Source organism: Pollicipes pollicipes, unplaced genomic scaffold (genome assembly GCF_011947565.3).
Source record: "Pollicipes pollicipes isolate AB1234 unplaced genomic scaffold, Ppol_2.1 Scaffold_2555;HRSCAF=2994_pilon_pilon_pilon, whole genome shotgun sequence".
Taxonomy (NCBI): Eukaryota; Metazoa; Arthropoda; class Thecostraca; order Pollicipedomorpha; family Pollicipedidae; genus Pollicipes; species Pollicipes pollicipes.
Window position 1 is genome coordinate 9,239,360 of NW_023596136.1, and position 140,095 is coordinate 9,379,454.

At 55.2% G+C, this 140,095-nt stretch overlaps 5 protein-coding genes and 4 long non-coding RNA genes across 11 annotated transcripts; 4 read left to right on the top strand and 5 right to left on the bottom strand.

Annotated features, from left to right (window-relative positions):
• Positions 1 to 1,588: 1,588 nt before the first annotated feature.
• On the bottom strand, positions 1,589 to 7,297 carry LOC119111243 (lipopolysaccharide-induced tumor necrosis factor-alpha factor homolog). Of its 2 annotated transcripts, none has more exons than XM_037235067.1 (5): positions 7,243 to 7,297; positions 5,961 to 6,080; positions 3,927 to 4,175; positions 3,403 to 3,571; positions 1,589 to 2,948 (listed from the first exon to the last, which is right to left on the bottom strand). In XM_037235067.1, exons 2-5 carry the CDS (start codon positions 6,061 to 6,063, stop codon positions 2,843 to 2,845), a joined length of 627 nt encoding a protein of 208 aa, XP_037090962.1. In that variant the 5' UTR covers positions 6,064 to 6,080; positions 7,243 to 7,297; the 3' UTR covers positions 1,589 to 2,842. The 2 variants fall into 2 exon arrangements, with proteins under 2 accessions (XP_037090962.1, XP_037090969.1); XM_037235074.1 differs by having other exon boundaries at positions 7,153 to 7,258.
• A 94-nt stretch (positions 7,298 to 7,391) lies between these two features.
• On the top strand, positions 7,392 to 9,003 carry LOC119111260 (uncharacterized). Its single transcript, XR_005095583.1, has 3 exons — positions 7,392 to 7,669; positions 8,524 to 8,686; positions 8,920 to 9,003. It is a non-coding gene; the product is annotated as an uncharacterized LOC119111260 (long non-coding RNA).
• On the top strand, positions 9,000 to 9,790 carry LOC119111268 (uncharacterized). The gene is made up of 3 exons (XR_005095584.1): positions 9,000 to 9,024; positions 9,181 to 9,301; positions 9,606 to 9,790. It is a non-coding gene; the product is annotated as an uncharacterized LOC119111268 (long non-coding RNA).
• A 2,252-nt stretch (positions 9,791 to 12,042) lies between these two features.
• LOC119111291 (uncharacterized) lies at positions 12,043 to 13,159 on the bottom strand. Its single transcript, XR_005095587.1, has 3 exons — positions 13,084 to 13,159; positions 12,545 to 12,619; positions 12,043 to 12,271 (listed from the first exon to the last, which is right to left on the bottom strand). It is a non-coding gene; the product is annotated as an uncharacterized LOC119111291 (long non-coding RNA).
• A 5,356-nt stretch (positions 13,160 to 18,515) lies between these two features.
• LOC119111225 (putative 18S rRNA (guanine-N(7))-methyltransferase) lies at positions 18,516 to 21,568 on the bottom strand. 2 transcript variants are annotated; one of them, XM_037235048.1, is made up of 2 exons: positions 21,371 to 21,568; positions 18,516 to 19,891 (listed from the first exon to the last, which is right to left on the bottom strand). In XM_037235048.1, exon 2 carries the CDS (start codon positions 19,854 to 19,856, stop codon positions 19,023 to 19,025), a length of 834 nt encoding a protein of 277 aa, XP_037090943.1. In that variant the 5' UTR covers positions 19,857 to 19,891; positions 21,371 to 21,568; the 3' UTR covers positions 18,516 to 19,022. The 2 variants fall into 2 exon arrangements, with proteins under 2 accessions (XP_037090943.1, XP_037090951.1); XM_037235056.1 differs by lacking the exon at positions 21,371 to 21,568 and adding an exon at positions 21,232 to 21,352.
• A 21,221-nt stretch (positions 21,569 to 42,789) lies between these two features.
• Positions 42,790 to 54,831, bottom strand: LOC119111203 (ATP-binding cassette sub-family B member 10, mitochondrial). The gene is made up of 13 exons (XM_037235027.1): positions 54,777 to 54,831; positions 51,709 to 51,951; positions 50,718 to 50,918; positions 49,773 to 49,975; positions 49,095 to 49,205; positions 48,307 to 48,477; positions 47,697 to 47,829; positions 46,938 to 47,153; positions 46,347 to 46,513; positions 46,028 to 46,155; positions 44,809 to 44,905; positions 44,243 to 44,387; positions 42,790 to 43,568 (listed from the first exon to the last, which is right to left on the bottom strand). Exons 2-13 carry the CDS (start codon positions 51,914 to 51,916, stop codon positions 43,450 to 43,452), a joined length of 1,899 nt encoding a protein of 632 aa, XP_037090922.1. The 5' UTR covers positions 51,917 to 51,951; positions 54,777 to 54,831; the 3' UTR covers positions 42,790 to 43,449.
• A 710-nt stretch (positions 54,832 to 55,541) lies between these two features.
• On the top strand, positions 55,542 to 108,879 carry LOC119108377 (protein unc-79 homolog). The gene is made up of 52 exons (XM_037231956.1): positions 55,542 to 55,658; positions 56,241 to 56,357; positions 56,576 to 56,737; positions 57,096 to 57,266; positions 57,871 to 57,948; positions 61,982 to 62,167; positions 70,668 to 70,688; positions 71,285 to 71,418; positions 71,808 to 71,903; positions 72,161 to 72,375; positions 72,930 to 73,023; positions 73,583 to 73,745; positions 74,511 to 74,652; positions 74,965 to 75,141; positions 75,620 to 75,743; positions 77,474 to 77,618; positions 78,106 to 78,254; positions 78,519 to 78,659; positions 79,965 to 80,102; positions 80,596 to 80,712; positions 81,052 to 81,163; positions 81,775 to 81,947; positions 82,534 to 82,682; positions 84,848 to 85,005; positions 85,781 to 85,965; positions 86,651 to 86,852; positions 87,477 to 87,662; positions 87,989 to 88,084; positions 88,687 to 88,835; positions 89,493 to 89,614; positions 90,002 to 90,230; positions 91,907 to 92,017; positions 93,977 to 94,066; positions 94,447 to 94,550; positions 94,992 to 95,152; positions 96,477 to 96,647; positions 97,053 to 97,184; positions 97,651 to 97,765; positions 99,765 to 99,860; positions 100,356 to 100,496; positions 101,192 to 101,346; positions 101,737 to 101,831; positions 102,369 to 102,611; positions 103,109 to 103,219; positions 103,563 to 103,679; positions 104,405 to 104,563; positions 104,988 to 105,163; positions 105,782 to 105,884; positions 106,195 to 106,476; positions 107,001 to 107,123; positions 107,843 to 107,948; positions 108,009 to 108,879. Exons 1-52 carry the CDS (start codon positions 55,637 to 55,639, stop codon positions 108,125 to 108,127), a joined length of 7,263 nt encoding a protein of 2,420 aa, XP_037087851.1. The 5' UTR covers positions 55,542 to 55,636; the 3' UTR covers positions 108,128 to 108,879.
• On the top strand, positions 92,822 to 94,069 carry LOC119111283 (uncharacterized). Its single transcript, XR_005095586.1, has 3 exons — positions 92,822 to 92,857; positions 93,718 to 93,805; positions 93,977 to 94,069. It is a non-coding gene; the product is annotated as an uncharacterized LOC119111283 (long non-coding RNA).
• Positions 108,880 to 132,284: 23,405 nt separating the features above from the next.
• Positions 132,285 to 132,878, bottom strand: LOC119108388 (3-ketodihydrosphingosine reductase-like). Its single transcript, XM_037231967.1, has 2 exons — positions 132,792 to 132,878; positions 132,285 to 132,704 (listed from the first exon to the last, which is right to left on the bottom strand). The coding sequence occupies exons 1-2, from the start codon at positions 132,876 to 132,878 to the stop codon at positions 132,285 to 132,287; spliced, it is 507 nt and encodes a 168-aa protein (XP_037087862.1).
• Between the last annotated feature and the right edge of the window lie 7,217 nt (positions 132,879 to 140,095).

A 140,095-nucleotide genomic window follows, 5' to 3' on the forward strand; every position in this document is an offset into this window, starting at 1 on the left:
TGTCACCAGCCTTTGCTTTTACCTTTTATGCCCTGATTATTCAAGTGTCCGTTGAAAATGTGGTGCGGCCCATTTAATTTTTATATGGGCACATCTTGACCGAGCACACACAGTTCTTACAACCTCTGGTTTATTGTTTCAGGTCACGCTTTCCTACATGTAACCGTCTGCTTTGGGCCTCGAGCCACCCTTGGAAGGACATAATGTTTTGTTGATCGTAGCCCGTCGATTTATAAGACTTCTTCCTAAAATTACAGCTCATTCTAAGCCTCTTAACAAAACACGTCAGCTTCAGATGAGAAGTCGCTAACCAACACTAGAGCAGTTTTGAAATTTTACTAGATGTTCGATACAGTTTTTCAATTGGGCATCGGGGACGTGAATTAAAGTGGCCGAAATCTGGCTCAGGTACCCGCCCCTTTCCTCTTCGCAACGTCTCTGGGCACTTTCCCAGTCTTACCAACAACGGTAACGTGAATTATGTTCCGGATCATGGGCAACAATAATCGACATCATTACATCCATAGATCCCTAGCACCGTATTTCTTCTGCTCAGTGACCGACTACAGCGATAAGAGGCCACGGCTATGAGCAGTTACAATCCTGAGACGGCAATAACCATGCAAAACATAGCTGAGCGAGAACGGAAGCGCTTTTTTACCAGCGTAAACTTCCCTTGTATGCCGTGGTGCTGTTTTTTTCTTCAAATGGGTGTACTCATTAATCAATCATAATTAGTACTAGCATAAAACCATTGCTAAAGCCCAGCGCAATCCACTGGCATCCCATTTAAGGAGGAGTCCACATTTGTGTGGGGATTTGAACTAAAATAGCCATCCGAGATTATTCTGTGCAGCTCACAGCCCTGCCTTTCTGAAGACCTAACCCCTCCAGTTGCTGGGCTTAATACCCGGGGAGATGTGCAAACTATTTCGGAGACTATTTCAAGGACCCAAGCATCCATGACGTCATAATAACGTCGGATTAGATTATCGAGTTGTTCATATGTGGCATCCGCGAGCACAACATACAGATATAACGGCCGTCAGTTGGCTCTCAATCACTGTTGTGCAAGGGACGATGGCGTAATCAAACAATGACGTATCGAAAATCATAGTTAATAAACAGAGATATTGCGCGTCTAGAGCAGTCTTCTCCATTAAAAAGTATATCAATAGTGTTAAGTTAATTTATTGCATCACATCTGATGCTTACTTCAATATCTCCAACTATGGAGCATTCCTGTACCGCAAAGGCGCCCTGCCCCCTCCCCAGCACGCATCACGTGACGCGGTGGCGTGTGCCAAAGTACGACGCTCGTAAATGCATCCCTCGCAAGGCTTTATACGTTCACTTTGGGAACAGTTTTAAACTAACAGCATTCTAAACAGACGACCGCTTTAATAATGACGCCTTTTGCGCCGTTCTATCTCCAAACGTACGCTCTCCAAAAGCCACCCATCTTAAGGCAGGCGTCATATGACGATTCCCCCTCTGTCCGTAGGTTTGCGTTCCGTTAGTCCATGTGTAGGCACGTGCCAGTACACACCGTGCCTGCACATGTGTACACCCTGCCGCAAGGACAAGCATATGTGCATAACGATATATTACCAGAAAGCATGCCCACATGTGTACAGCTTTTTGAAGACAGTGCATATGTTACAACCAATGACATGCCAGAACTCTTCGTTCCGCCAACGACCAGGTAAGCAGACTCAGTGCCTCTATGGCACTTCCACAGGCACATACAACAAACATTTCACGGTGTAGCGCTGTCCCGTTTTAACGATTTATCAATATGCCACACAATGGACCGCACACAAGCCCTAACCGACCGGCTAATATTCTCAGGCAGGGACCTCATGGACTGTTCAGTGAGGGCATGTCACCAGCGCAGACGGAGCGGGCGCGGGCAGGCACCAATTCGCCGCCAATGCCCCACAGTCCATCTCGCTACAACTGGCGCCGCCGACGACATTCGGTCCGAGGCAACACGATAGTGAGTACGATTACCACGATGACATGCGACTGAGCTCCGACCCCCCAGCATACTATCGTACAGCAATGCAAAGCTCTCTGCTCGGCGATCCCGCCTGGCCACCGTCGGCTGATAGCCGGCCGGCGCTCCGCCCCGCGCCAACAGCAGGCTACATGGCTCTGCTTCCCAGTCCGGAGGAGCGTCCGCGACGGCAGACGCACGCCGCGGTGTCACTTGCCGCCCAACTATACACAGGCGCACAGAACGCGCCACGCAGACGGCCGACGCAAGTTAGACGTGTCGGACAAAAAAAAAACACTGAAGAAAACTTCAGGGACAGCAACATGGAGAGATACGCAGCCTGTACCGCCGCGTGTTTAAATCGTCGAAAAGTGACGGAAACGTACCGCTGCCAAGTAATCAGGAAATTCCATTGACGGAAAATGCTTGAACGCCGTCAAACGTTGCGAACGTTCCGCCCCTGCTCGTAATCCGAGCCCGCTCGAGAAGCCCGTTCGATTTTGACAGCACCAGTGACAATGAGCGACAAAACGTGGCCCGAGATGGCGTTCAAACGTCCGAAGCTGCGGGCTCATGCACAAAATTAAACAGGTATAAAATTGCTACCAGCACGGGCGAAGAAAGTAGCACTGCCCACAACCCGTTGACATAGGTAAAGTCGCATCCTGTGTAGATTACACCCTCGCCGTTCACTGGGGTGACCCCAGAGCCTTGACCTCATCGCAGACCCCCTACAGGGACCACACCGGCCCGTCAAAGCGCAGGTGCGACGGTCACGTCAACCCGCAGTCTCACACGTCGACGCCAGATGGCGGGGGCGTCAGCAAACAGCCTGAACTTTGCTTATCGCCTGTAGCTCCCCAGGAACGCCTTGCAGTTGGGGCAAAAGTGCTCTTTGTTCATGCATTCGTCCATACAGCACGGGATCAGACAGCAGCCCATCCAGCATCTGAAAGGTGAATGCAAACAAACATCAGGTGATGCGTGCAAACACACCTATGGCTGGGAGGCAAAATACTCTGACAGACATGATAACAATGCGAATTGACACAGTAACAATGTTCCTACGCATTTTCCTGCAAAAGCTCCATGAGGATATTTGGAGAGGAGCTACCGCCTGGCCATGTTAATGAATTGACTAAACGCCTGATAAGCTGCAGAGATAAGACGGCTTACATGTCAGATCACACTGTACACTGGCATGGACAATTAAAATAAACGCTTTCAGGTTCCCCCAAAGTCACGCTGCGCTAGTGACGTGCGGTTCCCAACAGTCCTCGCGGAGCAGCAGGCCAAACACACGTGGTCGAGCCCTGGGCGGGGCCGGTTTACAGGGACACGACACCAGCAGAGCCAATCAGGCGTCCACGCGCCGCGGAGCGGCCCGGCCGCGGCGCACGCACCCGAACAGCGCGATCAGCAGGCCGGCGATCCAGGCCGTGGTCGATGGCGACGAGCGCACGCTGGTCTCGATCTCGGCGTGACAGTGCGGGCACATCATGTGGGCCGGGTTGGGACCGGCCACCGTGACCAGGTGCGTCTGTGCCGGCGGCGCCGCTTGCAGGGGCACACCTGCGACGGGTGGCGCACCGCTCAGCCGTGCCACGCGGCGTCGGCCAGGGGCGCAGTGCCGAGCCGGCACAAAACACCTCATGCGTTCGCCCCATGCACTCTTGACGGTTCGCGCATGAAAATACAAGCTTCTTAGCACGATCGTAAACTACTGTTCAACGGCTGAAAAGGTACGAGCCTGCCAATGTCCCAAGAATGTTACTTGACTCGCAAGAGCGGCTGACGATAAGAGCCGTCTGCCAACAACTCGAGTGTCTCGACAGCGCAGCCCCTGGAGGTGAGCCACGGGGTCCCGTGCGTCCTGCGTGCACCATCCCCCTTCCCCTGACCGCTCCTGAGACGGGGCGGCGCGTACCTGGCGGAGCGCCGTACTGTCCGTACTGCTGCTGCTGGGCAGGGCCGTGCGGCACGCCGGGTCCCTGGCCGTACGGTCCACCGGGCCCCTGGCCGTACGGTCCACCGGGCCCCTGGCCGTACGGTACACCGGGCCCCTGGCCGTACGGCACACCGGGCCCCTGGCCGTACGGCGAGGGTCCAGCACCGCCTGGCGGACCGTACGGAGACGCGACCTGGGGCATCGGTGGAGCCTTGTAGTCGGCAGGACCTGCGCACAAGGCACCCAAGAAGGAGTCACACTCGGGCAAATTCCGCCCGCCGCAGAACACAACTGACGGCGGCTGGCAAGAGGGCCACGGTGTTCCTTGAGGACAATGCGTACCTGGCGCCGACCCCTAGGCGCCCCACGACACCGCTGGGGCACTACACGACGTGTCCACCAATGACCCCATTTGGATGGTCACACCGCATGGCTAGGTGAACAGCTTCCACGGAAATCTCGATTAAGGTCATACGACATAGCTAAAGTGAAAACATTCCGAATCAAAGTGACACTGTCGTCATCGACGGCCCATAACACGTGACCTCACCTGGGTCAAGCTCTGCTCAGGTGACGGCGAGAGAACATCGGCGGCGTAGCGATGTCTTTGTTTGTTTCTGCGTTTTTGCGTGCAAATGCATGAAGAACAAAATGCTATGCCTAATGTAAGTGGAGCTGACAGCTGTGGTGATCTAAATCACATGCGAAAACGCTCAGAATGCCCTCAACCGTAAATGTATGACATCGCCAAACTTAAGTTGAGACAACGAGTAAGTTAAAGCTTACAAATTTCTTTTGATCAGTATACCAGCTGTATCACCATATGGCCTTGGAATATGAGGCACAGTATATTACAATGTTGGTAGAAATATGCAGCCATTTCAGCTCATAATTCACTGTAAGTTCAATCTTAGTCAAATCAGAACCTTTTTGTTGAACAAGGAAATTTCTTTACAGCCTTAATGTTTACTGCTTAATGATATTTCACATTGACCAGCGATCTACGGAAAATAAATGGCGCAATCTGATGCGTAATCTGTCGGATTCGGGTGACAGTGCGACGGCGGGGTTACTTGATACCATGAATACCTATGCAGGTTTTAGCCAAATCAGATCAATAGCGACATGACTAAAAGACCAACGCGCTTTTGAGAGGTCCAAAATGACCATCCACATTTCATAGCATGATGACGATGATATGGGCTGCATGGCACACTGACTACAATGGTGATATTGCTACCATGCGTCTAATAGCAGCTGTTGCGTGGCAAACATTGAGTAATCACAAAACTCTGCGTAGTTTGACCCACACTGAACAAGTAAAATAACTTCAATTTTTAATTTTGGTTCACGCTGTTGTTCTTTTGATGTTGCATGGTTGACTGTCACAAAAATAGCATGAAGATGGTAATGAGCAGTTCATGTCTATTTTTGACTGAACTTCCACAGAACAGTAAAAGCATGACAATGGGAACTAGACTTCAAGCTCAACTTATTCAGAATGAAATCATTAACTCCCATATTTGCCACCAAATTTTAGTTTACAACATCCATTCAAAGCCGTGAAATCTGTACCTTTAACCATGGTATTTGTTGACATAAAGGGTAACACGATACAGGGTCAACACATCAAAATGTAAGAAACATGACAAATCCAAAAATTACATGGCCCAAACCTTCAACATGGGTTCCACAACACATTAATTTACATCATTCTGATGGATTTTACATGTTATAGTGACTAAAGGTAAGTCTGGTATGGTTTAGTTTTTGGTTTTGGGACTAATCAAAAGTGTTGGGCACCACAGGTCTGTTATTGTCAGTTTCACTGTGATGAAATCACATAGCCAGATTTAAAGCATTACTTACACCACTTTAGCTAAAATGCATCTGCATGCAAGTTATTTCATGCACATTTTCTCAGTCAATATGTGGTGGATTCCTGGAGCACATGTCCAGCCAGTGGCTGCTGGGTGGTTCAAGTTTGCCTTTGTTCTGACAGTCAGTTCATACCTGGTGTTGGCTGGTAGGCAGCACCTTCAGTCATAGCTTGGTTATAGCTGGGTGGCCCATCAGTTGGAGGCTGAAAGTCAGGAGGTGCAGAAGCCTTGCTCATGGTGAGGTTTTCAGGTCCTGAAAACACAATCAGGATCAGAACACTCAATAACATCCGTGACTAATGTGATCCAGGCATCATAGTACTACCATGCCTCTGATGCCATAGTCATCCATAGGCAGAAAAAAATTCAAGGTTTAGCTTAAATACTTAAGGTACCAATTTTGACATCTGTTCTGGGTAAATGAATTACTGGAATGACAATGAAATGTTCTGGGACCAATCTGATCTATGACTGCAATGATTACAGCTTGTTCTCAGAATCTAGAAATTATTCAGGGATCATGTGACCTGCAGCCAGTCAAAAGTCATGCCAGCAGCACTTCAAGCAGGGGACATCTTTGAATACTTTGAGAAGGTCCCCAGTTTGAAAAGACATGCTGTTAGGACTATTGTCCCACTCTATATAATTTTGTTTTTGTGATATTTTTACCATCTACCAGAATTCACATAACCAGCTATCAGTTTCACAATAACTTTGCTGCCAATATTTATTGAGGGTTCATGACAAAACTTCTCATGTCCAGCTGCCACACCATAACACATTATCTTAAAAAGATAGGTGCATACCCTAGTCACATGGCCTAATTTTGGTGCAAGGCATATCACATGAACAAAACTGCCAATCTTGTTCAGTTAACTAAATTCATTGAGCCAAGAAAACACAAAACTGCTAGCCTCAATCATTGCTGAATAACCTGGGGCAAGAAGGGACATAACAGCTATATATAATGTCATAATACAGTAGACATATGACATGGAGCATGAGTGCCAACCAGATGTTGGGCTGAAAGGGGATAGGGTAGGGAGGTTAGGTTAGGTCAGGTTAGGTTAGGTTAGGTTAGGTTAGGTTAGGTAAGGGTATGGTAGGGTAGGTTAGGGTAGGTCAGGTTATGCTACACTGTCATTAGGTTATGTTAGATTGGGTTTGGTTAAATCATCTGGGCCCTTGGTCTCAAAATCCAATATTAACATATTAATAGGTCCCTTAACAGTCCCACTTCATGCAACTCCGTCCTCACGTATGATGCAATAACGCTCGACTGCATCAACACACGTTGATGCTGTGACCTCCACCTCGGAACCTACCTCTGTAATGGAATGGATTCCCCCGGGTCTTCTAGGATAGTTGATTCCAGCTCGTCACCCACCCAGTGTAATCCCCACCGACCCACTTACCACCCGCACGTCAACGCCCGTCCCCTGCGCCCGTCCGCGACAAGATCAGCGTCAGGGGACCAATGGGGGAAATCCCTCGGCCCTGGTCGGTATCAGAAGGCTGCAAGAAAAATCTGAATACAAAAGTGACGCGATGGAGACAACTGAAACGAATACTTGGGCAGACAAGTGTAGAATTGTTGTTCCTAGGGCCATAGATTTGTTTGTGTATTTACGTGTTTCAGGACATATGATTAATGTTCATGGTCTGCTAGGAACAGCTGGTTGGAGGTCGCATTTCATGGTGAGATGCTTGTAAAGAGACCTAAAGGAGGCCTTGAGCTACTGAAGTCACGTCTGAAGCGAGCTGCTGGAGTCATCATAGCACTTGAACTTGGTGTTGCTGGAGCAGGATACTGGACTTTCAGGAAAGTCAACAGGGATCAAGGTATGTGTCAAATGTAAAAAAGGTGGCACTAATGCTGATTATGATGAATAGCAGCAACTGGCAGATGTGTGTGCATGTATGAGTGCATGCATGCATGCATGCACATGCTTGTGCATGCTTGTTTTTATATGGAGCATGTTACCATGCTTCCAGGAAAGTCAATAGGGATCAGGGTATCAGTCAAATGTAAAAAGGTAGCAATGGTACTGATTATGATGAATAGCAGCAACAGACAGATGTGTGTCTGCATGCATGAGTGGGGGCACTGCAGCACTGCACTGCACTGCACATGCATAGATCACTGCACAAGCTTGTGCATGCTTGTATATTGAAAAGCTCTATCCTATAGCTCATTTTTTTATTTATCCACACTGGCAGGTTAAATTCAAGCTGCTTTGAGCTGTTACTATTTGTCCAAATGGGATGGAGTGTGGCAGTTCATAGCAGCCATGCTTAAGGTTGGGTGACAGAAGTGGTAGGATGGACTATGCCAAGTATTATGGCTAGCTTAACTTTTACAAAAAATATGCTGATGTCCTGAAATGTCACAATTGGATGCCATCCTGGAAATCTATCTGATCAAAGCTGTTCTCAGGTTTAAAAATGTTGTGTGTGTGTGAGAGTGCTTGCTTTGTGAAGATGACTGCCAAAAGTGTGTGCTTCATTGTATGCCTTGGAACTCATGTGAATGTGGGGACAGGAACTGCCACTGTATGATAGGGTGCTGGCTCAGTTTTCCATTTCTTGATACTTAAAAACTGGGCTTGACTAATTTGCATAGGCCAGAAGTGTTAACCATGACCATCCATGAGTGAAGCAAAATAAGCTACAAACTTGTGTGCCCCTGCTGGCAGAGTTTCGTTATTATTTGCACCGCAACTGGCCGACGGTGCTGTCGGCGTACTACACCTTCTGCAACACCATAGGGGAGGAGTACCGCCAGATTGAGTCGGCCGACATCCAGGCGTGGAAGGACCGGGTCCACAGAGTTCCGGCCTCATCGTCCTCCCCTCAGAGGTAGGGCATGGAGCAGTGTGACAGCCATTCCCCGATTCCGACGTGGGGCGATGAGATGTGCTATTGGCTGTTTGATTCTAAGGTTTGAGTTATTTGATGCATCATGTGAATGCTACCAGTGACAGTGGGTTGACAACACAGTTAAGCTGACCTGTTTGATCGCCTTACATGGGCTTGCAGTGCGGCACCATAAGACATACTGCGCGTGCCACAAGGTGATACTGTCCCCACAGCTGATCAATGGCGGCGGCGCGGGCGCTGGCCCACCTGGTGGTCTGGACGGGGCTCGGCTACTTCCTGATGAGGATGGTCACCCCAGTGATGAGGAAATGCGCAAGGTGAGAGCTTCGCCAGATTCTGGACTCTGTTACCCATGTATCCTCTGTGACATACATGGTATGTCATTGTTTGAATTTTTGGCATGATCCTGTGCGTGCAATCAGTGGTATGGCTTGGAGCTGGTATACTTTGTAATTTAACCGTTATGTTCGCAGGCGATAAACCCATACGGCGTGTCAAAGAACGAGAAGGAAACTAAGCTGGTTATGGAGACGTTAAAGAGGTCTGCCGGCATCAAGGGTGAATAGGACCATCTCGGATGCCTAGTCGTAAAAGGTACGTGGACTCCATAACCAGTTTTAAAGAAATATGTCGTCCTGCTGCCCTCGTGAATCAGACCATTCCAATTCATGTCGCAGTTGAAACTTCCACGCGACCAGAAAAACGAATCGCTCTTCTCGCCAAACGGACATGCACTAGATGTTGACAGTGACCGCCGTATGTGCACATGTGGGGAGGAGAACGGTGCTCTCGTGGGAAGCAGCGAAAACATGGCGGTCATTCCATCCGTTGGGGGGGGGGGGGGCGTGACACGCCTGACCTGGCCGGATGTCACCACAGTTGATCTTCCGCTCGGCAGGTTGGCGACCTGCCAGTCAGCCTCGGCCGGCAAGGACACTCAAGCCGCGGTTCGGGTGCTCCCGTCCTCTACACGGTCCTTCGACCGAGCTGTGGCGGCGGGGCTAAGGCTGCTGGTGAATTATATTGTTACGTTGCGACGATATAGAATGATGGATGACATGTAGTATGTTAATAAAGATATGATGTGTGTACACACTGTGTTTGGCTAAGCATGGTTCCTAACCTACTGGCATGGCAGCTTTCTTGTCATTTTCCTGAAACCGGCGATGTTCATTGATACTGGTGACAGTCGTTTACCATGGTGCAACACCGCGTCCAGAACGGTTGGGGGTAAAGGCCCGATGAAAGTTGCTAGACATAAAAATAAGAATTGGTTTCGGTAGATCACATTCAGGAAGTAGCAGCTGTGATCATTATCCATTGTTAATTCCGTTTTCCTAAAACCATCCCAGCCGCGTGTACGCGTCATGCGTACTCAAGCTCAGGCCGCAGTTGGGCCGGTTTGTGTGTGGAGAGACAAGACAATACCAATCGAACGTTTTCCTCTGCCAAGCTAAATAATGTTCTCAAACATCAGAAGGATCGAGCTCTTCCACTGACATCTCCAGTGCGGTCGTTCCTCAGTCTAAACTGCACAGTAGGCAATGAATTTACCCGGAGCCGCCTTTGGGGTATAAAGTGAGCGCACCTGTCAAACAGCTTTTCCAACCTTATTTTCACAGCAAGTTGCGTTTTCAGAGTGGCCGTTCAACTTTAAACCCCCATAACGCATGCAATTTAGCTTCTATTATTTGTCCCTGGCCGTAGCAGTGCCGAATAGACTACTGCCACAAAGACATCAAAACACAGACACCTGGCCAACAAAGATCCACGAGGGCCCATCGAGGTTTGTCTACCTCAGGCCCCGTACACATCCTTAAAACTAATTTTACCACTGCATGAATTCAGTTACAAATGAAATCTTTAGACGGATAGAACTTGTCCACACGGTTTTTGGATTTTGTGAGAGGGACTTTCTACAACTTCGTGTGTCAACCTATTCCAGTAGTTCACTACTCTGAGTAAATGACGTCCGCCTCTTCATAGTTTTACTCCTACCTCTTGTTAAATGAAGCTGGTTTCCTTTATGCATCGGCCTAATTTACAGCGTCCCATTCAGATATACCTTGCCTATGCCTTTCATAATTTTGTATACATCCATCAGATCCACTCCAAGTCTATGATATTCCAGTGAATACAAATGCAAGGTCCTAAGCCAATCCCTATATTTTAGGTCGCCAGTCCTATTTATCACCTTAGTTGCTTTTCGCTGCGCTCTTTCCAGTCGATCTAATCTTCTTGGAGCATGGGGACCAAGCCTGTACAAAACACTCTAGGTGTGATTTGACAATAGCTAAGTACAACTTTTTGGCAACATCCTTTCTTTTGTAATGGACATGTAATGATGCACAGAATGGCACAATGGTGCACTTCACTTGTGCGCCGTACCTCCGCGGGCTGCACGTCCGTAACAGGGGCGTAACAGCACGAGAGCGCCGTACCTCCGCGGGCTGCACGTCCGTAACAGGGCGTAGCATTTCGAGAGCGCCGTACCTCCGCGGGCTCCATCTCCGTTACAGGGCGTAACAGTACGAGAGCGCCGTACCTCCGCGGCCCTCCATCTCCGTTACAGGCCGTAACGTAACAGTACGAGAGCGCCGTACCACCGCGGGCTCCACCTCCGTTACAGGGCGTAGCAGTACGAAGCGCCGTACCTCCGCGGGCTCCATCTCCGTAACAGGGCGTAACAGCACGAGAGCGCCGTACCTCCGCGGGCTGCACGTCCGTAACAGGGCGTAACAGCACGAGAGCGCCGTACCACCGCGGGCTCCGCCTCCGTAACAGGGCGTAACAGTACGAGAGCGCCGTACCTCCGCGGCCTCCATCTCCGTTACAGGGCGTAACAGTACGAGAGCGCCGTACCTCCGCGGCCTCCATCTCCGTTACAGGGCGTAACAGTACGAGAGCGCCGTACCACCGCGGGCTCCACCTCCGTTACAGGGCGTAGCAGTACGAAGCGCCGTACCTCCGCGGGCTCCATCTCCGTAACAGGGCGTAGCAGCACGAGAGCGCCGTACCACCGCGGGCTGCATCTCCGTTACAGGGCTTAACAGTGCGCGAGTGTCACACGCATCAAATCCTACGAACCGGCCAAGACGTGCAGACCATGCACACCGACTCTACAACTTTTTTGGATAGTGCCTGCCAGGCTTTTCGACATCGATTTAAGTCGGCGTCGCCGTTTTGTTTTTAGTATTGGAGGTGAAAATCGAGTTTTTTGCGTATCGCCGTAGGCAAGCAAACACATGTCGTCCGAAAAATAGTTTGCACTGAATTAGCCTCCAGATAATGATTTCACGCACCGTTCATTCTGAAAAAAGCAACGCAGCATTCGATGTGATATATTCGAAGATGATGCGCAACTGTTTATTGCTCAATTACGTATTGCACTTGACTTCTGTGACCGGCCCCATCTTCCCGCTTTGAGCCGGCTTGCGTTACGTGCTTGCTCTCCAGGTGCGGCTCCCTCCGGAGACGCCACTGGAGCAGTTCCGCTCCAGTGGCCCCAGCAGACGCCAGCGGGCTTAGCTCGGGTTGACCTCCGGCCGGGGTACGGCCCGGCGTCTGGCAACGGTGGAACCTGGCGCTAGCCGTCAAAATCACTGTTCTGTCCCCGTCACTCCCTTGACTGTAGCATTGCTGGAGATGCCTATCAGAACATCGCGTGGTGATGAAGCCATGACGAAATACTCGGAACCATCAGCGACCACGCATTCAGATTATCGTAACCAGACGCTACTACAAATGCTGTAAACCGAGTGCGTGTCCATAGGGCGCACAGTAACCGGAATGTCCGCGTACAGTGCTACAAAAGCTAGCGCCGCCACACGAACCCACCTCAATCGTGCTGAGCACGTCATGATGACAAACCCTCCGCCGGGGGACAGCAGATGCCGCTGCAGCGGCGCCGCTCTGTAATCACGATGTATTGTCAGGCGTGCTGCACTAACCACTGCAAGTCACAGCAGAACGAGTGCACCATCTTAAGTGAGGGCATGAAACAATACTTTACGGTCAAAAAGCTTGCGGCAACGTGCAACATATACCAGCGTCAATGAAGCCCTTGGTCCGGGATCCACGTCCAGGCTGTTAGAGATGAGTGGGCGATATTTCTACAGTTTTGCTGGATCATATGCACGATATCACAACAAACATTGGACACAAATTTGACTATAGATGCCCGAAAGACGCCGGAAACTCCTGCCCTTATCAAGTTATAAGGGGATCCCAGCCATCATCACGTTCTTATCCGCCTGCCACATGTTGCTGTGGGCAAGTACGTACAATGGCAAGGGTAAAAAATCGTGACTTATCAACAAAACATCAGCGACTAACACGTTCAAGCACGCCCCTGCCGCCTGCATCACCAGCCTGACCTGACCGGCGCCTGGCTGGCACCCTCTCACGCGTCGGCGCACAGCTCGAGCCGACCGGTGCGGCGCAGGCAGCGCCAGGTTCGCCGCAGGGCCGCCGGGTCCAGCTGGCCACGGCTGTAGCCGGCCGGCCGGCCACACCACCAGTCGGCGTCGGGCACGCGGCGCACGGACCGGCCCGACAGCCAGATGCCCAGCGACGTGTCCTCGCCCTGGAACCTGCCGGTGGCCGGGCGGGTACGCTGACGTCCGAGTATCAGGATCCAGACACCCAGTACCGCGTCCTCGCCCTGGAACCTGCCGATGGCCGAGCGGGTATGGTGATGCCCGAGTCTTGGGATCAAGACACCCAGTACCGTGTCCTCGCCCTGGAACCTGCCGATGGCCGAGCGGGTATGGTGATGCCCGAGTCTTGGGATCAAGACACCCAGTACCGTGTCCTCGCCCTGGAACCTGCCGATGGCCGAGCGGGTATGGTGATGCCCGAGTCTTGGGATCAAGACACCCAGTACCGTGTCCTCGCCCTGGAACCTGCCGATGGCCGAGCGGGTATGGTGATGCCCGAGCCTCAGGATCCAGACACCCAGTACCGTGTCCTCGCCCTGGAACCTGCCGATGGCCGGGCGGGTATGGTGATGCCCGAGTCTTGGGATCAAGACACCCAGTACCGTGTCCTCGCCCTGGAACCTGCCGATGGCCGAGCGGGTATGGTGATGCCCGAGCCTCAGGATCCAGACACCCAGTAACGTGCCCTCGCCCTGGAAATTGCCTATGACCGAGCGGGTATGGTGACGCCCGAGTCTCAGGATCCAGACACCCAGCGACGTGTCCTCGCCCTGGAGCCTGCCGATGGCCGGGCGGGTATGCTGACGTCCGAGTCTCGGTATCCAGACACCCAGTACCGTGTCCTCGCCCTGGAACTTGCTGATGGCCGGGCGGGTATGCTGACGTCCGAGTCTCGGGATCCAGATACCCAGCGGCGTGTCCTCGCCCTGGAACCTGCCGATGGCCGAGCAGGTATGCTGACGCCCGAGTCTCGGGATCCAGACACCCAGAACCGTGTCCTCGCCCTGGGATCTGCCGATGGCCGAGCGGGTATGGTGATGCCCGAGCCTCAGGATCCAGACACCCAGTAACGTGCCCTCGCCCTGGAACCTGCCGATGACCGGGCGGGTATGGTGACGCCCGAGCCTCAGGATCCAGACACCCAGTACCGTGTCCTCGCCCTGGAACTTGCCGATGGCCGAGCGGGTATGCTGACGCCCGAGTCTCGGGATCCAGACACCCAGTAACGTGTCCCCGCCCTGGAACCTGCCGATGGCCCGGCGGGTATGCTGACGCTCGAGTCTCAGGATACAGGCACACAGCGACGTCTTGGATCCTGAGCGTACACTTTGAGCTAGTATGTTGAAAATAACTTTCATTCGAATTTCAGCGCACCAGGAGGTGCTGGTTAAGCATGGTTAGGCCCGGCACGCTCGGACATCGCCCCGAGCGGCGCCCCACCTGGTTAGATGTTGAGCACTGGCGGCCAGCCGGCGCACCGCGTCCATCGAGAGCAGGCTGGCCGTGCCGCACGCGAACGGCGGATACACCTCCGCCTGGTACACGTACTCGGCCCACTTGCCGTACCGGTTCGCTGGCCAGTTGTACCTGCGACGGTCAGCCGCCTGAGAGTCACTTTCACGCCGTGGTTTGTTCAGGACTGGCATGTGTTACTTTTGCCGGCAACGCTGCTCGACGACGTTGTTGAGTAATGCGCTGAATAAGCACAACCGGATAATACATTGACAAAAAGATAGTCACCTAAGATAAGCAAATAAGCCATTGACAGCACCCTATGCACCTCGCAGCTTTGGAAGCATTTGAACTCCGACATATCGAGACAGATAACACACCTGAAGTTTCCCCACCAGATGTCACTGCCGGTGCGTTTTGGAATGTTCTGCAGTATGCGCGGCAGGTCTAGGATTACGTCGTCGTCACATTTGATGACCCAGTCAGCAGAGCTGTGTGTGGAGACCCTGCCAAGCGAAGACAAGACGCAACATACCATACACGCCAGCGTTCCTTCTGGTTCGCCTCCATCATGTGTGTTCAGAGCTGTGTGTGGAGACCCTGCCAAGCAAAGACAGGACGCAACATACCATACACGCCAGCGTTCCTTCTGGTTCGTCTCTATCATGTGTGTTCCAAACGCCACACACTCGCCATCGGTTAGCCATGGGCGGTCGGCCCGAGGTGCGGGACTCACCAGGAGAAGAAGCCGAGCAGTTTGTCGGGCAGGCGGCGGTACACGTCGATGCCGGGCAGCAGGAGCAGGTCGCCGTGCTCGGCCGCCTCCTCCGCTAGCGCCCGCTGGGCGGCGCCACCGTCGTCCCGGTGGCAGCTCGCCGGTCGGCCCTCTAACAGCTCTGCCAGCCGCGCCGGCTCTGCGGTCGGTCAGCAAGGTCACCAAATTAGCAGAGGCGAATCGGCACCCGGACAACGCTGTTAGACAGAGCACCATGCTCTTGGCCGAGCGTCGCAATGACTGGCACGTGTTAGGGCCCTCCATCCTGGATTGGATGGGTTGGTTGCTAACGCCTTGCAAAACAGACTAGGGTCGAATATTACTACTGGGATTAGCGCACCGACACACTCTTTCGCCAGTACACTCTGTTTATTGCCATAGCACACACACCTAATAAGTCCCCTGGTGACATTTGCCCTGAACGTTGTTCCAAAACGCTTGGTGTTGCAGCAACAGTGAGGACCCAGCAGAGGGGGCAGCGGCCAGCCGCGCGTCCTTGTACCGTGGACGGTGAAGACGAGCTGAAGCGGACAGCAGAGCGGCTCGTGGCCGAGCTTCACCAGCCGGCCGTCGGTCGTCAGCAGGGCGGTGACGTGCAGCAGGCCCGGTACCGGTGACTTCGAGTGGCGGCAGCGACCCAGCCGGGCCGGCTCCTCCAGACGCAGCACGCCCTCGAAGCCAGCCGGCAGCAGGTGCGCTTCCAGCGCGGCGCCAGCGGCTGGCGGCGGCGCAGCGGCGGACAGCCGGCGCCCGTCAGACGTCTCTAGGAGCACGGCACCGGCGGCGGCGGCGGCAGACGCCACCGCCACGCGGCGCACCACCACCGGGTGCAGGACGGTGAAGGCGAGCCCGGCGGCCGGCGGCAGCAGGGCCTGGCCGAGCTGCAGTGCCAGCGACTGCTCCCCGGACGTCGCTGCCACCGAGTGGAGAGACAGCTGAGCGGGGCAGCGCAGTGGAGCGGAGGGGGGGGGGGGGGGCTCAGCGGGGCGGTGCGGTGGAGCGGAGGGAAGACTGAGCGGGGCGGCACAGTGGAGCGGAGGGGGGAGGGGCCTCAGCGGGGCGGTGCGGTGGAGCGGAGGGAAGACTGAGCGGGGCGGCACAGTGGAGCGGAGGGGAGGGGGGGGGGGGGGGGCTCAGCGGGGCGGTGCGGTGGAGCGGAGGGAAGACTGAGCGGGGCGGCACAGTGGAGCGGAGGGGGAGGGGCCTCAGCGGGGCGGTGCGGTGGAGCGGAGGGAAGACTGAGCGGGGCGGCACAGTGGAGCGGAGGGGGGAGGGGGCTCAGCGGGGCGGTGCGGTGGAGCGGAGGGGGGAGGGGAGGGGGCTCAGCGGGGCGGTGCGGTGGAGCGGAGGGGGGAGGGGAGGGGGGCTCAGCGGGGCGGTGCGGTGGAGCGGAGGGAAGACTGAGCGGGGCGGCTCAGTGGAGCGGAGGGGGGGGGGGCTCAGCGGGGCGGTGCGGTGGAGCGGAGGGGGGAGGGGAGGGGGCTCAGCGGGGCGGTGCGGTGGAGCGGAGGGGGGGAGGGGAGGGGGGCTCAGCGGGGCGGTGCGGTGGAGTGGAGGAAGACTAAGCGGGGCGGCACAGTGGAGCGGAGGGGGGAGGGGGGGGGCTCAGCGGGGCGGTGCGGTGGAGCGGAGGGGGGAGGGAGGGGGCTCAGCGGGGCGGTGCGGTGGAGCGGAGGGGGGAGGGAGGGGGGGGGGGGGGCTCAGCGGGGCGGTGCGGTGGAGCGGAGGGGGGGGGGGGGGCTCAGCGGGGCGGTGCGGTGGAGCGGAGGGACCGTTGAGGCTGCTCGGGGCGTCCATCAGCGTCACGACACTACTGCTGCGTCACAAAAGCAATCGTCGTTCGCCTTCGCGTCTCTAGACACGCCACACCGCTCAACTGAATACGCGGCATGAACGGCCCACCTATCCTGAACGGACACACGTACCATTATCAGCAGGCTCCCAGGCTTCACAGGAATATGGGTCCAGTTTGCACCAATCAGCCAGATCGCAAGCGGTGTCTCCCACGACGAAGAGGCCCCGGGCGCCGCCATCGTGCAGGCGCGGCCACCAGGTGGCGCGCACGGCGTCACGCTGCGCCCGGTGGTGACGGGCCGACAGGACGCCGACCACCACCTGCTCCCCGCTGCCGCCTGGTGGCAGCGTGCCGGAAATCCTACAAAGGGTGCTGATGTCCGCCCGTCCCCATTGAACAGCTGATTGAAGGTTGACCTCTTGCATAGCAGCTGTTTCAAGCTGATGCCTCCCTCCCCCCTCTCATTAAACAACTCATTTTGACTTTTACTGGTTACTCTGCCGTCCCAAGGAAACGCCATGGATTACAGTAGTCCAGAGAACCCGTAGGCAAATCGCACTAGGCATGGACAACGCGCAGCATCACGCCAAGCTTCCAGAATTTTCTTTCCCGCTCACGTGCAAAAACAAATATTTCCTTCCCATTATATATCATTGTTCCAATCAGAGACTTACCTAGCATGTCAAGTTTCAAAAATGTAATGGCAACGGCAAGAAGGCCAATCAAGCCAGCAAGAGCGGCTGATCTGAATCTGGTGCACATTATGTACCTGAAAAGTGAGTACAATATCAGCGTAATTGTCAACGCTGAAAGATGTAGCTGACTAGGATGTTACCAAAAATGCTGTTGAAAACGAAAATGTCATTGAGCCATGCATCAACTGCAATTAACTAGCACAAACTGTCATAAAGCTCAAGTCAACTGTTCCAAGCAAAATAAAGACTGACAAGAGAGAAATTATTGAAAAAGTTGAGCTAAAACTTTCTGAAGAATTGTGGAAATGTGAACTAAATGTGAGTTACCATAAAAATGTTAAAACTTAAAGCAGCTCCTGGATGCCGTCGTGGGATCTGGTAGCGGGAGGAGGGAGAGTGAGTGCTGACGCTTTGTATTCGAAGTGATAATCATGGGACAGAAAAAGACGATGATTTGGATTCATAGCCCTAGTGTTTCAATAGAATGAACGAAGTTATGACCGCACGTTCCACTCGTTCGGTCACCACTGCACACAGTTATGACCTCCGTGGCCGCAACAAGCAGTACTTCCGATCCTGCCAGAGCAGTCGATTGCACTGGCACAGTTTGGCCAGATACTGCCGACTAACAGCGGGCGACACCACACACACATTCCTGGTCACTGCACCGTCTATTGTCATCCGTGTTGTGCTCGACATGACCTGGAGCGATACAATAGCAACCATGACGTGGCCAAAAACACCCACTTGACAAGCCTCAATCCTCAATCAAGCACAATCTCGGCACGGGCTCACAGCGGCGTTGGCTCGGCAAGGTCCAGCAGGGCCCGGATGGTCAAAACACGGCTCGCGTATAAATAAAAACGACTTTACCGCGACCACAGCAAATCATCAAATGGTCACACCACGCCACCGACGCCTTATAACGCCGCACCAAATGGACAGAAACCCTTTTTATATGTTACATTAACAAGTACATGTTATTTCCTTGCTATACCATCGACGAGTGGGATTATTTCAGCGCCAGCATGCGTGTCCGACCCGTCACAACCAGTTCTCGAAGGACGTCTGGGGGCAAGAGAGGCCGGGCAGTAATCAAGCGCGCGTGCACGACCTCTTGCCCTGTCCCCATCACAGCCGCCGGCCGGTGCATGCCCGCTCAGAAGCCGGCCGCGCGCCGCCGGCCCGTGTACTTGGAGTCCCGCGCCACCTCCTTGCCCTGGCGTCGGCGGCGCTCCTTCTTCTCGCGCACCCAGTCGCGCGAGCTCTTCGGCGGCTTGCCGCGCAGCTGGCGCATCCGGTCACGCTTGGCGTAGGCGACTGCGCTGGCCTGGCCGCCGTCGCCCAGGGCCTCCGGGAGCGGCTGCGGCCCGCCGCTCATCAGCACCAGGAACATCTTCTTGGCCTTGGTGCTGTTGGGGTAGTCGACCACCAGGCCGCCGGTGAAGCCGGCCTTCATGGCCTGCGCCGTGATCATCTCCACCTGGGCCGAGCTCTCCGGGTAGAACTGGAACACGGCACGGCCGCCCCGACCCAGGCAGCCGTACAGAGACGAGAAGAATTTGTACAGCCGCTTCCGCGGCACGTGCTCCTTCTTGTCGGCATTGCAGAGCCACTGCAGGGCTGATATGCTCAGCGCCCCATCGAAAGAGCCCGCTCGGAAGGGCAGGCCCTGGCCCAGGTCGCTGAGCAGCACGTCGCCCTCCACTTCGCGCTCTATGGAGACGTTCAGCATGGCTTGCGAGATGTCGCAGCCGACCCAGACGTGGCCGGCCTCGGTGATCGTCTCGCCGCTGAGTCCTGAGCCGCAGCCGAGGTCGAGCACTAGATGCGGTATGCCCTCCGGTAGCGCCAGCAGCTCCAGCGCTCGCTCCGTCATGCGCTCCTGCACCTCTATCATCCGGGAGTTCGACGAATATTTTCGGGCCTCCTTTTCATCATAAAAAATCTCAGGAGGAGCTGCGTGCTCTGGACGACGTGTTGACGAAGCCATTTCAACTTCACAGTCTTTGCTGAATCAGTCTGCAACTGCAATGTGTATTGAATAGTTACAGTCATGCTGATCAAGCCCTCACAAACATCAAGAGATGCTGGGATGTCTTGTGTGTAGTTTGTGGCATCTGTTGTCTTAATGAGTTTGTAATAGAGAAAAATGGCATTTCCTGGGCAACAAGACATCTTTATAAGCTATGAAGATGTCTTCTATTCTTCCACCCATATGTTATCAATTATCATAGTAATAATATATTTTGTACTAATTTTGATACTAATTACTTGCATTTCTCAATATGTCACCTTACAAATTATTTGACTGGACAAACCCCAATGTCACATCATGGTCTAAAATATCAGGTTGGCCCAGTGAAAACATAGGTAATTTGATGGCATATCCTGATTGTAAATAAACAGTAATTATAAGCATTTGTCTCCTTAAAAGCTGCACCACCAATCAACCTCATACTGAGATGGTTAGCAGACCTACTAAAATGTTGAACCATGATCAGAAATATGCATCACAGTTGTTGCCAAGCCAATAACAGTAGAGCCAGGACACAAGGCCAAACAAAATGCAAATGAATCATTTATCCCATAACATGAGTTTTGAAGACATGCTACAAGTTTATGGTATTTACTAACTTTTTACAGCTTTCAGAACACTGTCTTTATCTAGACTTCTACTTTAGGATGCACCACAATATTAATTGATCTTCACATAGGCCTTCAAAACATAACTGTTTACATTACACAAACACAATGTCTTTACACACATTTCACTATTATGGTTAACACAGACTGCTGCATCACTTGATCACCAGTGTATGTGCCTTCAGCACCTGACCACATAACTGCATACTGTTTTTCAGATATGTGGGATGTTATATGCCCATGCAGTGCCACATGACTGTTTACTTGTGTGTATTGCTTCACTACTGTTCCCATGCTAGCATAAGCACTCACATTGCCACTTCTCTTTTGTTTTAGATGAATGCCACTGTTTGGTAATTTTGTAGCAACTACAAGCCTCAGACAAACCTTTGATTTTTTAGCTCTGTGACTGTAAGATGCCAGTCATAACATACGAGTCCAGGGCTCAGACAGCATAGAGAGAAGGAACCATCCACTGAATTCTGTGAGTGCAAACAACATAAGCAGTGATGAGTCAACTATATGGGGTGGGGTGAAAAAATGAGCAAACCAAAGTATAAAAGAAGTATTTTCAGGCAACTGCCAGCACAACGAGAGTGAATGTTTCAAGGAGGTATGATGTTATGAAGGCACGTTCAGGCAAACATATGGATGACACATTTTCAAACAAAAGTTCTGGAAGTGGAGCCAGATTAGAGATTCGCGCACAAGCGTGTGCTCACCAATGTCTCGAATGCGTCCAGGGCCGTGAATGATTGTTTTCATCCTGGCACTGGCCACCACGTGGGCCCCCCTTTCGAAGGCTCAAGAAAAGAGCTTCGGAAAGCTTAATTCGCCACCAGGCACGACAGCTATCCCCACCTTTTCATTCGAAGTGTGCTACGAGTGTTCGCCGCTTGACTTGGAACACGCCGCAGGACTCCGAAAAGTCCTCGGGAACACCACACGTCCTTCAGCCCCTGCTTCAGCCCCTGCTCCTGTACACCACGTTGGAGGCGATCGTGACGCCCCGCAATACCAAACTCAGCCGTTGTCGTCCCAATGCCTCTGCACGCGTTTGCACAACAGATCCTCGATAGTATTTAGTACGAATTCTTCCTAAGAGGGGAGCGGTGCTCAGCACTGATTTGCACTAAAATCGACAAAGTTTGATATGTATAGATGCTAAACAGTAGCGTGTGTCATCGGTAACAAAACCAAGTGAGACGAAGAAATTCTTTAGCGCAAGAGTCCAAAAGCACATAGCATAGCAAACGTTCTTCCCAACAACTTAAATTCGTGAGGCGCGGGTCGATCAAAATATCGCCATAAGCCCACGACCGGTGCTGCAGTCGCCCGACGCTGGGCGGCATCCGTCGCCGCAGGTAACACCAAGCCGTGGGCGGCAAGCGACACAAAATACCTTTGTGTATAAAAAATGTTGTCACCGAGCGCTATTTAAGCCGTTATACGAGAATGTCCCGGTCTAAGGTCTAATATGCGGATCAGACATTGCCAGATTTATTGGCATTTGGCGGAAACTTTATGTGCTGCGGAGTATGAACTCGTACGAGCATGCTGGTTAGTATTGCCTTATAATTTCACTTCCCTAAGACAACTAACGTGATGCAAATGAAACAATGCATAGCATATGACTCAAAATATATTGTCTGGTGTACAACTTAATGCATACAGCAAGCTCTGCAGCCTGTACCACGAACGTAGAGGTGGGGATGCGGTAAGGTGACCCCATGCACATCTTGCTTTTTGCCGAGCATGTGTATTCGACGCACCGGCCCAAACAGCAACTACTCACAGACTGGATACCCAAAACGCGTGTTGGCAGAGATCGCACAGTAGCAGAAATACTGTCGCAGCTGGGTTCCACGTATTGCAGAAGTTCCAGTTCCAGCCGCAGACGTCCTCGGCAGTGCGGCTCTGCGTTGCATTCCTAGTGTGAACCAGATAGGAGAGATAGTCAGCGGTGCCTGCAATTTGTTCCGCAGCACGCAGTCGCTGAGGTCTCACAATAGAGGCTGTGTGACTGGTCCGTGCCAGGGAATCAGTTCGGTGTACCTCACGGCCTCGAGGTTTACCGCTGAGATGGCGAAGACCCTGGCGTGAAGAAGACCCTCGGTTCACTGTCCACGAGCGGCGCTACGATCAGAACCACCTGTTTGCGGACCATGCGGTTTTCATCCCACACCATGTCCAGCAGCAGCCGTTCCCGCACGGACCCAGCACCCGCTACGCTGGGGGACTATGTGTGCTGCGGCAGGTCGCGGAGTACCGCGATGCTCCGGAACAAGCTGTGTAAGCCAAAGGCGCAGCAGCTGTTTTTCCGGATGGCGGACCCTACCGGCACATAGTGGCCAACCACACACTGGCCGAGGTCCCTGAGAGCGCTGCTGGAGGTCTCGGTAGAGATGTGAACTAGGAGCAGGCGAGCGGCCAGTGTCAACCATCTCAAAACACAAGCGAATAGATTAGAACAATTTGCTACGAACTGAGCATTAGATTGCTCAACAGTGAGCACACGAAATCTCAATTGATACTCGATGAACTTTAAACCCTCATCGGTATAAATTGGATGATGCGTTAACATATTCACCTGGCATGGTTGGATGGTCCGATTTGCCGCTGGGCCGCCACATTTCAGACAGAGCTGTTTTGAACGTCGGAGGCCAGAAGTTACAGCAGCTGCTGGTTGGTGCTCAGCTGCTGAATCAGTTCGACCGGCAGGTTTGGCACGGACCCCGACCTAGGCTTGAATGCTACAACGTCCCTCTCCTAGACCTCTCCAGCACAGGTCTTGCCGATGGGTCCAGAAAAGCTTCGAGCCCGTGGTCGTGCCATCCAGGCTCAATAGCAGGTGGAGGAGGTTCAGCTTGTTGCCGTGCAGCTGGCAGGTGAACCAGCGTGCGGGAGACTCGGTGGCCAGCTCAAACAGTCGGAACACGTCGCCTATCGTTTCGCTGTTGACGGCCGTGCCATCGCAGCCAAGCACATTGATGCAACCATCGCACCGCGGGCTCACGGAGTGTAGCTCGTTGAACAAGTGCAGGGCGCGGCCGAACTCGGACGTAAAATGAGTCACGTGGCGGTTGCCTGGCTCAGTGATGACAACCACGTGTTTTTCGGCGGCATTCGTCTGGCTCCGTGCGGCTCATGTAGTTGCTGCCTTCACGGCCGTCGGAGTGGAGGATGGTGAAACCTGACTCATGAATTGCTTCAAAATCTTAACGAACCGTCTCCTTTCTCGCTCTGTCTCTTGCGCAGCAGATCTTCTTATGATCTACGATATTTGATTTTAAGCAGCCAGTCCGTCTGTGCTGTCTTGTTCAAAGGCGTTGGTTATAGCAACAGCGGCCCGGTTCAGGCCATCGTAGCTGTCAACCGCCAGAGTGGTGGAAGTCAGATCGTTTACGCTATGATCTACATTGGTAGTGGTCTCAACCGGAACGAACAATCGGTGTCGTCGCCACCTTCTACCGTGTACGGAACCGTGTAAGAATCCCGGCTGACTCACCAGCGCTAAGACCACTTGGTCCCGGAGCAGGCTCGGGGTCAGCACTAGCAGCCAGCGCTGGCTCAGCAGGCGGCGAGGGCTAAGCAGCCGGCGGGAAAGGCGACTCAGGTCCAGCAGCAGACACCGCCTCACTGGCGTCCGAGCCACGACGCCCCGGAAGTTGTCTGGCCATCCTCCGTACCTCGCGAGGCTCCCTTGTCGCAATCGTATCCCGGCCATATGACACCAGGGTAAGCTTTCGGTGCCTGCAGTGGCCCTTCATGACAACCTCCTCCTGATGCACTGGGCAGGCCACCCGGCATGGGAAGATGCACTGAAGCTTGCACTTGCATTTCGCGACATCGAGAAGCTTGTTGAATTTCGCGGTGGCCGCGTCACTGTGTCACTCTCTTTGATTTCTTACTGATAGCTCTGTTGGGATTTTTTCTATCCCTCTCGATCAACTTTTTCACGTATTTTAGACCATGAACAGGGATCGCTTCGTTGGTCCACAGTTCCCTGATTTCTACCGTCGCGGTCTTGAAGATGGTATTAGTGAGATTCATCTTCGATTCGCTCAGTCACTTGATGTAGCTCAAGGCTTTCCAGCAGTCGGTAGTTGGTGGTGGGGTAGTGGAGCCAGGTGGCCTATCACAAAATGTTTTCTGCGCGACCGGTTAGCCTTCGGCATGCTTATGCAAGTAATTGTTCGAAAGAAATGTTTCAGTACCGGCAAAATTAAACTAATCAACCCATATCTCCCACGCAATAAAATACATGAATTGGAAATCAACATCACAATGATGCGTTAGCAATAACAAACTTGAGCCTAACCTAGTCTGCTAGAGCATTCTCATAGCTGCACAGCTTTGAGTTTTACCAAACATTAATGTTTTACTAAAAGGTTAGCATAAATGCTGTTTGGCAATGCTTTACTGGTGCTCTTCATGACGTCTATTTCATACTTCATCCACCAAGTACCAGTAGTGTGGAACGTGGCAGCTTTGAAGCGTGTTTGATGATGATTCCAGTGCGTAAAATAGGTGGCGCTAGTATCGAACAGGTTTTCTTGGCCTGTCAAAAAAACTGCTCTCGACCAACGGATATTAGCGTTGGTGCGGTGCGACAGACACGAAAGTTTGCCATTAATCCGTGTGCCAAGGAAAAACTTTGTCTCAGCTGATTCCAAGACATGAACCCCCTCGATGACACACCCTACTAAACAGAGCAGCCCGGTAACCCAGGGCATAACAGAGGAAATGAAGTTGTTTAGAGGTGAGCGTCGTGAATGTCTTTAGTCGTTCGATGGGAGTAGAAAACCTTCACCATTTCGGGATACCAATTCCCATTTGAATGAGAGCTGCTCCTAGGCCGCGGCAAGGTCGGTCGGTTGGTGGTCAGTGGGGAGCACGGTGGAGGTGGTTAGGAAACGTGCCTGAAGGAAGTGTTGCGCATGATTTACGGAAGAGTGCTATCTACCGGCTGAGTATGATATCGATATATCCCGGACTACAGGGCCTTAGGAATGATATCGTCATCCGGATAGTGCAAACAATGGGATATACTAGTCTCGAGACGTGGTTAGCATCAGACTTGGGTTTGGCCCGAATGTCTTGAGTCAGTTCCGGACTGGCTCACGGATTGTGGAGTCTGATTCAGCTCGTGGCTCAGGTGTTCCATTTTTCGTTTGACTAAGTTCAGATATATAACATTGAAGCACTTGACTCATGACTCATGGAGGCTGCAAAATCAATTATCGTAAATGTAATAATATGTAAACATATGACTCAACTCACATCTACTTGAAATGTCAGACACGACATACCAAATATTCTTCCAGAACACAAGCAACATGCCAAAATAATGCCAGTTTGCCTGATGTGATCACCATGAGCAGGCAACCACTGCTAAAATGCAGGATTTCCCACATGTAACGATGCTAGCCAGTACTGTGTTCAACTCAAGCTGAATCGTGAATCTGCTCATGAGTCAATCAAATTGGTGTGAGTTATAGGCTGCACCTGCTCACAAAAAAAATGCTGGTTTGGGTCATGACCTGAATCAAATTTGTCAAACAGTTCATGAACTGAGTCATGCCCAGCCGATGGTCCCAGAGGCACCAGCATGGTTATTCCTTGCTTGCCTCTGGACCAAGTACAAGCCCAATTGACAGCTCCAGGGGCACTCAAGCAGGAAGCCCCTCTTTGTTGGACCCTGCTGGTGGGGGCATTGTGGGTCACCTCACTCAGGGTCCTAGGGGTTCTAGGGGCCCTGACAGCACTGATAGCACCACAGCAACCTCAGTCGCTCAGGATGTATCCATCGATCAACATACTCAGGCTCAGGCTGGTGCTGGCTCCCCAGGTCCACAATGACTACATAATGCTCTTCAGTGCAGTGGTAGGCAAGGTCTGAAGGTGCTGTGCACCAATACAGACCAGGTCCTTAGTAAAAGAAATGATTTGTGTATGCTTATTTTTTTACCGTAGGCCAGATGCTGTTGATCGATGCCCTCCCCAAAGCCCAGAAGCTTCCTATTGCGCCACCTCTCCTATCGATTAGTTCCTTAGTAAAAGAGATTATTTGTGTATGCTTATTTTTTTACCGTGAGCCCGATATCATGCTGTTGACCGAGGCCCTCCCCAAAGCCCAGAAGCTTCCTATTGCGCCATCTCCCCTATCGATTTCCGGGTACACCCTGTGCAAACAAACACCAAACTTTGATACATCTCTGCCCAACCTCGGATCTAGTGGTAGGAGAGGCATACGTGTCTATGTGTCCAACTTGCTAAATGCAGCTGAACACTCATTTGGGTCAAATCCTCTGGAGCAAGTGTGGCTGAAGATGGCCTAGAGTGGGAAGGATGCCCCGTTATTTGGCTGCATATACAGAAGTCCATCAGGCAACATCCAAGACAGTGTGCGCCAATTGGAGGACCTTATTCAGAGAGCATGCAGAGCCCAGTTTTTCCACTTGATGGTTGTAGGTGACTAACTTGCCTCATATTGACTGGGCAACAGAACGGTCACCAGCCCCAGAGAGTCACCCCACCCACTCACTGATAGACACCATCCAGGGCTGCTTTTTGTTCCAGCATGTCCAGCAGCCAACACGCTACCGGGTTGTGAAGCCCCTAGCGTTCTGGACCTCATTTTTACAAATGAGGAGGGCATGGTGAGCCAAATCGAACTTCTGCTTGGGCTAGGTAACAGTGACCGTGTGGTAATCAGGTACACTTTGGTTTGCTACGCTGGGCCACAAACTCCTCGTCCCGGCCAATTGACATACACAAATTGCGAGCATCTGGCTGACAACCTCAGGTTAATGGACTGGTCCTTGATGGAGAGCCTCAGCCTCGAAGATGTCTACAAGTTCTTCAAGGAAAGAATCGCCAGGGCTACTGAGGTTTGCTCCGTCAGGAGAAGGCCTAAACCTAGGAAGGACTTGTACATGAACCCAATGGCCATGCAGCTAGTAAAAGCTAAGGAAAAATTATGGCGTACATACACGCGAGCCCATGATGCTCTGGACCATGCCAGGTTTGTGCGGTGTCGTAATATCCTTCGGAAGTTGACCAGAAGCCGTCGGAAAGAATATGAGATGAAATTAGTAGCGGACCTTAAAAGAAACCCCGAGGCCTTTTGGAGGTATACCAACTCAAGGCTACGCACAACATTCGGAGTAGAAGACCATCTTGACGATGATCGAGTGTTGACCAGCAGAAACGAAGGGAAGGCCAATGTCATCTGAAAATTTTTCGCGAGTGTTTTCACGGACGAAGGTATTAGTATCATGCCTGTGTTGCCGCGCAACTCTACTGGACCTTTTCTGGATGACATGAACATCTCTAACCAGGCAGTGGCAAATAAATTGGCTGCTCTGAAGACCTCGAGCGCCCCTGGGCCGACGACGTTCACCCAAGGCTTCTTCTTGAGTCCGCAGATGTCCTGGCAGCACACCTCAGCATGCTTTTCCGAAGATCTTTGGCATCCAGAAGGCTCCCCCAGTAGTAGAAGCTTGGCGAGGTAGTCCCGATTTTTAAGAAAGTTAACGGGCAATCTTCAGCGAGCTACCATCCAGTGAGTCTTACTGCCATTCCCTCCAAGATACTCGAAACTTTCGTCCGTGATGCCCTACTTCATCACTTCTCGGAGTCTGGACTTCTGCATGCAGCCCAGCATGGGTTTCTGCCTAAGCGGTCCTGTATCACCCAGCTATTGGAGGTCATGGAAGATCGGAGCGCCGCGGTAGAGGATGGAGAGCCAGTGGACGTGGCGTACCTGGACTTCAGCAAAACATTTGATTCCGTGCCTCATAACCGTTTGCTCTCCAAGCTTCATGCCTACGGTGTGAGAGGTAATTTGCTACGCTGGATCAGGGCTTTTCGTACCCACCGGATGCAGAGAGTGCGGGTCCAGGGCTCGAAGTCGGACTGGACCGACGTCGTCAGCGGCATGGCGCAAGGATCAGTGCTTGAACCAACGCTGTGCTTAATTTTCGTGAAAGGTCTGCCAGAACAAGTGCGAAGCGTGGTCAAGATGTTCGCGGATGACATCAAGGTCTACTGTCGTGTCCCGAGGCCCCTGACTAACTCAGCTCTGCAGGTTGACTTCGACGCTCTGGCCAAGTGGTCAAAGGAGTGGCTGCTTCCCTTCAGTGCAGCGAAGTGCAAAATAATGCACATCGGGAACTGCAACCCGAGGCTGACCAACTTCTTGGAGGCCGCCGAAATCGCGGCCGAGTCCACCGAGAGGGACCTAGGGATCTTCGTGGATTACCGGCTCAAGTTCTACGTGCAGAAGGCGGAAACGATCTCCAGGACCAACGATGCTGGCGGTCGTGGGACGGTATTTGCCAACGTCGGCGCTCGCACGTTGCCATTGCTCTATAAGATCTTAGTACGTCCGTACTTAGAGTATGGTAACGTCATCTGGGGCCAACTCGGCAAACTGGACCAGAAGCGGCTGGAGCGGGTTCAGCGACAAGCTACCCGGCTTGTGTATGAAATGAGGCGTCAGCCATACCCTGAGAGGTTCAGATTCCTTCAGTTGCCTTCGCTGTACTATCGTCGTCGTAGGGGAGACATGGTAACAGTGTACCAGCTGTTTCACGGGGGTATGTCGCTGGCGGAAGAGGAGTTCCTGACAGGGCACAACTTGGAGGTGACAAGAGGACACCAATAGAACCCCAGAAAACCTCGAGCTAGGACTCTTGTCCGTCGTAACTCGTTCTGCACGCGGGTTGTCAACGATTAGAACGCTCTTCCATACCCGGTCGTGTCGTCAACCTCAGTTGACCAGTTCAAGTCTAGGTTTGATATGCACTGGGCTGACATCCTGGTTGACGTCCCGCACTAAATATACCCGTAATTTGACCGTTCGGCTACCGGACCGGGAGCCTGACGATACCGGGACCTACAGGACTAGTGGCCTTTTATAATTCCCGATCGCCATAAGGTAAGGTAGGGTAAGGTATGAACTAATTATTTCCCACGAAGTTACATCAGTGAGTCATATGGCGGAGGTCAAATTGACAGCACAAGGAAAATGGTGCACCCTAGGCAAATTCACATCTCATTTTAGTGTCAAAATACATACCATGCAGCATAAGTCATAAAACTTCTTGCAACATCAGCACACAATTATCATCACAGTTCCTAAACAGAAAAGCCAATGTTGTTCATCCTGAACTCTGAAGTTTGCCAAATTTCATATATAATGAGCCAGAGTTCTGATAATTGATTTTGCAACCTCCATCAGTCATGAGCCAAGTGCCTCAATGTTATATAGTCTGAACTTAGTCAAGTAAAAAATGGAACAGCTGAGTTACGAGCTGAATCAGACTCCACAATCTGTGCACCAGCTCGGAACTGACTCAAGACATTCGGGCCAAACCCAAGTCTGATGCTAACCACGTCTCGAGACTAGTATATCCCATTGTTTGCACTATCCGGATGACGATATCATTCCCAAGGCCCTGTAGTCCGGGATATATCAATATCATACTCAGCCTGTGGATAGCACTCTTCCGTAAATTACGCGCAACACTTCCTTCAGGCACGTTTCCTAACCACCTCCACCATGCTCCCCACTGACCACCAACCGACCGACCTTGCCGCGGCCTAGGAGCAACTCTCATTCAAATGGGAATTGGTATCCCGAAACGGTGAAGGTTTTCGACTCCCATCGAGCGACTAAAGACGTTCACGACGCTCACCTCTAAACAACTTCATTTCCTCTGTTATGCCCTGGGTTACCGGGCTGCTCTGTTTAGTAGGGTGTGTCATGGAGGGGGTTCATGTCTTGGAATCAGCTGAGACAAAGTTTTTCCTTGGCACACGGATTAATGGCAAACTTTCGTGTCTGTTGCACCGCACCAATGTTAATATTCGTGGGTCGAGAGCAGTTTTTCTTTGACAGGCCAAGACAACCTATTCGATACTAGCGCCACCTATTTTACGCACTGGAATCATCATCCAACACGCTTCAAAGCTGCCACTTTCCACACTACTGGTCCTTGGTGGAATAAGTATGAAATAAACGTCAGGAAAAGTACCAGCAAAGCATCGCTAAACAGCATTTATGCTAACAGTAAGAAACATTAATTTTTGGTAAAACCCAAAGCTGTGCAGCTATGAGAACGCTCTAGCAGACTAGGTTAGGCTCAAGTTTGTTATTGCTAACGCATCACTGTGGTGTTGATTTGCAATTTATGTGCTTTTTTGCGTAGGAGATATGGGTTAATAAGTTTAATTTTGCCGGTACTGAAACATTTCTTTCGAACAATTACTTGCATAAGCGTGCCGAAGGCTAACCGGTCGCGCAGAAAGCATTTTGTGATAGGCCACCTGGCTCCACTACCCCACCACCAACTACCGACTGCTGGAAAGCCTTGAACTACATCAGGTGGCTGATCGAATCGAAGAGGAATCTCACTAACGCGATCTTCAAGACCGCGACGGTAGAAATCAGGGAACTGTGGACCAACGAAGCGATCCCTGTTCATGGTCTAAAATACGTCAAAAAGTTGATCGAGAGAGATTGAAATAACCCCAACGGAGCTATCAGTAAGACATCAAAGAAAGAGAGTGACACAGTGACGCGGCCACCGCGAAATTCAACTAGCTTCTCGATGTCGCAAAATGCAAGTGCAAGCTTAAGTGCATCTTTCCATGCCAGGTGGTCTGCACAGTGCATCAGGAGAAGGTTGTCATGAAGGGCCACTGCAGGCACCGGAAGCTTACCCTGGTGTCATATGGCCGGGATACGATTGCGACAAGGGAGCCTCGCGAGGTGCGGAGGATGGCCAGACAACTTCCAGGGCGTCGTGGCTCGGACGCCAGTGAGGCGGTGTCTGCTGCTGGACCTGAGTCGCCTTTCCCGCCGGCTGCTTAGCCCTCGCCACCTGCTGAGCCAGCGCTGGCTGCTAGTGCTGCCCGCGAGCCTGTCCGGGACCAAGTGGCCTTAGCACTGGCGAATCAGCCGAGAGCACAGATTCTTACACGGTTCCGTACATGGTAGAAGGCGGCGACAGCGCCGATTGTTCGTTTCGGTTGAGACCATTGACTGTAGATTATGGTGTTAACGATCTGACTAACACCGCTCTGGCGGTTGACAGCTACGATGGCCTGAACCGGGCCGCTGATGCTATAACCAACGCCTTTGAACAAGACAGCACAGACGGACTGGCTGCTTGAAATCAAATATCGTAGATCCTAAGAAGATCTGCTGCACAAGAGACAGAGCGAGAAAGGAGACGGTTCGTTAAAATTTTGAAGTAATCCATGAGTCAGGTTTCACCATCCTCCACTCCGACAGCCGCGAAGGCAGCAACTACATGAGCCGCACGGAGCCAGACGAATGCCTTCGAAAAACACGTGGTTGTCATCACTGAGCCAGGCAACCGCCACGTGACTCATTTTACGTCCGAGTTCGGCCGCGCCCTGCACTTGTTCAATGGGCTACACTCCGTGAACCCGCAGTGCGATGGTGCATCAATGTGCTTGGCTGCGATGGCACGGCCGTCAACAGCGAAACGATAGGCGACGTGTTCCAACTGTTTGAGCTGGCCACCGAGTCACCCGCACGCTGGTTCACCTGCCAGTTGCACGGCAACAAGCTGAACCTCCTCCACCTGCTGTTGAGCCTGGATGGCACGACCACGGGCTCGAAACTTTTCTGGACCCATCGACAAGACCTTTGCTGGAGAGGTCTAGGAGAGGGACGTTGTAGCATTCAAGCCTAGGTCGGGGTCCGTGCCAAACCTGCCGGTCGAACTGATTCAGCAGCTGAGCACCAACCAGCAGCTGCTGTAACTTCTGGCCTCCGACGTTCAAAACAGCTCTGTCTGAAATGTGGCGGCCCAGCGGCAAATCGGACCATCGAACCATGCCAGGTGAATATGAAAACGCATCATCCTTCAATTTATACCAATGAGGGTTTAAAGCTCATCGAGTATCAATTGATATTTCGTGTGCTCAACGTTGAATAATCTAATGCTCAGTACGTAGCAGTGTTCTAATATATTCGCGTTTGTTTTCAGATGGTTGACACTGGCCGCTCGCCTGCTCCTAGTTCACATCTCTACCGAGACCTCCAGCAGCGCTCTCAGGGACCTCGGCCAGTGTGTGATTGGCCACTATGTGCCGGTATGGTCCGCCATCCGGAAAAACAGCTGCTGCGCCTTTGGCTTACACAGCTTGTTCCGGAGCATCGCGGTGCTCCGCGACCTGCTGCAGCACGCATGGTCCTCCAGCGTAGCGGGTGCTGGGTCCGTCCGGAACAGCTGCTGCTGGACATGGTGCGGGATGAGAACCGCATGGTCCACGAACAGGCGGTTCTGATCGTAGCGCCGCTCGTGGACAGTGAACCGAGGGTCTTCTTCACGCCAGGGTCTTCGCCATCTCAGCGGTAAACCTAGAGGCCGTGAGGTACACCGAGCTTATTCCTTGGCACAGACCAGTCACACAGCCTCTATTGCGAGACCTCAGCGACTGCGTGCTGCGGAACAAATTGCAGGCACCGCTGACCATCTCTCCTACCTGGTTCACACTAGGAGTGCAACGCAGAGCCGCACTGCCGAGGACGTCTGCGGCTGGAGCTGGAACTTCGGCAATATGCGGAGCCCAGCTGCGACAGTATTTCTGCTACTGTGCGATCTCTGCCAACACGCGTTTTAGGTTTCCAGTCTGTGAGTAGTTGCTGTTTGGGCCGGTGCGTCGAATACACAGGCTCGGCAAAAAGCAAGATGTGCATGGGGTCACCTTACCGCGCGCCCACCTCTACGCTCGTGGTACAGGCTGCAGAGCTTGCTGTATGTATTAAGTTGTACACCAGACAATATATTTTGAGTCATATGCTATGAATAGTTTTGTTTGCACCATGTCAGTTGTGTTAGGGAAGTGAAAGTCTAAATCAATACCAAACAGCATGTTCGTACGAGTTCATACTCCACAGCACATAAAGTTTCCTCCAAATGCCAATAAATCTGGCAATGTCTGATCCGCATATTAGACCTTAGACCGGGACATTCTCATATAACGGCTTAAATAGCGCTCGGTAGCAACATTTCTATGCACAAAGGTATTTTGTGTCGCTTGCCGCCCACGGCTTGATGTTACCTGCGACGACGCACGGTGCGCAGCATCGGGTGACTGCAACGCCGGGTGTGGGCTTACGGCGATATTGTGATCGACTTGCGCCTCACGAATTTAAGTTGTTGGGAAAAACTTATGCTGTGCTATGTACTTTTGGACTCTTGCGCCAAAGCATTTCTTTGTCTCACTTTGTTTTGCTACTGATGGCATACCCTAATGTACATATATGTGTGTGTCTGTGCGTGTACGTGTGCGTATGGGTGGGTGTGCATATGTATATATATATATATATATATATATATATATATATATATATCCATTAACTATATTCAGACTCTGCCTGCCTGCCTACCTGACTTTGCCTGGCTGATTGTCAAGCAGGCGGGCAGTGTCAGGCATGCAGGCAGAGTCAGGCAGGCAGAGCCCGACAGTCAAGCAGGCCGAGCCCAGAAGTCAGGCAGACAAAGTCAGGCATTGAGTGATACAGAATCAGGCAGGCAGGCAGAGTCAGACAACCAGAGCCAGACAATCAGGTAGAGTCAGGCAAGCAGAGTCAGGTAGACAGATAGGTTGTAGAAAGGGATATGTATATATATATATATATATATATATATATATATATATATGCACACACACACACATATATATATATATATATATATATATATATATATATATATTGTCATTCTCGTCATCATATATATCATTCTTGTTTGCGGTCAGTGCAAAAAAATTATTTGCGTAAGTGTCCAGGAGCGTGACGGATGAAAAAGCCGCCAAAACCTGTTGACAACGCCATCCTTCAAACCTATGGAACCGATCAATAAGAAACCTTTAGAATTTGATGCCGCTTGGTCGATAGCTTGTTCTTCCCAGGACATGGTGACTTTGGGATAGGTCAAAGGTCACCAAAAATTCAAAAAAGTGGGAAAACCACCTGAAAACATCCCCATTTCCAGGCGTATGGAACAGATCCGTACAAAATTTTCGCTTATTAATGCGTCATTGTTGGAATCCTCTGCCCTTCAAAGCATGGTGACGGTTCGTCACGCCAAATGTCATGAAAAACGTCCGATATCTCCGATATTGTCTGCAGACGTCCCCATGTTCTGAGCGTATGCGACCGATCGGCACGAGGCCTGCACCAATCGATGCACAATGGTCCATAGCCATTCTGTCTAGAAGCTAATGTCCTCGTGTGACTTCAGAGGCCACCATAAGTACCCCAACTTACAAAAAGTTTGTTTGCAGATGAGTTTCACTGATAATCTATTCCTTCCAGAAGATGGTGACCTTGGATCAGAGCAGAGGACGGAAAAATGCCCAAAACCAAAATTATGGTTTGCAGGCAGCTGCATGCTCCGAGTTCGTAAGACTGATAGGCACAAAACATCTACTAACTGAAATAGTTACCATTTGATGCCGCTTGGTGGATAATCTGGCGAGGTCCATCTTTTCACATGTTCACCCGGCCATGATCTCAGCTCAAGCCCTGGCGCTCTCCAGCTATCATCTGCACAGTAGCTGCATCACTGCGACCATATGTCTCAAAAACGCACTTTATCCACACAATTGCACCTCGATTTGAAATCTCCAAGTTTGGACTACCGGCTTTCAAACAGACCTAGGGTCGATTTTGACTATGTTAGTGCAGATGAGAGGTCGTTGGTCAGATTATTCTTCCAGTCTAAATTGGTAGCAACTTCGACTACCCATGTAAACGGTAAGTTTTTGAAGGGATGAACAGCCAACGAACCAGATGACAGTGTGTATGCCCTGGTGCGGATGTCGAGCTAGTGACAATTGCGATGACCTTTGACCCTTGAATCGCGTATCAATATCACTTGTGCATTGATATCATTCTGGTTTCTTTTGTCACGTGTTATTCCAAGGTCAAGCTAGGTCGAAGCATGATCTTTGTGAACAAATTTGCTTTTTGAAGGTGTTCCTGTGCGACGTTTAATGGTCTTGAATTCTGAAAGCTTCCTAATGACGCTGGGTGGGTCAATGCAACAATAGCCTTCCCCGCCTTGATCTGGCATGCCATATCGCATGAGTACCGATAGTGTAGGGCAGCGCGTCTATGAAACCAGAGGTACGGGGCGGGATTCTTCGCGGTGCCCACTCTTCCTGCCAGGATGGGAGGCAGACGATGTCCAGCATCTGAGTGCGCTGTAAAAGCCAAATGACAAAAGCGACGTCACAGGTCACACCTGTAGATGTTCACTTTTCTACTCCAGTTGTAAGGTTTTCCGAACTCATATGACACCATCCTCTGCATTGTTTTAGCATATCAGTTCCTTACATAAGAGCAGGCAGCTAGGCGTCCTAATGAGATCCACATGACCTGATTGACCTGTCCAATATTATGTTCACCATATTCAATCACACCCATCTAATGCAGCTTGACCAGAGCTTTCCGATGCCGTGTCTGCCGTGGCCATAGCCTGCTAGTCTCCGACATCTTTCGGGGAGGCCCTGAGGCCTCATCATTGGACGAGTTTGAAAAACTCGCATAAGGCTGAGCGTGTCATGACCGGGTCTGTCCTTTCCTGTCCCGTCTTGTCTTAAACAGAACATATGAGCGTGCGCTGGCCAGGGCGGACGGGTTTTGGGTTTATCTGTCTTCTGTTTTTCGTTCTGGCCGTCATTACCCTCCGTACTCCGCTCTCGGTCCTCTGTACTCAATGCTTGGATTTTTGCCCCCCCCCCCCCCCAAGTCCTCTGTCTTCTGTCCTAGCCTGCTATCTGCCGTGCACTAACATGTGTTCTGCTGCTTTGTTGTCCCATCCTGCCACGTCGCTTCCAGTATCTAGCTTTGGCGCCAGGAGAACGTCCCTGCCATGTCTCTGACGTCAGAGCATTTGTTACGGTGGCCTTTACCTGCAATCGATTTTTCAGCGTTTTTACCAGCATGAGTGAGAGAAACGTTACATTAATTTGCGTTTTATGCTACAAAAGTTAGCTAAAAAAAATGTCACGCGGTCTGAAACGCTCACTGGGACAAAGTGCGTTCATACCAGGTGGTTCATTCGAAATTTATCTCCGAAATACGGAACCCCTAAAGTTCCGGCGGCAACAGTACGTGGTGTCTATGATATCTAAGAATCAAATCATCTAATTAAGAAATTCAAACGGAGGTTATCACGAGCTACTTCACCCAGGCACTGATGCCACATATATGACATGCTTGACGGTGTTACATGCAGTGCAGATTACCTTGGAAATCATCAAAATCCTCAGTGACCCCAGGTCAACGGAAACCAGTATTTTCAAACCAATATCAGAGCAAGTATGCCAGCAATATTGGCCATAGATCTACGTAACTATGTGAAACGAACGAATCACGCCATAAAACTAGAATTTTGAAGTCATGTCAGTTCAGGCTGTCATGTCAGTTCAGGCTAAGGTCATGTCAGTTCAGGCCAAGGTCATATTAGCTCAGGCTAAGGTCATGTTAGGTCAGGTGAGTTCATCCGACACGATTGGTCCGCTTTTCCGATCAGGCGATATGGATTTGGAGGATTATGTTTGATTTATTTGTTACTTCTATTTTTCCGCCTTATTTATCTCAAAACGGGAGTACCAAACGTTTTATCTCAACACGAATTTCGCCCCATGTGACGCCTGATGGTAACCTAAGGTAGGGAGTCTCGTGTAGCGTGAACGGCCCTGGCTGGAGGACAAGACAAAATATGGTCGAGAATCATCTGTTTGTCACGGCGGTACAAGCTGCAACATTTCGTTTCATCCCAATATTACCACGGTCAGCAAAGCGAGAAAAAATATGGGTTATCAAAACCTTTTCTATCTTATGTCATGGACGGCCTAAGCCATCCGTTTATAAATCATTTCGATGTGTGAAATGATTTATGATGTAGACAGTGGAATGAATTTCCCAGGTTCAACTAAATGTGGACTCAAGTTTGTCATGACATTGTCTGCCGAGCGTGACGTTCTGTTAGGGCTCCCTGTTTTCGCTGCTTGAATTTGAGATACATTTGAATGTTTTTCAGGTGCACGGGCTCCTCCGTTCACGGGCTCCGCCGTGACCGGCTCTGTCGTGCCTACAGATCCGGCGCGGTGTCGTCAGTAACAGCACCATGTCACCAGCTCCGACGCAGTTTGACCGTCTTCGGCGCATTATCGTCATCTTCGTGGTACCACGATTAAGGGCTGCGTAAATCCTGCCAAATCATGAGCTGACAAATCTTAGAGTTATTGCGGTCTGCAATTCCAAAGTCTGGTTCGGGCAGACCGCGTGCACAGCGGGACGAGTTGTAGCAGGTGCTGCCTCTCTCGGAAACTAACTGATCTTACACTGGGGTGGACCGCTGGGTATCCAGCGTTGATGCTCTCCAACCAAGTCATTGTGACGGCACTGGCTCCGATGCTGTGCATCAAAACCGTCGAAGAGCATCACCTGTGCTATGGAAGCACCTATTTGTCTCCGGTGCGGTTCTGGGAGCTTTGGCATGGCATAGCGACCTCCTCCGCCAGGCCAAGTTTGTTGGCATGCTTCGTGTTCAGAAAAATGTGGTGGACTGTGTACAATTAGCTCAGAGATACAACTTGTGTGTGGTCGTTAAAATGCACGTTGTTGCCGGCACGGGCCATGCGACATTCTATGTGAACCATTGGAATGTTTTTAGGAAGGGTCTAGAGGAAGAAGAAAAGCTTTGGAGAATAATGTTGTGGTACAGAGGTAAGTACAGGAGGTCTTGGTAAGTTGAAAAGGGAGAACACAGCGCAATAAAGACTGCTGATGAAAATCCTCCAAAGTTTACCGGAATTTACCTAGTTGTTTTCATCTTATATTCCGGCTTTGCCGGCGCTCACGCTTTTAGAGGACATCGATGACTTTTACAAACTTAATGGGGGGTCACTGACCCCCAAAGGTTTTTCCGGAATGGTTTCCAATCGGCACAGCGTAGCCTCGCCAATATTGGCATAGCTGTAGACAATTGAATAGCAGAAATTGAAGTAATTTTCCTTTATCATGCTTGGTCTCCAAAGTATACCAAAAGAAAGCTGCAAGGAAAATATGAATACAAAAGAGACCCAATGAAGACAACTGAATCAGACGCTTGAGCCCAGCGGGCTATGCGTCCTAATCCAAGACAGGAAAGTGTGCACATCCTTTACGAGGAAAACATGAGAGGTGAACACGTTAAGTATGCCTAATATCGAATTAAGCAATTGCATCGCTTGCGTAGCTTGGCCGATACCGCATTGCGCAAAAGACACTAGCTATAAAGGATACATTTTAACGGCGGGAGACAAGTATTCATATATTTAAATCGTTGGCGTGCAATCGTCAACTTTGTTCGAGGCAATCAGGCATCTTGGGACGTCACATAAGCAGCGTTTTTCATGTGAAGTATATCTAGAAATGATGCTTTAGTAATTGCCTTGAGCCCCTTGACCTAATACTTGGTGCTGGTCATCTATGACTTTAAATTTAATCGTGTGTTTCGACCAGCTCTCCGCACGTCCTGGATATGGGGTGTTTCTATAATACCATACTGAATAATATTCACTTCATTCAATTACATTCACTAGTGACCACGATAATTTTCCGAAGTTAACTTACTATTGCTGAAAACAATCTCATAGTAACCACCACGATAGTGCATGATGCTGGAAACCATTATTAGCCCGAACTGAGTTGTTATTTGAACTAATTTAAACTGATCAACCCAAACTTATTATGTCTGCATGATGCTGACAATCGAGCAGTCAAGATCGGCGTCCAGAATTGCTCACTGCTGGTGTCGATTTCGACAATTATATTTTCGGGCATAGCGCGGCTATAATTCCGATTAATATTTCGCCTGCTTTCAATGTTTTTAGCAGCCCAAAATGCAGGCAGACCTTACCAGGCTCAACTTTGACAGTCAGCGACCATTGTTCGGCGCGGCAGTTCCAACCGGCTCCATTGCGTCGTGGAGCGGACATGGATTTGTTACTAAGCTAGCAATCCGGCCGGCGAACCCCACGCGCGTGGTCTCCGTAATGGTATCAACTGTAGGCGCACGGCTGACACTGGGCGGGGCAACGCTGCCTGCCAATAGCGGCAATTATTCATACTACGGCAGCCACTCTAGGAACTAGTTTGGAACATTTGGTCTGGACATTCTGTGCCTTGGACAATATGTGCATGGGACATTCTGTACTTTGGACATTCTGGACATTGGGCATTGTGATATGGACTCATTCCACTCTGCACCCTGTTGGAAGTTACTTCCCATTTTGGGCATGGTGTGCGTTGGGCATTATGAACTTCGGATATTCTGTACCTTGGACATTCTGTACTTTGGACATTCTGCACCTCTGGACATTTTGTACCTTGGACACTATGGTACGGACCCCGCCATGCTGACTGGCTGACAAAAAATCTTGGCGTCATCGTCAGCCGGAGCGTGACGTAACAGGCCATGTGACTTTGTGGTGACGTGACATGCGTAGGACGAATACTGGGCCGTGATTGGTGCTGACGACAGACAGAACGCGGCATTAGTAAGGATTCGAACTGAATATCCTCGAGGACGTGTTGACCTCTCTAAAGTAAGGCCTCGATTACTGCCATAGGTACTGTCACAGTTATCTCCACGTCTCGTCTAATACAGGTCAAAAGGATACTGTCCTAGACAATATATCAAGTGAAGTGATCCACGAAAGTTAAGGGTAAAACGTATAGGCACTCCCTAAGTGTAGCTGCTAAACTTAACTGATAAAAAGCTGCGCCAGTCGAATCATGCGCGTCGCAACAGCAATCGGCAAGTCCAGCCCGGCCCATCCACAGACATCCGTTATTCTGAAAGCGTGTTTTACAAACATCCAAGTATTTGAATACTTGACGGATGCTGACAATATGTATTTTCGCGCATCCATCGCCCGATCGATTTAAAAGGAGCATCACCCGCCTGGAACTGTGAAGTTTACTGAATGAGTCAAGTGTGTGGAAAATATGCATAACAGTGGTATTCAACAAACACAGCACACCTGACTTGGGAGAAGGGAGCCGATCATACATCTCGGCTCTCATTTGGTAGTGGGTTGGGTACATCTGAACTGACATGATGTGGGTGGAACGAAGCTGATCCACACCGATTTCACTATGTATCTGCCGTCCAGTGTTGATGATGCAACTGCACACAGCCTGGCCTGAGTTGGGAAGAGAGGATTGGACGCTGGCCCAGTTTCCCATGTTTCTACCCTCCTGTGGTGGTGATGAGAGTTCACCTGTTCTGACCTCGCCGGAGAGGAACCGGACGGGAACGAGCCCCTTATGCTCTGTGGTGATCACGTCAGTATGCATCATTTGACCCGGCAGGCAAGCAGCCGACCTGGCCGCAACCCGTCTTCGGCTTTATCACTGCCCTCCTGCAGTACTCCCGTGGGTCGCCTGACTGAATTTAGAGGAACGGAGCTGATCGGGACAGGCCCAGTCCGTCCTCTCTCCGTTTTCATGGGAAAACTGTGCCGTCATGAAGGCCAGGACCACGTGAGCAATCTAAGGGTGGCCAGAGGGCGGTGCCGTCAGTCAATGATAGGCGGTGAAGGAGGAGAAAGGTGTTAAGGCAATTTAATGCACGCAGCGATGTGAGTAAACTGTTGAACGTAAGCGTTCCGTGAAATGGCTCTTGTCTTAAATGCTTTGGAATGGATGGAACGTACGACTTTGGATCAAACCACGCAATGAGCAGGGAGCTTGTCTTTATTCCGGAGCCGCCAGACTTCCGACTTCCTCTCCAGACCCGGTTGCGGAGGGTCCCACGTACCGTTCAGCACCGCACTACGGACATCCGAGGTCACGTTGGCCCTCTGGCCAGTTAACCGACGCATGTCTGCTCCGGTGGTGCAGTCTCCGCTGGCGCTGAAAACTCAGCGGCCGTGTGAACAACAGTCAGGATCAAGCCGTGTGCTTCGCGGACCAAACGAAGACAAACAAGCCAAAGATATCAGCGTCCCTTTATTCTATATTCGAAAGTCACAATAGCTTCCAGAGCACAAGAAGGCCGGCCACCGAACACATCACGAGTCGCACGACACCAGGTCCGGAAATGTCATGGCACTCATCGCCGAACACATCGCGAGTCGCAAGACACCATGTCCGGAAACGTCATGACACTCACCGGTCTTGGCGATCACAATGCCGCCACCATACGCAAGAGGTCCGTGCTATGACAGGGCTCCTCCGGTGTAACAATTGAGCGCCACTTACCGCGTGTGGCGTCGATGTACGCACCAAACCGGCTATCACTTTCAGAGCACGGCTCAAGGCGGCCAATGACTGCACCACTGTGAAATGGATGTGGTCTGCCATATCACACCGAACATCCTCGCATTTGTTCAATAAATATAGTATTCATTCGGACAACAAATAACAGTGATCTTTCTTTCTTTCCCCGTAGACATTTTTCAATTAGGACATTTCCGGAGGCAAACCTTAGCACCGGGCAGAAGAACAGAACGGAGCATGCGCCAGCTAAGACACGCAACCACTACTTACGGATGTGCTGTACATACCCTGACATGATAGCTATGTGAGCACACTGCGCACACCTGTTCCGAACGCCCCACAAACGGGGTGCGGTGTGACGTAGTGTCTGTACGTCCCCAAGGGAAGCGCGTCTCCCGCGCAGCTACCAGTGGTCACCTTCACACCAGGGATCTGCATCAGCGCTTACGGGGGCCAACGGAAAGCGCGTCTCTCGCGCAGCTACCAGTGGTCCCCTTCACACCAGGGATCTGCATCAGCGCTTACGGGGGCCAACACAACAGTAAAGAACGGCTTGAGAAGATTGTGTGCGACGCGACTGTGGCAGAAAGCCTCTGGCTGTAGGACGGATGGACACTAATAACTAGGCGGAGGACTTCACAGCCTAAAACATGTTCTAGGGCAACGCTCTGAAGGCGTCCATATCACTATATGGAGAGGACTCACAATCCTTCTAATACCCGGCTACAGAACCATTACATGGCACATAACTCATCAGTGCAAATGGATGAATGAATGAGCCAATTAATAAATTTTTTAGTAAATGAGAGTCGAAAAACCCATCATGGCGCGGACTAACCAAAAAGTAACGTACTGAACAACATTTTTTCCATCTTAGCTTCCTCCAAAAAAGAAGAAGTGAACAGTATTGTCCCCAGCTGGGGCAGGGGGTGGCGGGGGGGGGGGGAGGACGTATACCCGGTGCATTCCCTACAAAAAGCCATTGCATGTACACCCACACCTACGTAAGCTTACCGTGTGATAACTAGCGCCTCGTCTTTGCGAAGCTTGTCAAAAATAAACACTACAATATGATGCTTGTATTATGACTGCTTTGCTTGGTGTTTGAGCCCAAAGGAGTCAGGTCGACGATCATACCCGGGCCATTGAATTTCGTGTCGAGTCAGAACAAGAAAAGACCCGAATTGTCCTACCAGAGTCGTTTAATAGCAATTATTTTGGCTATGGGGATGGCGACCAGGACCAAAACTGCTCGCCCTATCCCGTAGCTGACCGGCCGGGACGCAGTGGGACCAGCCCGGAGGAATGTCCAGGGCTCGTGCAGTGTTGGGGCATAAAGCCCCGGTACCCTGTGCCTCGCGTCACATGCTTTGGAGTCTATCATTCCGCCCACAGAATCCCAGTCCTCGAGTCCAGGCGATTTTCCACTTCATAAACAACGGGCTCTGGGCAACCGAAGCGCTCCGTGCCCCCAGTCGGCAGCCCTGCGAGGCCTGCAGTCTCTGTGCGCGCCTGCCCGGCAGCTCTGGAGAGCTCTCAGCTCTGGATGGTCTGCCGTTCCACCAGCCGCCGGAAGCCGCCGTCACTCCTGACCAGCAGCTCTGGAGAGCTCTCAGCTCTGGATGGTCTGCCGCTCCACCAGCCGCCGGAAGACGCCGTCACTCCTGGCCATGAGCTCGTCGTAGGAGCCCTGCTCCACCACGGCGCCGCCGCTCAGCACGGCGATCGCGTCTGCCGAGGCGGGCACGTGGCCACGGTCAGGGCACGGCCGCCGGCGCACGCACGTTCGCCAGCGCAGGCGGCCCGATCACGTTTGTGGCATGAACAATCGTCGGCGCAACACACCGCGCGCCGCCGTGGACTGCTCCTTCGCATTGGTCTTGTACAATCAGGTGCCTTCGATTTCAAGATTGAACAGAGGTCTAGGGAAAACTCTGAGTAAGGGGACCAGCCTCTTCTCCTCACCATCTCACCAGTCTTATTTCACAGCCAACAACGCGTCCCGGAACTAGCAGATACAACGCTGACGTTCCGCGGAAAAACCTCCTTCCACACTGAGCCGAGTCATTTCCTTGGAAAGAGGTAACACAAGTGACTGAGCTTAAAAAGCCTAAGGCGGATGCCTGCGCCAGCGCTCGCCTGAGCGGCAGGGGAGGGGGGGGGGGGGGGGCGGGCGCGTTGCGTGTTGGAAACGGTGTTTTCGTCGGGATAAAATTCACGGACGTCTATAAGGTCGTCCTGGTGTGGAGCACACATCCGGTGTCATAAATAACTGAGGCGTTGGAGCGACGACCCGAAACACACGCATATTAGTAACGCCCTCGCACTGATCAGCAAATACAGAGGTGATATGCGTTTAGGTCATGCACGAGCGGGCCGCCGCTGCCGGCAGGCGCTACACGTACCGGCGCGCCGCACGGTGCTGAGCCGGTGGGCGATAGTGATGACGGTGCGGCCCCGCATCAGCCGCTGCAGCGCCTCCTGCACCAGGCTCTCGCTCTCGGAGTCCAGCGCGCTGGTGGCCTCGTCAAGGATGAGCAGCCGCGGGCTCTGGCGGCGCCGGCCAACCGTCAGCGCCTCCCGCACGGCCCGCCCCGGCGGCACGCGCTCCACAGTCACCGCCAACACTGCTCAACTACTCATTGTAGAAAGCGATGTCGTGTTAAGAAAACAGTTAATAATAACAACACACGCCCATTTCACTGGCATGCTATTTCCATTTCTTTCGAACAAAAATCATTCCATTACTATCCATTTCGCTGGTCGATTACCTTCATTTCATCATATTCCCTCATAACGCAGATGTTGTAAAAGCAGACTAGCGCCTTTGTCCCCCGCATACCCTTGGCTGTTTTGAGTGAAACTGGCAGCACTTCTTTGGAAGTTCCAGAAGTCTTATTTAGGTGCAAAAAATGACATAAGACGCGTTTTTTCTAACAGAAAAGACGGCGGGCCGGACACTTCTGCTTACCTTAAGTATGGCGCGGGCTATAGCGATCCTCTGCTTCTGACCTCCGGACAGCATCACGCCCCTCTCACCGACCAGCGTGTCCATACCGTCCTGGAGCCTGAAGACGGAAGCTATGTGCATATGCTACAAAGTGATTTTCGTTAATTTCGAATGCCCAAAAAACATACCAAGAAACTTCAAATCAAGTTGCGTACCACATTCCCCGCCCCCCCCCCCCCCCCCAAATATGCACGTTACAACAGAAGCTCAAATGGTATGGCAGTGATTTAAGTTTTCATGTGGATGTCATCGTGTGCCCCAAAACTGTCAAATATTATGCCAGAGATGAAATATACCCAAAACTGCCGAACAAAACGATAATTCACAATCCAGCTGAGGGTCCAAGATCCAAAAAGCACGCTGAGACTACGCAGATAACGAGCCAAAACCGCGTAACTAAGCGCCAACCCCTAATCCAAGCTGCTAGTAGACCAAATCTCACACTGTTTGACTGTGTCCAAAGGCGGGGAAATCCCAACCAGTCTTCAATGTCCAGATATGCCAGGTCAGGCAGTCTCCAGTGTCCAGCCGTGCGCGGTCAGGCAGTCTCCAGTGTCCAGCCAAGCGCGATCAGGCAGTCTCCAGTGTCCAGCCGTGCGCGGTCAGGCAGTCTCTAGTGTCCAGCCGAGCGCGGTCAGGCAGTCTCCAGTGTCCAGCCGTGCGAGGTCAGGCGGTCTCTAGTGTCCAGCCGAGCGCGATCAGGCAGTCTCCAGTGTCCAGCCGTGCGCGGTCATGCAGTCTCTAGTGTCCAGCCGAGCGCGGTCAGGCAGTCTCCAGTGTCCAGCCGTGCGAGGTCAGGCAGTCTCCAGTGTACAGCTGTGCGCAGTCAGGCAGTCTCCAGCCGTGCGCGGTCAGGGAGTCTCCAGTCTCCAGCCATGCGCGTTCAGGCAGTCTCTAGTGTCCAGCCGTGCGAGGTCAGGCAGTCTTCAGTGTCCAGCCGTGCGAGGTCAGGCAGTCTCCAGTGTACAGCTGTGCGCAGTCAGGCAGTGTCCAGCCGTGCGCGATCAAGCAGCCTCCAGTCTCCAGTCGTGTGCGGTCAGGCAGTCGCCAGTGTCCAGCCGTGCACGGTCAGGCCGTCCCGCACGGCCAGATCCGCGGCGCACTAACAGCCGGCCAGCAGAGGATCCCGGCCGCCGTCCCACGCCCGCCCGTCCACCCGCACGTGCGCGCACCCTCTCACCTATCGACAAACTCTGCGGCGTTGGCCTGTTCGACGGCGTCGCGCAGCTGCTGCTCAGTGACCGTGCTGGCCACGCTGGCGCCGTACAGAATGTTCTCGCGGATCGAGGTGGAGAACAGCACGGGCTCCTGCCGACGAGGGGAGGGGGGATGCGTCACGACGCGTCCGCGTCAGTGAGCGGCCGCACCCACGCCGCTGGGGAGAGACGCGACAGGCACGGGCGCAGAGCCCTGCGGCACACCGGCACCGGCAACAGACGGAGCGCGAGCGTGACCGACCACTGAGCCGACCAGTGATGCGTGACACCGCCCGGCCTGACCTGGCTGACGACGCCGATCTGGTCCCGCAGCCACATGGGGTCAAGCTCGCGGACGTCGTTGCCGTCCAGTGTGACGCGGCCCTCCAGCGGGTCGTACAGCCGCAGCAGCAGCCAGGCCACCGTGGACTTGCCAGAGCCGCTCGGCCCGACCACTGCCAGCACCGAGCCTGTTGCCCGGGGGGGGGGGGGGGGAGAGAGGAACCGGCCGTCAGCACAGGGAGAGCACCAGCCATCAGCACGGGGAGAGGGACCGGTCATCAGCACGGGTAGAGGACTGGCCGTCAGCACGGGGAGGGACCAGCCGGCACCACAGCGAAAACGAGGAAAGCTCGTTGTGAAACACAACGCCAGCGTATGCGACGTGTGCAGCGCCTCACGCGGAGATAGTAACCACGACACCGACATCGCTGTACGTCATCTGGGTGGTGCTCCGAATACTTTCGCCCACACACAATGGTCTCGCCGCTTCGGCGGATCACAGCACACCAAACGCCGCTGCTGTGAGCATGCAGGCGGTCCTCGCATGACGCTACCGACAGGTCTGGGCCGACACACACCCTGCCTGCCGGGGTACACGGCGCGTGGTCTGACCTTCCGTGACGCTGAGGCTGAGGCCGCGGAACACCAGGTCATCGGGCCGACTGGGGTAGGCGAACGTGACGTCCTGCAGCCGCAGGTCGCCGCGGAGGGCGGCCGGCCGCGCGCCGCCCGAGTATGGTAGCTGCGGCTGCCGGTCCACCAGCTGCCAGAGCCGCGTGCTGGCGCCCAGGCCGCGCTGCAGCTCCGAGTAAAACGAGCTGAGGCCGCCTGCAGCCCCACCAACCACACCGGTTACAATAGCCGAACGGCACGGCGCTGGAGTGGGGAGGGACGCGAGGGCACTGGCACAGGTGCACACGGCCCGAAGCCCACCGCGCTGGAGAAGGGTGGGACGTAGGGGGCGCTGCCAGAGGCACACACGGCAGGCAACGCACCCAGGCAGAAACGCCAGTGCATAGTCGCACAGGTACACGCTACACCGGTACTGGCAGAGTGGTGTCCGAACAAGTAACCGTGCCATGGTACACACGTACATACAGCTGCTGCGGCAATAGCCCGGGCGTCAACTCTGAAACTGCAGCTTTCACAGAAACAAAACTCTAGCTTGGACAGAACAAATTGTGCAAACATCGTCTTTTAGTCTCGGTCTGCACGTGCGCAAGAGATTTTATTTTTGACCCGAGCCAACGAGATATTCGAGCATAGAGACAGCAGCAGCTTTGCGATATTCTGCTCCGCGGCGTCCGTTAAACCCGTCCACACGGTTCCGCTCCCCCCCCCCCCCTCATTGTGCGGGGGGTAGTCCCTCACCGACGGCCACGCCCACGTAGGCGGCGTACAGCAGGAAGGCGGAGAGGTCACCGACTGTGACCTGGCCGGCGCCCACCAGCGAGCCGCCGTAGTAGAGCACGGCCAGGATCACGCTGTTGCCGCTGAGCCCCGTCTGCCGGCGCGGGCGGAGACGTCACGGGAAGGTGGGGCACGTGTCGTCCGGCTACCCGGCAGGACGGCGACGCGTGAGGTACAACGTCGAGTTTATGCGAGACGCGTGTGAGCGGGCTGAGGACGCTGCTCAAGCTGGGTTATATGACGTTACTCTTTACTGACAATGAGGAAGCTCCAGTTCAACACAACGTGCCTCGTAAATGAGCATCCTATCTATACGCGCAGGATTGCATCAAGGGTCCTCTCCAAGCTCGTGACGCAACATGGAATAATCAATACACAGAATGAGCCCGATTAGACCATGGTAGTACCGCGCCGACACGTGCACACCTCTCAATCAAGATTCATTGAAACGTAAATACAGAAAACAAATATGTACGTACAATGAACCACAATCAACGTATTAAGCGCTGGGATATGTGCCGTGATAACTCAATGAACACACCGAATCGACAGCAGCCAGCCGTCGCCTCACCATTCCAAAGAAGCCGGCCCGTGCCAGCGTCTCGCGCTGACACAAGGCCAGCACGTCACGCGTGCTGCGAGCGTAGCCCTCGGCCTCGTGGTCCTCGCGCGCGAACACGCGCACTGTGCGAATATTGGCCAGCTTCTCCTCGGCCACGGCGTTGGCATCAGCCAGGCCGTCCTGCCGTATGGGTCAAAGCGGCGGTAGTGGGGGATGCTCGGCGCGCGCGTAGAGGCCATAGCTTGGTTGTGCGGGTCAAAGTGACGGCAGTGGGGGACGTCCGGCGCGCGCGCAGAGGTCATAGCTTGGTCGTGGGGGTCAAAGCGGCGGCAGTGGGGGACGTCCGGCGCACGCGCAGAGGTCACAGCTTAGTCGTGCGGGTCAAAGCGGCGCTGGAGGGGGACGCCCAGCGCGAGCGCAAAGGTCGCAGCTTTGTCATGGTTTGCCAGACGTGAATAAACCGGCAGTAACACGATATTGAATGACATGCCGAGAGTAGTGAAATAGTACGAAATTTTACTGGTCCCTGTGAACACTGCCCAGCTTATACTGGTGGTTTGGCTGGGCGTAAAGCGATGTTCTGAGAACACACAGCACGTGACGAACATTTCAAGAGCCTGACGACAATAGTAAGCTGATACACAGTTCTCTCAATACACAGCACTGCTATGGTAAGAGATCATGGAGAAGTACTTCTGAAAAAGGTTTGCAAACCGCTGAGACCAACAGCATTGAGCGAGCGCCAGTGGCTACCGGCGGGCCGGAAGGGCAGGTGTCCGGGGAGGAGGGCAGCTCACCTGGACGGCTCTCGTGATCCTGCGCACGTATCGGCCATAAACGACGGCCACCATGGCCACCGGCGGAACGATACTCAGTCCCACCAGCGCCAGCTTCGTCGACACGTAAAACTGACAACAGAGAGGGCATTGCAACCATGAGGCTAGGATAAGTCCGCGATGGGAACCGAGCGCGGCGGATGCTACCGAAAATAAAGTACGATTTGTTATGCGCTCAGTGGTTTACACGGATATAAACCGGACATCTTTTAGCCCGTTGACCTATTATCGAGTGGTAGCATCAAATACCTGGCCACACCAGAATGGTCCAATATAGCCTTCAGACTCGTACCTCTCTGAAAGGAATGGGCAAATTGCGGTCGGTAAAAATGCTAGTGGTGCTATTTTCTTCGTTACCTTTGTTATCTTCGTGAATCGCATGGTATTCAAAACTTTTATGTGCCTACATCATAAGCGGGGCGATCGCGTGCAACTATTACAAGTATGCTCAGAATCAACTTTCAAGCGTGAAAACTTGACAACCTCGGCATCTGGTAGACCAAGAATATCCCCTCTCCTTCGCCTAAACTCAAACGGAAAATTAAGTCACCAGACAGAGCGACTACGAAGCAAAGATGACCCCCGCCAGTCGACTGCTCCTCCTGAACGCCGTCCAGACATCCGCGGCGAGCGCCTCACCATCATGGAGACGCTGGCGGAGGCCATGGCGGTGGCGCGCAGGCCGTCCGAGATGTTCATGGTGACCGACTGACTGACGAGCGCCGTGTCGGCCGACAGCCGGTTCACCAGCTCGCCCGTCCGGCTGCGGTCGAAGAAGGCCACCTCCTGGCGCAGCAGGGCGCCGAACACGGAGACGCGCAGCTGCTGCGCGATCCGGGCGCCTGTCGACGCCACGCCGCGTCAGCGGGGCGCCGCAGAGCCGGGCCGCGGCCGGGCGACGACGGGCCGCGCCGCTGAGCAGGCCAGGGTCGGCGCGGCGCCGTGACCGGCCCGATCAGCTCCGTGCAGCCACGGGGCCGATCGCCGCTGTCTAAACGGCGGGACCGAAAACAATAAGGCACGGGTGCCTGCAGCGCAACCCGGGCCTGGCCGCCGCAGGGCGAACGTGAGTCGGACTTCTGCAGAGTGGTTCCCAGGCGAACGTGAGTCGGACTTCTGCAAAGTGGTCCCTAGGCGAACGTGAGTCGGACTTCTGCAGAGTGGTCCCGGGGAATTGGTTATGAGTCACAGCTTAAACTCCCGTGTTGTTGTCTTTTGGACGCTGATGGAAGTTCACGCAGTGCGCGCAATACTTCATGAACATCGTGTTCGTGCAGGGAGGGATGAACTTTGAATGACGACCATTAGATCTTATCTAAAAATACCGCGGGCCAATGTCGGACTTACCTCGCAGTTGATCAAAACAACGAAATGGCTTTCAATATCAATACCGGGGAAAGCCCAAGCATCCTGCCATGAAAACACCAAGTCTCCCTAAGTCAGACACAAAATCATGGCTAAACAAACTACATTCCTTCAGCAAAAAAAGAAGAAGATAAAACGAGCCACTAATCCTCCCGTCACACCCGGCTATCGGGATACTCTGGCGGGGGCCGCGCGTTCGCTGCTGCCGCCGCCGCCCACCTGAGATGCCCATGAGGTAGACTCGGCCGCAGTTGGCGGCGGCGCCGACGATGAAGACGCCACCCAGCGCCAGGCAGATGGTGATGAGCCGCTGCCGGGCAGTGTCTGCCTCCTCCTGGTAGATGATGTCCACCACGCGGCCGATGGCAAACGGCACCGTCATGGTCACGGCGCTGGAGACCAGCAGCAGGCCCACGGCACCTGTCGCGGACAGACAGTCACGGTGGACGCCTTCTGTCGGTGCGAATGACGAACGACAGCTAGCGTTGGAGCGCAGCACGTCGGCCGCGATCAAATGCGCGAAACGTATTACCGTTAAGCAATTCCATTACGACCCAAACAGTATTTCTACGAACAACCGCTCGGCCATTTCGTACCAGAGCACAGTACAAAAGGCAGACAATGTCTGCCTTCTCAGAGCACCGTCCCAAAGAGGAATACGCCGTCCCAGAGGGGAGCATGTCATCCGAGAGGGGCACACCGTCAGAGAGGAGCATACCATCCCAAAAAAGAGCACACTGTATCAAAAAGGAGCGCACCGTCCCCTTCCTCAGATTCGTCAGCCGCCCGCCAGAAAGAACCGTTTCTCAGACCCGTCCTCCAAACCCGTCAGCCACCCGCCAGAGAGGAGCACAGTGTCCCGTCCCTCAAAGCCGCCCTTCAGACCCGTCAATCACCCGCCAGAGGGAGGGGGCACACCATCTCGTCCCTCAAAGCCGTCCTTCAGTCCAGTCAGTCACCCGCCAGAGAGGAGCACACTGCCCCATCCCTCCGACTCGTCCCTCACACTCGTCAGTCCCCCGCCAGAGAGGAGCACATTGTCCCGTCCCTCAGACCCGTCCCCCAGACCCATCAGCTGCCCATCAGAGAGGAGCACGCCGTCCCGTCCCTCAGTCCCGTCAGTCACCCGCCAGAGAGGAGCACACCGTCCTACCCCTCAGACTCGTCAGCCATCCAACCGCGGGTACCCGCCACCGCGGCCTGCGCCTACCTCCGATCCTCCAGCGTTCCGGCCGAGCCAGCGCCATGAGCCGCCGCATCTCTTGCGGCGCGAACCGCGACGCGCCGAGCTTGCCACTGCGCAGGCGCGGCGGCGCCGTGAAGAGCCAGCGCCGAAGCGGACCGGTGCCGGGCGCCACGCGAGCCGTTAGCGGCGACAGCCGCACCGCAGCCACTCCCAGCAGGCGAGCCAGCGCCATTGGCCTGTCTGGGGAGCGAGCAGCCCGCTCGCCTGCTGTCGGCGAGAGACGGCCCCATGAGGAAACTCAGCGCCACTTGCATAACGTTATGCACGACATCGTGAATGTTTGGAGTCACGGAGAAGTGGGCGGTTGCTTGGGGCTTTGTCATGGCAGTGGGAAATGGCTGTGTACTGGCAGTGTACTGATGACAATGATCAGTACAGTGTCTGCATCTTAGATCATACACTCCTGAATTACATCCCAAGCCTCTTAACCTTGCTCCTGTGTTGCCCCCATGGACCTGGACCTGTTAATGTTCTTGGAGCCCCCCCCCCCCCCCCCCACGAACCTGAGATCACAGCATCTGCTTGAAAGATCAGCTGACATAGAGCCCAAAACGAACCAGTGTGGTTCCATACAGCAGCAAAAAACAATCTCTAAGCATTTGCTGTTGAAAAGGTGACATCAGAAGCCTTAAATAGGCATAACTACACACAAATTCCAGCTTTTTGAGATAATGACTAGAAATGTTTGAAAAAATAGTGAAAACTTTCCAAAAGCAATGCCTGTTTCAGGTTGAGCAGGTAAATTAATCATTAAAAATCACTTTCATGTAGATTTTATCCAAACATTTTGATATGATGGATTGCTGGGTGGCTGCAGTCAAATGACATTGGTATATGCTCAACCCCTTGGATGCACAAGCACTGATTCCCACAACCCAATTATAATATTCTGAGTTGATAACATTATTTTGTGGTGGAATTTTAGTGTTCTGCAATGCTTGGTATAATTTGTAGTATGATTAATAGTAGAAAGGCACACAAAATTGCAACTAATAAATGCAAGCTGGGCACCTTTATTTTTGTCAGAAAATAATCACAGAAAATGCCTGAACCTAGAGGTCATAAGTTAATGTGCATGCCATATAACACCAGCAGCACATAACCGAACACTTATCATGTCTGGGTTACATCTCCAGAGCCTTGCGGTGCAACTACAAACATTGGTTACTTTACACCAGCCATATTGCAATGTTCAGTCACATGGGTCACAGGTATATCAATATTTGTCATACTATTACAACTCCAGGTTAGGTCTCACTGTCTGTTGCCCCTGCCCCTGCCCAAATTCAGTCAATCAGCATCAGACAGATTGGTAGCTGCCCCAGCATCCAACCATCTCAGGCTTGATTAACACACGCTCTGGTGGGGTTGGGTCAAATTGACCCCTCCCAAAGGTATCCCGGAGTGGCTTCCAAACTGTGTGGCTCATCTGTGCCAAATTTTGCAGAGCTGTAGACAATTAAGTGGTCAACCGTTTGGCACAAAAAATAAGATACACCTTGTAGGGTTGCTGACTTATGGCAAATCAAAGTCAAGCCACGCTTTCAGCACAGTCAATTCCTATGGAATTGTTCAATCTGAGTGAGCAACAACAGAGTGTTATACAAAGGCATAATCTCTGAGATGCTTTCTTAGGTGATGCAAATATTGAATGACCAAACTACATCGACCTAAAGTCAGGTATAAAGGCCAGACAAAGGTCAAAACCAACTTCTTTTATTACTCTTGTGCTTGCTGTATGGGAGTTGCTGGTGCTTGTTTCAACTCTATTGATAGCAGGAACTGCATTATACACCTTTTATAGACTTCTTAGAGGTCAGAATAGGTCATTGACCTAAAATGACCAAGGTGAACATTTTGTTTGTAGAAGCATACTGCCTAGCATAATCTTTGTTGTTTATTCAAATGCAAAACTCTGAGCAGTCTTGCATGGTTTTGTCACCATGGCCTTCAAAAGGTCAAAAAAGGTCAGTGACCTTAACTGAGCATGTGAGCTTTTGGTTAAAAACAGATATCTAGATTCTGAGGGCACTTTGGAGACCAGCCTGGAATTTAACCTTGCTTCCCCCTTATGTCACCCAAAGATCATGGCCGAGGAACATCAAACTTTGACCTGAGTGAGTTCACATACAGGTCAACATGTCCTGAAAGTTAGGCATCTCTAGCGTTTTTAGTTCCTGAGAACTCAGGAGGAGGGGTCAAATTGACCCTTCCCACATGAGTAAAGGGTATCTAGCCAGCTACTCTAGCATGTGTTCATGGGCCAGGCAGGTTAGATGTCTGGATTCAGGATCAAAGGGTAATGAATCAGCTTCAATAAATTGTGTACAACCTGTGGCAATGGCTCACAAACCAGAGCTGATGATGATGATGTGAGCTGTGGGGTACACTAATTTAAATCACCATATGGTGCCCATAAGACAAGCAGGCTTCTGGAAGCATGAATTTCTTTTTATATCCTAGAAACCCTAGATAATGAATTTTGGAATAATGAGCACCAGTGGAGCTCAATCTGCTTTAGAGCCACTTAATACATCACAAAAACAAAGTCAAAATAAACAAAATATTCTACAATGGTTCAACTCTACTTAGAGGGGCATATGCCAGAACAAAAGTTACATCAGTTTCAACAAACCTAGCATTCCAATACCAATGGTCAGGTATTTTTACACTAGCTTTAAATGCTGCTGCGCCCTGAACCATTTTTCCTATCCCGAATGCAAAGGTGTCAGGTGATTATTATTCTTTAGTCTCCAACTAACATTTGAAACTGCAGTTGATGTCACATACGATGTGGAGAACAAATAAAGCTCTTGCTTGGTACGTGCAGGTTCAGAACATGCTCACGCGAGTGGAATGAGCCTCATCGCATCATCTCATGAAAATGAGCGTCACTATTGGCTGGGATGCAGGGCCATCTTGAAAAGTGGTTACGAAGTCAGAGCATGCATTGTTGCACCCGTGTGGACATGACAGCAGAGACCAGGGCGTTAAGTTGCTACTCCTTGCTCTCCCTCCCCCCTCCAACGTACCTCTGATCCCAAACACCTACGACTTATGCCTTGCGCCTCCACCAAATCACCCAAGAACACACTGGGGGATGCTCTAGGTATATCCCCGTGGTTTGTTTACTCCCTTTCGTCGCCGTAGCGCCATGTTAACAGGTTTTGACGTCAATTGAGCATTAAAGTACAGCCGGGATTAGTTAGCAATAGATATTTGCAATTTTTCAAGTCTTATTTCGATGGGTTATTTGTCTTCCTATAAAAACTCTCGATGCTATATTTCATCATATTCACATTTGTGGGTCTGTTTGGTCTCAAATTCAGACGGTGCACCGTGCATGGCTGTACCGTGCTACGGGCTGTTCCACGAGAATATTAGAAACTATTATCTAGCAAAAGGCGCCGAGGCTGGTAAGAAACCTTGTAATACACTTAAATAATGCAGTAGAATATACTCAAGCACACACACACAATGCCTTTCTATATGTTCAATTGAGCTTACCGCCGCATAAACGCTGGACTTCATAAGGGTGATACGTGTTCTGTTCGTCACAAAATAACGATATGGTTTCATTAAGCCTTGCAAAATAGTTTATTTACAACGTCACAATATTTTACTGCTCCCAAAGACCCGGGAATGAGTTAAAGTTTTGTTATTTGCTGTAGCCAAATTTCGTTCCAAAAAATTAAAGATATGTCGCCCAGCTCTATTTCAATCGATCCAAAGGAGTATTTATAGCGCTTCTGCGACGATACCCCAAGGCCTTAGTGTGTAAACAATGTGAGGGGGCGGGGTGCGCAAGTTAAAATGATTTCTTTGCACAGATCTCATTTGTGGTGTCTTTAACCAGCAGACATAAGCCACAACCCTTCAACCACAGAGCAAGATGGGCACTCGAGCGGCTGCATGTAAGTGCGCTTTTGTCTCCACACTGTCGCAAGCCGAACCAAATAATGCATGGGAACATTGAATAATCTTTATTTGACGGGATCCTAAAAGTTCATGCATGCATGGGGCGAAATATTTTCTGCCTTTTCTCCCGTCATTGAGTTTTTGGGATTTTTGTCTGCAGTACCATGAACCCTGGGTCCTTTCAGCCTGTTATGCTACTGGCCCACCAAACACTATCTGCGGAATAGCAAGACATGATTTGACACTTCTTACTTGATTTTACAAAAATATTGTGAGCTGCACTTTTAAAAACAGGACTTAAATGCTGATATTATCTGCTTATGTAGTGCCTACAAAATTTATAAGGTTTTCAAATTATTAAACTTTGGCTGCAGTGTGCCAGATGTAGACTTAATAGGGGCTTGCTTAGGAGCTTTTGACATTCCAAGATCATTGCTAGAATTTGTTTTATATCACATTGCCAGAAACATGTGTATCATGGTTGACCTAGCTCCATCACAGGCCAGCAGGAGTTTTTTTGCTCGGGCAGCTTGCTCCCTGTTTGAAAACATGCAATAATGACCAGTACATAATTTCAGTCACTGCGAAGATCAAGAATCTGCAGGACTATTATCTGCGTCTTCTGCATGGAATACCATTACCATCAGAGCTGGATATTGCCTGCACACTGAAATACTTCTCTTTGACACTTATGGGTGAGTAAAGTAGATTTGAGGTGGAAGGATTCTGATTTTATGCCTTAGCTCTGTTGTGCCAAGGTGAGAAATGACAGCCCAGAAAAACACCACAATAGTAGTGCTGTATTAATCTAAAAGAGGACCATGATTATCCTGCACATTAGAGTTGTGGGTCATTCTGTGGGTGAGCAGCCCAGTGAGGGACAGCCCCATCACTGACCTGTCCCTCTGAGCAGGCGTGCTAAAGGACGTGCCTGAGGCACCGCTGGTGATGCTGCGCCGGCCTGACCAGGACGCCACACGGCTGGCGCTCTACCCCAGCCTTGACTACACTGGACTGCACCGTGCGCTGGTTCAGCTGTTCGACATCGTCCCACTCCTACAGTACGGCGTGCACGGTCAGTGGCTGGTCCGCCGCCGGTCCGCTGGTCCTCCCGGGCACCAGCGGCGACTGGGGGTGTTGCGGCCGAGGAATGGGTGATGATGTTGGGGAAGTTGCCTGTACCTCGTGGAAAGGCGTGGGTGATGCCGTTCGACCAGTTTCTTCTCCCTGCTGTGACGCAATATCATGTTGTGTCTTATATCCTGTGACCAGGTATGAGGTGTTCTTTTGTAGTAATCTCGATCCTATCCATCATTCTGTCACACTATCATATATGCAACGCCGCCTGGGCTGTACTATGTGCCGGTCGCTACGGCGCACCATGTGTCATGACCTGGTGCCTGCCGCTTACACATCCCTGTTTGGGCGGCCAGGGTTCGGCCAGTCGCTGTTGCACACCATGTCGTGCCTGGTGCCGTTTCTGGAGCACAGCCTGATCGACACGCTGCCCTACCTGGTGGCCTCCAGCCTGGCCACGTTCCCCGTGTCGCTGCACCGGGACATCGTCAACACACTCTGCCATTACCTGCTGCCGTTCACGCTCAGTGAGTCGAATGCAAGTTTCGTGGTGTGGCATCAGATGTCCTGTCAGTTCCAAACCGCGGTACGGTTTAGGAAATCGATATTCAAATGATACTGCCGCGTTACTTTTTCAGCTGTGCATTGCTTTTTGCTTCAGTTGTTGCAAAAAATAATGCGATCAATTTCCCAAGACGTTTTACCACAACGCTGAGTGAACAGGGCACGTTGGTTCCTCTCATGCTCATCAAAACATTACCCCACATTAGCCTCTTATCCCCTATCCTGCTTCATCCTGCATCCTCGTGACACGCCGCTTGTCCGGGGCAGGCTGCATGCGTCAGCCACATTGGGCCAACAGCCCCGCAGGAAGAGGACCCCGACCGGGTACCCAGCGCGCATGCGCGGGATAAAGCTCGTCGGTTGCCCCCCCCCCCCCCCCCCCGGCGCATGCAAGTCTTCTCCACCGTTAACCATTTTCCTCTAGCCCACAGCCCTGAAATGATCATTTCTGTTCGAAAGGGCTCTAATAAAGCAATTGCCACACATAACCGACTTGTTTTTATGTGCTGTGCCGTTGTATATATGTAGACACTGGCATCCGTGTGTAAATGGCTTACACGTTTTCAGGCCCTGATGTAGAGAATTATACTTCAAGCTCCATCACGGCCATCGTCATGGTGGTGTTCCAGTATACTGACGTCACAGGTAGGGACTCGTACCCCAAATGTCTTAATTGTTGCCGTCTTTTGTGTGTTGTGACTGCTTATTGCTTGCGTAAGTGCCTGCTTATTGCTTGCGCCTTTTGTGTGTTGTGACTGCTTATTGCTTGCTATAAGTAGGCTTTTTGTAAACTTGCGTCATATCAGTGGCTGAAGACATGCCAACATAGTCCATCCCTTTTCTGGTTTGTAGTCGCCGGAATGTCAAGCGTTACCAATGCAAGCATGGCGTGTGGATGGGATGCCGAAGCTAGGTTTAGCAAAATAGGTCGTGTGGTTAGCGTACGTAGTCTTGATACTAGTAGCGCAGGCAGGGGGGCACAAGGGGCATGTGTCCCCCCCCCTTAGGTTCCGAGGGACCCGGGGGGTCCTCGGAACCTGCGATTAAGGGCCCGAATAGCCAGCCGGAGGTCTCATTCAGGGGCTTGGCCCGCAGGGCCAGGCACTCCAATGCCAGCCAGAGGGCTCTGCGCGCTGATCAGGGGCCCACTTAGTTGATAAGGGCCTATATTTCCGTCAGACTCCACCAGTAACGCACAGTCGGCTCCGTGGCAGCATGGACCTGAGGGCCCATTTCCCAAGCAGGGGCAAAGCCGTAGGCAGCGATCTACATTGATTGGGCCCTACAGCGTCTAGCAGGGGCGCTCTGTTGCCAAGGGGTCCCAAGTCACCCAGAGACGGTTTTTGAGGAATCCCGAACAGCTTACTTGGCCCACAGGTCCAACGATCAGGGGCCCGATTGGATGTTCCAGGGGCGTAAAGGGCTGGTCGGATCCTTATTCAGGGGCCGCGACGTGCGAACACGCGCGAACACGCGACGTGCGACCCTTTACGCAGATCAGGGACCCCTGAGTCGATATAGGCCTATATGTCGGCCGGGCGATACCAGTACCGCACAGTCGGCTCCTTGTCAGTATGGGCCGGAGGGTCCACTTATCAATCAGCTACAAAGCCGGAGCCAATGACTTGCACTGGTCGGGATCTCCGTGTCTGTTAGGGACTCACAGTGTCTAACAGAGGGTCCTGTGCTCTCAAGGGACCCCGCGCCGACCAAGGGCAGTGTTTGATGAGACTCGAAGAGGGGCTGGAGTGGCGCGCTGGACCCGACGATCAAAGGCCCGGTTGGAAGGCGTAACGACCCGAGGGACTGGCTGTAGGTCTCAAAGAATCGCGGCTTGTAGGGTAGTGACCTGAAACATCAGCCAGTGGCCCTATTGCAACGTTTGAGGAACTCCTGAGACAATACGGATGCGTAAGTCGGTCAGAGACCACGAACACTGAGAAGTCGGCTCCACGTCCGTCTGAGACCCTGGGACCCATTACCCAAGCAGAAACGAGGCCGGGCCAGCGATTTGAAATGTCCGGGTTCCCTGACACAATGTGGGGCTCCTGCGTCGGTTAGGTGCCACAGTGCCGAACAGGGGTCTTGTGGCGGCAATTGTCCCCGGGTCGGGGCGGTGTTTGAGGGGCCCAAAGAGAGGCCGAAGGGTCTCTCGAGACCAAAGATAAAGGGCCCAACGGGGTGACTGAGGGGTCCGAAGGGCCGGCTCTAGGTCACATTGAGGACCCCCTCCCACAGGACCGTAATCTCAAATGTCAGATGATCTCTTGCACCGATGCGAACCCCTGAGACAGGGTGTTCTTCTCTATCGACGAGAGATTACAAATAACGAACAGTCGCTTCCTTACTGGTCTGAGCTCTGGGGGCCCGTTTCTCAAGCAGGGACAAGGCCAGGCCCCCGATTTGCACTGGTCGGGTTCTTGTATCGTGCAGGGGCCTGCAGTGCCTAACAGGGCATGCCGTGTCAACGAGAGGCCTCGAATCGGTCAGAGGAAGATTTTCTCAACAGGAACGGGCACGGGAGCCTGAATGAGAGAGGATCTCTTACGTTGGTCGGGGCCCTCTGACAGTCAAAGGGAACATAAGAACTTGTGATGAGTGCTCACATTGAGGTACTAGAAGAGTCCTTTGCCAGTCAGGGCTCCACTACCGAACGGTGGACGCTCCGACCCTATTCCAGTATGGGCCATTTAAGCCCCACTGGAGTGTATGTGTTAAACATTTGGCTACCGGCGGCGAACAGGGATGTTGCTGCGTTAATGACGGCTCATGCGTCGATCCGTGGCCAATTGCACGGGTCTGAAGGCCTCTCGTGTCAGGGAGCGGACCAATAGGATATGATGTATCCCTCTAATGGCCTCCGGATCGGCCAGGGGATGCCTCCTCGTGTCACTAGAGTGACGGCCAGAAAACACACCGCGGTGGGACAGAATGGCGCTGCACCCCTTGACCGGGAACAACAATGTGCCCCGCGGTGTTTTACTTCAGAGGGTCCCTTTGCCGGGATAAAGGGTCTCATTAGTGTTGGATGGAGTGGTACCAAATGAGTTCAAAACACAAGGCCATCCCATATTTCCCTGAGAACGTTCATTATTTTGCAGAATCGGCTAGTGAAACAAATGTCATCAAAAGGTTTGAGCGTGCGCGCCGGGTGCCGGTAGTGTGGTGGTTAACGCCGATGCGTTAACCACTACACGTCTGGGAAACAGGTACGGGGTTCGATTTCCTACGGTGCCCGCCCTTCCCGCCAGGGTGAGAGGCTAGTGGCGTCACATAGCCCCAGCAACTGAGTGCGTCATCAACCCGTAATGACACGCCGGTAGTCTCGGGTAACAAGAATAGCGATGGTTTGGGTCGCACTTTTCGCAAAACCGAATGGCGTTGCCCACTGCGAGTAACCCCTGAGGGCGGGCGCCGAGCGCGCAACGATGTCCATCGTAAAACAATGTTTTTCAATGTCTTTCAAAATTGATTCGTGCAGTTCAGCAATTACACTGGGCCTTGTTGCTTACAACTTTGAGGTTGTCCTCTGGACAGGATAAACAGTTACAGCAACACGGACATTAGAGATTTCACCCTACTCTTCCACTTCCACGACCAGATTCCAGCACCACTTCGCGGCGCTGTAAATCTTAAATACCTACAGGTGAAATATACGCCCGTGATATCTCTAAATACACGATTCGGTGCCCAAAAGTGTTCAAAGATAGTTTCTTCAGATGTGGCACCATTTTCGTCCACCTGTTAACCACAACTTAGTATCAGGGACGAGGCCGACCGTGCGCGGCCTTGGGAGACTGCAACGCCTGGCGTCGTGTTTTTTGCCAAGATATGCGAGCGCACTTGCTCAAAAGTACGTTACGGAACTTGTACCATTAGTCGATTCCGACCGAATGTTGGACACATCCAGACAAAGATGCCTTGTCAATGTTAATACACATTTTTGACCCATTTTGATCTTCAATCTACATATACGGAACACCTGCTAGGCTCTGTACAGCCCAGACATAAATTCTGGCAAAATTTCTTAGTTCTGTCCGTTTAAGAGAGTCCACTGGATCATGAAGTGAAGAATGCTGACGATGTATTTCATGCAGTCAGTTAACGCACGATTTTGTCAGTATATTTATTGTAAACTTGGGCAGACTTGATTTTGCAGTAACGTCTCGCCTTTATTCCAGTTAAAGAGGGTAGAAATGTGCATTGCACATATATATATATATATATATATATATATATATATATATATATATATATATAACAAAAAATGTCCTTAATAAGAAATGGACCATATCCGGCGATGTTTTTTTGGGGCGAGGACCCTTTTACTGTCAGGGTCCCCTTTATGAACCCTGTGTCGGCCCATGGCAAAGCTCCGGCTGCGCCCTTGCTTGGCACGGTTGGAGGTGGGGATATGAACGTGTTCTTGTGACGTGTATGGAAGCTGCATCACCTCCTTAAGTCATATGCTGGTGTGCTCGTTCGCTTTGTGGAAAGGTATGGGGAAAACGATTATATTACGACCAGTACTTCGGGGTGCACCGATTTTGGGCAGGTAAGCCAAAAGTTCATATATCAAAGGGAACTGGTGGAGGGCTAGTCTTGAGTGGCTTTAGCGCCATCTTCGCCCGGCCGACCGGTCCCAGTTCGTGTCGTGACGCCGTATTTGCGACGGCAGCGCTGCACTGCCAGCTGCTGGAGACGGTGATGTCGCGTCGGCGCATGGTGATTCGCGACCTGTTCTGCATCATCGCGCACGGCACGGTCAGCGCCCGGCTGCCGGCCGCCCACCTGCTCTTCCACTACTGGCCGGCGCTCAATCCGTCGTCTGCCGACCGGCGCGGCCACCTGCTCAAGTTCACAGGTCAGTCAGTGGGTCACCGGCCCGCTCAGGGGTCAGAGTCACGGGTTACTCGCCTGCTCAGGGGTCAGAGTCACGGATCACCCGCTCGCTCAGTGGTCAGCGTCACAGTTCACCTACCCACTCAGGGATCAAGGTCACGAGTCACCCGTCTGCTCAGGGGCCAGGGTCACGGGTCGTCGGCCCGTTAAAGGGTCAGAGTTACGATCATCCACCTGTCAGGTCAAGGCCAAGGCTGTGCCAAGGCTCCCATCGCTGGATAAAATGCCCAATTGTTACGTTGAATGGCCCGAAGACATAACTCAGCACGGATGCGTATTGAAGCGTCCAGAGCTCATAACGTTCACTGGTCAAACGTCCAGAAGCGCAGCATCCAGCGTTCACAACATGCAGAAACCATCCAATATCCCTGGACAGAGGAGAATCAGGACGTCCAGGCGCGCGGCGTCCAGAACCGCAGCCAGAGCTCAAAACGTCCAGCGTTCATGAAGTCCAGCATGCGTGAGATCCACGGGTCGAGATACTCTACCGCTTCCTTGCAACCCTTTGCTTAATGGTTCGGATATTGCCCGATAGAGACTACTGTAGCCGATTTCGCCCGCCTCATCCGACGAGTGACGTCATGCGACACAGTGCTGCACAGTTAAACCAACGTGCATGGATATGGACAACGTTTTGTTTGAGCATGTAAGCCTTGCCGTGTCAGCACATGCTTGGCAGCAAGCGCATGAACTAATTCAAAACTTGGATCCCTGGCTCGTGACATCGGAAACAGCTGGTTACTCGGCAGTAGCTGCACGGTAACCGTGGAAAGCACTTGTCAGGGCGCCTGTTGTTTGGTATTGTGGGCTGTGGATAAAATACTCTGTGGTATTTTGTTCCGTTATTCACTGCATTTGTTGATGATGTTTCTAATTTTGTCAAGGAATTCATGACTGATGTGTAACGCTGACTGATTTGATGACTGCTCCAGGTAGGCGCGCATGTAGATCTCCAACTCCTGGCACGTTAACGTATATTTTTAGTGCTTTTATTTGGCTGTTTCCCCTCCCTCCCCTCCCCCCAGCTGCAAGTTATTTCTCACGCTTCTGCAACCAGGACTTATTACAAATTTTACATGCCTTTATTCTCAAATGAGGGCGGGGGGAAGGGGGGGGGGCTGTATCATCAGCTGAACCCGGATACCACCTCCCTGGTTCGACATGTTCAATGACCTAGTCTACAAACAATGCGTTTCTTCAGTTTGTTTCGTTGAAATCGGGGGCGTGGTTTCCCAAAATAAGTTGGTTGGCTGAGCTATGAAAAAAACTAAGAGTACCCTGATAGAATGCCCTGATAATGTGCCGTCAACTTGGTTTCTCCCCGAATTTGGCTGACTTTTTCACAAATGTGCAGGCTGTAGCCAAAGTTCCGGCGTGGGGTGAAACCTCTGCAACTGAACAGGGAACCGCGCTCCTGATTGCAAGCAAATAGGAAATAAAAGAGCACACTTGACTGCGGATGTATTTAACTGCCTGCCAAACGTCATGCAAAACACCACGCAAGTGCTGCGCTTAAATGCGCTGTTGATTCACCATCTGAACAGCGGAGCCGTGTGTATGTCACTGAGTTGGTTTGCGACACATAAGCTGGATGAATTGGGAGAATCGTGGGCTTGTATTCACCATCCAATGTATCAATCTTGACACGCTGTACTCTTCTTACGCCTCCGAACCTCCCTCGTATAGAATTTGGGAGTCCAGCAACACCAGTCTGGAGTTTATACAGACGGGTGCAGTTCACGCCGCAGAGGAGCGATGGTGGCATGGTGGTTAGTGGTTAGGGTGCTCATCTCTGGACTTTTCTATCCTGGGATAGGGTCCGGGCCACAGCACTACCGCATCCCACGTACCTAATGCCTGATAAAATACGTAATAGACACGTTCTGCCTCGAAACAACCCTGGCAGCCGGTGAGACGTAAAGCCCCAATCGGTATTAGAGCCCGTCCCGACAAACAAATCGTCGCCCGCCAAACTCGCAAACAACGCTTCCGCTCAATCACTGTATATGTGTGGGGATAAAAATGTGCATCGGTTGGACGCGGAGCTCGGATACACAAGCCAGCCCAGAGGCTGCCAGCTCGGCGGTCTGGCCGGCAGCCACGCCCGCGGCGGGCCAGCGGACGAGGCAGCCCGGCCGCCAAATAAAGAACGCAGCCACGCGCGCGCCGCCGCTCGGCCGAGAACGGAGCCCCGCCACACGCGCGCGAGGCCTGTCCGTGGGTCAGCCCGTCCGCGGTCGAAACACTGTCAGCTCAGCCGGGCACGCCGCCGTCTTCGCGTTAGAGCCCGGGGCCTCTGACTCGGTTTCACTCGGTTCGCCGCGGTACACATCCCGGCGGACCGGACATCCGGACATGTCGGACATCCCTGCATCTCGCTCGTGCTGGACCGGAGCCCCCCCCCTCCCCCCTCCTTGACGGGCGGCGTAATGGAAGGGTCTCGTGTCAGTCACGGTCCAGCACCGGACAGGGTCGCTGTACCCGTTTCCTCTAGGACCTAGATGGGTTGAACTGGGATCCCTGTGCCATTTATCAAACCGGCTGCGCTTGGGACCTTTTTGAGTCGGCGAGTGTCCCTGCGTCGATCCAGGGTCAACCATCCCGGTCAGAGGGTGTTCGGCGTGAGAGAGGGGACCAATGTATCATGTGTATCAATAGTAATCGATAGGCAATCAGAAAGGATACGGCAAGGTCGTTCAGCCTCAATCGGGAAATGCGTGGGGTCTCCAGTCTTGGCTGAAGACTCTATTAGGCTCTGGCTGTTGAAGGAGGAGAGGTGAGGGGTCCGGGAACCCCTCGGAGGAGCTTTTTCGGACCCGTGAAGTTCGAAAAAGGGCCTTCTGAATGACAAGAGCAAAAAGTATTGCCAAACGAAAGTTCAGAAAATACCGTGGCATCGTCTAGCAGCCCGGAGGCCCCATCTGGTAAACTCGGGGTCCCCTCTGGCCGCTCAGTCAGGACTTCCTGACCGCCAGGGATATGGAAGTATTTAAGGGCTCTTACAAGTGCTTGGACCTCTGTTACCCTTCAGTCTTTGGACACTAAGGGACCCGGGAAACTACTCGTATATTCTGGTCGTTCGGGGGTCGCATTCACTCCTCAGGGACCTCCAGTGGCCCACACAGGAGATGTACAGGGGCACGTGCCCCCCCCCCCCCCTTCCATCCCGCCGTAGTGCTCTGGGGAAAGCGATCAAAGTCCCGATTTGTTGCTCCAAAGGGCTCGAAGGGCTCGGTGGAGATCGTATTAGGGATCCCGGCCATGCGGCCCGGGCCCTCAATGCCTTTCAGAGAGCCTTTTACGCCGGTCGCGGACCTCCGGAGTCGATTAGGGCTTCTACGTCGATCAGGCACCAGAAAGAGCCCTGACCCTTTACCCTGAGAGAGCCATGAACTCCAGGGGCATAAACTATGTTGAGCCTTCCACACTGATAAAATGCTGGATCGGACCCGTAAGCAAGCAGGCGCAGACACCTCCCTGGGGAGGCGGCATCATCTTTATTTTCGAAGGGTACTAAGTCGAAGCAGGCCATTTATAAAGCCCAAAACCATAAATTTAGAAATGTACCAAAACCCAGTGGCTTCACAATCGGGATGCCTTTCACTCTGGAAAATTCCGAATCAGACAGGACAGAATCGGATGGATGGGAATCTGAATTCAGGGAAGGGGCACCCTGTGCAGGGAAACAGGCACTATGAACCTTTGTTGTCATTGGGGCTTTACGACGCACTTAGCTGCTGAGGCAATATGGCGTCGCCTGCCTCTCACCCTGGTGGGAAGGGCGGGCACCACGGAGAATGGAATCCTGTAACTAGGGTTTCCTCGACGTGCAGTAGTTAACGCAGGCGCGTTAACCACTACACTATTGTCACCCTAGTCTTCTAACCAGCAACCTTCCTTTTGGGGCATCGTAGCATTTATTTTCCGGAGGCACATAATTCCAGGAGTCATCACAATACCCAGGCCTCTCCATTAATGAAATCCTGCATTGGCCCGTTCGGCCAGGGAATGCCTTTCTTTCGGACCAGCGCTGCATTTATTTCCTTGAGATGCCAAATGCAAGTGGGCGGTTGAAAGAACAAGTGAAGGTGGTCCAGAACTTCTCTTCAAGAGGCACCGAAATACAGGGGCACCACAATTGCCCTGCCTTACACTGTTGAAATCCGGGTTCGGCACCTTCGGTGAAAAGGCATCAAGAAACCGTGAAACCGTTCCGTGACATTATAAAATGTATTTTTATCAGCACCCATTTTCAATCGGAACACCACAAACGGCCCAAACATTCATAAAGCGATACAAAATTTCAGTGGCACTTAAAATGGCCTCTAAAGCTTAATTTTCACGGGGACCGAATTAAGTACAACTCCCTCCAACCTACCTCTTAAACTCCGAGGGTCCCATGTGTACTGAGGGTCCTTTTTTGGCCCCTTGGGGCCGCAGATTAAGAGCCCGATTAAAGCGGCCGAAGGGCAGGTCAGAGGTCGTATGGATGGATCACACCCCAAAGACCGGATCCTAAAATGTCAGATCAGCACTGATCGGAGGCCCCATGCGACTTTGTCTCTATTTGAGGCAGCTGACAGAACAGCAATATCGAACAGGTCTTTCCGTGCCATTCTGGGGCCTAGCTGTCATGTCCCGAACAGGGGAAAGGCCAATATCTCCAAATGTCAATCAGAAGGCAGCCTACATTCGTCGGGACACCTGGAACAATGAAGGACCCACGCTGCTGGTCAGTGACCACAGTCGCTGGCAGGAGACCATGTGTCGGCAGCGAGCCCCAGGTCGACCAGGAGCACATTTGCTTAATAGGGACGATTATGGGACCCCGTATGGTAAAGGGCCTATTGTGCTGGTTTGGCCCCTCCTGGCAATGAAAGGATTCATGAGATATGATAAAAAGGGCTCACATGTACAATGTGATAGCGGAGAGGCTTGTACCAGTCAGGGACACCAGTACCAGACGAAGGATCCTCCGCACCGTTTCAACCTGGCGCCGATAAGGCGGATAAGTGTCTCGCTACCAATTATTGGACTTCCTGTGCCAGCTAGCAGTGCTTGCATCAGCAAGGGTCCCTGCGCCGATCCGTTGCTGTATGTCTCAGGCAGAGGGTCAGCCGCATCCAGGGGGGGGGGGACCGGTTGTGGTGCATCCTTCTGAGGGTCTTCGTACGGTCCTGGGGGTTATCACCAGAATGAAAGCCGCTGTGGACTCCAGGATGAGGTGGAATGCCCTTCAGCTGCTGACCAGAACGTTTTACCAATGTAATTCAGTTGGCTGACCAGTCGATTCTCTGAACGGAAGCAGTTGCAGCGTTACGAGCGAGAGAGGTCACGCCATTGCGCCTTCCCATTGCGCCTTCCCGTAACCCGTCCGTACTACTAATCTAAAAATTGCACTGGTGAAATATCCCGCCCGAGATACCTTTTACACGCGTACCAATTGATTTCATAAAGCGTTGGAAAGAACCGGTTTCCAATGCGTGGTCATTTCCACTCTCCTGTTCACCGCTGCTAGGTGTTCTGCGAGGTTCCGTACCCTACAGTGGTGTGACTACAACATTTTTGTCCCGACGTCTCACAGAGCACCTCACGGAGGGGGCACCAAGGAATCACGTACAGCCCGACCACAATACTCCCCTCTCGCGCCGAGCGCTTACACAAAACACTGCAATTCTATCATCTACACACAAAACAACAAACTCAGCATTCTGGGTGCATTACTGATTCATGACCACAAACGACTTTTAAGGAAACATGTGGATCAAACTATTGAATTATCTCTTTAGAGCAGCATCACAAATAAAACATTTAGACGAGGAACAAGACACTGATGAATGACGCTGGTATTGGGTGATTGGCATGCAGTGTTGTCATTTACCATGTTATTGTGTTATTCACAATGTGCGGTGCTAATGATGTCCTCTGCACGGCTAAAGAATCGTGCGTTGTTGCCAAATCAAAACGGGAGTGGGTGCTATCCAGTGAAAAACCTATTGTTGTTGGCATGTTCGTGTTTTATGCTCTGATTTTAAGTGTTTAAGTTGCATAAGTGAAATGAAGAACCAGATATGTAGAAGAGCCAGCCACCATTCATATACCGTGCAAGCTCTGCGAGCTTGGTCTGCCGTTTGTTACAAAACCACATATATATATATATATATATATATATATATATATATATACATATATATATATATATATATGTGTGTGTGTGTGTGTATGTATGTTATATATATATATATATATACATATATGCATAAATATCCACACATGTACACCGCGAAAATGCTACACAACTGGAGAAAGCCTCCTACTTTGTGAACTCCCAAGGGTTCATTGTTCCATCCACCAGAAATCGTCGTATTCCGACCATCGAGTTTGATATTCTTATGCATGCAGTTTGTAGACTGGAACATAGTTTACTGTGCGCAACCCTAGAAAACCAGGCGTGTTCCGTATGCAAATACATGGAGCTGGCTCATTTTCTCCAGATCATGGTGGATCCTGTCATTTTGAGGTTAAGTATTTCGGAGAAAATATTGCAGCATACACTTAGATTGGACGCTTATACCATCAAAATAAAACTCAAACCTGATTTCTAGCTTACTTGTGGCTAGCCGGGTAGTTCATGAGATCAGCTGATGGCTGAGGACTAATGCAGAGGGTTTGCTTTGTCTGTTGCAAGGAAGTACAAAATATCCTATCCTTCAAAATGTATTAAAGATGTAACGTACAAGTACAATAGCTGCCACAAATTCGATAAACAACGGAAACGATATGCATGATATCGGCGGTATGTAGAATTATGCTCGACAGTTACAAGAACAAATTCATTGGTGTAGTCGGCATAGCCGTAAATTCAGTCATCAGTCGATAAGACGCAAAGCCCCACTCAAAACTGTTAAGGTTTAGGTCCAATTCAACGGCGCATGCCCTTCTAAAATTTGGGAAAACCCTAGACCAATAAGGACGGCACCTGAGCGGTCGAAACTACTGCGGCAGCCCAACAAAGAGGCTCCCGTCAACAGTGAAGGGTCCTCGTGACGAGCGAGAAGAACCTAACAGTCATATGGTGGGACCCCGAAATGATCGGGAGTGCCCCGGCAGGCTAACATATAGGGTCCGGCCAGGCACAGGATCCTCTGAGCAGGGGAAATGACCCAAGATCAGTGTGCATGAAGTAATGCCTCTGTGCGATCAAGAGTGCCCGGGCAGGTCAACAGAAAGAGCTCTGACAAGTGAAGGGTCGTCAGCAAATAAGTGCCCCAAAATATGCGCCCCGGTGAGCCCCGGGACGCAGCCGCGCCCAGGCCGGACACGGCCGCCAGGCGTCAACGTAATTTATAGTGACTATGCTCCGCGGTAAGCATCACGTGATCATCGATAAAATGCCAGGTTGGCTGTGCCATCTGGTTACAAAAGCGGGAAATAGCGGCAGGAGTAAAAAATATAATCTAATCTAAGCTTGCATAAGTGCCGGGGACACTGGACATTCTAAACATTGGACTTTACGACTCTGGATTATGCGGCTCTGGACGTTGCGCGCCTAGACCCTTTAAATGCCCCCAATAGGTAAGTTGTTCAGTGCATAACCGAGAAACATTAGTCACATGGATAAGACAGTAGTATTAGCCTTATTCCACGGAAAAACCAGGAGAATGGGGATAGATCATGGCCAATTATGCTAACGTGATGTGTGCCTCTATGTGTGAGGTGCTCTAGCTTAAAATCGATTACATGTGTAAGTGATGCCTGACGCGTGATGTGTGATACCTGTTTAATTAAAGTCGTTTGCTGTATAATTGGTGCGCGATGTGTGATGCCTGTTTACTTCAACCCGCTTGCATGTTTGAATGAAGCGTGATGCGTGATGCTTATTTGCTTGAATTCATTTGCATGTACACGTATGTCCGGGCGTTCTAGATCGCAGATATACGCTGTACCTTGGTAATGGCTGGCAATCGCTCTTTGTGTAATCCCCTGAATGCCGGTGTCTTGTAAAAACTGTGACTTGCTGTTTCAAACAAGAACCCTGAAACATCGAGCAGGATCATCGGCAGGCAATTTTGAATTCATTTCTATTATTGTTTCGAGAAAGGCATTTAGGCGAAATATCAACCTAACTTCATCTCCATTCTCCTGTTTTTTTCCGAGGAATAAGGCTATACTACTGTCTTTCCCCAATAGGTACGGAATTGGACGCATGCTCGACGTTATGAACGCTGAATGTCGCGATCTTGAACAATGTGAACACGGGACGCTGCAATCTAGGGCGTTTTGATGGCTCCCCTTAGAGAGGAGGGCACGGGTTTTTCGTGACTGTACTACACTTTTTGTATCACTGTATTGCGGGTAGAGCTCAGCACCGCGTCTTCGTTATCGTACTACGCTTTTTGTGTTACTGCAGTGTAGTTCTTTGTTGCTCATGCAATAATAGCGCCATGTCACGTTCTTACCAGGCCTGGATATCGAGGACATCGGTAAGTATAACTTACCATCGCCGTTTTTTATCCTTCTTTACGCGTTGTTCAAAACAGACATTGCTTCCAGCGTTACCTGAGTTTTTGGGCAGCTTGCCAACATACACGAACGTATTTAGATCATAACAGCCACTGTTAACTTGCTCAGCTTTATCTAAAAGATGAGGTACCTGCCATCTGTATGTTAATGATCTTGCGTATTCACCATCTTGCCGACATGTCATCTTCATCCTTATGGTTTCATGAAGCGCAAATCCTCTCCCCACGTCTCCATCCTCCAGGGGTTGAGGACATCTGCGTTCTGAGTGGTCATTTTTGTCCGTTGGTGCCGGATGCAGTCCTGTTATGTCCGCGTGCTGATTGCCAAGCCTCCCCCCCCCCCCTCCCCCCTCCCCCCCCCCCACAACCGATCCGCCTTTTCCCCATGCGGGCCTCTTCCGACATCTTTTCCACTCCGGGGCCCTTTCAGAGCGGCGTAGCTCAGCATTGGGTCTGCTGACGTGACAGACTGCGAGGCCTTATGTCGCGGGCCAGAGCAGTCCCTTGCCCCGAGCTGAGGCGGCTGAGCCGATATAAGCCGATACACTGCCCGTCAGGCTGGGAGCCGCACCAGTGCGAGCGCGACAACTGCCCCTCCAACGAGAACAACGAGGCCATCCAGCTGTGTCTGGACCACAACGTGGCCGTACTGCAGGGCTCCGAGTACCCGCCGCCGCTCTATCTCTGCCAGGTGGGGATGGTCCGGCTCCGCTGGCGGCGCGGGGGCACGCGTCAGCGACTCTAGGGACCAGGCGCCTGTCGGCCAGCTGGGCGGCACAGGCAGAGCGCAGGCCTCGTGTTGTACCACACTTTTGTCCGGAGGTTTGAAGTCGCCCTACACACGCTACCGGATGCCTTTTTGGTGTTGCATGTGGTGGGTTGGGATCTGGCTGGGAAGATAGCGATTTTACTGATAGTTACTGTGTCGTCAAATAACCATTACAATTTTACGAAAGCTTACTAATTATGCCTAGTAAATTCACTTATAATACCTTTGGCCGGCACGGAACGGAAGTTCCTGCTTCATAATTGGTGCCAATCTCTAGTGTCGTGCTCACAAACACTGTCGTTTCTTTGCAGCACTGTTCGCAGGATATCCGGGCCGCCAACTCGCAGATCAGCATGTTCGAGATCCTGCTTCCTATGCAGCACGTGTCCACCACTTGTGAGAACAAGGTGCGTGTGGTGCTTAGCTGGCGGAATGAGCTTTTCGGATAAACTAGAGTCTTCAAAGTGGGTGAAGGGACCAGCGAGTGACTCGCCACCGGTATGTAGCACACAAGAATGATGCGTTTTTCGCGTATTCGCGATTTTGTTTGCCCGATCGCCCATTTCGCAAATATGCCAGTAATGACATAATCTTATTTTAGGAATATTTCCTCTGTTCTCAACAACCCGCCTGACGTCAGTTTCATTTTTTGTTTTCATTCCAGAACTGCCGTTCGAACGAGAAGCTGGCCATCTGCACATGCTTCAGCATCGAGTGCGCCTCCTACAACGGTAACCGGCCGATCAGGTACTGTGCCCAGTGCGACAGCATTCGACACAACAACCGGCGTGGCGGCGACCACCTGGTCCAGTACCGCATCGGCTCGCCGTGGAAAATGGCGCCCGACGTCTCCCGCTACATGGTGGAAGCCGTGGTCAGGTGAGTCGATCGGCGGCGCGTGGGCGGCCACGGGGCTGTGCCGCTCCGTCTGAGGCCTGTGGGTGCAGTCGCTGGCAGGACGTGTGTGCCCATCGTAGCAGGTGTTGTGTGGTGCCTCGAAACATTTCCAGTGCCGTGGTGTCAACCACGCCACGCCAGCTGAGTGGCGTTGCCAGGACGCTCGATGACGCCCCGTCATACAGGACAGTTCTTCAATGACTCCGCAGTGGCAACCCGATGACTCCGCGGTAAACCCGACGGTTCCACTGTGACTCCATAGTGACTCCCCGTCGACACCAGGTGGCTTCCCGTAACACCCCCTTTATTCCTCGTCGACTCCCGTTAACACTCCAGTGACTCCCCGTTTGCATGCCATTGACTCCCCGTTAACATCCTAGTGACCCCCCGTTTATTCCCCGTCGGCCCCGTGAACACCCATGTGACTCCCATTTACACCTCATTGACTCCCCGTCAACACCCAGTTGACTCCCCGTTAACACCCCATTGACTCCCTGTTAACATCCCTGTGACTCCCCCGGTGCGGTGGCCGGCAGTCTGCTGAAGGAGGCGCAGCCGCTGGCCGACAGTCGGCGGAGTCGCGAGCAGGACCGCCACACCCGCGCCGGCCTCCTGGATGACGCCAACCAGGTAATGGACGGCCGACTGGCACACTCATCCACTCCACTTGACCCACTGGCACAATCATCCACTCCACTTGGCCCACTGGTACGCTCATCCATTCCACTTGGCCCACTGGCACACTCATCCACTCCGCTTGGCCCATTGGCACACTCATCCACTCTTATTTGCCCCACTAGCACGCCCTCCCGCTCCACTTGCCCCACTGGCACGCCCTCCCGCTCCATTTGGCCCAGTGGCGCACTCATCCACTCCACTTGGCAGGCCTCATGTAGGTAGTAATCCGCAGGTGAGCGTACAGGCCATGTCGCGGGGAGAGTGCAGCTGCGTAGGCACAAGGCGTGACAGGTGTAGTGAGGTCACATGCCTGATTGGACGTTGTACAGATTAGGAGCTCTGAGAAGGATGAGCCACCGGGTCCAGATACTGGGACCTGCCGTATGGTGGTGGGACCGGCCGCGGTACCAGGGTCCCGACTGCGCCGCGGGGTATCCAGGGCGGTGCGCCAGCCTCTCCGCGGTGGTGGTGCTACGCCTCGGTGACGCGTGCTGGCGTGTGGCTCCGGCAGCCGGAGGGTCCGTCGCTGGAGGAACGCCGCTCGCTCAGCCGCTACGGCGTCTGGCTGCTGGTGAACCTCTGCACACCGGACCGCACGACGCCAGACGCCACGCTGGCCCGCCTGCTGGCAGCCCTCTTCAACTGGTTCGAGGCGACCGCTTACCTCGGAGACGGTACGTCAGCCGACCGCTTACCTCGGAGACGGTACGTCAGCCGACCGCTTACCTCGGAGACGGTACGTCAGCCGGCCGCTTACCTCGGAGACGGTACGTCAGCCGACCGCTTACCTCGGAGACGGTACGTCAGCCGACCGCTTACCTCGGAGACGGTACGTCAGCCGACCGCTTACCTCGGAGACGGTACGTCAGCCGGCCGCTTACCTCGGAGACAAATGCGAATGCAAATGCAAGTGCAAATCTATTGCTGTTAAGCTGCCCAGTATCACCCGTCACAAGGTGTTTGCAAGGGAGGGGCAAACCGTTTGCTGCTGCAGTCCGATTACCAGGAGTTCGTCAGTCTCGATGTGCTGTTGTCACGTTGGTTGCATGATCACGCATCGTCCGCACATGGAACGGATATCGGTGGCTTCATACCTCTCGGGCATGCACAAACCCCAACAAGAGCTGGCTGGCGCGTCCGGCTGACGGTGGCGGCCGGTCTCCGTGTCTGGCGTGCTGACGGTGGCGGCCGGTCTCGGCGTTGGGTATGCTGACGACGGCGGCCGGTCTCCGCGTGAGCCGCGCTGACGACGGCGGCCGGTCTCCGCGTCCGGCGTGCTGACGACGGCGGCCGGTCTCCGTGTCCGGCGTGCTGACGACGGCGCCGGTCTCCGTGTCCGGCGCGCTGACGACCGCGACGAGTCTCCGCGTGAGCTGCGCTGACGACGGCGGCTGGTCTCCGCGTCAGCCGCGCTGACGACGGCGCGGGTCGTATTGCAGACCAGACGGGCGGCGCGCTGGAGCTGCTGAAGTCCGAGTACATCCACAGCTGGCTGCAGAACATCCTGGCCGGCCACTTCAAGACGTTCGCCTCCTGCCTGCTGCCGCGGCCGCCCGAGTACGCCAGGGTCGGCGGACACTGGTCAGTCCGAGGGTGACGCCGCCACGGTCGTGCTGGTTGCAAGCAGAAACACTGGGCGTTTGGGATTCAGAACACAGCCGCTAGTGCTGGCTGGAAGAGCCCCCGGGTAGTTGGAGCTGGTACCTAGATTCAGCTGTGCTTTTGACGTGTTTGTTGTATGGCTTCTAGATGCATCTCGATCGAGCTTACAACGGTCGTTGTTAAGCCAACATGTTCTCGCAGCATGCCCGTCTAGGGCGTTAAGCCTCGGTGCTGCCTCGCCCGTTTCGGTGGCGTGCGGCCTGACCGACACCGATGACCGCCGGCCCGCAGGGACGGCCTGGTGTCGAAGACGCAGCACATCCAGGAGGGCTTCCACAGGCTGTTCTGCCTGGTGCCGTACGACATCATCAGTGCCGACTTGTGGAACCACATCATGCCCAACTGGCTGGAGGCCATCCTGCAGGACGTGCCCGAGGACGAGCTGCCCGAGCTCAAGATCATTCTCAGGTCAGCGACTGCCCGGCGTCGCGCCGGCGCGCTTCGACGGCTCACGGAGGACATCGCCCTGTTGTTACGGTGCCGGCGAGCGATAGCCCTTAGTGTTCCGTGCTACTGGTTTGTGCGCGCAATTTAAGTGTCCATGGACCCAATCCATGGTCCCTAACAGGGATGACCCTGTTCGATACTCGAGGTCCCTTGTCTTGTGTGTTGGTCCCCATGCCTTTGTCTCAGTGCTTTTGTCCCCCTGCTTTTGTCCCAGTGTTTTAGCCCCATTGCGGTGCTTTAGCACCCTGTTAAAAGTCATACGTGGTTTGGCTAAAAGCTGTGAGGTGTTCCCTTACAATTCCTGGAGGTTCTTTTACTGCGTCACTTGCAGCGTGCAACAAACGATTTTCGAAAACATGATACAGTTAACAGCGGTATGTAACACATACTCGCCAGTGGCGTCGCTTGTGACCCTACTACATGCATGTTATGTTTGCAGCAAGCTGCTGGACCCGGATATGTCTCCGCTCGGCTTCGACGCCGACCAGATGTACCAGTTTGTGTCGGTGCGGTTCCACTCGAGCGCGCCACGCGTGCAGGAGCAGGCGCTCGCTTGGCTGCAGGTACGGCACCACGCCACCGGAGCCGCACGGCGCTGGAGTGCAGGTCCTCTCGAGCGCGTGCAGGAGCAGGCGCTCGCCTGGCTGCAGGTACGGCACCGCGCCCCCGCAGCCGCACGGCGCTGGAGTGCAGGTCCACTCGAGCGCGTGCAGGAGCACGCGCTCGCCTGGCTGCAGGTACGGCACCGCGCCACCGGAGCCGCACGGCGCTGGAATGCAGGTCCACTCGAGCGCGTGCAGGAGCAGGCGCTCGCCTGGATGCAGGTACGGCACCGGACCGCCGGAGCCGCACGGCGCTGGAGTGCAGGTCCACTCGAGCGCGTGCAGGAGCAGGTACCAGGAAACATATCTACACAGACCGTTGATGCATTCACATCGACTTGAAGCCCGATGCAAAATGGTCGGTTTCAAAATGAAAATAAAACAGACAGAGCTACATCAAAAGCCGCATTGTGTTGGTGGCAGTCTTATCATACATGCGCAGCACCCTCTTCTATACGATCCGTGGGTCCTCTGCACATCACATTAGCGACCATTTGCGTTGTCAGCGAAGCCATCTAACATTCACACAGCACCAGCTCTCCTTTTATCCAGTAAGGTCGTATGACTCGGGTTGCTTGACGCTTGCGGCGTGTGCTGGTCGAGCCGGCCGCCCGCTAACCGGACCAGCCCCGCTCCAACAGATCCTGTCGGGGCTGAGCTGACCGGACCCACCCCGCTCCGACAGATCCTGTCGGAGGTGAACTGACTGGATCCGCCCCGCTCCGACAGATCCTGTCGGAGGTGAACTGACGGGACCCGCCCCGCTACGACAGATCCTGTCGGAGGTGAACTGACCGGACCCGCCCTGCTCCGACAGATCCTGTCGATGGTGAACTGACCGGGCCGCCCCGCTACGACAGATCCTGTCGATGGTGAACTGACCGGACCCGCCCCGCTCCGACAGATCCTGTCGATGGTGAACTGACCGGGCCGCCCCGCTCCGACAGATCCTGTCGGAGGTGAACTGACCGGACCGCCCCGCTCCGACAGATCCTGTCGGAGGTGAACTGACCGGACCCGCCCCGCTCCGACAGATCCTGTCGGAGGTGAACTGACCGGACCCGCCCTGCTCCGACAGATCCTGTCGATGGTGAACTGACCGGGCCGCCCCGCTACGACAGATCCTGTCGATGGTGAACTGACCGGACCCGCCCCGCTACGACAGATCCTGTCGGGGGTGAACTGACCGGGCCGCCCCGCTCTGACAGATCCTGTCGATGGTGAACTGACCGGACCCGCCCCGCTCCGACAGATCCTGTCGATGGTGAACTGACCGGACCCGCCCCGCTCCGACAGATCCTGTCGGGGGTGAACTGACCGGGCCCGCCCCGCTCCGACAGATCCTGTCGATGGTGAACTGACCGGACCCGCCCCGCTCCGACAGATCCTGTCAGGGGTGAACTGACCGGATCCGCCCCGCTCCGACAGATCCTGTCGATGGTGAACTGACCGGGCCCGCCCCGCTCCGACAGATCCTGTCGGAGGTGAACTGACCGGACCGCCCCGCTCCGACAGATCCTGTCGATGGTGAACTGACCGGGCCCGCCCCGCTCCGACAGATCCTGTCGATGGTGAACTGACCGGACCCGCCCCGCTCCGACAGATCCTGTCAGGGGTGAACTGACCGGATCCGCCCCGCTCCGACAGATCCTGTCGATGGTGAACTGACCGGACCCGCCCCGCTCCGACAGATCCTGTCGATGGTGAACATCGCCATCCCGCTACCGATCCTGCACAAGATGCTGCGCAGCGGCGTGCGCTGTCTACATGTGTCGCGTGACGGACCCAGCTGCCGCAAAGTCAGCTCCATCCGCTCCCAGGTCAACACCGACCTCGGTACGCTGGCCGTTGAGGACCTCCAGATCGCTGTGCTGCTTGACGGCTGTGGCACGTGCAGCCTGCAGCTGTGCGGAAAATAACTCCAGAAATTGTGCTATATTTGGACTGTCATAAGGTTAAGTTGACAGTCTACCCGCCATAAAGCCGTCGTAAACCTGTTTCATCCCGCATGGCTCATACATTAATTGTCCCTTGACCCAGACTTGACTTGACAGGTTCAGTTGTGCAGAGCGAGTCCTGCTTCCCTCTCCCCTCGCCCCTCACCCGTCGTCCATTCCCCTCACTCCTCGCTTCTCGCCCCTCACTTCTCATCCCATTCCCCTCACTCCTCGTCCCACCCCCTCGCCTCTCGTCCCATTTCCCTCACTCCTCGCCCCACGCCCCTCATCCCTCACCCCATACCCCTCACTCCTCGCCCTTCGCCCCTCGCCCATGTCTGGAGGGGGTCGCCCGTGTTGGCGCTGACACGGCCTTGGCCTGGCAGGTCCGGTGGTGCAGAGCGAGTCCCGGGCCGCGTCGCCCCTGTCGGGGGAGGACGGCATGCCCGAGGAGGAGGCGCCGCTGGATACCGTGGACACGGCCGACTTGGTGGTGCCCTGCTTCGTGCTTATGCTGGACGTGCTGCTCAAACAGGTGACGTCATGAAGGCTGTTGGGCCGACTCGCGTGACATCAGGGACTTTGCCGACTAGTTTGTGCCAACGTTGCATAAATACGTTTACGTGAATTTTGATGACTTGTTTTTAGTATATATATATATATATATATATATATATATATATATATATATATATATATATATATATATATACTAGCTCCAATGTCAGTATATTGTTGCTGGCCCGAAGTCGTTTGCTTTTTCCTGCTTTCCAACAACGCGGTCCATTTTACACTTCAGATGGAGATCCAGGACATCCAGCGGAGCCAGGGCGTGCAGAACAGCCTGTCGCAGCAGGCGGTGGTGCTGCTGAAGGCCATGCTGTCCTCGCCCACCGAGGGCCGCCACACCTGTGACCCGGACGACATGCCGGTGTTCGAGGTGAGTGCCTGCCGCCGTCAGCGGGACGCCGGTCCCTGGACGTCCTTAGCTTCAGACCGGCCCTGGCCGAACCGGGCCGAGAACTGCACGGCGCGGCGTGCCCACTGGCGCAGAGATGGCGCCCACCGGAGGAGGCGTAGGACTGCGATGGGAACAAGACTGCGTTTGCACTCCGGCCTGGAGGCTCATTGTGAAGTTTGTTATGTTGCCTTCGTGGGCGAAGTGTTCCTGTTTTGAACACACTGTATGGCTGACCCGCCTGACTTTCTGTGCCATGTCTGCTGCCCAGCCCCGCCCCCACAGTCACCTTTGACCGCTGACCGTGACCACTGCACTCCGTCCTCTGCCCGGTACCTGCTGGGCCAGCCCCGCCCCCAGTCACCTCCGTGACCGCCACACCCTGTCCTCCGCCCGGTACCAGCCGAGCCAGCCCCGGCCCCACAGTCACCTCCGTGACCGCCACACCCTGTCCTCCGCCCGTGACCTGCCGAGCCAGCCCCGGCCCCACAGTCACCTCCGTGACCGCCACACCCTGTCCTCCGCCCGTGACCTGCCGAGCCAGCCCCGGCCCCACAGTCACCTCCGTGACCGCCACACCCTGTCCTCCGCCCGGGACCAGCCGAGCCAGCCCCGGCCCCACAGTCACCTCCGTGACCGCCGCACCGTCCTCTGCCCGGTACCTGCTGGGCCAGCCCCGCCCCCAGTCACCTCCGTGACCGCCACACCCTGTCCTCCGCCCGGGACCAGCCGAGCCAGCCCCGGCCCCACAGTCACCTCCGTGACCGCCGCACCCTGTCCTCCGCCCGGTACCTGCTGAGCCAACCCCGGCCCCACAGTCACCTCCGTGACCGCCGCACCCTATCCTCCGCCCGGGACCAGCCGAGCCAGCCCCGCCCCCACAGTCACCTCCGTGACCGCCACACCCTGTCCTCCGCCCGGGACCTGCCGAGCCAGCCCCGCCCCACAGTCACCTCCGTGACCGCCGCACCCTGTCCTCCGCCCGGTACCTGCCGAGCCAGCCCCGCCCCCATAGTCACCTCCGTGACCGCCGCACCCTGTCCTCCGCCCGGGACCTGCCGGGCCAGCCCCGGCCCCACAGTCACCTCCGTGACCGCCACACCCTGTCCTCCGCCCGGGACCTGCCGAGCCAGCCCCGGCCCCACAGTCACCTCCGTGACCGCCGCACCCTGTCCTCCGCCCGGTACCTGCCGAGCCAGCCCCGGCCCCACAGTCACCTCCGTGACCGCCGCACCCTGTCCTCCGCCCGGGCCTTGCCGAATCGTCCATCTGACGCACCGCCCACAGACGTACCGCGAGAACGGCAAGGACGAGCCGGTGCGCGTGGATCAGTGCGACGCGTGCGAGGCGCTGCTGGAGCTGTACCAACTGGCCGGCGAGCTGCTCTCTTATATCTGCCCCCAAGAGATGGTCAAGCCGGTCGAGGTGAGGCGAGGTCCGGGCCGGGGGAGAGGTGCCCGGCGACAGACGCGCCGACGCCGCTCGTTCAGCAGCGCAGCCAGACGCTGTACAGAGCGGTGCTAGCGCCCGCTTCTGGTCATGTCCAGATGCTCATCGTAACTGTCGCAGTAGTAACTATCCAACACGGGGATGTGCGTGTTGCGTCGTGATGTTGTAACACAGCTGGACAGGAGCCGTGTCGGTCCGACCGGCGCGTCAGAGGGTCCCGCTCCGCGCAGTGTCCTACCTCCGACCACGGCGGCGTCAGTGCCGTTCCGACCGGCGCGTCAGAGGATCCCCCGCGCAGTGTCCCACCTCCATCCGCGGCGACGTCTGTGCCGATCCGACCGGCGCGTCAGAGGGTCCCGCCCCGCGCACTGTCCCACCTCTGTCCGCGGCGGCGTCACCAGTGCTGTCTCAGCACCGCTGACGCCGCCCCGCCGCTCAGCTGGTGGAGGAGGCCGAGCCGGGCATGGAGTCACCGCCGCCGGCCCAGCAGGAGGAGCCGCCGCCGCACGTTCAGGAGAAGCCGGCCACGGCGCCCGAGGAGCACGTGGTGCCCGTGGAGGCGCCGCAGATGGGACAGCAGTCGCAGGTACGCGGGGATTGCAGGATCGGGTACGGTCGCTGTCTGCTCAAGAAACCGGCTCAGATGCTGGCCTGTCTGCGTGCGGAAAAGTCGTTTGATTTCTTAGCATAAACGCATATTGGGCAGATTGTCACATCCAGAGAATGTGCGAACTACGCATTTTTGTGTGATTAATACCACCAACAGCTGGAATTGTGTGACAATCGTGCATAAAGACGGGAGAGATTGAAGCCACGAAAGCCCATCAGATCGGCCTGACCTGCAGCAGCGGCGACCGCGGAGGACGCCGTCGCGCCGCCGCGGTGCGGGGCTGCGACACTGACAGAGCCGGACCCACACCGCCAGGTGATGATGGCTACGGAGACTGTGACGGAGATGGATGTGGCGGCCAGCATGCCGGCTGAGAAGGTGATGCGCGCTGTAGCCAAGGCGGTCACCATCTCCGAGGACGACATCGGTCAGTGCAGCGCCCCGCCCTCCCCTCTCCTCTCTCCCCCCACCACTCACCCAACCACACACACTGCAGGTTCAGCGGTTGGCCAGTTCTCATCGTGTTCTGAGGAACAGTGGAGTCATGGACTAGGGAGATGGAAGCTGGTGCGCGTCCGACCGTGCAGAAGTGACCAAGGCGCCATTGCCCAAATGAGTTGCTGCCAACATGTTTGTGGTTTACATGTGAATATTTCAATGTGGATGATCCACTTTCCCACTCCGTCTGATCAGTAGGGGGGGGGGGGGGGGAGGAGGCGGTCTGCCGAGTTACGTCAGCACATTTGGGGGAGAACATGCATGTCGTACCATTCTCGGCGTGTTTGGAACGGGGCAACATCGACGGCACCATTCGTTTCCGTTTTATAGACGATTAGGCCATGGACCTTCAGAAGTCGTACGCTTCCAGCCGCGCCTCTGCTGCACCTCATCTGACCGCCCCCCCCCCCCCACACACACACACAAACACACGGCCAGGGGCTCCACCTGGCCCGGTTTACACCCACACTTGGGCGCTGTACACCGCTGGCCCAGTGCGTCGGTTTGCGCTGAAACCGGCCGCGGTCCGTGTGCCGGCAGCGGTGGCCAAGGTGAAGGTGGTGGCGGCCCGGCTCGTGGGCGAGAACGACCAGCCCGTGCTGGTGCCCACCATCGAGGAGGGCGACAACTTCTGGACCACTTCGCACGGACGGTTCCGCTTCACCGTCGACGAGCTGCCGCCCGATCTCCAGCTGCTCTACGGACTGCTCAATGTAAGTGTCACTCCCGCCGTCGCCCCTGTGTTCCTTTGTCCCATTCTCTTGTTTTCCCACTCCCTCATTCTTGCTCTCATCTGGCTTTCTATTCACTTCCGTACTCTCCAACTCGCTGATCTTTGCCTTCGCCTTTAAGTTTTCATTCTCTCACTTTCCCACGCTCTTTCGCTTTGTGTATCTCCCTTCTTCTGTTTGCGTTTTCCCACGGTCTTTCATTACCGTTTATCTTTCTTTCGTTTGTTTTCTCCTCTTCACTCGTCTCGTTTGTTGTCGGTCACTCTCCTCTTCGTCTGGACGGAACCTTACACATGATTCCCTTACATTTCCATCATTTGATCGTGTCCTTTCTCTGCGCGGTGGATGCATTTGTCGTAACGTGTCTGGTGCGCCCGTTCTCTGTGCCGTACGGGGTCAGACCAGCACCGGTCCGGTCCGGCCAGTGCTTGACCAGGCTGCGGTGGTCAGGCCCCAGCTGTACACCCCCGCTGCCCGGTCCCGGGCGTCTGCTGGCGCGTCCTCCCGTGCTAGCCCCAGAGGGTGTGTGCGCGACTGCGCAGCTGACGTGCTGCCGCGCCCGCAACAGCGAGTCAAGGAGTGCGACGACCAGGACGTGACGTCGCACCTGCTGTCCTGCCTGCGCTTGCTGGTGCTGCACGCCGACTGCCTGCAGCGGGCGGCGCGCGACCACCGCGGCTTCCACATCTGGTGCCAGGAGAACCTCGTCATCAAACAGTAATCAGGCGTCTGCTCGCCCGCCGCGGGGGCGTGTCGCACTCTCAATGCTGAAATCCCTGCTGCAACCGGCTGCAGCAGGGACTTGCCTGCCTGAATGTAGGGACTTGCCTGCCTGACTGCAGGGACTTGACCAGCTGAGTGCAGGGACTTGACCGCCTGACATGTGTTGGTGTAGGTCAAGTCATTGCAGGCGACGAATCCGGCGAACCGATAAAGTGATTTTTGTCTTTGGATTATTGAAACTTTATACCGTTCGGCTTTTACGTAAGTTGCTCAGTGTAGCCGCGAGGAACATAAGTTACATAGATGAGACCGTAGTATTAGCTTTATTCCTTGGAGAAAACCAGGAGAATGGAGAAATAGATTAGTTGATATCTCGGCAACATGCCTTTATCGAAACAATAACGGACGTGAATCCAAAGTTGCCTGCCGATAATCCTACTCGATTTTTCACGTTGTTTTTTTAAAGCAGCAAGCCACAGTTTTTACAGGACATCAACATTCCGGGAATTAAACAAAGAGCGATTGCCAGCTATTACCACGATACAGTGCATGTCTAAGAATGAGGATACGCGAACATACATGCACATGCAAACGAATTCAAGCAAACGGGCTTCACGCATCACGCTTTATTCAAACATGCAAGCGAGTTGAAGTAAACAGACATCACACATCGCACACCAGTTATACATGCAAGCGATTTCAATTGAACAGGCATCGCATGTTACGCATATATATCGTGTCCTTTATTTTCCGGACAGGAAAAAGTGAATCTATTCTTGTAAAAAGTCGGCGACCAAATCTTAAGGTACAGGGCTCATCATGGTCGATTATGCGAACGTGATATGTGATATGTGTGATTATGTGTGATGCGTGCTAGCTTAAAATTGTTTACATGTGTAAGCGATGCCTGACGCGTGACGTGCGATGCCTGTTCATTTGAAATCGTTTGCGCGCATAATTGATGGGCGATGTGTGATACCTGTTTACTTCAACTCGCTCACTTGCATTTACTCACTTGCATGTTTGAATGAAGCGTGATGCGCGATGCCCATTTGCTTGAATTCGTTTACATGTACACGCGTTTTTGCGTATTCTGATTCTTAGGTATGCACTGTATCGTGGTAGTAGCTGGCAATCGCTCTTTGTTTAATTCCCTGAATGTTGGTGTTCTGTAGAAACTGACACGCTGTTTAAAAAAAACAACTGAAAAATCGAGTAGGATCATTGGCAGGCAATTTTGAATTCTATTCTGCTATTTCAATAAAGGCATGTTGTTGAAACACTAACCAATCCATTTCTCCATACTCCTGGTTTTTCTCCGAGGTATAAAGCTGTTACTACCGCCTTACCGTTTGGCTTTTCGTCGGATGCACTTAATGGCGCGGCCGTTGACAGTGCACGGATTTTTGTAAGAAACGGCAGGAAACGCTGACACTCGGGAATACCGTATGCTACCGTGTGATCTCAGGGATGTCGTGTTCATGGGGAGGCAAATGTTGATGCACGTGAATCCAGCCTTCTGGACGTTTCAACCCATGCGTTCAATTTAATTGCTATCGCTTAAGTTCGGGCATGGATGTGTGTCACCACTGAGCATGGCATGTGAGCACGCTTCTCCGCTGTGTGCGCAGTTCCGTGCCTGCCTGTGCAATTGGTTGACGTACTTAGATACGCTCGTTTTTTGGCTGTTGAAAGCAGTCAGCGCTTTTTGATCTGCCTTCCTTGCCTATTGTTGACATCCCCGTCTCTCGATGTGGCTTTGCTACGTTTAGTTAAATTTTACTACTATTGCTTCACCAATATTTGCCGGTTTGATGTTCGAATCATGGAATTTGCATATGCATGTGTTGTGGCCGCGTGTTTTGTTAGTGCATGTCCGTGGTTTCAACTTTCAAATTGTGCTCTGTGTATGCATTGTATCTTCTTGCGCCGTGACGCTGCGCACATTTCACACAGTGCTCTGCGTGCGCACGCTCACCTCGTTGTTCCGCCGCTGCCGTCCCGGCTACGTCTGCTCCTTCCCGCGGCCGCCGGGCGGGTGTCACCGACCGCCGGGCGGGTGTCACTGACCGCCGCGCAGGTCCCACCGACCGCCGGGCGGGTCCCACCGACCGCCCCGACCTGGGCGCGTCGCGTGACGGGCGGTCCGTGCGCCGCAGACTGTGGGACCTGCTGCAGGCCGAGTACTCTCAGGTCCCGGAGATCGCCGTGCCCGTGCTGCTACATGCCATCACTCTGCCGTGCGGCGCCGACGTCTTCTGGCAGATCGTCGGCAACGAGTTCCACAGCGACGACTGGAAGGTCCGCTTCACCGCAGGTGACTCTCGCGCGGGGGAGAGGGCTCGCTCTGCAGCGGACCGCTGGTCTGTCTCCGCAGGTGACCCACGCGCGCGGGAGGGGGGGGGGGGGCTCGCTCTGCAGCGGACCGCTGGTCTGTCTCCGCAGGTGACTCACGCGCTGGGAGTAGGCTCGCTCTGCAGCGGACCGCGGGTCTGTCTCCGCAGGTGACCCACGGGCGGGAGAGGGGCCCGCTCTGCAGCGGACCGCTGGTCCGTCTCCGCAGGTGACCCACGCGCGGGGAGGGGGCTCGCTCTGCAGCGGACCGCTGGTCTGTCTCCGCAGGTGACTTACGCGCGGGGGAGTGGGCTCGCTCTGCAGCGGACCGCGGGTCTGTCTCCACAGGTGACCCACGCGTGGGGGAGGGGGCTCGCTCTGCAGCGGACCGCTGGTCTGTCTCGGCAGGTGACTCATGCGCGGGGTAGGGGCCTGCCCTGTGGCGGACCGCGGGTCTGTCTCCGCAGGTGATCCACGCGCGGGGAGGGGGCTCGCTCTGCAGCGGACCGCGGGTCTGTCTCTGGTTGGCGTTGCCACAGGTAACGGCCGAAGTCCTGGATGCTACATTCGGACTTGCGCAGTTATCTTGTGGGATTGGCGCGAGCTCGCTGGGATCTGGTGTTCATATCTGGCTCCAGGGCCGGCTTGAGCGTCGCGGCCTGTGAGCGTCTGCCGCCAGCCCTCTCAGCCTGGCCACGTGACCGGTATGTGCTGTGAGCGTGGACTGAGCTGACCGCGTACCCGCCTGGCGCTGCCAGTGGAGCGCGCCACCGTGCTGGCGCGCTTCCTGGAGCCGCCCATGGTGCGCCAGTGCGGCGCCAGCATCCAGGCGCCGCTGGCGCACGTCTTCTCGTACCTGATCCACGCCGTGGACGACCTGTCGGCCGCCGTGGCGCAGAAGGTCCAGCTCTACATGGAGACGATCCCGGACGGCGGCATACGGGTAACGGTCCGGGCCGGCCGGGCGGGCGAGACGCCATACCTGCGTCCGGGCCGGCGGGCCGGGCGAGACGCCATACCTGCGTCCGGGCCGGCCGGCCGGGCGAGACGCCATACCTGCGTCCGGGCCGGCCGGCCGGGCGAGACGCTACGCCTGCGCCCAAGGCGATCTGGCTGACTCTTCGGGGCAAGGCGGGCATCCCTGTCTCTGCCAAGAAATTGAGACAATAACATGATGGGGGCTTTAACAAGTATCGTTTTAGTGAGCTTAGGGTTCGTTTTTTGTTTGTTGTTCTTTGCTGCCAATGAAGTTTTCATGTCTATTGCGTGGTTCAAAGCATCTACGAATTGCTGTGTCCTGCCCATGTATGGATTTTCCGACCTGTTCTTTTGTTCTGTTTTTGTTTGTTTGTTTCTTGTTGTTGTCTTTTTTGTCTCGCTTATGATTTCCTTGCTGTTCACCTGGCATTGTGATTCTGGCCAGTATTAGGTGCCACCTGGTCTAATATGTCGTGTTTGTTACTGGATCGTGTACGTGTGGGGTGACACGCACTGCTATCAGCAGATGGGGTGATACCGCAGTACCGCAATACCGTCATACCGCAATACCACCCGTATGACACTTAAGGCGTGGTTTGAAACAGTGACCTGATCCACCAGCTGATGTTTTGTCGTTGTTATGCTGTCAGACCATCTGCATGTGTCTGGAGACGCAGTTTGACACGGTGATCGTGGACCGTCCGTTGGTGCTGAAGACGGTGCTGCAGCTGTTCCACCTGCTGCCGGCGCGCGGCATCCTCTCCTGGGAGTTCTTCAACAGCCGCCTGGACTCGCTGGTGATGGAGACGCAGATCCGCCTGGAGCGGCGGGGTGATATACCGCTGATGAAGGGTCAGTGCGGGCAGATCCGCCTGGAGCGGCGGGGTGATATACCGCTGATGAAGGGTCAGTGCGGGCAGATCCGCCTGGAGCGGCGGGGCGATATACCGCTGATGAAGGGTCAGTGCGGGCAGATCCGTCTAGGGCGGCCTTCAGCGTGGGCAGTCGTTGGACCTCAGTCTTTCATTAATGACGCGCTCACTCTTTGTATCTGTCACCAGCCGCTACGGCTTATCTCGATTGGTTGGAGGCGACACACTGGGGCGTGTGTCGGAATCAGGTTAAAACGAGTGGCCCATTTAGTGCACTGCACAACTGTGCCATATGCACGTCGTGACCCGTGTTTCCTATGCACTGGCTAAAAATGGGTGAGACTGATGATCAAAAATTGTCGACTCGTGTGATTGATGCTCACTGCTCTGGAAGTCCCGAACGCTGCGTGTCTGAGCAGGGCGATGTGCCAGAATCAATCGGAACTCCCGTCAATAATCCCATACACTGTATTCAAGGTTTCACCAAAGCGTGTTCATACCAGCAGTGTGTCTTGGCTCCATTGACGCTGTTGGCAGCCAACAATGACCCCTGTGCCGCTCTGAGCGGCTCACGCCTGGTCTGATCCCGTTCCCCTCCCTCTAGACCTGAAGTCGGACGGCGGCGCGAGCGAGGCGTACCTACGCCGTCTGACGCGCGCGCACGAGGCGCTCACCTCGGCCGCGGCCGGCTCTGGTCACCGGCGCACGCTCAACTCCAGCATTGGCACCAAGTGGCCCTACAAGCGCACCATGTCGGCGCCAGCCGTCGTGCCGCGGCCAGACAAGAACGGTACGGCCACACCGCGGCGGATGCGACCGCGGCCGGCGGCGCCGCGGCTGTCGGACAGACACCCAGTCGCGGACTGCGGCCGGGCATGGGATTGGTCACAGGATTGCGAACGGACCGCGCGTTATGTGAGGCGCACGCTTGTGCCAGCCGGTTAACTGGTGTTCTCCGCCGGCCGGGCCACGACAGGAATGGCAGCTGGGGGCGAGGGTGACACTTGGTAGTGTCCTGGCGCTGGCGGCAGCCACTGCCGGGCGATGCTGCCGAGTGTCAGACGGACGGCGAGGGCAGTGCTGTGGACTGACCGTCCCGGCACCGTTGCGTTCCAGACATGCAGAAACACAGCTATCCGCGGCAGGCCTCGGCTCCGATCTTGAAGCGGAAGGCGTCTCGGTTCGGCATCTCGCAGGTCAACCACGTGCCGGGTAAGTACTGCCGTGAGGGGGACCATAGGTCGATGACCCTGACGGCACGGCAGCCTTTTAGGCCGGTGGTCGCGCAGTGTGTGTAGCGTGCGCTGCAGCACAGCATTTGACCTCGGGTTCCGCAGGCATGACTGGGTTGCGCCGCCATGTGTGTGTCGTCTACCACCGCGTGCCATCAGCGGTGTCCCGCCCGCGTGCCATCAGCGGTGTCCCGCCCGCGCGCCATCAGCGATGTCCCGCCCGCGCGCCATCAGCGGTGTCCCGCCCGCGCGCCATCAGCGGTGTCCCGCCCGCGAGCCATTAGCGGTGTCCCGCCCGCGTGCCATCAGCGGTGTCCCGCCCGCGTGCCATCAGCGGTGTCCCGCCCGCGTGCCATCAGCGGTGTCCCGCCCGCGAGCCATCAGCGGTGTCCCGCCCGCGCGCCATCAGCGGTGTCCCGCCCGCGCGCCATCAGCGGTGTCCCGCCGGCGTGCCATCAGCGGTGTCCCGTCCGCGTGCCATCAGCGGCGTCCCGCCGGCGTGCCATCAGCGGTGTCCCGTCCGCGTGCCATTAGCGGCGTCTCGCCCGCGTGCCATCAGTGGCGTCCCGCCCCCGCCGACAGAGAATAGTAAGACGTCGGCGGCGGCGGCGCCCGGCTCGGACGCCTGTCTGTCGCTTGTCTACCGCAGTCTGGACAGCGACGAGGGGGACCGCGAGACCACCCACCTGCTGGTCGACCTGCTGATGAAGTTCATGGCCCGGCCAGACCAGGTCAGCCGTGCCCGTCGACCCGTGCGAGTCGACGGCGGCGGCGCTGGTGACGGTCATTCGTCATCCGTCGGCTGCTGACGTCAGCGCTCTGTCGCAGCCCGCTCTGCGGCGAAACAATGGCGACAGCATAGTGACGCTTCTTGTAGCTGTGGCTGTTGCCGGTGTTTGATTGTAGTCCACCACGTCATCAATGTGCGATGTCTTCTTAGACGCCAGCGTCCAGTGCGCGTGTGTGCGTGCGTGCGTGCGTGCGTGCGTGCGTGCGTGCGTGCGTGTGTGTGTGTTTGTGTCTGCTACCGGATCGTCGCTTTCCACATTATAATATGCAGTGGCGAAACCCTAATAGTTAGTTACACGCCTGTGAAACCAGGATGACAAATTTTGATCTCAGCAGTGCTCGCCCTTCCTGCACGAGTGGAATGCAGGCGACGCCACGTAGCCTCAGATGCTGCGTGCGTCATAAATCCCTGATGAAAACAACGCCGGAGTCCGATCTGGTGCCGAGCCTCCCCATGTGCCCGCCGAGCTGGCTGCCGCCGCCGCCGGAGCCAGTGTCCTGTAGGTCCGTGGCGGGATCACGCGACTCTGACATCACGTGTTCGCTGTGTTCTCGCCCGTGCGGTATCGCCTGTTGACAGTGTGCCCGACCGCGCACAGGCGCCACCTGGCGACGACAAGCAGCAGTGCCGCAGCCAGCAACTGGTGCTGCGTCATTTGTCCATGATGCTCGGCTTTAATCAGACCGACAAGACGTTCTTCATGTCGCCCGCCCGGCTCAGGTGCGTGCAAAGGCGTGCTTTGGACCCGGGACCGATACTTGGTGACAGGCATCCCATGCTGCAGCGATAGAAAGATAATACAAATGTGACGGGAAGTATAGTCGTGTGGTATAAAATAATTGTGATCGAAAGATTGTGGTTAAACTTGCCAAAGCTGGTCAGTTTTGTATGAATTCTGTGTTGTCAGTTTGTGTAGCCTGATACACACCACAGCCCGCGCGGCGCCAGTTCGGACGCTAGATTGACAGAGGCTCTGGTCAGCTCAGATACAGATCTGGTCGGACCCACGCAATTGCACTGTAGGACCGCACGGAGCCGGCGCCGAGCGCCAGGCTGACCGTGCCCGGGGTCTGGCGCCATCGGACCGCAGCCCGCCTCGTCCGGCAGGTCGAAGGCGGCCTTCAACGCGTTCCTGTCGCACCTGAACCTGGTGCTGGACCACAACTTCCCGCTGGGCAGCGCGCTGCTGCCGCTGTGCCTGCCGGTGCTGCTGTACAGCGCGGCGCCGTCCCGCCAGAGCGCCGAGACGTCCGGCCGGCCGGCCTACAGTCTCTGGCACCTGGAGGAGCGCCAGCGCCATGACTGGCTCTCCGCCCTGCTCACCGTCCTCTACAAGGTACCGGCGACGCCCGTCAGACGCGGCCCCCCGTCCGTCCGCGACAGTCCAACCCGCCGCGAGCCAGCTGGTTCTTCCGCCGAGGGCCGGCTCACGCGCAGCGTTTGGATGAATGAGGCGGTGATTAGGGTCCTGATTGTGATATGTGTGTGTAAAATCCCATGTCTCAAACGACCATCAAATGCTTCTGTGGCTTACATGACAAAACTACGTTGGTAGCATTTTGTGAGTGATTGTAAAAAGGTTCGATTAATTGTCTTCGTGTGACTTCAAGTAGGACTTGAAGCTATCGCCAGTGAGATTATTCGACCGTTTAAGTTTATTGGCCTTTGTATGGTACAGCTGCCAAATGACCACTGCATTCGGCGCGCCAGAAAACCCCAGTAACGATAACAACAATCTTTGTATCGTAAGATTATGTATCAGGCTCCTGTGCTGGCGCTGACCGCTCCCAACGAAATGCTAAACTCGGTACGCTGGTCCATGTTACACTGACGCCGCTGAATAGCGTGCACACCAGTGGTTTCTCTCAATCCGACACGTTGCTTCATCTAGTCGCCACGTATGTCCTTACAATGTCAAGTAACGGGGAGCTTGATGCCTTTCGCAATTACATCACACAAAATGTGTCGGTTTCGTGTCGGTATTTTGATAATGCGACGTTGATTTCACATAATAAAACAACTCTAAAATGTCCATGAGTGAGCGCTACATGGTATTTGAGTCAATCAATGCGGCCAAGCTGGAATAACCCGTTACGCTTTAAGACGGACTGGGGTGCAGCCCTGTCTTCCGTCGTCGGACTATCGCACACCTCAACTGACCTCATGACGCACCTCAATTTCAACGCATGATTGAAACATGTGGGGTGCAAATCACGTGTGTGATGTGTTTGTGTTTTATCCTGTTTATGTTGTTTGACGGTACGGTATTGCATGACTCCTGTACCCCGACACCCTTGCTGGGTTTAGTGTAAGTTCCTGTTTAGAGCAGCTTTTGCTCATGTTTTGTTCATAATTCTTCATGGTCATTAAAACCTTATAACTGCTTTCCTCGATTGCGATTTTTCGCTTTGTGCACTCAGTTTTTCTACGTACGTACCGGGGCTATTTGACCCGGTGACATCCGTGTGGCCCGGCTGCACCCTCCACCTGATACGGTCGGCTGCTCCTGCCGCCCGCCGCCTGTACGGACGGCCGCTTCTGACCCGCCCGCCGCCCCTGTGGGCTGCTTGTGGCCCGCCTGCCGCCGCCTGGCTTGTGTCGGCGCCGCTGCTCACGCGCCGGCCGGCATCCGCTCTTTGTCTCTATTCCCGGTGTACCCCGCTCTGCCGTCCGTCGGCACCGCTGCTCACGCGCCGGCCGGCATCCGCTCTCTGTCTCTATTCCCGGTGTACCCCGCTCTGCCGTCTGTCGCCGCCGCCCTCTGCCGTCTGCCTGCCCGCCTGCCGCCTGCTGCTGCCTGCAAACGCCGCCCGCCTGCCTGCCGCCGTCTGCTTTCTGGGAACGTCCACCTTACTCCTGCTGCTGTGCGGAAACTCGCTCCCATCGGTCCGCCGTCGCCTGTTCTCGGGGGTCGTCCGCCCGCCTCCGACTGCGGCTGCCTGGGAACGCCCGTGCCGCCCACCGCCGTTCGCTGTCTGGCGTGGCCGCCGCCGTGCGCCGGGACGCGGCCAGAACGTGAGCTGCGCTCCGTTGCAGTACCAGTACGGCGACCCGACCCTAAGCGGGCCGCTGCTGGCGCTCTGCCAAGTGGTGCTCAACACACTGCATCTGTGCCGACCGCTGGCCGAGCCGCCAGCCGCCGCCGCGGCTGCCGCTGCCGCAGCCGCCGCCGCTGCGCCGCTCAGTCGCATAGGTGAGCCGACGCGGGGTGGGAGCTTGGGGGGGGGGGGGGGGGCAAGCTGTCCCCGCCTCCGGCTATTGGTGGGACGGGATGTGAACGGCATTCGGCCTGCTGATCGTAGCGGGTCTGTGCCCTTTGTTGCGGCTGTTTTGTACCTGATGACCGTAGCGGGACTGTGTCGTTTGTTGCGGCTGTTTTGTACCTGATGACCGTAGCGGGACTGTGTCGTTTGTTGCGGCTGTTTTGTACCTGATGACCGTAGCGAGACTGTGTCGTTTGTTGCGGCTGTTTTGTACCTGATGACCGTAGCGGGACTGTGTCGTTTGTTGCGGCTGTTTTGTACCGAACGCGTTACGCTTACAGTCATGCCATTTGCTGGTGTGGCTTTAGAGATGTCAGTCACACACATGGTGCACTTCACTGCATATTTCATGGCGACAAGCTTTCAGACGCGTAGTACGTTGCACCTTGTGATGCTCCTGATTCCTGTCCTTTCCACCCGCCAGGGCACTTTTCGAACAGCTTAAAAGCCTCACTTAACACAGCTAGCCTTCAAGCAGACATAGGGCGACCTGGCATCGGCGGCGGTCATGTCGCGTGAGCGGCCTGACGCCGCGTGTCTCCGGGGCAGGGTCGCTGCAGCCGGCCGCGTGCAGCCCGCCGCCGGGCGGGGCCGAGGACACGCCGCCGCTGACGCCGCGTCCGCCGCCCGAGCTGGCGCCGCCGGCCGCCGCCAGCGCCGTCGGCGACGAGTGGCGCCGCGCCCGACAAGACACCGTCTGGTGAGGGGCACGCCATCATTGCTGGCTGTGTCTGGCGAGGGACGCTATCACCGCCGGCTGTCTGGCGAGGCGCGCTCGAAGGTGTGGCTGTTTGTCTGGTGCGACAGTATGGTACGCTCGGCTGTTGCTGCTGAGATGAAGTCTCGGCCGGAGCTCATGCGGTGAGGCGCGTGCTGAGTGTTCGAGGCAGGAATGGCGTGCGGTGAGCGGCGGCTTTTGACGCATCTGGCGCCTGTTGGCGGTTCAAGAGGCATTCTGTGTGACAAGCGTACCAATGAACCAGTGAAAACGAGTACCGGTCAGTACTGGCTCGTAAGGATTTTTCGATCAAAACGAATTTGTCATTTGGTCTGGAGAGACGCAGATAGTGGTTCGGCTGACGGACCGATCCGCCACCCGCCAGCGGCCGCCCCGGGATGGCACCCATTCAGATTAGTGCAGCCCATGTGGTGACTGCAGTCAGCTGTAAAGCGGCCCGGTTCACCGGTCTCGCGTCTGTCATCCGCGCTGTGCGGCTGTTTGTGGTCTGCAGTCAGCTGTGAAGTGGTCCGGCTCACCGGTCTCGCGTCTGTCATCTGTGCTGTACGGCTGTTTGTGGTCTGCAGTCAGCTGTGAAGTGGTCCGGCTCACCGGTCTCACGTCTGTCATCCGCGCTGTGCGGTGTTTGTGGTCTGCGGTCAGCTGTGAAGTGGTCCGGTTCATCGGTCTCGCGTCTGTCACCCGCGCTGTGCGGCTGTTTGTGGTCTGCAGTCGGCCCACGTTTCAGATTCTGCTTTCTTCGCTCTGCGAAGATCTCGCGGTTGTGTGCGGTGTTGGTAGGCGTGAACTTTTGACGTTTGGTTGTTTTGTCGCCGTTTTAGTTACGGCAGCGAGGACGGCGAAATCGAACCAGAGCTGGAAGCCATCCCAGAGTCTCCAAAGACAGCTTCATCCCACCAAAGCTTCTGTGTAAGTGGTTTGGGATGGAACCATATAGTACCCGCATCCGGCTTACATATAACGTCCCATGTATATTTCGTAGGATTCGCTGGTGCCGCGTACGCCACCTGCGCTGGGTGCTCTCTGTATGTCCGCTTGAAGCACCGCACGTGCGTGACGGCCGCGTTTGGGCGCCGCCAGGGGTCGTTGGTGGACCTGGAGGAGGTGTCGCCCATGCAGTCGGTGCAGCCGGTCCGTGTCGGCTCCTTCTCCGGTCTCGGTGTGGTCGAGGTAGTTCAAACCCATCTGCGTAGCCAATGAGGTCAGATAGACCGTTCTCGTCCGTCACATACAACGGCCATTGTCTTCAGTTGCTGCACCGTGCACTCGATTCAATTGAAAGTACATGGTAGCTCCAGCTAATGGACCGCCATTAATGAATGCACCCTTTTAGTTCTTTGCTTTCAATCTGAGTGTGGCCCCATACTTCTTGGATGGAGGTAGAATTACCCAAAATGATTGCACTGTTCGCTGAAGTGTAGTTCCGAGCTGGTCTTTTGCGCGTGATGGACGTGTTCGGCCGACTCCGCGGCGTTTGGCCGCCCGGCTCACTACTAGAGTCGAATTGGCGTCTCCGTCTCCGGGCCTGACTGGACTTGGTGCCGCCGCAGCTGGCCACAGTGGTGCCGGAGCTGGTCACCATGGTGGACCCTGCGCAGGTGGTCTGCCAGCTGGTGGAGCAGGTGCCAGCCGCCGACTGCAAGTACGGTACCGCGTAGGCCCGACAGAGAGACTGTAGACCTGCTGTCGGAGCGTGCTCTGGCGGTACGGGCTGCTCGGAGGGCTGTTTTGTAAGGAGTTAACGATAAATGCATATGTCTGTAATTTTTCTGCGGGGCCTATTTGTGTGAACATTATGTGGGGGAAGAAATGACCGCATATCAAATTGATAAGGCGGTGGTGATAGCCTTATTCCTCAGAGAAGAACCAGGAAAATGGATGTATAGATTGGTTGATAGTTCGGCGACATGTCTCTGTTGAAACGAGAGCAGAAGTGGTGATCAGAAGTTTTCTCAAATTGCTTGAAATTGTCCGTTCTATCGTAGATATGCGCGATATGACTACCTCCAAATGCGCTCCTGGGTGTCAACATAGTGTGATTGGGTGCTGCTCGGCGTGACCTGACCTGAGCTGAGCCGGGCTGCGGCCGCTGCAGGGCGGCGCCAGCTGAAGAGAGTGTGGCGCTGGCCCGCTGCCAGCCGGCGGTCGCCGCGGTCGGTCCAACCGTACACGAGCAGCCGATCGTGTCTGCGCTCTCGCACGTCACCAGCATCGGCAGCGTGCCCTTCTTGCCCGGCGCGTCGCCCTTCGAGCACAGTGAGAAGGCGGGCAAATTCGCACCACTCGCGCCATCAGGGATGTGGGAGGGGTATTAATCCAGGCGGTGATCGGGGTCAGACAGGATGGAAACCAATACGATGGCGCAGCTTTGCTGTCGTGCGTTTGGAGCTTGTTATATGTGAACTTTGATGTAAGTTCTCGGCCGGCACCACTCGATGCGTGGGTTATGCCTGCAGCAGAATGTCTGTATCTGTGGCACTGGGCTGCGTCGTCCGGGACCGAGGGTTGCTCTCTGTAGGCGCAGTCTTGGCCATCCCGTTGTGACCTGATCCGGCGAAAGCGTGCCTGAACCTGACACCTGGCGATGTCGGCTGGGTGACAGGTCTCTCCCTGGAGGCGCGGTCTTGGCCATCCCGTTGTGACCTGACCCGGCGAAAGCGTGCCTGAGCCTGACACCTGGCGATGTCGGCTGGGCGACAGGTCTCTCCCTGGGGGCGCAGTCGTGGCCCGCCCGTTGTGACCTGACCCTGCTGAAGCGGGCTTGAACCTGACACGCCTGGCGATGTCGACCGGGCGACAGGTCTCTCCCTGGAGACGCAGTCTTGGCCATCCCGTTGTGACCTGACCCGGCGGGAGCGGGCCTGAGTCTGACACGCGATGTCGGCTGGGCGACAGGTCTCTTCCTGGAGGCGCAGTCTTGGCCAGCCCGTTGTGACCTGACCCGACGGGAGCGGGCCCGAGCCTGACACGCCTGGCGATGTCAGCCGGGCGACAGGTTTCTCCCTGGAGGCGCAGTCTTGGCCATCCCGTTGTGACCTGACCCGGTGGGAGCGGGCCTGAGTCTGACACGCGATGTCGGCCGGGCGACAGGTCTCTCCCTGGAGGCGCAGTTTTGGCCCGCCCGTTGTGACCTGACCCGGCGGGAGCGGGCCTGAGCCTGACACGCCTGGCGATGTCGGCCGGGCGACAGGTCTCTCCCTGGAGGCGCAGTCTTGGCCCGCCCGTTGTGACCTGACCCGGCGGGAGCGGGCCTGAGCCTGACACGCCTGGCGATGTCGGCCGGGCGACAGGTCTCTCCCTGGAGGCGCAGTCTTGGCCCGCCCGTTGTGACCTGACCCGGCGGGAGCGGGCCTGAGCCTGACACGCCTGGCGATGTCGGCCGGGCGACAGGTCTCTCCCTGGAGGCGCAGTCTTGGCCCGCCCGTTGCGACCTGACCCGGCGGGAGCAGGCCTGAGTCTGACACGCGATGTCGGCTGGGCGACAGGTCTCTCCCTGGAGGCGCAGTCTTGGCCATCCCGTTGTGACTTGACCCGGCGGGAGCGGGCCTGAGTCTGACACGCGATGTCGGCCGGGCGGCAGGTCTCTCCCTGGAGGCGCAGCCGTCGCCAGCCGAGTCCTGGCAGCAGCCGCGCGCCCAGAGTCTGGCCATCGCGCGCAGCGAGCCGGCGCCGGCCAACGGGGCGGCCAACGGCACCGAGCGCTCGCTGCTCGAGCGGCTCTCGCTGGTCTTCTCCAAACAGGACAGCCACGGTCAGTGTCGGTGAACGAACCGAAACAGAGGAGAGTCGTGTTTTGTCCGCGGCCGATGTGGTGGGAGTCCACACCCGCGTACTGTAGTGGGTGACATGGGCTAGCCTTCCGCAGAGTGCAAGAACCACACTCCGCGTCTGCGCCCCATGTCGACTCCTCCATATTGCTGGGAGTAGACGTCACGTGTGCGGATGGGCGAGCACCAGACACCGGGTATGCACCTTCGTCTGGTCACCCGTCGTCAGAGGACCTTCCTTCAGTGCTCGGAGTCACCGACCGCCTGGCCGGTGGCGCACGACCTCGTGACGGCGAGGATTGTGCCAGTGGGGCGGGTTATGAGCTGGCCATCTGACCCTCTGAGAGTGAGGCGGTTTGTGTGACCCTGGCTCGTGACCGCGGCGGCAGGCCCTGGCGCTGCCGGACGCCTCGTCTCGTCGCTCCAGCTGCAGCTGGGCGCCGGACAGGCCGCCCCGGACGGCAAGAGTCGCGAGCCAGACACGCTGGCCAACCAGAGCAGCGCCAGCACCGAGGATGACGGTCAGTGCCGCGCCCGGCCGGGCTACAGATATAAGCGAGGGCGCTGAATTCATCCAGATCTGTGTCGAAACGTCACACGGGCTCGGCTGCCGACCGCGGCGTGCTGCTCTGGATCCACGACTGCTGTGAGCAGCTGCGTTACTTATGACCGGAGTGGTTTATGGAGCAGTTATGGAGCAGAGCGTTACTTATGACCGGAGTAGTTTATGGAGCATAATCCCACCACTGTTCAGACCACGAGTCTGGTCAGGATCGCGAGCTGAGGTCTTGTGTCATTACTCCTGAGTTTAGCTGGAGGCTCAGACTCAGGCCTGAGCGAGCTGTTACAGCCTTTCTTCGAGGCGGGTGTCAGCGCCGCTCAGTGATCCCGTCACCCGCCTTCAGTGCAGTGGCTGCGCGGTGACCGAGCAGGCTCGTGGCGCACTGTGAGCCGCGCGGTCCGTGCTGACACCGCCGTCCTCTTCAGCCGGCACACCCGGCGACGAGCCGGCCGTCCATCGTGCCTACATCAAGCAGCCCAAGTCGAAGAAGCTGGGCCTGAGCCCCGTGGAGCAGGCGGCCGCCGAGAGTCGCACGGCCAGGTGAGGCACGCCCCGCTCCACAGACGGCTAGGTGAGACACGGCCCGCTCCACAGATGGTCAGGTGAGGCGTGACCCGCTCCATAGATGGCCAGGTGACGCACGCCCCGCTCCACAGATGGCCAGGTGAGACATGCCCCGCTCCACAGATGGCCAGGTGAGGCACGCCCCGCTCCACAGATGGTCAGGTGAGACATGCCCCGCTCCACAAAAGGCCAGGTAGGCACGCCCCGCTCCACAGACGGCCAGGTGAGGCGTGCCCCGCTCCACAGACGGCCAGGTGAGGCACGCCCCGCTCCACAGACGGCCAGGTGAGGCACGTCCCGCTCCTCAGATGGCCAGGTGAGGCACGTCCCGCTCCACAGATGGCCAGGTGAGGCGTGCCCCGCTCCACAGATGGCCAGGTGAGGCATGCCCCGGTCCACAGGCGGCCAGGTGAGGCATGCCCCGCTCCACAGATGGCTAGGTGAGGCGTGCTCCGCTCCACAGATGGCCAGGTGAGGCTTGCACCGGTCCACAGACGGCCAGGTGGCGCGCGCCCCTCTTGGCAGATGACCGGTCGGCGGCGCTGCACCGGCACTCGCGCCGGCACGCCGGCAGAAGCTGTAGTTCTAGTTTGTGTTGTGCGAGCTCTAGGTTATGATAGTGGATGGGTATCCCAACAATATGCAGCCGTCGTTGCGATGTGCTCGATCCGAGATGTGCTCTTCCGTGGTCGACATTACGGGTAATACAATCTGACTCATTTGTGGATCACCTGATAACCTCCTGGCGAGGGCTGACCTTGGCCATGTCTTGTGGATGTGGTTGGTTGGCAGGCGCTGCTCCGCACGGTAGTGATGCGGCCGGCGGCAGTGCCACAGGCCCCGCTCGGTGCCATAGTGGCGCTGGCAGGTGGCAGTACCTCAGGCCCCGCTCGGTGCCATAGTGACGCTGGCTGGTGGCAGTGCCACAGGCCCCGTTCGGTGCCGTAGTGACGCTGGTTGGCGGCAGTACCACAGGCCCCGTTCGGTGCCGTAGTGACGCTGGTTGGCGGCAGTACCACAGGCCCCGCTCGGTGCCGTAGGGACGCTACCTGGCAGCAGTACCACAGGCCCCGCTCGGTGCCGTAGTGAAGCTGGCAGGTGACAGTACTACAGGCCCCGCTCTGTGCCGTAGTGATGCTGGTTGGCGACAGTACCACAGGCCCCGCTCGGTGCCATAGTGACGCTGGCCGGCGGCAGTACCACAGGCCCCGCTCGGTGCCATAGTGACGCTGGTTGGCGGCAGTACCACAGGCCCCGTTCGGTGCCGTAGTGACGCTGGTTGGCGGCAGTACCACAGGCCCCGCTCGGTGCCATAGTGACGCTGGCTGGCGGCAGTACCACAGGCCCCGCTCGGTGCCGTAGGGACGCTACCTGGCAGCAGTACCACAGGCCCCGTTCGGTGCCGTAGTGACGCTGGCTGGCGGCAGTACCACAGGCCCCGCTCGGTGCCATAGTGACGCTGGCCGGCGGCAGTACCACAGGCCCCGCTCGGTGCCATAGTGTCGCTGACTGGCGGCAGTACCACAGGCCCCGTTCGGTGCCGTAGTGACGCTGGTTGGCGGCAGTACCACAGGCCCCGCTCGGTGCCGTAGTGACGCTGGCTGGCGGCAGTACCACAGGCCCCGCTCGGTGCCATAGTGACGCTGGCCGGCGGCAGTACCACAGGCCCCGCTCGGTGCCATAGTGTCGCTGACTGGCGGCAGTACCACAGGCCCCGTTCGGTGCCGTAGTGACGCTGGCTGGCGGCAGTACCACAGGCCCCCCTCGGTGCCGTAGTGACGCTGGCTGGCGGAAGTACCACAGGCCCCCCTCGGTGCCGTAATGACGCTGGCTGGCGGCGGTACCACATGCCCCGCTCGGTGCCGTAATGACGCTAGCCGGCGGCGGTACCGCGTGTGTCCTGTCGCTGTCATCCGCCTCACACCGCCATCCCCTGCGTTCGGCGGAGCTGACGGTGACGTGTGTGGGCCCGCAGCCGGTGGTCCCGCCGGGACAAGCCGGCCGAGGAGAAGCCCGCGCCCAATGTCAAGCAGTGCAGCCTCCGCGTCGGTAACGACTGTGTGCAGGAGAGGTGAGAGCGTCCTCCCTCTCCCCCCCCCCCCATTCGTTTGTCTATTCTAAGTGACCCGCGATGGCTGACAATTATAATGATCCCATTGTTTTTGAACGTTGTTTAAAAGTCGGAAAAATCAAGTCAAACTATGTTGTGCTGTGTAGTGTGCCCGTTGGCCGCGTGGTGTCGTACGCCAGTAATTAAGATTAGTTGTTGAAGACTCAAGGCTCTCCCAGCTATTGATGAGTGAATACTTGAAGGACTAGACAGTACTTCCAGAATGATACCCGGTTTGCCGTTGTCCGGCTACTGTCCGGTGCCGAGCCGTCTGATCGTGCCCCCGGCCGGCCCCAGGTGTCCGCAGTGTGGCCTAGTGCCGAACCGTCTGATCGTGCCCCCGGCCGGCCCCAGGTGTCCGCAGTGTGGCCTGGTGTTGGGCCGTCTGACCGGTCCCAGGTGTCCGCAGTGTGGCCTGGTGCCGAGCCGTCTGACCGTGCCCCCGGCCGGCCCCAGGTGTCCGCAGTGTGGCCAGGTACGCGAGGACTACACGGAGGAGGAGCTCGGCCTCTGCGTGGTCGTGCTGGCCACGTTCGTGCACCGTGAGCCCTCGCTGGCCGCCTGCATGCTGCCAGACATGCTGCGTGCCGTCTCCACGTAAGTCGGCCCGGCGCGTGGGCCGAGCCGAGCTGGCTCGGCTGCAGCTGTATTGGCGGTCCTCCGGGGGCGGCTGGCTGTGGCAGCGTGCATCTAGTGCATGCAAGGGACATTTTCAACAGGAGTTGAAAACGTCCGTTGGCCTGTCTTTGCACTGTTGTATGTGAATAGATATACTTCTGCCACAATTTGATTGTGGTAATTGTTTTCTGGGTGCAAATGCCTTACAGATTGTTGGTTTCAATTGTAGGGATATGTAGTCATAGACATCTCTCAAAGCACATTTTTCAGCATTTCATTTGCTGTGTGATGCTAAGTGGCCCCCCGATCTGTTCGGGTTGTCTTTGTGTCATTACTGAGTTCAAAGCGAACCCAGTGGCTGTATTACGCCACTGGTCTGCATCGCCCGGCTACCGCGTGTGAGCGACGACGATCTGACCACCGCTGTGTGCTGGTCGCCGTTGTGCTGACCGCCGCTGTGTGCTAACCGCCGCTGTACTGGCCACTGCTGTGTGCTGACCGCCGCTGTGCTGGGCGCCTCTGTGCTGGGCGCCGCTGTGCTGACGGCCGCTGTGCTGGCTGCCGCTGTGCTGGGCGCCGCTGTGTGCTGACGGCCGCTGTGCTGGCCGCCGCTGTGTGCTGGCCGCCGCTGTGCTGACGGCCGTTGTGCTGACGGCCGCTGTGCTGGCCGCCAGCCTGGCCGGCCGCCAGCGGTACCCGTGGCAGTCCGAGTCCAGCTACAGCCTGCCCGGCTCCGTCAACAGCGTGTGCCGACAGTTTCTTCGCTGCGTGCTGCACCGTCTGGCCGCACACAACATGTTCTTCAAGCTCTTCCAGGTGGACATGGACGGTGAGCTGCCACCAACGCCCGTAGTCAGAGTGTGCAAAGATTGTATTTGGATTTAGTTTTTCAACCGTTTGAGTGGCAGTCTCTTTACGAAATGAACTTTGCCTCGCGCTTAGGTGGATCACGTTTTTCGTGATGCACCTAATGCACCATCATCGTTTTCCTACGGTTCTTAATCAAATGGATTTCAAAATATTTTACCTTCGAACTAACTAGTGCTGGTTTGACTGGGTCATATGAAGCTCCGTAAGGTGTCCTGCACATACGTTATCATCATAATGAGACTGCAATAAATTCACATTAGTTAAAGCACTCCACAGCATCTTTCCATCTGTCAGCTAATTTTCATGTTCTCGTCATAGTTTTAACAAACGTTCTTGTGCTGCTTTTCAGTGGAAACGACGCACGCGTTTTACCGGACTTTGGCGCAGGCGCTGGCGGACTTCGCCGAGCTGAACACGGCCGCTCCTCTACACCATCTGCTGGAGGTCTGGAACACTGGCTCTGCCTCGTTGCGGTTTTCCTTGATCTACATCCATTGAAACCAATGTGCGAAATGCGCCTGGAGCCTGTGAATGCAACGTGCGGATATTCTGCTGCGTCGTCTGTGATTTGTTATGGTGAATAGCGCGCTGTAGTGTTCCTGTTCGGGATATCATGTTGAACTGAGCTGATGGTGTTGCGGCGGCGATGCTGCACTATTGCAGTCGCACGGTGCGGCTGCTCTGTCGTGACGCGGCGGCGATGCTGCACTGTTGCAGTCGCACGGTGCGGCTGCTCTGTCGTGACGCGGCGGCGATGCTGCACTATTGCAGTCGCACGGTGCGGCTGCTTTGTTGTGACGCGGCGGCGATGCTGCACTATTGCAGTCGCACGGTGCGGCTGCTCTGTCGTGACGCGGCGGCGATGCTGCACTATTGCAGTCGCACGGTGCGGCTGCTCTGTTGTGACGCGGCGGCGATGCTGCACTATTGCAGTCGCACAGCGTGGCTGCTCTGTCTTGACGCGGCGGCGATGCGTTTCAGTACTTGAACCGTCAACGGACGGCGCCGTGCCTGGACGAGATGCCGACGATCCTGTACAACATGTCCGTGTACCTGGAGTCGGTGCCGCTGGAGACGGCCGGCCAGCTGTACGGGCCGCTGGTGCCGCAGCTGGACGTGCTGTTCCGCCGCCTGCTGCCCTGCCTGGCTGCCCTGCCGGAGCTCGACTCTTTGCTCGCCATCATGTGCTCCCTCCTCAAGATACCCACCGTTAACATGTACAAGGTTCGGCCTCAGCACGTGCGACTGTGGCAGCTGCACCGAGGCGCTGTGCACAGAACGCCCTCATTCAACACGTACACGACCCGCGTGGGGCACGGGCGAGCAAGAGCTCCAAGGAAGCGGCGATGTACGTGACATCTGCTCCAGAACCACGTAGTCCGTGGGGCATCAGCTGACGTGGCGCTACGTCCTGTTCTCAGTTCTCGGATCACGCACATCCGTGTGTCATCAGTGCAGGACCTTATGTACACCAGTGCAGGACCATAGGCTCACTAATGTACGTCCTTATGTCCATCAGTGCATGTTTGTATGCCCACCAATGAACGTCCTTATGTCTACCAGTGAATGGCCTTGTGTTCACCTCTGTATGTCCTTAAGTCCACCAATGTACGTCCTTATGTCCACCAATGTACGTCGTTATGTCCACCAGCCCGTGGTGAGACGCCTGGAGTGTTGGCACGCCTCCGTTCGGGCGGTCAGTCGCCTGGTGCTGTCCTCAGACGGTGCTGGAGCCGTTCTCCAAGGTGGTCAGTCTGCTGGTGCAGAGTCGGCCCATCGACTACCGCCGGCTGGTGGAGCTCTGCCACCTCTGTAACCGCGTCTTCAGTCGGGTCAGTGGCCGCCGCCGGCCGCCGTATGCCGACAGTGTACCGGGCCCCCGGCACCGCAGTCCGGCACCTCCGCCACCGCCTGGAGTCTTGGTCGCCGATACAAAGGCGCGCTCTTCTGCCATCTTTGCCATATTAATGTTGGTGCTGAAATTCCTGCTGAATTAGAAACTGCCATCAAATGGCATCCCAGCGTCGAACTTGATATTTTTGAGCATAGACTTCCGCATATTGGAGCGAAAAAGCTGATGTTTAGATTTTTATCGGTGAGCTTTTTGACAACGGGACTGAAATATCGGTCGTTACGCCACTGGCGTGTGCTTCATTTGACGCGTGTGACCCCCAGGAGCGTGAGAAGCAGCAGCTGTCGCGTGTGGTAGTGTTTGAGCTGGTGCAGGCGCTCAAGTTCAAGTCAAACCCGCCCGATACCAACCTGCTGCTGCTGGTCCACTTTGTCGTGCAGGTCAGCTGTTATTCAGTTTCGTTCGTCCCGTCGGCCCTCGGCGCCCGTCGGACCTCACTGGCTGGGCCTACTCAAACATGGACTGGTTAAGCATGCTACAGAGCATTATAATTTGTTGTATTGTTGCATTTATGTAATGAAATATTTTGTAATCTGCTAGAACTAAGCTATTTCGAGTCAATGGCCAAAGAAGGAAGCATGGTTTGGTATGGATTATTTTCCTGTCGGCCAGTAATGACCATTTTCGACCTGTGGGATGAAGGGCAGTGGATGACGGTGAAGCAAAACTGCGTGCACCGGGGGCCCACCCGCCGAGACTTAGTTCGCATGAGGATCCCTGCACAGTGTATGTGCTGGGCGCTCTGACAGGGCCATCACCAGGGGACACTTAGGCCCCCTCGTGGCTGGTCCGTGAAGATCGCCTCGGACAAACGGGGCGTCGTGACGATGCAAGACAAAGCGGGAATGAGGCAAGAAGGGCGGATAAAGCAGAAAGTCGATGTTGTATTATCCTTCTTGCAAGGAAGCTGTGCACATTCCGCGGGATCCCACAACGCTGATTGGAGTGCAAGGTCTTTTCCCTTTTCCCGACAAATCTGTGTTTTTGGTAGCGCAGTCTGCCCGGGCGGAGCTCGGAGCTGCATGTCTCGTGCCCATGCGAGGTGCACCCCAGCGCCCAGTGCGACGGCACCGCGGTCGCAGTACGTGTCCCCCTACGTCGGCAGGACGCCGGCGGCGCGATGGCGCCCAGCACGGTGCTGGACCAGGTGCCGGACCTCGGGACGGACACGGCCGGCAGCACGGCCGCCTCCGAGTGCATGCGGCAGCACCTCAACGACACGCTCGACTTCCTGGCTGACGTGCACACGCTCACCAAGATCAAGGTAGCCGCGACGGTTCAACTGCACACGGCAGCATGGTGGGAGCGCTCGGTCAGGCGCAGCAGGCGCTGGTGAACATTGGTTTGGTGGAAATGTAGATCACAATCAAACATCCCGCCATCTGGCCAGATTGGAGGCAACGGTTGGTAAACAGTATTGGATTTTGACCGAATATGGTGCGCTTCCTCTGGCGAACGGGGGAGCACTTTGACGACCCGCGACCCAACAGCTGCCAAAGTGCGTCCAACGTACGATCTTGCGTGATCGGATGATGCCGGTGGCCTCGTGGCTTAGTTACCGCGTTACTTTTACAAGGTGGTGATCTCCGCTGTGTTGTAGACGGTGTTGCGCGTGTGTGCTACCTGCAGCAGACCTGACCGCTTGACCTGACGTGACATGTCCATGTCTGGTGTCGTCCCGCCTGCAGAGTAATTGCGGTGGTCCACTGCGCGGCCTCAACGAGGACACGATGGGCGGCGTGCTAAAGGCCGGCATCGCGCAGTTTGTGGCGCTGGAGATCAGCCGCGGCAACAGCAGGGAGAGCCGCGCCATAGGCCGCTACCTGCCCTGGCTGTACAACCCGCCCTCTCCCGTCCAGCAGGGGTGAGCTGTACAACCCGCCCTCTCCCGTCTGGCAGGGGTGAGCTGAGCAACCCGCCCTCTCCCGTCCAGCAGGGGTGAGCTGTACATCCCGCCCTCTCCCGTCCAGCAGGGGTGAGCTGTACAACCCGTCCTCTCCCGTCCAGCAGGGGTGAGCTGTACATCCCGCCCTCTCCCGTCCAGCAGGGGTGAGCTGTGCAACCCGCCCTCTCCCGTCCAGCGGGGGTGAGCTGTACAACCCGCCCTCTCCCGTCCAGCAGGGGTGAGCTGTGCAACCCGCCCTCTCCCGTCCAGCAGGGTTGAGCTGAGCAACCCGCCCTCTCCCGTCCAGCAGGGGTGAGCTGTACAACCCTCCCTCTCCCGTCCAGCAGGGGTGAGCTGTACAACCCGTCCCCTCCCGTCCAGCAGAGGTAAGTTGCTGGCACGGCGCTCATGAACCGGCGGCTGGGTGGACAACAGCTTTATGAAAATATCGCCACTTGTGTAGCTTATCGATGCTCCGCCCGTCTTAAGCTAAGGCATACAGGCGATGTGCGTCCAATAGACGCAATACTACTGCATCAAAGCTGTCCCTGAACTGTCAAACTGCCTGACATTTTGTGTGGTGCGTGCCTCTGCCAGACCGAAGGAGTTTATCGACTGCGTGTCTCACATCCGGCTGCTCTCGTGGCTGCTGCTGGGCGCCATGACACACGCCGCCGTCATGGGCCCGCACGCCACCGTGGTGAGTCGGTGCAGCCTGCTCTCACCCTGCTGGATAAGCCAGCGGCCGGCTGCTCCCGTATCGGCTGTACTGATGGTTTGTCGCAGTGAATTCATCGAGATATTTGCCGTGTATTACCACTCAACATAGCTGATTTGTATCCGTTTGGCCGCTTCTGATTGTCCGCCAGAAGGATTGCTCTGACATTCCGGTGCCTTTAGTCGGTGTTCGGCTCGCCGCCTGCGCCGGCCGGTCTGGCGGCGGGGGCTGTGATGGCGCCGGTCACGGGCGCGGCCGTGCTGACCCAGCCGCGTGACCGGTCTGCGGACAGACGTGCCAGCCGGTGCCACTGGAGGCCAGCTGCCACATCGCCGACCACATCCAGGTGATCCTGGCGGGCTTCGCCGAGCAGAGCAAGGCGTCTGTGCTGCACATGAGCTCGCTGTTCCACGCGTTCATCCTGTGTCAGCTGTGGACCATGTACCTGGAGGTGGTGTCGGCTGGCCAGGCGCCGCCCGGGCACGAGCAGCACCAAGCGGCGCTCGCCATCCTGGCCGACTTCTGGGCCAAGGTCACGCCCGGCATCCTCCAGCTGGTCTCGCACTCACGCGTGGTACGTGCGGTCGGCGCCGACCGGTCCCGGTGGGCCTATCGACCATTGCTTTCATTCGCGGATGTTCAAAAGCCGATGGCGCTCAGCAGGGCGGGATATACCTGGAGAAGTCAGGGCTTCAGTGGGAGGCTCTTGATAGTGCGTCGCGTGTCTGCTGGCAAAACCGGCGCACAATTTCGATGTCCAAATTATAATTATTTCGAAGCATGACTGTCATGCTTCATGACATGACACGACATCATGTGTCACATGCTGCATTGCTGACAAATGACCAGCTGTTATTCGGATGTGTCGGAGGGGGGGGGGGGGGGCTGTGGTTTGACCACTGTCCTCAGTTGTTTTATTTGAAGCTGGAGTTCCGCAGCGTCATTGCTTCTCTATGTGGCCGTTATAAGCCGCCGATCTGTGCTGTCCTCTGACGCCTCGGACAGGCGCTCGTGCCGGTCGGGCCGGTCCCGTCCCGCCCGCCTCGCTCTGTCGCTGCCCGGCTCTCCTCTGATCCCTGGCTCCTCCTCACTGTTCAGCTGGGCGAGATGGTGAACCTCCACTTTTTGAGCTTGATGGAGGCGCTGGCCGAGTGTAACGCCTCCACGCTGGCCCGCCTGCTGCCGGTCTGGACGCAGGTGTTCTACGCGTACAACCAACAGGTGAGTGAGAGGCAGCACTCAGTACCGCCACTCAAACCTGCACACACTGGTGAGCCGTAGGTGAGTACACTGAGCCAAAACTTTAACCGCCAACAAGGAACAGCGACCAGTTTGATCCTGTTCCCAGTGTAATATTTGGGTGGTACATTTTTGTCGAGTAAACTTGGGGCTATGATGTGCTTTAGATAATGGCGCGGTGTACTGGTTGAGACATGTTGCAGCACGGTCATTCAATTGATTATAAAATCAGGATGTAATTTTTAGCAAGTGTTGAGCAAGCTACAAACATATCCTATTTGGTAATTTTACCTTGTGACATTAGTCTTGGGTGGCAAGGATTGTCAACGGAGATGTAACTGAGATAATTCCTCTGTATTTACTCGGCAAATATACGCGCAGTTCCGCCGGTCAATGTGTTCTTTGTTTGCGTATACGTGGTGGCGAGCGTTATCGCTGTGACAGGTGCGTCGAGTCACGACAGTATATCTGTACTTAAGTGGGCCTCGTCCACCACTGCCGGCCTGCTCCTCCAAAAGGGGAGCTAGCCGGCCGAGCCGGAGATCCACCGTGTCGTGTTCTCCTCCACTGCAGGCTCGTGACCACCCCGGCGGTATGTAGCGTCCCCACGGCGTGGCTGCCCGCCCGCTGACCGTCGTGCGGGCCGGCCCCGCCTGAGCGCTCGGCTGACGGGAGCGCGTCGGCGTGTCTTCTGTTCACAGCTGCCGGGCCACCTGAGCGTGCGGCTCCAGAACTGCCAGTCGCAGCCGGCCGGTCAGGGCTGTCACCCACAGGGCTGCCAGTCGCACCCGACCGGCGCCGGCGGGTGTGCGGCACAGCCAGGCGGTGCCGGCGCCGGTGCCGCCGCCCAGCGGCCCGGCGGCGCCGCCCAGCCGGCCGGACACAGCTGCCAACAGCTGCTGCTCAGCTGGATCCAGCGGCTGCAGTTCAAGATGGGGCAGATCGAGTTGCAGAGCTCGGCGGCCGCGCAGTTCTACACTGTCTGAGGCAGCTCGGTCCAACACGGTGTGAGGCCACACGGATTGGCACTGTGTGCGGTCGCGCAGATCTACTCGGTTTGACTACGCCCGGTACTCCGTATTGAGATCGTGCAGTTGTACTTGGTCTGAAGGTCAGGTCTCAGGCGGTCTCAGCCGGTTGGGGGGGTCGCAGAGTCCGCCGCACCAGACGCACGGGATGGTGGCGTCGAGCGTCATCCGTCGATGTGATGTCCCTGCCTGTGGCACCCCCGTGTGAGCGGCGAGCACCACCCGTCGATGTGATGTCCCCGCCAACATCCCCCTTGTGAGCGGCGAGCACCACCCGTCGATGTGATGTCCCCGCCAACATCCCCCGTGGGAGTGGCGAGCACCACCCGTCGATGTGATGTCCCTGCCAACATCCCCCGTGTGAGCGGCGAGCACCTTCCGTTGATGTGATGTCCCCGCCAACATCCCCCGTGTGAGCGGCGAGCACCACCCGTCGATGTGATGTCCCCGCCAACATCCCCCGTGTGAGTGGCGAGCACCACCCGTCGATGTGATATCCCTGCCAACATCCCCCGTGTGAGCGGCGAGCACCTTCCGTTGATGTGATGTCCCCTCCAGCATCTCCCGTGTAACCGGCGGGCGTCAACCGTCGATGTGATGTCCCCGCCTGTGGCACCTCCGTGTGAGCGGCGAGCACCTCCCGTCGATGTGATGTCCCCACCAGCATCCCCCGTGTGAGCGGCGAGCGCTACCCCTCGATATGATGTCCCCGCCAGCCCCCCCCCCCCCCCCCCCCCCCCCCCCCCCGTCACGCCACCAGTCGAGTGTGCACCTGCCGACGAGTCAGGGCCGTCTCAAGGTCTATAACGGTCGCGCGGCGGTGAGCGTGACTCGGTTGTGTGGCGACGCTCGCGGCTTCAGCGGGACTGAGCGAACCGCAACAATCTTCGGAGCTTCGCGTTTGTTGTCGCTACGAAAGTGACTGTAAAGATAGCGATAGTCCCAGGCAGAGTATAGCAGTGGCTCTCCGGACGCGTCACGTACGTACTTCTGTGGTTTATACGAGCCCGTAGGAGCTTGCCAGAAACTAACGGCGCGCACTTGTCATTGACATCGCACGGGACACGTGTGCCTCGCCACATGCGTCAAAGCATATTTGCGACATGACTGCCAGAGGATAGTGCCCAAATTGTCTTACGGAGCGCGCAGCCGATTAACAACGCCGCCCGTACCGCCAAACAATCTGTACATGTTACGTGTTAGGTATGTTACACATTCTGCCGCGTACTGTGGTTGTTGTAAGTGAGCTGCTATTGCTATCGTTGCGCGCATCTAGACGGCTCTATGAATGCACAGAAAACACCAGTACTATTTTGCGTCGTTTCCGTACTTCCCCTAGACTGTTATATGTGTTTACCCCTGTATTACGTGGTATGCCTAGTCTCCACATTTTCGCGTGGTGTTGGTCTACGACGCCTCCGTTAAGCGGCTCCGTCTCCCTGTTGGTGGCGCCTCGTCTGCGGGCGGGACTCTGTGCCATTCATTACCAGTGATTGGCAGCATTTGCTGTGCAGTCTGTGTATGTGTAGCCTAGTGCTTGCCCCGGTCCGGGACTGATGACTTAACTGTACCTGCTCTAGTCACTGCTAGTCAATACATGTATTGTACACGTCTGTCTGCGATGTATTCGTACCTGATGAACCTGGTGAGTAGACAGGTGCTTTGATGTCAATGATCGAGATGGCGGCAACGCGAATCCGAAAAACGACCATGCATTTGTCTGGCGCAGGTGCAGGGTAGAGTCCCCGCCGGCCCCTCGCAGCATGCGCTTATCGGGCCACTAATAGGGCTTGCTCAGCGATTTCACACCCTACCAAAGCAGAACACGAGCGGCGATGACTGCCTGAGCTCGAGTCGCCATATTTTTACCAGGGACGATATAAGACTGTACCGGCCGCGTGAAGTTCGTCCACTATGGGCGACCCTCGTTCGGTCAATGTCGAACTAGTACGGTGTCAGCTGAGTGAGGGCTGCACGTGTTAGGCCGCGTTGGCCGCCGTAGGCCAACATTACGGGCAGCGTATCAACCGTGAACAACATCGTGTGACCTAATGTGTCTTTACTGCCAGCGGACTTGCGGCCCCAACCTGCCTCGTGGCTGCTTGAGTGGCATAGCGTTGAGACAAGCTGGTCACTTGACCCTTGGTCGCCATCTAAAAGAGCCGTGGCTTAGCCCTGGAGGATATTATAAATCCCTCCCAGTCCTCAGGGTTCCGTCAACGTTATCGCATGTTGTGAATGACCCCTCACAACTTTAAACCTGTTCGGGACGTTATGTCGACTGGAGACTGGCGGAGCCTGTCCGGAGAGTGGGACGGAGCGGAACCCGCCTCGATCCGAACCGGCAACTGACGGCTGGGCCCTGGCGGTCGCCATCGCGAAGCATGTCGAAATAGTGGCAGTTCGGATGATTAAGTATTAAGTAAATAATGGGCATGGCATCCTATATATGTCCTATGAGAGCCGCATTTGTCTCATATGCAACAGGACTGAGCCAGCATTCATCGTTGAGTGTTCTCTTGCGATGAACCGTTGGTATCCAGGGCAGTAGAGCACTTTGTATCCATCCGTGGTTGGTATGGTACGTGTTGCATTGGTACCCACGATATCCGGAGGTGTTTACCGCGGTCTTTACAGGACTGTAGCAGTGCGTGTGATTAGTTTTTCATGACGTAGACCATTTTAATGACATCAGCGCAGTCTTCTTGCGTTGTGTCCATTTGGTAATGATAAATAGCATATTGGACCTCATTCATGTGCCTTATTATACCAAAGCCTTTCTTTCATACATGCTATGCTGCCAGCATGAGAAGGCTTTTAGCTGGTTAACTACAGCAACATTGTTTATTTGTTACAGTTCTAAGGATATGCTACTTGCTACCATGATGACTTACTGCACCAACACTTACTGGATGATGCATGAGGAGCAGGATTGGATGTGTTTATTTGGAAGCCAGTTGTCAACCCAGATGTTAAGAATATATAGGTAACATAAAAATTTCATGATTGTCAATACATGTTGCGTAGACAATGACAACTAATGTGATCCTGGCATTGATTCTGCATAAAACATATGATTAGACATGATGCCAAAACATGCCCTGAAATTCATTCAGCCACCATGAAAAGTTATTTGTGAAGAACAAACACTCTTGTTGTCTTTTGAGTGGACAATCAATGTAATTACAACTAGTTATCCTATGCTCAAAACTTGTTAACCAATCAAAGAAAACTCCTTGCTGCACAGCATATGCCTATAGTCCTATGCACCCCAAATCTATATAATTTTGATCCTGTAAAATGGTTTACTTAGCTCAAGTGGGTACCACCAGCTTAAGTTGGTACTGGTATTTATTTGAAAATTTTACCAGCAACTCACCAATGCTGTTCTTTGGTTTGAATTTTTGGCACATTGGGTGTCTTCTCACTTGTTTTGTCATTTAAACTGTGCCAGTGCACATTTTTGTACTGTGTTCCTCAGTGTACACATCTTTGTATGTGGAATTTGCTATCACCTTGCTTTATATTGTATGTCTTCCCATGCAAATCTTTGTATATGCAGATTTTTGTAACTGAAAGGCTTAATGCACAAATCTTGGTAACACAGAATTTTGTATTCACAAATTATAATTGTAGAAGTCACAAAATGGAACAAAGCTAAAGAAAGAGATTTTGACATAATTGCCAATAATGCAAAGTTATAAGTGCCATTTTACCTAATGGTGCTTCAACATCTTCTGTGGATTACAGATGATGCTAGTTTTTCAAAAGGTTTACACATATTCTCACCTCAAGTAGTGTCAATCATTTATCTGTGGACTTCCACAGTGCATTGCATTTACACCCAGCTGCTAGCCAGCGGCTCTCCATGGATCGGGAGGAGTCTGTCTCCTCCCTGGGAAGCATCAACCTGGATGCCAAGCCCAAGAAGAGCATCCTGAAGCGGAGCGAGCCGGACGCCGTCGAGTCGGGCGACGGTGGTGGCGGAGCAGGCGGCGGTGGCCGGCGCCACGTGCCCTTCAGCCACATCCTGCCTGAGCTGTCGCGGCTGGAGGAGGAGGACGACCGGCTGGGCAGCGCCGCCGTCGCCGCCGCTGGCTACGACCTGCAGAGTGTCAGCAGCGCGGCCAGCCTCAGCCCACTCAGTTCTGACGACCAGCTGGGCGGTGAGCCGCCGCCGCGCCGCTCCGACAGCCCGCCGCCGTTCGAGGAGGACGCCCTGCTCAGGGGGCCGCTCCGGCGCAGGAAGCGCGGAGTCCGCATGAAGGGCCGCCAGCGCCGGCCGTCCGGCTCGCCGCCGCTGTCGGCGCTGCTCGCCTCGCTGGGCGCGCTGCCGGCGGCGCGGCCGGCGCCGGCCGAGTGGCGCCCTCCCAGCGAGAGTCCGCCACGCCGCGTTCGGTACAGCCCGAGTCCGCCGCGCCGGAGCCGCAGCCCTGCGCGCCGCATTCGCAGCCACCGCAGCCGCAGCCCGGCGCGCCGCAATCGCAGCCACCGCAGTCGCAGTCGCAGTCCGGCGCGCCGCAGTCCAGCCCGCCGGAGCCGCAGTCCGCCGCGGCGCAGTCGCAGTCCGCTGCGGCTCAGTCCGGGCGCGTTCCGCGGCCTCAGTCCGCGCTACCGGCGACCCAGCCCGGGCAGCCGCCGCCACTGGAGCCGCAGTCCGTCGCCGAGGCGACTCCGCAGTCGCAGCCGCTCGCCGCCCTGGGGCAGGAGGTGGGTCGGCTGACGCCAGCTGAGAGGCGCGCTCCGTCGGTCCCATCTGCTACTCAGTTGGGGCACGGCGTTGTACACCCATTGGCCGAGGATGAATTGAGATGAACTTTGCTTTTTCTCTTATGTCGTGCGAAATGGCAGTAGTTTCCATATCACTGCCCCGTTTTGCTATGCATATGATGTGCTGGTTGCTTGCAGTAAGCACCATCGGGATGAGACCCGGGCCTTTTATCCACTGTGTGTTGTGTCCGAGGCAGCACCCCTTCAATACGATATGAAGACCTGGAGGTCCTGTTGGTACCTTGTATTCAAAACCAACTCAATGCGGTCATAACCGCGGCGTTTGCTTCGTCGTCGCGCCGTCTGCTCCCAGCCTGCACCTCCGGCCCACACGTCAGTGTGTTGTATCTGATGGGCCTGACTCGCTGATGCGCCCCGTCCTGCCGGTGACGCTGACGTTGCTGGGCCGCAGCCTGGAGCGAAGTCTGCTGATGTCCCGCCAGCTGCCGCCGGTCGGGTACCCGGGCGGCGTGGCGGCCGGCTACGCGCCGCCGCCGTACGGGGCGCCGCCGCCGCCGCCGCCGGCCGCCGGCTACCTGCCGGCCATGCCGTACGCCAACCCGCCCTGCCCCGGGCCGCCGCTGCACGCGCAGATGGCGCCGGTACGTCGTTCGTTGGCTGCCCGCCGCCGTGGGGCGGCGGTCAGCGGCCAGCGGGAGCAGCCGCGGTGCCCGCGCTCAGTCCGTGTCGCTGTATCGGGGAAGGCGGTATTCGGTGTGGGAAGGTGTGGCTCAGGAGCCTGAGTCGGCGTCTTATGATGTCTTCGGTGTCCCGCTGCTCGCTAACTGCGATATGCCGTATTCGGAGACTTGTGCCTGACTCGTGGCGCATCTTTTAGAGCGTGTCAGGATAGCAGCGCCCCGTCTCGCGCGCGTCATGCTGCCGGCGGACGGCGGCTGGCCGTCACTCGAGACTGGTCTGGCGTGTCCGTACTGATCCTGCTGGACGGTGCTCGCAGGGCATGAACCCGGCGTACGCGCAGCCCATGTACGCGCCGCCTGCCGCGCCCGCGTACCTGCCGCCGGCTCCGCAACCGCAGCCGCCACCGGCGCCCAGTCTCAGGTGGGTGTTCCAGTCCTCCGCGGCCAGGTGGGGCCTTCGGGCTGCGACGATGGAGCGCACCAGGAGAGTTCTCTGGCAACTGCACAGCCTGTGGTTCGTGCTGCTTTGCTTTGCTGTTGTTCCAGCCGAGAGACTCGCTAAGAACTCGTAGTTCCGTTGATGCTCTTGGGACTGGCCTCCATTGGTAAGCGTTGTTTGAGCTCTGAATGACGACCTGCTCGGCCATGTACCGTCCATTGTGCCGGCGTCGGCGTGTGACGGGCCGCGCGCTGCCGCCGTGCGCCGCAGTGTACCGCCGGCGTCCTCGGGCGTGGTGGAGCGGATAGACTCGGATACGTTCCTGCGCGAGGTGGAGAAGCGACGAGAGCGGCGCGGACACGTGAAGAAGCCTGAGCGCGAGCTGAGGACGGTCGACACGAGCGCCACCAACACCACCGTCTCTCCGGACCTGCGCGACTTCGAGACCACCACCAAGGGTCAGAGACAGGCTCGGGCGTTTCTTTACGCGGGGTCGGCAATGGTGACGACTGCGCTCGGCTCCCTGCACGGTGGGCCGATGCTATCGCGTACGTGGTTATAGGTTATAGGTATCCTTGTTTATATATATATATATATATGTATATGTATATATGTATATATATCCTTATCTTAGATATCCTTGGTTGTAGGTGAAAAACGGTTTTCGCCCTGTGGTTTCTTTGGTAGTCTAGTTGGCAATCGCAGTGACGTGTGCCCTTTCAGAACTCAACAGAAAGAACTTGAAACAGCTGGAAGAAATTAAAAAAGTAAAACCCTGGATGACAGAAGAACTGCTGGCGCTTCGTATAGAAATGGATGAACACAAGAGCAAGGTTGGGACCAACAACCAATATTTCAAGGTACGCCAGGAGCGGACTGTTCGCCGTTGGTTTCGGGTAGCAGCTTCAGTACATCTGCGTTGCCGTGGGCTTGCGTGACTAGAAGCTACGCGGGGTGCTGCGAACCCAGACTGCCACGAGCAAGCGCTTCCCGTAATACGAGATCGAGGACAGATGGCTACCCGAGCCGGTGTGATCTTCTGTGCATTGTTAGCCAGTTGCGATGATAGTGTTTATACAGTTGACCTCGAATCATAGACATTATGCAGGCACCCTTGCATGCGTACATTATTTCCTTTGCATGTTGGACATGATTGGCCTGGTATTGCAGGGATCGGCTTGATCTACCGCCATTGTTTATTTTTTGTTACGGACGGAATCGGTAACTTAAATGTTGGCGAGGCAGCACGAAAAGCGTGACTGATAGCCAGGGCATTGCGTGAGTGCTGTGCGCACGGCCGATGATAATATCAACGGCTCAGTCCCCGGGGTATCCGCAGCGTAGCACCAATGAGTATCGTTTTTTCTCAACCCAAATAATCGAGCCCGGACATAAAATGGTGACGCCTCTGCACAGAGTGTAGCACGCCTCTGCACGGGGTGCAGCACTCGCCGCCAGTTGAGATGTGCTAGCCCAGATATGTCAGTTTTATTGCTTCCCTGAATGTGTCTGTGCTTGCGTCGTGTAGGTCTATGAAAAATGCAAACTACGAACAAACCAATAACATACATAATCTAGCGTCGGTGATTTGATATGGCAATGCACTGGTATTAACGGCCACATTTATTTGTGCAATGGCAGGCGGCTTTTGTCATCTGCCTCTTCCCTCAGACGATGGCTCGGAAGTGGAACAGCCTAGTGGTCGAGTCGAAGAAAAAACTGGACCTGGCAGCGAAAGCAGCGCTGGGCAGCAACGGTGAGCGTCTGGCCGCCCCAATGGGAGGCGCGCCAGAGTGAGGCAGCGATGTTGGACATCGTGTGAAGCAGCGGTCTCTCGGATGGCGCCAGCCGTTCGTCACGTGCTGGTCATCAGCTAGTCATGGCACGCCGTCACCGATCCCCGGGGGCACCGCTCCGTCTCGCCGTGCATGCGGCCCGATCCCCGGGGGCACCGCTCCGTCTCGTCGTGCAGACGGCTATATAGGACCGCCCTGATTAGATGTTCATTTGACATTCCAGCTAACTCGCAGCGACTGGGAGACTCCGCCTGTCTTCTGACGTAAAGTTGGGGCGAGCCACACCGCGCTGTTGTTTGCTTGCATGACCTGCATTAACTCAAGCACTTGGCATGCTTTACGTCGTCTGCTAGGCCGTGACGAATGTGGTGCTCGCAGGGCTCCACGGCAAAGTGACCACTGACATGAGAAAGTAATGCCTTCTCTTAGATTGGGCCCGGACTATGTATATGAGGTCACATGACGCTCTCAGTTGATGCGTTGCTGTCGAATACCGAACTTTAAGAACCGTTGTGCGAGGAGCAGCATGGATGGGCCGTGTTGTCCTGGGGCTGGCCGCGGCCGGTGTGGGCTCGGTTCGGTGCTGCGGTCGTGCGTCACCGCCGCAGTCCGGCGGCGCGGAGCAGCGGCCTGACCGGAGTGTTGTCCTGGGGCTGGCCGCGGCCGGTGTGGGCTCGGTTCGGTGCTGCGGTCGTGCGTCACCGCCGCAGTCCGGCTACGTTGAACAGCGGCCTGACCGGAGTGTTGTCCTGGAGCTGACCGCGGCCGGTGTGGGCTCGGTTCGGTGCTGCGGTCGTGCGTCTCCGCCGCAGTCCGGCTGCAGCGGCCTGACGGGAGTGTTGTCCTGGGTCTGACCGCGGCCGGTGTGGGCTCGGTTCGGTGCTGCGGTCGTGCGTCTCCGCCGCAGTCCGGCTGCAGCGGCCTGACTGAAGTGTTGTCCTGGGGCTGGGCGCGGCCGGTGTGAGCTCGGTTTGGTGCTGCGGTCGTGCGTCACCGCTGCAGTCCGGCTGCAGCGGCCTGACCGGAGTGTTGTCCTGGGGCTGGCCGCGGCCGGTGTGGGCTCGGTTCGGTGCTGCGGTCGTGAGTCACCGCCGCAGTCCGGCGGCGCGGAGCAGCGGCCTGACCGGGGTGTTGTCCTGGGGCTGGCCGCGGCCGGTGTGGGCTCGGTTCGGTGCTGCGGTCGTGCGTCACCGCCGCAGTCCGGCTGCGCGGAACAGCGGCCTGACCGGAGCTCGTTCCAGACGGACCAGTGCCGCTGTCGGGCACGACGATAGCGCGGCTGGCGTCCCAGCGTCAGGAGTACGTGGCCAAGCGGGACAGCCTGGCTGGCGAGCTGCATCAGCTGAAGCTGGAGCAGAAGCTGCTCGACAAGGCTGACGTCATCTGGAAGAAGGGCCAGCCGGTCACCAACAAAAAGCTGCACGACAATCTGAAGAGACAGGTGCGCCGAAACCCGACAGTTTCTGTCGCGGGCCTGCTTATGCCGGTGGTCGAACTAGCCTAAAGTTGCATGTTAACAACCAGTTAAGATTTGAGACGCCCTCGGTCAACGACTTTATTTAAAACTTGACTTTGAAGCTGGATGCTTTTTTGACGTAAGAAGAAGATATAGTTTGAAAAAGTCAAGCAATACCATCAAACGCGTCGGCCTAGAATGTAACCAAACCTGCGCACTTCTGCTGAGCGTGTGTCCCGATGTTGTTGCTGAGCTGTGAGAGTTGCCTTCTGACGACGACGCCGGCGTGCTCCGGCGCAGGGTGAGCTGCTGAAGGAGCTGGAGTCGGTGACGGCCGTGGTGGGGCAGCTGAACCAGCTGCTGGAGCCGGCCGAGGCGGGCGGCTCGGCGGCTGCCCTCAATGGCGTCGGCAGCGCTCTTGTGCGGGCCGCTGGTGGAGCTGAGACGGCAGACGACGCCGACGCCAAGCCTCAGGTAGTGTCCAGGGAGCAGGACGGCCGATGGCCAGCGTCGGCGCCGCCGCCGGTCCCGGCCCGGCATGCCGCTCGTCACCCTGAGGTGTGGTGACGTGCCCTCTGCTGATAAGGTGTCTCGAAGCGTGGCAGTCGTGTTATCTCTACCCGATCCCTGTGAACAGGCGGCGACCTCGGCTCGCAACCCTGAATAAGCGAAAGTGATGCCCGGACCTCCGATTGCGCGCTGCTGTTTGCACGTGGACGTGACAGCCCCGCCACCGAGCCGCCCGACACCCAGACATCGCGGCGGGTGCCGCACCGTGCCGTCAGTCCCCCAGCCCGCCGACCGACCGAGCTGGGCGCCTCCGCAGGTGCGCTTCCTGCTGCTGGGCGACGAGACGCTGGCCGCCGTGCAGGTGTACGTGCGCGAGCAGGAGACGCGCGCCGCGTTCGGCACCACGCTGCCGGCCGGCCAGATCCGCCTGTCGTCGCGCGCCGGCGCCGCCCTCTCCGACGTGGAGTTCCGGCTGTGGGTGCGCTCCACCGTGCGCCAGTCGGCCGCCGAGACACTGGTGCTGCTGGTGAGCGCGCGCTGTCTGGACGACGAGCCGTGGTCAGCGGCGGCGGCGGCCGCGCCGCTGCTGCCGCTGCTGCGGGACCTGCGCGCCGACGGTCTGACACGCGCCGTCGTCGTCGGGGTGCCGGCGCTGAGGGGCGCTGGCGAGCGGGCGGCGCTGTTCAACCGCGCACTGCAGCAGCAGGTGGAGTCGGCCGGACCCCACGCGCCGCATGTCACCTACACGCCGGTCAAGGCCGGCCCGCAGGACGGCTTCGGCCAGCAGACGGAGGGCGGACTCACGCTCGACCTGTACCGCACGCTGCTGCAGACTATCCACCGCTGTCAGCAGCAGCCGGTGAGTACGCGGGTGGGGCGGCGCTGTGGCCAGACTCACGTTTGACCTGTACCGCACGCTGCTGCAGACTATCCACCGCTGTCAGCAGCAGCCGGTGAGTACGCGGGTGGGGCGGGGCTGTGGCCGGACGGGGCACAGACGGCCGCCGACGCGCGATATCCGGGCTTGGTCATGTCTTTTGAGGGAGGCATTGACGGATTTGTGATTTCGACTCAGGCAGGTGGCTTACGCTTTTGGTGGTAGAATAAGGCATTGCGGCGCCAAAGAGAACCAGTGAAGGCACTTCATGTCTGTTCTAGTTGTGCCTGGTAAGTACAGATTGTAACTGGTAGACACTGCAGTTAAGTCGACGATTGGTGTAGGCTCGACCGTGCGCGATCACCGCTGGTAGTGTGCGCACATCTGCGGGCGTCAGACAGTGCGAGCGACCAGTCGGTGACGGTGTGCGTGTGCGCGCGCAGTCGGCGACCGGTCTGGAGTCGACGGCCGCGGAGCCGGCGCGCCAGCTGCAGTCGATGGAGGAGGCGGCGGACTCGGTGCAGACGCTGCTGGACGGCCTGCGCGGTCGGCTGGCCGGTGACGAGGCCGCCGAGCTGGGCGCCGTGGCCGGGCTGCTCGACCGGCTGCGCAGCGAGCGCAGCGTCGATCAGCTGCTCAAGCAGCAGCAGCAGCTGGTGAGTGAGCCGGGCCGGGGTATCGGCGATCAGCTGCCCAAGCAGCGTTGTCGGGTGTTGAGCGCCTCGCACCGGCAGCTGCGTGACCAGCTGCCCGGGCGGCAGCAGCAGCAGCAGCAGCACCTGGGTCTGGAGGCACGAGCAGTGGTGCCGATCTCCAGCACGATGGTGTGGTAGCCTGAGTGTCTGCGCTGCGGCGGGCTCTGCGTGATCGCCGCTGCCGTGTCGTGAGCTGCTGCCCGGTGACAGCCCACTCAGGAATGCGCTGGTGGGCACGTGTCGCCTTCAGCTGGGATGTGGGCTGGCGCGTCTGCCCCGTGCAGCGGCCGGTTACGGCATGACCCGCCAACCCTCGCCGTACCGCAGTTTGCCGTGCTTCTTCGCACGTACCTGAGTGCTGGGATGGTGGCGTGGCGTCCAGACGCGCGCTGTTGTAACCCCGGCCGTGTGTTGCGCTGGGCTGCAGAACCCGGACGCCGAGGACCCGGCCGTCTTCTTCCGGGACCCTGCCGACCACATCTGCCTGCACTGTCAGCAGATCTTCCTCAACGCCAAATCTTATCTGCAGCACCTCCAGTCCGCCGAGCACCTAAAAAAATACGCGGCAAGTATCGGATTTGTGATGGGCCGGCTTGTCGGCGCCGGCGCGCGGGCCCAGCCCGCCGCGGCCGTCTGACAGCCGAGTGCCTTCAGCGGGCGCCGTGTGACGGCTGTGGTTGCCGGGCAGAAGCGAGATATCTCTGTCCTGGAACACTGTGTACTCAGCGCACCGCGATTTAGGTTTATTGAGTTGGGTGACCGCTCTTGCGGGCACGCTCGCACGATGTTTTTTCTCAGTCTGTTTTTTTCATACGTGGTATTTGTCCTGCGTGTCCAGGCCATGCCGTGATGGTGTAAGATTTTTGGTATGGGCTTTTCTTTGATATGGACATGGTCCTAGTAGAGGATGCTCTATTTGCCCAGAGAGTGCACGTCCTGGAGCCTTGCCTTTCCTGACGTGAAGAATGCTGCCAGTGGGTTATTGTGTGTCGGCTGTCTGTTGCTAACCCGTGTCGTCGTCGGCCGACAGAAATCACAGGACGGCGGGGCGGCAGCACCGTGGCGTAAGGCCATTCCTCCGGTGGAGAAGAAGGCCAGAGACGCCGAGTCGAAGCCCATCAAAGGTCAGTAGTGCTGCTCCGACGGGCAGGCGGACGAGACGGTGCGGGCGGTCGCGTGCAGTGTTCAGGCGACGCCGCCAGGTGTTGAGGTCAGCCCAGAGTGTCAGCTGTGCTCGGGGCCCGTGGTAGGCCTCGTGTCGAACGCTGGCGTCGGGGGTGAGTGTCTTTGCGGTATGGTGCGACTCCGGTCCAGGCCGTGCGCCTGTCGATGTCGGCCGCGTCTCTCGAGCGCGCTGACCGCCGTCCGCCGTCTGTTGCAGGGCTGGACATGTTCATCCGCGTTGACTGCTGGTACTGCAAGGTGTGCAACATGTTCGTGGGTGACCTGCGCTGTGCCTCGTCCCACCTCAAGTCTCGCCGGCACAACAGCAACTACGACGTGCGTGGGACGCGCCGCGGCCGGCTCGCAGTTGCCGCACAGATGTCGTGCCATCACGACCTCGCGCCTCGCTGATGTTTCATTAGCTTCGCGTATTTGGTTGATGTGGGAGGAATTGCATGCTGGTGTGTCTGAAAAGTCCTTGGATTTTGGCCGGTCTTATTGTCATGATGCATGCGTTACCGAATATTTGGTACACAGTTAATGTTTGTGGTGTTATTTTGACATGCGGCCACCAGCTCTCTGCGTGGTATCCATTGATAACGTTGCGTACAAGAATCTGATGCATGCAGTACATGCAGTATATGTTGTTTTGCACACGATTCATCTTACCTTGGACGTTTTTCAGCATTGTAGAATCCACTGATAAGTCGCTGGAACTTGGAGAATGTTTCAACTGTTCGTAGTCAGCGATTTTTGACAAGCCTCCCCAGGAATCACGGAAAGGGCAAAGCCGTGGCGTATGTGCGCCACCACGGCGAAAGTCGTATCCGGTGCCGGGCAGACCCTGCCAGGTGTGTCCGTTCTAGTTCACGCTTTACTGGTAGTGCCGATGATACCGTGGTACCTCCCGCCACGGACCGCCGGCCCGCCGCGCCCGTCTGACATGCCTTGTCGGGCCACAGGAATACCTGGAGAATAACCCGGCCTACCACGCGGTGGTGAGCGAGAGCCGCAGTCGGCTGCTGCTTGACTGCGCCATGCGCGAGCAAGAGCGCACGCGCCGCCGCCGTCGCGAGGAGATGGAGAAGCGTGGCGACCGGCTCAACGAGGAGATGAGGCAGCGGCGCCAGAGTGAGGGCGCCGTGCAGGACGTGACTGATGACGCGGGCGGCGCGGCGGCGGCGGCGGTGGCCGGAGGCGCCAGCGTCACCACCCCGCCGGGCGCCGCCGCCGCCAAGAAGGCCGGCATCAGGCTCAACCTGCTGGCGTCGCCGACCAAGCCGGTCGACGAGCTGGACCAGCTGAAGCGGAAGGTGCAGGCCAACATCGCTGAGCAAGAGGCGAAGCGAAGCCGCGCCGACAGCGAGGGGGAGAAGCCGCCGCTGGCCGGGGCCGGGGCCGGGGAAGGCGCGGCCCGGACCGGGAAGGAGCCACTCGAGAAGAAGGCCGAGATTGCTGTGAAGGTGGAGGTGAAGCGTGAGGAGGGGGTGAACCGGGACACGTGCACCACCGATCCAGCCCCCTCCGCGGCTGCCACCGCTGCCAAAGTGACGATGTCCCTCCCTGCGAAAGGCGCGCAGAAGGTACAAGCGACTGCCGGTGCCGTCCGGAAAAAGGTGGCGCCCATGATTGGCAAGCTGCCGAAGCTGAGGGCAAAGAAGACAGAAGCGTCCAAATCTTGCCCGGTCGAAGAAGCCGGCCAGGCCTCGGGCGGCCAGGATGCGGGAGAGACGAGCGAAGAGACGGCGCGGCTGGTGCAGCACCGGGAGCAGCAGCAGCGGCGGCAGACCGAGCCAGCCGCGGCGCTGGCCGATGTGCCGCTGCCGCCGCCGGCCGTGCCGGCTGCAGCCCCAGCTCCGGAGCTGGCGCCGGCGCCGGCGCCAGCTTCGGCTGGTCCGGCGCCGGCGCGGCCGCCGCCGGTGGTCGGCGCGCCCGACACGGAGGCCATCAGCGACGACGACGAGGACGACGCCGGCGACCTGCTGGACATCGACCTACCGGACGCCGACGTGCAGACGGACGCCGCCGAGCTGCTGATGCTGGGCATCTGCCAGGAGGATGTGGCCGTGCAGCAGCTTCCGGCCACCCGGCCACCGCCCTAGTCCAGGTGAGCACGGCCGAGAACGAGGGCCGGCTTGGCTGCTGGCCTAGTCCAGGTGAGCGCCGTTAAGGCAGCCTCCGCAGGAACTCTCCGGGGTGAGCATGGTCTTTGTGTAGACGGGCTCGAGAGGTGTTCAGTGAAGGCTCCCGAAGGCCATCCGTTTCTGGACGACCTCTGGCGCCGGGGCTGTGTGCCGCTTGTCCACCCCGCCGGCGCCAGGTGTGGCGGGGTGCTCGGAGGCCGACGAGCAGGCCGTCCGGTGGCGGCTACCGCGCTCGGCACGCGTGCGCGCTCCTGTAGCACAGGCGAGGTGAAGCCATGTCTGCGGCGCCACCTCCTGTCAGGCTGTGGTGCGCCTGACCGTCGCGCACCTCCGCTGCTGCCCAGACTGTAGAGCGCCTGACTGTCGCGCACCACCGCTGCTGCCAGATCGCTCCCCGCAGGGAACGCGGAGCGAAAGGTGGACTTCCAGTCGGAATCGGACAAACCCGGCGCCGTATTGTTCCCGCTGCTGGATTAGCTCGTTCGCGGGCCTTGTCAGTGATAGTGGGAGTTTGAGCTTCATCAAGGTTATTTGGATTCTCAATTTGTGCCGGGTGGTTCAGCTGGAATGGGCTTTAAGCCTGGTTGAATGTCTGCGCTTATGTGCCGGAGGACGACTTTTAGGGCCGTCGTCAGGCACTGTTGTCACCATTCATAAATGTTGGAGGCTGAAGACGTTCGGCTAGGATCTGCTCGTCGGATGCGTCTAGACTATTTTAAATATATACCATCTTGGCAACGTTTGATCTCTACAGCCCTCTCAATGCAGCCTCAGGCGATATGCTATATTTAAAGCGCGCCAAGCGTGCGCGTCTATTGGAAATGGCTGTTCAATTGGTCTGGGCGCTTGTTTAAGGGACAGCGGAACGGGGTCGGGGCAGACCTTGCTTCTACGCAGTGCTAATTGCGGCTCACCTCCCTTTTGTTTTTGCCGTGTAAAGTCGAATGCTGTTGTGCACCACAAGCAGTGCGGGCATCGAGTTCCGTGATAAAAATCACGGCGAGCGTCGTTGAAGCTCGTGATCTCGAGGTCCATGCTCACCCGGCGCTGCCAAATACGGTCCGATGCGGAGGTCTCTGAGAGCGGGCGACGGCTTCCGCGAAAGACGAGCGTCTGGGCGCGGTTCGCACGCCGCCGTCGGTGGATGCTGGTACGGACTCTGCACCATGTGCTCTGGTCTGTAACCTGATCTGTGCTCAGCTAGTCCCGCGCCCAGAGCGCAAAAGCACGGCTGGCCGAAATTAGAACGGTACCATCAATGCAGTTATATTCCTGTTGACTGGGTAAATCCATTGTGCAGAATGTGGATGTCGTGTGATCCGCCTAATGAGCTAGCTCAATTAGCCCCACGTGTTGCCTTTCAGGCGTCGTCTCTGTGGTCTATGTTTGAACACGAGCTCGGGTGTCCTGGCCATCTGCTTTTTGTGGATGAAAGATGCTGGTCTGGTGATCCAGTGGCATTGGCTATGAAAATGTACTATAGCCCGTGGACGTCGTTTGGCGTGACTGATGTGAGATGGTCAGCTGACTTTTGGCCAGAGGCTTCGCCTGACCGGGGGTGGCCGTGTCCTGCCTTTGTGCAGTACGCCAAACACGCCTTATGTCTGTCTGGCAAACAGCGCCGAGGCAGAATAATCTGACAAGCTATGTCAGCATAGCTTAGATGGTGGGCTATGCAAGCCCATCGAGTGCGTTTCTAAAAAGGACTGGCAAAGTTTTGTACGTAAGCAAAGTTTTTTGTTACATCACGATGCAGCGTTGTCAAATGGGAGGAAATGCCATGCCATAAGAGCTGAATGGGCTAGAACAGCCAGCAAGAGTTAGTTTTCACTGCTAATGGTAGATTTTACGATACCCTTGTGTCAAATTGGCCAAAAATAACTGTTTGCCGATAGCCGTAGTGTCGCACCACGCACCACGGAACTTAAGGTCAGCTCTGGAACAGCGAATGAAGTACGGGAACGTCATTACCTTTAGCCGCCGTCCGATTGGTGCCATCTGAGGGATGGTTTTCCTGCTGGCCTGTGTTGTGGCAGCCCACATCGCAAAGGCACCCGAGGATACGGTTTGTCTGGGCTGGCTGCGTCCATCATTCCATTCCCCTGTTTCTGCCTCGTCATCTGGACCGGACCTTGAATTTTTCTTGTTACTTTGGCGGCCCTGAGACCCGTGCGACCTTGTGCTCTCGCCGGACCGGGAGCCGTGCGACCTTGTGCCCCCTCCGGACGGGGAACCGGGCGACCTTGTGCTCCCGCCGGACGGGGAGCGGGCGGTCTTGTGCTCTCGCCGGAACGGGAGCCGAGCGACCTTGTGCTCTCGCCGGACCGGGAGCCGGGCGACCTTGTGCTCTCGCCTTCTCGCCGGACCGGGAGCCGGACGACCTTGTGCTCGCGCCGGACCGGGAGCCGGGCGACCTTGTGCTCTCGTCGGGCCGGGAGCCAGGCGGTGTTGTGCTCTCGCCGGACCGGGAGCCGGGCGGTCTTGTGCTCTCGCCGGACCGAGAGCCGGGTGACCTTGTGCTCTCGCCGGACCGGGAGCCAGGCGGTTTTGTGCTCTCGCCGGACCGAGAGCCGGGCGACCTTCCTTGTCCTTTGAGCCGGACGTGGGCTGCACACAGTTGCAGCCTCATTCTCTATCCTTCTGCCCTGTCAGTGGACCGGTGCCAGCTGCATGGTGTGGACGGTGGTTACGTCTGCTGTCGGCCGGGCTTCTCCCGTACGGGCAACACCGTCGAACCATATCACTGTCCCACTTGTGTCATGGTGCCCTTGACGGCTGGAGTTGTCAGGGCTATGCCTTATGGTTTAATCAGGAGTGCAGATGGCAGGACAACGTGCTAAGGTAACCCATGACCTTGACGTATTAGTTGGTGCTTAGCTGGTTGGAGGGACTTCTCATCCTTGCGGTCTGCATTACGCTATGTGACGGCCTTGTATAATGCTTACATGCGTGTGTTATGGATCACCCTTATTTAAAATCTTATCGTGGTCCATGTTTTCTTTTCTGGTTCAAATACATCTTCTCTGAGAATTCGATTAAAAAAGTGCTCACGGACTTAAAGTTTTCACCCCCCCCCCCTAGTTTTTGTTCCCTGTAGCAAATGACACTTGTCCTCATTATTATCGGGAAGGGCGTATTAAGATAGAGCATATTTAAATACGTTATAATAACTCACACCTTGCCATTCGTCTGCTTTAGCCAGGTCCGCTGGGAAAATTGCTGGTCGATTGTCGTTCGTCCCCTACAATATGTTTTGGTTTATGTCACGTCATTGCCTCACCACGCCATTTCAAATCGCTTGACATAGTCGGCCCCATCTGCGGACTTCTCCAGCTGCCTGCGCCCCGCAGCATCGACGTTTCCGCTTTTGTTCGGTGTATGCAGCCCTGGGCCAGAATAGGGCATTCCCGTGCCAGCGTTCACACTGCAGAAGCAGCCGTAAGAGGGACAGGGTCTTCCGAAAGATCGCTTATGAGCTGGACACGTAGAAAGTTGGAGTATGTCCTGATTTCTGGGTGCTTTGTTCTTTTTATTGTAATTTGTTACCACAATTTCGTTTTACGGGCGAATGTATTGGTCACGATGACGCCAAAGAAACCATAAGATCAATCCGTAGAAGACCCGTAGGAGATGCCGCAGCTTTCTACGTAGCTCCTATGCGACTTAAAAATCGGCAGGTCCCATCCGAAAGTACCGTTTTTGGCACGTGATGTTCGGCACCGTGATGTGCCGCACGTGTGCCGCTGTGCGGCCGAGCTCGTGTAGAGCTGACGCCGGCAGTGTTTGGGAGTCTCCGCTCTGGCCCGGGTATGGTCGGCCGCCTCGCTGGCTGCCGGCGGGGCGTGGCGGCAGCCAGCGAGGCGCGTGTCGTGTCGCGCCATGTTCGTTGTCACGCATGGTGTGCAAAAATGCGTGTGACGTTGCACCCAATCAACCCCATGCACGGGTGAAGAATGCTGAGCTGCTGATGTCGCTGATGTAGGCTGGCCGACGGAGCGTTATTCAGACTGGCAAAACGTTCAAGTCACACAATAATCAATAGAAGTTGGCCAGGCTGCCGACAGACCTACCATGCTGCATTCTCCACTTATGTACCGGTGGTAGTATATTGCCTTGCAAATGTCGCGTCATGCTTATATTTGAGCGATACATTGTTAGCGTTCAACTGCGTTCATAACTCGTATTTCCTATGTGTCCGCTAGCAGTAACTATTCACAATAAACAATGTTCAAATGCTCCTTTGAAGATTCAGACTACCACTCAGCATGAACAAACTTACTTTTTGATTACCTCGTCACTGTGCTATGCAGTGATGACACATTTTGTTTAGAGTCTTTAAACTATTTTAGAGTCTGGTTTATCTTTAATTGTCTGCCTCCCATCGTAGAGCGTGAACATGAGCCTCGCAATGTTGAATTCGACCCCCATACATTTGCTCAAACGCATCAGACCATGTATTCTCGTGGAAGTCCCGACATTATCAGACAGTGATCTGATGAGACGGCCTCAGGGTTTCGTTGTTCGACGCTCTCTCCGTGGCCTTACCGCCAGGTGACCATGAACAATAAGCATGCCCGGCAGTTACTGCATCTTGCCGTAAGCGGAACACCCGAATAAACGCTGTCTTGAGCCCTCGCCAGCGTGAGTATTTCAAAACTATTCGGTTAAAATTGCAACGCTTAGCATTAACATCAGCGCTTGAATTTCTTTTCACTAATGGTAACATAATTTTACGAGGAATGAAGTACAATGATGAACAAGCTATAAACACAGGCGACACAGTCTCAGCGAGTGATGAGCAGTGCATGCAGTTGTTGCATTATTATTTTCGCGTATCCGGCGGCGGCCTCTGGTATTTTTCTTTTCGCTTCTGCTAGAAACTTTCCAGTTAGTACCCATGACACAAGCACACGCGCAGTGTACAAAGCAGAGGTTCTGTTTCCGGCACTCGGGCGAGATAGCCCGGGTCATGCGCGTGTTGTCGGGCTGGCCGCCGTGGCACGTATGTATGTGGCGGGCCTTCCCCGTTACATTGAGCACGGTGGTCAGAGGATTGATCTAGTGACCCAGAGCGAGGCAGTGTCCTCCCGGATAAAACAACGGACCGGAGGGTCGGTTTGAAGACGAACCATGCCCGTGAACGTCCTGCCGCGGGTGCTGGTTGGTGCAGCGCAGTCCCGCGACAGCAGTCAGCAATTGACTCCACAGTTGCTGCCGTCTCCTGGGAAGGGAGCTGGTCGAGGAAAAGCCCACCGTGTTGCGGCCGAAACCAAAGGCCCGCCACCTACATTGGCACGCGCATTAAACTACTGGTCGGCCGCCGCGGCTGGTCCGGCGTCACGTAACGTCAACGCACGCCGTCTGTTCCAGCCGGCGCGCCGTGCCGTGCCGTGCCGTGCCGTGCCGTGCCGTGCCGTGCCATGCCGTGGAGATTGGCGTCAAGTCCCGCCCGTGCGCTGGCCCAGTGTGCAGTGACGGCTTTGTGTGGCGCTCGGGCCAGCCAGGCTGCCTTGTGGGCCGGCCCGACTGCCCGTGCGCGTGCCGCCCTTCCGCGGCGCGGGAGTGTGCGGCGGCGGGCGGCGCCTCCGACGGCGCTCGGACGCCCGGACCGGGGTGGTGCGCCGGACCCGGACCCGGGCGCGATCCGGATCGGAGGAGTGGTCCGGATCCGGCCGGCGGGCCAAGGCCGCCGCAGTGAGACAGTGGACCAGCCAGTGAGCCGGGACCAGGCCAGTGGTCGGACCGCGCCGCTCTTCGTCTCTGGCCAGGCGTGCCGCCCAGCGTCGGCGTGTGACAGGCGACGGCCGTTCCGTGTACGGGATGTTCCCAGCGGATGTCGCTCATTGTGTGCGCCGGTGCACTTGCAGGTGCACGTGCTCCGGTCACCAGTGCTGTGGCTTGTGTTCTCGAGTGTTCGAGTGGCGAGTGTTCTCATGACTTTCTTTGGTGCCCGAGGACCGAGTGTGCGAGGAGCCATGACTGCCAGCCGAAGTTTTGTTTTAACGGATGGCATGTATGGGGCTGTGCATCCGCTCTGTGTTGTGTCGATTGGCGTTGCCATAGTAAGGCTACTTGGAAAACGACTTTTGTCTTGTGGTTAGTTTGCATCTTGTCATATGTTGGTAAAGCAATATACATTTAACCTCACTACCTGGGTATATCTTTTTAATTTGCATACATTGTGCGGTGTTCCATGCCGCGTTTTCGATGCATCAAATCGCTGGTTGCTTGATACATACATTACTGAGTGATGGTTGCGTGTTGCCGTCACAAATGCATGGACCGTCAGTAGCAAGGAAATGCATCTATTCATTGCAGACTTTTAAATCTAAAACTGATCTTAACTATGTCTTCACATAAACGTGAGATTGCTCCATGCCGTTTTGCATGGAAGTTCGGTGCTAATAATTGATCGGTAGAACTGATGCATTTTAAAGCGTGAACTATTAACTCGTTAACTTTCAGTTGTACAGAATCAATGCATTTGCGTGCACACGGTTCAGTGAACATTTTTAAAGACAGACGGTTAAAAGAGTCAAAATTCTTTCAGACTTTTTAGAAAATGTATAAAATACGTCGAGGCGTAGAATAGGAAATCAAAAATTTAAGACAAATTAAGAGCGGCCAGCAACAAGGAAGGCCGCGACGGCTTGGGTCCCGCTGGCACGGGAATACTGCCAAACATTTAGCAAATGGGCGCCCGAAGACGAAGAGCAGACACCTGGAACGGTCCCTGCCCAATCGCAATGAAGAGGAACATTTCTGTTCGCCAGATTTCTTGTCATCAAAAGAGGCGAGACGAACTACAGACGGATTGTCAAACATGTGACTGAGTTTGTGAGCGACTTCACGGCGACTGTCGGCTATCTAAGCGACTTCATGGCGACTGTCGGCTATCTAAGCGACTTCATGGCGACTGTCGGCTATTTAAGCGACTTCATGGCGACTGTCGGCTCTCTAAGCGACTTCATGGCGACTGTCGGCTATCTAAACGACCTGTAACTAGCCCGTCGCTCCGCCGAGCTTCTAGATTCCGTGCCACTGTCGAGGGAACGATGCGCCGGGCCAAGTGTGAACGGCTGGCATCGTCGTTGTATATCGCTCGCGGATGAGGGGTGAGGTGCTGAGAGGGGATGGCTCGCAGTGATGGAAGTGATAGGGTCCGGACATTCCTATGGCCTGTGTGCTTCATACCGTCATTTAGGCTCATGCCTTCAATTTTGTATGTATAGTTGCGCATGGGTGTTCTTGTGACTGCGGCGCTTGCCTTGAACAGACGTTTTTGGATGACATATAAATGCATGGTTAAGATGATGGTGATGAATGGCACAGGGATGTATGCCGAACGTGATGATGAAAAGTGACCGGCATGGCACCGCGGACGAAGAACGCCTATGACAAGTGGGACTGCGAATAGATTTCATGGTCATGGTCATGTGTCATATGGTTGAGTACAAGGAATAAACATCCCACAGGTCGCGCCGTTGTGTGTGAATTGCACGGTTCTCAAGACGCGTATTAGCTACTGCGTTCAGCTGTTTATGGGCGCGTGATGTCACCACATTGGTCAACGGGTACGGACAGTTCCCGCTCATTCTGCCAGAGTGCGGATGTCACTGGTGTCGCGGCACGAGATCACGACACTCGCTTTATGGGAGGCATGTCAGGTCATGCGGGACGCACCGAGCCGCTCAGCCGTGCTGGGTCTACGCCAGGTGGTGTCACTGTCGCTCCCGCCAGGCTGGGCAGCATGACGGCCGGAACGCCTCGACAGTCGGCGAGCGGCCATACGCAGTGCCGCCCCGCTGTGCCGGCACGCTGCCCGTAGCCCCTCGCTCGGCCCGGAGGCCGGTTGGCGACCGGTGTCGACGGAGCGGCGGCGCCGCCCGGCCCTGACGGAGTGAGCGCGCGCGCGCGCGCTGGCAGGCCGTCGGCGCTGGTCGGCGCCGACCGCCAGTGGACGCCATGGTCTGGGCGGGCGTGCTGGCCGCCCTGCTGCTGGCGCGGCTGGCCTCGGCCGGCCCGCCGGCCGCCGCTCCGGTCGGTAAGTGCTCCGGGCTCGACCTCTGACAGAGGAGGAGACCTCCGTCGCCTCTGAGGACCTGCGGGCGCTGTGCGTGCGTCTCGCGGCCCCTGCGGCGGCACGCACTCGAGTCGCCTGTTGAGCGCCGGGCAACGGCAGCTTAAGTCCGAGCCTCGCACCGAGAGCCCTGTGCCCTTCAGGAGCAGCCCTCCACCCCATGCTCGCAGCCTCCTTCCCCCCACACGCGTCGGGTGACTACAAATTTGGATGTTGTTTTGGAAACGTCAACGCGCTGTTGTGCGCGTGTCGAGCAATCGGCCGCATAGACAGAGGACAAGCAGCCGATGGCGTGGACGAGTCACTGAGGGGAGGTGAGTGCCCGCAGGCAGGGCTCGGGACCAATCAGAGCGGACCTGACACCGGACGTGACGCCTCACCCCCCTCCGGCGGGGTATGCACGAAAAGGCCTGTGTGGTAGCTGCCTATCTGCGGCACAACGTTCAGTAGTCATCTGTGGCATGACTTTGTTGGATGGTGGGTACTCATTTGCGGATCTGGAGAAGCCAGGGCGATTATGGCCTCACTCCCTGCCTTCCAAAGCGGTGTAATAAGTGCGTTTTCCTCCCGGGCTTGGTTTTTAGATAGTGAGTTATGTATGGGTGCGGTGCCCGGACCGTGTCTCCTTCCTCAGCATTCAGTATTGGGCCGGCCCGTGCACTTGATCGGTAATAAGCTGTGGTAGTTCTTAGCTGTAGAAATGGGGACGAGCTAAGGATTTTTTCATGCGAAAATGACTGTCCAGTAACCTTCGTAATTATGCAGTGTATGTATGTGTATATATATATATATATATATATATATATATATATATATATATATATGTTCGTTGGTTGCTAGAATAATGTAGCAATAATCAGTTGCATTCGTAGTAATAAGTCAGTGTCAAGACATTCATGATAAAAATAGGCTGACGTGCCCGGAGCGAGCTACGATACAACTGACGAGAACCGCATGAAAGGCGTGGAGTACGGCGACTGTACGGCGGTATTTTTCAGTATCGTACCAGCCCCAGCGTAATATGATGTAAAACGCCATGGGACGCACGTGATTCGCTTCCGCAACGTGGCGGACAATGAACATAAACCATGCACACTTAAAAAATATATATTTATGCTATGACCGTTACCGTTCGGAACAAGTCCATTTCACCATCTCAGATCAAGTACGTGCGCCGTTAGTTACCTGATTTCGTGTTATAGAGTATTGCAGATAACGTCGTGTAACCCGAAGAGCGACGGAATGACAAGACGCACACTCGCATACGCGCAGTGTTACATAATCATGTCCCAAACGACCAAATCATAGATATCAAAAAGCATCGCTGCACACTTCATACTGGCATATAGATGCATACAAACAAAGGAAGTGCATAATCAACAAAAGCCATTTGGCCCGGTGGTGGACGTAGAAGTCCTGCTTCTACAAGCGTTCGCCAGTTTGCTCGCGGCTGGCATCCGTTGCACGTGACAAGTTACGCGGTCATCTGCCGTACTGGCGACTAGAACCGGCCTGCGTAGCGGCGTCGACCCTGCCCCGGCCATCACTCGCTCTTTTTGCTTTCGTCGCGCTTGTTCATGCAGTCGCGCACAATGCCGTCCCAGGAGTAGTGGAAGAAGGCGACGACCAGGCGGAACAACGGCATGAGCAGCACCTCGCGCGCTAACTGGCCGGCCGAGCTGACCGGACCCATGCCCAGACCGACGGTGGTCATAAGCATGCCTTCCGAGCCCACTGTGCTGGTAATGTTTCCGCGCATCATGTCGCGCAGCAGCTGAGCGGCCACCTCGTCCGGCGAGAAGAGCCCGGCCGTGGCGCAGATGAGCCGCGTCTCCTCCGGCTTGGTGCGGTTCTCCTCCTCGAAGCCGGCTGTGTCCGTGTCGGGTGGGTAGCAGAGCGTCACGCCCACGCCGTACGGCTTCAGCTCCTGCGCCAGCGTCTGGCCCAGCCCGACCAGCGCGTACTTGGAGGCGCAGTAGCCGGCGAAGCCCCACAGGCCGACCACGCCGCCGAGCGAGCTCACTAGCGCCAGCCGGCCCTCGCGCCGCGCCTTCATCGCCGGCACCACCGCGTGCAGCACATTCACCACGCCAAAGTAGTTGACATCCATCAGCCGGCGGTACGTCTCCAGCGGCATCTCTTCGAAGCGCTGCGCCAGGGCGAAGCCGGCGCAGCAGGCGGCCAGGTGGATGGGCCCCAGTTCCTGCTCGGCGCGCGCCACAACGTTGCGCACGGCCGCCGCATCGCCGGCTACGTCCACAGGCAGGCAGAGGACGCGCGCGCCCGGCGTGGCCGCCAGCAGCCGGGCGCGCGCCGCCTCCAGCCGAGCCGCGTCGCGCGCCACCAGCGTCACGTGCGCGCCGTGCCGCGCCGCCAGCAGCGCCTAGGCTGCGTCCGATGCCGCTCGAGCCGCCCGTCACCAGCACATGGCGGCCGGCCAGCGCATAGCGGCGCGGCCAGAGGGCGGCCAGCAGCCGGCGGCCGGCCAGCAGCAGCAAAAGCGCGGCCAGCGCCGCCAGCAGCAGCCACCACATGGTGCCGAGCGATGGACGTGAACGCGGGGCAGTCCCGAGCGTGGGGCGCGTCCGACCGGCGTGGAGCGCGGCAGACTCGTGTGTGACCCGGCCGGCGGACGGCGGCTGAAATTACAGGACACGTGCAACTGACAGCTGTGGTAATTGGCCCCGATAGCGGGGTCGATACGGCGTAATGAGCTGATTAGCGCGGTCCTCCTGGGACAATGAGCTGAACGTTTAGCCGAGAGTGACGTCGGCTGGGAGTGGGCCCAATCTCGCCTTTCATTAGCACCGTCGTCAGCCATCAGCGGTGAAGAGTGATCGCTGGTGACGCTTCGCCCGCGCGCGCTGCTAGGGAGGAGTCCCAAAGTGCAAGGAGACCGAAGTTGTTCACATTTATAAATGTGCTGAAACCACCTATGTCATGGAGGTCATTCATTCATTCATTCATTCATGGTTAGTCAACACTCAGCGAAGCAACGATACGATAACGCGATAGACGATAGTGCTGGTGCATTCGGCAAACGGCGAAGAAACCCATGTCCGTTACTTGGTTATCCCAGGATGCAGCTCTCCCAAACACTTCATCTGAACACGTGAAACCCCAAACCCCTGTTATTGGCCCTGTCGCACACCCAATACCGATCCTAAACACATTCAGCAGGTCCCTGTCAGATTATCGACTTCATGCTGCGGATAACTGCAGCGCTGTGATCAGCGTGCCTGGTCCGGCACGATATCCATACGCGAAAGAGCTCCAAATCGCCGGTTCCGCGACGTCATTATTGCAAATATCTTCACAGACTGGGTGCCTAGTGAACTTTGAACATATTGGTGTAGCTGTTGTCGTGAGACAAACACCGACCCAAAAGTTGCAGAGCCAGCGTCGTCATCATTGCCGGGCGCCACCGCGTGCTTGGGGTCCGGTCCGGTCGGCCAGTCAGTTTTAATGGGCTTGTTTCCTCGCAGCCACTCATTGTACCTATGTCGTTGTCCTAATTCCCAAAAGGTTGTGCTGTTACACTCACAGCGTGCTTGGAGACAACCTGTTTGATCAATAAAATTTGAAATTCGCTCGATTTGAAGAGAAAGTTGAGAAAAGATCGTAATTCAAACAGGCCAGGAGCATGGTTCGCAAGTGGGTCTTTATATCGGGGACGCAGGGTGGCAGTGACGCGGGACAATCGCTACCTGAGGCGGAGGGAACGGACAATCCGGCCGCCAGCAGTGTGGGTCTTAATATCGGGGACGCAGGGTGGCAGTGACGCGGGACAATCGCTACCTGAGGCGGAGGAAGCGGACAATCCGGCCGCCATCAGTGTGGGTCTCTATGTGCGCAATCAGTAATGTGCACCAAAGCAACAGGAGTGGTGATTGTGGAGTGTTTTTAAGGACCCAATGTCCCATATGTACAACTGGAGCACATAAAGACACAAAACAGGCAATCCATGATAAAACCATCTAATGACAAACAATAGCAAATCCATCTAACAAACCATAGTGAAACCATTTTCTACCAAACCTAGTAAAACCATCTTCTAACAAACCATAGTGAAACCATATAACAAACCCAGTAAAATCATCTAACAAACCATAGTAAAATCACCTAACAAACCACCACAAAGCTATCTCCCAATTCACATCCTTCGGCACCTCAGCTATGTTTCGTGAAATTGGGAAAGATATTCCAGTCTGCATGGGTGTGCCTGGAAGTGGAGTAATGACAGCAAAAATGTGATATTTATGAATGCATACTTCCATCCTTGACCAGTCCTTTTGCTTTGCCTGAGGTGTGCTGGAGTGACATCTTATGACACATCTGCAACAAAAGTTGAAGTTCCCAGCTGATGGCACATTCCACAGCATCTTTCCACTCTATATGTCTGTGACTTGTTTCTGCTTAAACATCTGAACAGACCACAACATAGTTTTGTGGTACATGCTGGACATGAGCACATATCAAGGTGTTATGTCAGAATAAGGATTTTGAGAGACAGAGCTTGATTAGAATGCATTAGGACAACTTTTGCCTTTGTTTGTAAGCTGTTTTTGGTCAGAATGAGGGCCAAGAGGCAGGGGACCCTGCCCCCCTGCCTGCAACCCATAAATTAGTAATGCCTGACCACCTTGTCAGAGTGGGGGCATAATGCACTCAAACAATTGGGCACGACTTGATGACCTCAGCTTTCTGCACCAAGATGGACAACCAAAACCTATTTAGACCAACTGGTGGCATATAGCTCCAAAGGCAAACAGAGCTAAAACCTGAGGAACTTGACCCTGGGTGATTTTATTGCCTCAAGACTTACAAACCTTCAATCTTAGCAGTGTACTGCATGCATGCCTGTACTAAGCAGCCCTGATTTGATCTATCCAGAGCACTAAATAAACAAGATGCATGCAGCATTACCATTGCAACAAAAATGTCAGGAATAATGTAAACCACATAAGGCAAGAAATCAGAGGGCATATAAATAATAAGCATGACTGTGTGTAATAGGCAGGTAATGTCATATTCATTTTTAGCAATGGTTGCAATTTTACATGCATTGTTCAGCATAGCTGACAGAGATGTGGTTGGTGATATAATAGCCATGCCTATAAAAACCTATCACTGTGCCAACTTAGAAAAACTTGAGAACCATGAGAGAGCCATGAGACATGAGAACCTGCTAGCAAGCATCTCAGTTATACTCCAACAACAATCATTCTGCAAATATTGGCTTTAGGGTAGTATGTCTATGATAACCAACATCCGGTGAGCATTGCATGTTGACACCTGTCACAGCAGTCTACAATGTTACTGCCCAAACCAAAGCATGAGTAAATGTCTGTCTGTTAAATATGTGTCTTGATGGTTATCAATCAGCTCACTATAACCAGTTTAAGTGAACTAGCAAAAATGAAATTGCTCTTTTATGGTGCAGTGTTCAGTATAATATTCTGACCATGCCTACCTGTTCAAACTACAGCCGTCATATCCCCAACAATGCTGTGTAGATGCCAAATACAAGTTCATGATCCCTATAGATATTACAGCAGTATTGGAAATTGGGTTTTGGTTCTTGGAGGAGAGAACAAAAATATTAAAATTGCAGCTTGTAGTGAGAAAAAATGGCCCAAGGGAGTTTGCACTGCATTCACAGCTGGCACTAAAGGACATTCTTTGGCAGCAGATGATGGTAAACAACATGCTCTAGCTGGTCTCAGTGATTGCCAAAGACCATTAGAAACTGGATACTTGCAATTTTAAAATTTTCTAGCTTCCTAAGTAAGTGCTTCCTTTCTGTCTATGCTTGCACCTACCATATTTTTTAAGCTGAGCTGATAGAAAATTGCTGATATTGATAATTCTTCTGTAAAGGTGTCAGTCCCAATACAGGCTGATAGAAGCAGATGCTCAACATTTTGTGCACCAGTTGCACCATTCCCTGGAGCACATAATGCTATGTTTATGATTGAAATATCATGCAAGCCACAATGTAAATAGGAGCATCTGGGGCATAGTAATTAGTGCAGTTACATTCTAGCTAATGTGCAATCTTTCTCACCCAGAGGAAAGATTCTGGGGTCATGTGATACCTGCCTAGGCTTTTATTGAGCTAGATGTACTTAATTTGAGAACAAGTGTGTAGTTTCCTATTTACTTGGATAGGATGGCACTCCCCAACTGAGGAAAAAAAACTTGGTCAAAATCAGGTAGAACATGGTTTGCACCATTCCTTAGGGATACGAGATTTCTCTGCTCGCCCGCTCCACAAAGTTATGTGCAAAACTACACCACCTGGGACGTCGGGCTGCTGCGTGATCGGGGCTCGGAGGCCAATGCAGCAGGGGCGGAGGAATAATTTCCTCCTCACAGAGCAATCCAGCCGCGTAAAGTTAGCATCACTGCATCTACTTACCAGCGTTGAGTCTGAAACAATACTTTTCGCAGTGTATGACAATGAGCTAAATTTATGTATTGCTTTATCCACACCACCCAGCCGCCCCACCACCGCCCCTCGTGCGGCTCCTCCAAAACAAGGTCGGTTGGATACATAACTGGCGCGCAAGCAAGATCAGTCTTCAACGACAGAGCCGCTGTACGCTATTAATCGGTTTTACTATTGCTTTTTAGGAACTTTCCTATTTTGTTAAAAATAATGGCCGGTAAAACCTGGCTAAAATAAAGGTGAAATCTCAAAAAACCTAAAAAGTCAAATAAACACACCAGTAATAGTTATGTTCAACGGAGAATAAGAAACCCTGCTTTAGCTTTATACTCAGGTCATGATTTTGTGGCGACGCTCTGTAGACCGATAGAAAAAATTCCATACTTTTGTTTAATGACCCTTTTATGCATTTCCATCGCGTATTCAGCTCGGATTTATTCGTAGAAAATATGCCTTCTCTCCAATGCTAAATCCTCCCCAAGGGTCGGAGACTCGCAGAGTCGTGGTTTTCCGCGTGCCCAAGAGAGTGTTTGGGATGGTATTTGACGTTTATATCATTCGTTCTATATAATAACATTTTTTGATAGTTTTAAATGGTACTTTGATGAAATTTTATATAAAAAGAATAGAAATCATTTATTCTTCAATCTAGGAGTATTGACACTATATTTTGAGGTACATGTCATTATGACATCATGTACTTTCGTATCACATTTTCTTGCGTGGCAATGCTTTCTACGTGTAATCCAGAAACGTTCAATACTACGGCGTAAGAGATATTCTCCGCGCTCCTCCCTGATCCGTCAAAAGACATTTGTTGTTTTGGGTGCGGGCTCGGGTCCGGTATGTGAGCGCATCGGTGTCGTTGGACGGTAGGTGGATTAAACATGTGCTGGTGAGCAGCAACATACCTGGACACTGAACGCATTGCAAGGGAAGATTGTGTGTGATATGGTAGAGAGATTCGGCCGTAACTCGCAAGCAGTGTCCCTCGTTCAGTCGTGAGTGTGGTGCACGATGCTGTTGAAGTTGCAGAAACAGGTTGCCTTCATCCGACGTCCCTCACAGAGAACAATTTTTTACATTATGTCCAGTGTGTATTTGTGGAGAGCAAAATGTATTGGAGCTAAAAACACTAAGACCCAAGTTTCAGACACTGTAGTACGGCAGACGAAAAGATCGCACCAAGATGTGGTCAGTAAATATCTGTCGCAGCCAGGATCCGGTGCGCTAGTTGCTGACTGTATCCAAAGGTACCAGAGGGGACTACGCAGGCGTGACGTCACAAGAGGCCTAAATTTTGGTAGCCCGTAGAATGGTTTTTGGTTGAAAGTACGCAAAGGTTGGTAGATACTAGTAACATGATCACGAATTGAAATGTCGCCAATGATCTGGGTAGGAATCCTGTTCTACATCTTCACTTCAATGCTATATGAATAGATATTGTACATTTTGTATTTAAAGCCTTCTAAAGACAAATGAATACAACGATCCGCTTCCACAAATAAGCCCTACTTAAACACTTCGTTTTTGCTGGACCAATGCAAGGCCTCATTTTCCCCTCGACAGACTTAAAGTCACCTCCGATGGGGGGGGGGGGAATTTACTTCCGGCATACGGCCAGGCAACGATTACGTTAAGCCGGCTTATGCTGTTCGGTGCAAAGGGAAGGATATTTTGAATTGACGCTACATTAACCCGGCTCATTTTTGCCCAGCAAGATCATAGCAAGTAAAGCAGACCGCAGCAGTAGATATATTTATTTCATGACGACACAACGCATTCAGTACGTTTGAACGACAAGTGAGCCTCCTTACCGGTCCTTCTGCCTTACTCCTAGGGTGCCGCGAGTCTTGTGTGGGGTGTCCTTGTCAGCGGTGGCCTTAGCTCAGCTGACTTGTCGGCGACCTGTGCGATGGATGGATGCCGGGTCGCTTCAACGCAGCAACGGGGAGATCAGTCCCGGGCTCCGCTGCCCGGCACGACCTTGTGCTGTGTGATGTTACTGAGTCCTGGAAAGTCCTAACTAAGAAGAACCAGGACTCCTATAGCGACTCCTATAGCAAATAGCGAAAACCCTGCAATCTCTGCCAAATTATGCAGGAATAAACCCTTTGTTTAAATGATGGTATCTAATCCTGTGCTGTGTAAAAACTCAAAGAGCAAAATGATCAAATCAGGATAAGAATCACCGAGGAGAGAATGGAGGTTGAATGGAAGCCGATAAGCGTTGGTGTAATTGATGAGCGGCTGCTTTGATCGTTGATATACCGGACACATGAGGAGTAAGCGATTTATTGTGAGTGGGATCTCGCAGCGATGGCAGCAGAGGAGTGTGTTCGAAACGGTGGTAGCAGGTGATTTTGGTGTGACCGATACGCAGTCTGGCAAGCAGCACTTCCCTGAGGCGATTATCTTGATACATTGTCAGTGGGTTTGACTGGGTACTGGTGGTGATGAGCGCGTTGATCCCACTCGGATTGGTGAAAGAGACGGAAGTGTAAATTGATGACTGCTAGAATATCAGAAACCGGACAATGAAGGTGATTACGTTCCGGAAGCATGAGACTTCGTTTTGCTTCTTCGTCAGCATTGCTGTTTCTATGAATATTTACGTGTCTAGGTATCCAGAGAAATTAACGTGAGTTTGTTGAGGAAGGGAGCAGAGCGTTCGTCGTATGTCGTTTAAGGTTGGATGAGATGAATTATGAAGTGATGAGAGCTTGTAACGACGAATGAAAGTCGTTGCATATGACTGCGCTTTGTAGATTACCCTGCTTGATGTAGAGCAGGGCTGCCAGGATTGCTGTTAGTTCAGCCGTATACACAGTATTGTAATTTGACAGGCGGTTTGATTTGTGGTAATTATGATGTACGAAGGCAGCTCCTGTGCGACCATGGCA

Bases quoted from the DNA above. Each gene is read 5' to 3' on its own strand.
- LOC119111203 (XM_037235027.1), bottom strand. From the start codon at position 51,916: ATGGCGCTGGCTCGCCTGCTGGGAGTGGCTGCGGTGCGGCTGTCGCCG. The intron at 48,478-49,094 runs GTGAGCTGCCCT...CCCATACGGCAG, and splicing joins GGATCACGAGAGCCGTCCAG to GACGGCCTGGCTGATGCCAA. The intron at 46,514-46,937 runs GTCAGACCACGC...CCCGGGCAACAG, and splicing joins CAGCCTCAGCGTCACGGAAG to GCTCGGTGCTGGCAGTGGTC.
- LOC119108388 (XM_037231967.1), bottom strand. From the start codon at position 132,878: ATGCCGCTGGAGACGTACCGCCGGCTGATGGATGTCAACTACTTTGGC. The intron at 132,705-132,791 runs GCGCGGCGCGAG...TGCGCCTCCAAG, and splicing joins CGGTGGTGCCGGCGATGAAG to TACGCGCTGGTCGGGCTGGG.
- LOC119111243 (XM_037235067.1), bottom strand. From the start codon at position 6,063: ATGAGCAAGGCTTCTGCACCTCCTGACTTTCAGCCTCCAACTGATGGG. The intron at 4,176-5,960 runs GTATGAACTGAC...CCTTGTGCGCAG, and splicing joins TGCCTACCAGCCAACACCAG to GTCCTGCCGACTACAAGGCT. The intron at 2,949-3,402 runs GTGCGTGCGCCG...TTCACCTTTCAG, and splicing joins CTGCTGATCGCGCTGTTCGG to ATGCTGGATGGGCTGCTGTC.
- LOC119111225 (XM_037235048.1), bottom strand. From the start codon at position 19,856: ATGGCTTCGTCAACACGTCGTCCAGAGCACGCAGCTCCTCCTGAGATT.
- LOC119108377 (XM_037231956.1), top strand. From the start codon at position 55,637: ATGGGCACTCGAGCGGCTGCAT. The intron at 99,861-100,355 runs GTGAGAGCGTCC...GGCCGGCCCCAG, and splicing joins AACGACTGTGTGCAGGAGAG to GTGTCCGCAGTGTGGCCAGG. The intron at 101,347-101,736 runs GTGAGCTGCCAC...GCTGCTTTTCAG, and splicing joins CTTCCAGGTGGACATGGACG to TGGAAACGACGCACGCGTTT.